This window comes from Melanerpes formicivorus, unplaced genomic scaffold (genome assembly GCF_026170545.1).
Source record: "Melanerpes formicivorus ecotype bairdi unplaced genomic scaffold, bMelFor1.0.p_v2 SCAF_234, whole genome shotgun sequence".
NCBI lineage: Eukaryota > Metazoa > Chordata > Aves > Piciformes > Picidae > Melanerpes > Melanerpes formicivorus.
This window is the reverse complement of record NW_027142586.1, coordinates 166,513-306,008: the sequence shown is the minus strand read 5'-3', so window position 1 is coordinate 306,008 and position 139,496 is coordinate 166,513. Positions and strand designations below refer to the sequence as shown.

The 139,496-nt window shown below is 54.7% G+C and overlaps 1 protein-coding gene across 1 annotated transcript; it reads left to right on the top strand.

Annotated features, from left to right (window-relative positions):
* Positions 1–57,760: 57,760 nt before the first annotated feature.
* Positions 57,761–136,788, top strand: LOC137458238 (E3 ubiquitin-protein ligase rnf213-alpha-like). Its single transcript, XM_068169875.1, has 66 exons — positions 57,761–57,869; positions 60,904–61,046; positions 61,256–61,319; positions 61,694–61,730; positions 62,000–62,056; positions 62,134–62,310; positions 62,642–62,871; positions 63,896–64,158; positions 65,047–65,252; positions 66,369–66,545; positions 67,241–67,439; positions 67,701–67,765; positions 68,016–68,205; positions 69,618–69,740; positions 69,828–69,926; positions 70,073–70,201; positions 70,364–70,562; positions 71,149–71,352; positions 71,933–72,064; positions 72,227–72,801; positions 73,358–73,523; positions 73,675–73,892; positions 75,536–75,673; positions 75,952–76,131; positions 79,866–81,336; positions 82,030–82,223; positions 82,395–82,550; positions 83,213–86,785; positions 91,422–91,555; positions 92,549–92,644; positions 94,808–94,923; positions 95,131–95,256; positions 95,811–95,872; positions 96,268–96,412; positions 106,466–106,607; positions 108,552–108,725; positions 109,080–109,213; positions 109,472–109,629; positions 109,865–110,068; positions 111,591–111,784; positions 112,335–112,455; positions 112,812–112,912; positions 113,327–113,500; positions 114,200–114,372; positions 114,456–114,552; positions 114,636–114,747; positions 116,940–117,123; positions 118,245–118,447; positions 118,575–118,676; positions 119,022–119,237; positions 119,986–120,067; positions 120,383–120,417; positions 127,838–127,932; positions 128,058–128,208; positions 128,300–128,468; positions 128,857–128,948; positions 129,316–129,570; positions 129,755–129,890; positions 130,147–130,230; positions 131,731–131,902; positions 132,121–132,316; positions 133,071–133,148; positions 133,391–133,591; positions 134,964–135,053; positions 135,353–135,513; positions 136,176–136,788. The coding sequence occupies exons 3-66, from the start codon at positions 61,283–61,285 to the stop codon at positions 136,366–136,368; spliced, it is 14,553 nt and encodes a 4,850-aa protein (XP_068025976.1). The 5' UTR covers positions 57,761–57,869; positions 60,904–61,046; positions 61,256–61,282; the 3' UTR covers positions 136,369–136,788.
* The last annotated feature ends 2,708 nt before the right edge of the window (positions 136,789–139,496 follow it).

The window sequence follows — 139,496 nt, the reverse complement described above, 5'->3', positions numbered from 1 at the left end:
GAAGACAAACGTTAGGGTTTAAGAAGTTCTTCGGGACGTTGGGAGATTCGCAGTAAGCCGGGAGGCAAGAAGACGGCCGGCCCGGGATAGCAGTACCGGAGGCTGCAAGAAAAGGGAAGACAGCCTTGAAGCCGAAGACGCTGTAGAGCCGGAAACTGCTTAAACGAGGTCTGTGCGCACAGGTATTAACGTTTAAATACGGATATGGATAGGCAGGCAGCGTATGATTTATTTATATGCTTGTTAGAAAAGCGACAGTGTAAGTTAAATTTTACAAAGGAGTTGGTGCCGCTGTTAAGCTATGCAGGAGAGTTAGGATATTTTAAGGACCCAAATGAGGTGTTTGAAAGATTGCAGTGGATAAAGTCTGGACAAGACTTGTGGCTGCATGGCTTAGATGATGAAAAACGAGCAAAGGAGTGTGGAAAATGGTGGAAGATGGTTATGACAGCATTGGATCAGCATCGTGCTGAGCAAATGGCAGCTTATCAAGCCAGGGTACGATTAGATTATACGGACCCAAATGGAGCAAGTGTTACACATGCTGGGTTGCCTTTGTCAGAAGAGGTTCAGGATTATTTAAGAAAGGAGAAGGCTGCGTGTGTAAAAGGGTTAGGTGGCAGAGTCGAATTACAATCTGTAACACAGGACTCTGCTGAGGAGCCTTCCCCGTATCTTTTAGCTGAGCAAATTGTACAGGAGGAGAAAGTAAGTGAGGGAGAGGAGACAAACAGGGCGATAGATCCTGGAGGTAGTGTTAAAGATCATGCAAGAAAGCACGCAGAGTATTGGCGAAAGGTTGCAGAACACTTAAACGCCGAAGGAGATCAGGAAGGGCTTAGCTGGCTGGCTGCTTCACATCAAGTTCTTCCAGTAATGTATACACAGGTCCCTGGGGAGCAAAATGTTTTTCAGGCTGATGTAACCCAATTGCCATGGAAATTGTTATCTCAATTACGACAGACTGCGAGTCAATTTGGGGTTCAATCTGAACCAGCTAGACAGATGATTGATTTTATTTACATGAACTATAATATGTTACCTAGAGATTCTTATAATGTTATGAAGCTGATCCTAACAGCATCTCAATTTATGACATTTTTGAATGAGTGGGAACACCTAGCTAGACAATCAGCTGGAGTACAAAGACAGCAAAACGACCCACTATTTGATGTAACAGTAGATCAGTTGTGTGGAACGGGACAGTACGAGAGACCAGAGTTACAGGCACTTTTACAGCCGCCTGTTTTGCAAGCATCAGCCCAGATAGTAAGGATGGCTTTTGAAAAGCAGAAGGATGGAAATGCAAATCCTCACTATATGGGAATTAAGCAAGGTAGACAGGAACCTCTTGGCGAATTTGTGGATAAGTTGCTTGCCGCACTTAGAGCAGCAAGCGTAGGAGAAGGTATCCGAGAGGCAATTTTAAGGCAGTGTTTAATGCAGAATGGGAACCAGCAGACGCAGCAGCTTATTACATCAGCAGATCCTAGATGGACGGTAGCCGAATTGTTGCAGAGGGCTCAGGACTTGCCAAGCAATCCGATGGCCATGCTGACGGAGGTGATTGATAAGGGATTACAAAAACAGGCTGAGGTGTTGTCAATGACAATGACAAAACAGCTTGAGCATAGTCAGCAGGTTATGGCAGCCTTAGTACCTTTGCGCACAAACTCGAAAGGGCAAGGCCGACCCTATAAGCAGTCATCAGACGAAATACAGTGTCATCGAAAAGCGTAAGGCGGAGATATCGTCTAAAGTAATGCCTGGACTTTTGGCCCATAGATCCGCTTTAGGGCATTTCCCTAGCGGAGATAGTCATTTTGATGAAGCTTGTTGGAGAGAATACAGGAACAAGTTGTGGGACTTGGTTATAGATGGTCATAAAACTGCTGTAAAGCTGCAAAAGTCGTGGCGAGAATGCATGAACTGTGTTAAAACCTACGAACTGAAACAGCGAATGGCTGCTGCAGTTAGAGCAACTTTGTCAGGACGAGATGCAGCGCCAGGTGTATCTGAGTTGCAGCTGAAAGATGTGTCTGAGATCTATCGACCGATCGACCGGGGCCGCCCCCGATACATCTTGCGGCGACCACACCGCGTTTACCAGCCGTCACCACTGCCGTTTGCACACAGCGGGGAACCTTCCTCTGACATCGCCAGCGACGGCTCGGACTCGGAAGATAACACCGGCAGCGAGGAATTCAAACAGCGCCGACTTTGCTTTACAGCCCCTCTTAGAAAAAATGGAGCGCTTGGAGGCTCGCGGTTACAGCGTTCCTGCCACCGCTCTCCTCCCGCGAGCCCTGCCGGCCCCCGCGGATACCGACGGCTCCGACCAAGGCGGTACCGGCTGACGCACCACCGACACCGACAGCACCGACAGTAGCAGGGGAGCAGCTGCCACGGCAGCAGCCCCCACCCCTTTCCCCCGCAGCGGCTTTAGCCGCACCACTCTGTTTTGATTTAAAGCAACAGTACTCATTTTGTCATTTCTGATTGTAACGTCTTTCAGAGATTTGTTATTTAGAGTTTTGTTAAGTTTTTCTAATAAGCATAATGAATAAGTAAGCATTTGGTATTTACAGGTACTTAGTACATAGTAATTGCAGTTAGTTAAGAGTTCAAATTGTAAGATTTTCTTTTGGTTCGAACCTTCTTAGTTGTCTGCCTAGGCATTTCAAAGGAGCTCCATGTAATATAGTTAAGGAATGTATAAACAGGTTTTAATTTTTGAAAGTGTTTTTTTAGTTAATGTAATAATTTTATTTCTTTTTAGACACTGATTTGATGGATTAATTTTAACATAGTTTTTTAAGGGTTTAAGGATTTTTTGGTATTAGCATAAGTTAAGGTTTGTAGTAAATAGGTATTAATTTTAACAACTATTCCTTCACTAATGTGCAGAAGAGCCAAGACTAAGAGGAAACAGTATTTCCCATGAAGTCGAACATCGATCACAATAACTGTTATGATAATCTGGGGTCAAAGTATGATCAAATAATATTTTGTCCTGAATGCTGAATTTGAAAATAGGCAGTTTGGGCTGGTAAATACAGAAAACCTATTTTGTGGTGAGGAAAAGGATTTAAATCCCCATGGAAAATTATTGAAAGGGATTGGCATAAGTGGGAAATAAAGACTAGAGAAATTTTAGTTGGGAAATCTCAGGAATAATTAAAAGGAGTAGTAAAAGGAAAAGTAAGAGACATAAGATTTTGAAGGAAGAGGAATTGAAATAACAAAAGCACAATGGGAAATGGTAAACAAACTAACCAAGGAAGTAGAGAAGAGACTCCAAATGGAATTTTGAAGTGGGTTAAGGAGTTAAAAAGTCTGTAGGGCTCCTGAAGAATGTAACTGCTGCCGAGAAGAAAATACACCCAGCTGCTGGTTGCACCCCAGCAGGCCGAGGAGGCAGAGTTCACATATACTTGGTGGAGCCTAATTTTGATCCTAACCCTATTTGTACATAAGTAGTCCAATCGAAATCAAAAACCATGTTCCCATGTGTGGAATCTTGATCAGACCAGAGAGAAAAGACTTGAACTTGAAAAAGCAATGGTAAATTTTTCTGCTACAGTTGAAATCATAGTAAATGCAAGCACAGATGCAATAAAAGCGCAGCAAATTGAAATCAATAGTCTCTCGAAAATATCTACTCAGAATAGATTAGCTTTGGATTTTTTATATGTTAAGGAAGGGGGTGTATGTGTAGTCATAAATGTAAGTTGTTGGAGTTATGTTAATCTAGATGAACGAGTGGAAACAGATTTACAGGCGATTGTAAACCACAATCAGATATTACATCAGATTTCTTTAGATGATACTTCTTGTGGATTTAAAGAAATATGGGATAAATTAACTTTCTGGTTACCAAATCTAAATTGGCTTAAACATTTGTTTGTAATATTGTTGGAACAATTGTAATATTACTATGCATAATACTCTGCAATTGTTGTTACAAAATACTAAGACCTTTAAGTAAGATTGCTTATGCCAATAAGTTACAAGCAAATGGTTATGATCAGAAGGTGATCAAAATAGAGGAACTTAATTATGATCCAATTAAGAAGGTTCTGAAATATCTGGAAATTTTAACACAAATCAATGGTGACAAAAAAAAAAAAGGGGGGGGAAATTGTGATGAATATACTGGTGATTCGTGTTAAAATTGTAAGACTTAGAGTGCACTGGGATTAAGGGTCAGGATGTTGTGAGGCCTGTTTAGAGGGTAAAGAGAAAGAAATCTATCTTGCAGACTTGCAAGGACACTGTCTGGTTAATTGGAGACACCACGGCTGAGAAGGAGCTGTCTTAAAGATAAACATTCAGAACTGGGAATTTGTTTTCTTCAGATAAGAAGCCTGCACAATTGAGCATGTGTGAAAGTGGATGCTTTGACCCTTACCACACTGAATGTAGGGAGAAGGGATTTATATGTTATCTCACCAGTTCGCTATAATTTTACACCTAGAGGGAAAATCAAAATTCATAACAACACAACATGCATTTTCATTTTCAATTGAAAACATCAACAAATGGTACCAATAAGAGATCAGTATTACTAGGATGAGCAAAAACACATTATTATGGGTACTGCAGAGGACTTTGTGAAGCTCGCTGACTATACAGGGGAACTTAGTAGAGACATTGCACTCGCTATCCAATGCTCTCAGACACAACAATGGGTACAATCAGTAGCGGCAGGAATAATGAGAGAGGGGATGTCAAGTACATAACCTCAAGAAATAAGGGAAACAATATTAAAGGACAATCATACTACACAATTTGAGAAGGACCACCAAGCCTGGTGGCAATTAGTAAATTTCACTTACGAGCCTCAACGAGATCACATTGAAGCCCATGTCCTCACCATCAGTACGGCAGAAGAAAGAGCTATCTTTCCTATCCTCACTCTAGGGACAATACATCAACATGTCATTGTCAGACCAATAGACCACAATGTCTGGGCCAGTTATGATTATACCAAAAATAGGTGGCAATCAGTTAGCACAGAGGCATGTATTCCTAGAGGACAATTAGGCTATGTTTGCGAAAACGCTGTAGTAGAAGCAGAAGATTTATGCTTAGATGTCGAAAATAGTATATGTACCTTTGAAATGCTTTCACATAATAGAACACAATCACAAGTTTACTATATAGGGAATGGGTGTGCTTGCGTGAGGACAGCTTGTGACAACGTCACTATAGATAATTGCCAAGAGGAGACTAACAATACTAACTTCTGTGTGTGCAACTTCACCAAAATAGTGGGTTGTGATTTTCATTATACTGTCCCAATAACTACTCAACAGCTAATTAACGCAGATTTCAACCTATATCAAGAGATACCGAAATTACAAATAGGGTTGGACGTCAAAATTCTTAAAGCGATGCTCGCACATCCTAAAGTGAAGGAATTGGTGCAAAAGGTGAATCAAACGACTAAACAAATGGTATGGCAGGTAGAACATAATTCAGAAAAAAATAACAGATGTCCTGACCAAAGTAGAACAAGTAGGCCAGCATCATTGGTGGGACATCTTTACAGGATACTCCCCAACAGCTACACAGGTCTTCAACTATCTGGTGCACCCAATACTAATAGTAATTGTAGTTCTGTTACTATTAACTCTCACAAATATTTGTATGTGGTGGAGACTAAGAATCATAATGAAAAAGACCCAAATGGTTTGGGCTATGGTACGAGCATATCAGAGCCCTATAGGATTAGAATTTGATGAAAGAATTCGTAAGTTATAAGAAAAAAAAGGGGGGAAATGAAGCCCCAAAACAGATAGCTTTCAAGAATGTGAAGCAATGGAAGGGAGCACAAACCACATAGAGCAATAAATCGCTAAGGCCTGGGACACTGTGACAGAAAAAGGAGATAAGTGATAAGGACTGACGAAGTGAGCATGATTCAGAACCAGAAAGGTCAAACTGACCCTAACAGCCTTGTCCAGTCAGTAAAACTAAGCCAGGCACACCGGGAATTGACCACCAAGAAGATCCTCAAAAGAGATGTCCCTGCCCACGCTCCACCTACACCACGCCTCTTATGAATATGCATGCAAAGATATGATTATGTATGTGATCTGATGCAATACCACATCCAAAACTGTATAAAAGACATGCTTTTGTTACGGGAAAGGCAGAAATCCATTTAGTGATTTCCCCAACGCGTTGCTAATAAAATACCTCCTGTCTATCTGACTTAAACTGAGTCTCTTAGGCAGTTATTCTTGCCTTTTGGGGCAAAATTCGGCATCACAGGGCTGGGGTCGGTTCTGGGGGCAGGGGTGGGGTTAGGCTGGGGCTCGGCTGGGGTCTGGGATGGGGCTGGGGCTGGGCTGGGGCCGGGGCTGGGGCCGCTGCTGGTACAGTGCTGGGGCTGGGGATGTTGCAGGGCTGGGCCAGAGGCTGGGGCCAGGGATGAAACTGGCACTGGGGCATGGCTGGGGTTGGGCTGGGGGCAGGGCTGGGGCTGTGCTGGGGTTGGGGCTGGGCTGGGATAGGGCCGGGGGAGGGCTGGGGTCTGGGCCGGGGCTGGTGAGGGGCTGGGCTGGGGCTGGGGCTGGGGCTGGGGCTGGGCTGGGGATGGGCTAGAGCTGGGCTGGGGTTGGGGCCAGGGTGGGAACTAGGGATGGGGCAGGGCTGGGGCAGGGGCTGGGCTGGGGCTGAGCTGGGGCAGGGCTGGGGTTGGAACTGGGGCAGGGCTGGGGCTGGGCTAGAGCAGGGCTTGGGCTGGGGCAGGGGCTGGGGCTGGGGCTGGGGCAGGGCTGGGGTTGGGGCTGGGGCAGGGCTGGGGCTGGGCTATAGCAGGGCTGGGGCTGAGGCAGGGCTGGGGCCGGGGCTGGGGCAGGGCTGGGATTGGGGCTGGGCCGGGGCTGGGGCAGGGCTGGGACAGGGTCTGGGGCCGGGGCTGGGGCAGGGCTGGGGTTGGGGCAGGGCTGGGGCCGGGGCTGGGGCAGGGCTGGGGTTGGGGCAGGGCTGGGGCCGGGGCTGGGGCAGGGCTGGGGCTGGGGCTGGGCTGGGGCTGAGCTGGAAGTGGGCTGGGGCCGGGGCTGGGGCGGGTTTAGGGCATGACGGGGGAGGGGGATGGGGTAGGGATGGGTCTGGGCTGGGTCTGGGCTGGGGCTGAGCTGGGGCTGAGGCTGGGCTGGGGGCAGGGCTGGGGCCAGGGCCGGGGCTGGGCTTGGGCTAGAGGTGGGGCTGGGGCGGGGCTGTGGGCAGGGCTGGGGCAGGGCTGGAGGCTGGGCTGGGGACTGGGTCCAAGGCTGGGGCTGGGCTGGGTCTGAGGCTGGGCTGGGGGCAGGGCTGGGGGCAGGGCCGGGGCTGGGCTGGGGTAGGGCTTGGGCCGGGGCTCGGGCTGGATTGGTGCTGGGGCAGGGCTGGGACAGGCCTGGGGCTGGGGCCGGGGCTAGGCAGGGCTGGGGCAGGGCTGGGGTTAGGCTGGGGGTAGGGCAGGTGCTGGGGCTGGGGCTGGGGCCAGGGATGGGGCAGGGGCTGGGTCAGTGCTGGGGCTGGGCTGGGGCTGGGGCTGGGGTGGGGTCTGGGGTTGGACTGGGGCCTGGAGCCAGGGCTGGGGCTGTTCAGGGTGCAGGGCTGCGGCAGGGCTGGGGATGGGCTGGGGCAGGGGCTGGAACCAGGGCTGGGGCAGAGCTGGGGCCAGGGCTGGGGCTGGGGCTGGGGATGGGCCGGGGCTGGGGCTGGAACTGGGGCTGGGGCAGGGCTGGGTCCGGGGCTGGACTGGGGTTGGTGCAGGGCTGGGGCTGTGCTACAGCTGGGCTGGAGCTAGGGCCGGGGCTAGGGCCAGGGCTGGATCTGGGGATGGGGCAGGGCTGGGGCTGGGCTGGGGCTGGGGCTGAGCTGGGGCAGGGGCTGAGCTGGGGCAGGGCTGGGGTTGGGGCTGGGCTGGGGCTGGGGCAGGGCTGGGGTTGGGGCTGGGGCAGGGCCTGGGGCCAGGGCTGGGGCAGGGCTGGGGTTGGGGCTGGGCTTGGGCTGGGGCAGGGCTGGGGTTGGGGCTGGGGCAGGGCTGGGGCTGGGCTAGAGCTGGGCTGGGGCTGGGGCCAGGGCTGGGGCTGGGCTAGAGCTGGGCTGGGGCTGGGGCAGGGCTGGGGCTGGACTAGAGCTGGGCTGGGGCAGGGGCCAGGGCTGAGGCAGAGATTGGGGCTGGGGCTGGGGCAGGGCTGGGGTTGGGGCTGGGCTTGGGCTGGGGCAGGGCTGGGGTTGGGGCTGGGGCAGGGCTGGGGCTAGGGCTAGAGCTGGGCTGGGGCTGGGTCCAGGGCTGGGGCAGAGACTGGGGCTGGGGCTGGGGCAGGGCTGGAAGCGGGGCTGGACTGGGGCTTGGGCAGGGCTGGGGCCAGGGCTGGGGCAGTTCTGTAACCAGGGCTTGGGCAGGGCTGGGTCGGGCTGGGGCCGGGGCTGAGCTGGGGCAGGGCTGGGGTTGGGGCTGAGTTGGGGCAGGGCTGGGGTCGGTTCTGGGGGCAGGGGTGGGGTTAGGCTGGGGCACGGCTGGGGTCAGGGACGGGGCTGGGGCTGGGGCTGGGACAGTGCTGGGGCTGGGGATATTGTAGGGCTGGGCCAGGGGCTGGGGCCGGGGATGAAACTGGCGCTGGGGCAGGGCTGGGGCTAGGCTGGGGTTGGGGCTGGGCTGGGATAGGGCCGGGGGAGGGCTGGGGTCTTGGCCGGGGCTGGTGCCCGGGCTGGGCTGGGGCTGGGGCTGGGGCAGGGCTGGGGATGGGCTAGAGCTGGGCTGGGGCTGGGGCAGGGGCTGGGCTGGGGCTGAGCTGGGGCAGGGCTGGGGTTGGAACTGGGGCTGTTCAGGGGGCAGGGCTGCAGCAGGGTTGGGGATGGGCTGGGGCAGGGGCTGGAACCAGGGCTGTGGCAGGGCTGGGGCCAGGGCTGGGGCCGGGGCTGGGCTGGGGCCAGGGCTGGGGCTGGGGTTGGGGCTGGGCCACGGCTGGGGCTGGAGCTGGGCTTGGGCTGGGGCAGGGCTGGGGTTGGGGCTGGGCCAGGGCTGGGGCTGGGCTGGGCCTGGGGCAGGGCTGGGGCCAGGGCTGGGGCCAGGGCTGGGCTTGGGCTGGGGGCACGGCTGGGGCTGGGCTGGGGCTGTGCTGGGGTTGGGGCTGGACTGGGATAGGGCCGGGGGAGGGCTGGGGTCTGGGGCCAGGGCTGGTGCCGGGGCTGGGCTGGGGCTGGGGCTGGGGCAGGGCTGGGGCCAGGGCTGGGGCCAGGGCTGGGCTTGGGCTGGGGGCACGGCTGGGGCTGGGCTGGGGCTGTGCTGGGGTTGGGGCTGGACTGGGATAGGGCCGGGGGAGGGCTGGGGTCTGGGGCCAGGGCTGGTGCCGGGGCTGGGCTGGGGCTGGGGCTGGGGCAGGGCTGGAACTAGGGATGGGGCAGGGCTGGGGCAGGGGCTGGGCTGGGGCTGGGGCTGGGGCAGGGCTGGAACTAGGGATGGGGCAGGGCTGGGGCAGGGGCTGGGCTGGGGCTGATCTGGGGCAGGGCTGGGGTTGGAACTGGGGCAGGGCTGGGGTTGGGCTGGGGCAGGGGCTGGGGCCGGGGCTGGGGCAGGGCTGGGGTTGGGGCTGGGCTGGGGCTGGGGCTGGGCTGGGGCTGAGCTGGACGTGGGCTGGGGCCGGGGCTGGGGCAGGTTTAGGGCATGGTTGGGGGAGGGGGATGGGGCAGGGATGGGTCTGGGCTGGGTCTGGGCTGGGGCTGAGCTGGGGCTGAGGCTGGGCTGGGGCCAGGGCTGGGGTTGGGGCTGAGTTGGGGCAGGGCTGGGGGTGGGGCTGGGCTGGGCTGAGTTGGGGTAGGGCTGGGGTCGGTTCTGGGGGCAGGGGGCCGGGGCTGGGCTGGGGCTGGGGTTGGGGCTGGGGTTGGGGCTGGGGCTCGGCTAGGGTCTGGGACGGGGCTGGGGCTGGGCTGGGGCCGGGGCTTAGGCCGGGGCTGGGACAGTGCTGGGGCTGGGGATGTTGCAGGGCTGGGCCAGGGGCTGGGGCCGGGGCTGGGCTAGGGGCAGGACTCACGATGGGGCTGGGGCTTGGCTGGGGCTGGAGCTGGAACAGGGATGGGGCACGGCTGGGGCCGGGGCTGGGGCCGGGTCTGGGCTGGGGGCTGGGTCCAGGGCTATGGCTGGGGCTGGGGCCGGGGCTGGACTGGGGTTGGTGCAGGGCTGGGGTAGGGCTGGGTTTGGGTCTGGGGCCTGGGCTGGGGATGGGGCCGGGGTCAAGGCTGGGCCAGGGCTGGGGCCAGAGCTGGGGCAGGGTTGGTGCTGGGCTGGGGCCTGGAGCCGGGGCTTGGGCTGTTCAGGGGGCAGGGCTGCGGCAGGGCTGGGGATGGGCTGGGGCAGGGGCTGGAACCAGGGCTGGGGCAGGGCTGGGGCCGGGGCTGGGCTGGGGCTGGGCTGGGGCTGGGGTTGGGGCTGGGGTTGGGGCTGGTGCAGGGCTGGGGCTGGGCTGGGACAGGGCTGGGGTTGGGGCTGGTGCAGGGCTGGGGCTGTGCTACAGCTGGGCTGGGGCTAGGGCCAGGGCCGGAACCGGGGATGGGGCAGGGCTGGGGCTGGGCTGGGGCTGGGGCTGGGGCAGGGCTGGGGCTGGGCTGGGGCAGGGCTGGAACCGAGGGTGGGGCAGGGCTGGGGCTGAGCTGGGGCCATGACTGGGGCAGGGGCTGGGTCAGTGCTGGGGCTGGGCTGGGGTAGGGCTGGGGCTGGGGGTAGGCTGGGGCTGAGCTGAGGCAGGGCTGGGGCCAGGGCTGGGGCAGGGCTGGAACCGAGGCTGGGGCAGGGCTGGGGCTGAGCTGGGGCCATGACTGGGGCAGGGGCTGGGTCATTGCTGGGGCTGGGCTGGGGCTGGGCTGCGGTCGGTTCTGGGGGCAGGGGTGGGGCTAGGCTGGGGCTCGGCTAGGGTCTGGACGGGGCTGGGGCTGGTCTGGGGCAGGGCTGGGGCCAGTTCTGGGGGCAGGGGTGGGGCTAGGCTGGGGCTCGGCTAGGGTCTGGACGGGGCTGGGGCTGGGCTGGGTTTGGGCTGGGGCTGTGCTGGGGTTGGGGCTGGGCTGGGATAGGGCCAGGGGAGGGCTGGGGTCTGGGGCCGGGGCTGGTGCCGGGGCTGGGCTGGGGCTGGGGCAGGGCTGGGGTTGGGGCTGGGGCAGGGCTGGGGCTGGGCTAGAGCAGGGCTGGGGCTGGGGACAGGGTTGGAACTGGGGCTGGGGCAGGGCTGGGGCAGGTGATGGGGCCGGGGCTGGGGCAGGGCTGGGGTTGGGGCTGGGCTGGGGCTGGGGCAGGGCTGGGGGCTGGATCCGGGGCTGGATCCAGGGCTGGGGCTGGGCTGGGAACACGGCAGGGGCTGGGGCTGGGGCAGGGCTGGGCCTGGGGAGGGGGCTGCGGCAGGGATGTGGTTGAGCTGGGGCTGCGGTGGGGCCAAGGCTAGGGCAGGAGTGGGCTGGGGGCTGAGCTGGGGCTGGGTCAGTTGCTGGGGCCGGGGCTGGGCTAGGGGCAGGACTCACGATGGGGCTGGGGCTTGGCTGGGGCTGGAGCTGGGGTACGGATGGGGCTGGGCTGGGGCACGGCGCTGGAACAGGGATGGGGCACGGCTGGGGCCGGGGCTGGGGCCGGGTCTGGGCTGGGGGCTGGGTCCAGGGCTATGGCTGGGGCTGGGGCTGGGGCTGGGAGCAGGGCTGGGTCCGGGGCTGGGTCCGGGGCTGGACTGGGGTTGGTGCAGGGCTCGGGTAGGGCTGGGGATGGGCTGGGGCACGGGCTGGAACCAAGGCTGGGGCAGGGCTGGGGCCAGGGCTGGGGCAGGGCTGGGGATGGGCTGGAACCAGGGCTGGGGCAGGGCTGGGGCCAGGGCTGGGGCAGGGCTGGGGATGGGCTGGAACCAGGGCTGGGGCAGGGCTGGGGCCAGGGCTGGGGCAGGGCTGGGGATGGGCTGGGGCAGGGGCTGGAACCAGGGCTGGGGCTGTGCTACAGCTGGGCTGGGGCTAGGGCCAGGGCTGGAACCGGGGATGGGGCTGGGCTGGGGCTGGGCTTGGGCCGGGGCTGGGGTTGGGCTCGGGCTGGGGCAGGGTTGGGTCTGGGCTGGGGCAGGGCTGGGGTTTGGGCTGGGCTGTGCTGGGGCAGGGCTGGGGCTGGGCTGGGGCAGGGCTGGGGCCGTGGGTGGGCTGGGGCTGAGCTGAGGCAGGGCTGGGGTTGGGGCTGGCGCAGGGCTGGGGCTGTGCTACAGCTGGGCTGGGGCTAGGGCCAGGGCTGGAACCGGGGATGGGGCTGGGCTGGGGCTGGGCTTGGGCCGGGGCTGGGGTTGGGCTGGGGCTGGGGCGGGGTTGGGGCTGGGCTGGGGCAGGGCTGGGGTTTGGGCTGGGCTGGGGCTGGGGCAGGGCTGGGGCTGGGCTGTGGCAGGGCTGGGGCCGGGGGTGGTCTGGGGCTGAGCTGAGGCAGGGCTGGGGCCAGGGCTGGGGCAGGGCTGGAACCGAGGCTGGGGCAGGGCTGGGGCTGAGCTGGGGCCATGACTGGGGCAGGGGCTGGGTCAGTGCTGGGGCTGGGCTGGGGCTGGGCTGGGGCTGAGCTGGGGCCATGACTGGGGCAGGGCCTGGGTCAGTGCTGGGGCCTGGGTTGGGGCTGGGCTGGGGCAGGGCTGGGGCCGGTCTGTGGCCGGGGCTGGGTCAGTGCTGGGGCTGGGCTGGGGCCAGGGCTGGGGGCTGGGCTGGGCTGGGGCAGGGCTGGGGCTGGCGCTAGGGTGGGGCTGGGGCTGGGCTGGGGCTGAGCTGGAGCTGGGCTGGGGCTGGGGCAGGTTTAGGGCATGGTTGGGGGAGGGGGATGGGGCAGGGCTGGGTCTGGGCTGGGGCTGAGCTGGGGCTGAGGCTGGGCTGGGGGCAGGGCTGGGGGCAGGGCTGGGGCTGGGCTGGGGCCGGGTCAGGGGCCCGGGCTGGGGCCGGGGCTGGGGTCAGGGGTGGGCCGGGGCTGGGGCCAGGGTTGGGGCCAGGGCTGGGGCAGGGTTCGGGCTGGGCTGGGGCCCTATCAAGGTAGATATCAGGGTGGTTAACCATGGTGAATGGTTAAACCATGATTCAAACCACCCTTGTTGGGCTTCCCTGTCTCTTTTTTCTAGACCCTCCCTAAGTTTGGCCATGGTATCTTTGAGTTATCTGCGTACACACAACATTCCTCTCCTAATGCAGCACATACTCCACCTCGTTGTAGAAACGAGATCCAATCCTCTACGATTTTGTACAACTACTTCCGACAACGATCTCAATGATGTTTCCAAAGCGCTGATCGATTGTTCAATTCGAGTTAAATATTCATCCACTGCTATTCTGACTCGACTAATGAGGCTATTCCTGTTCCTGCCCCTGGGGTTCCTATTGCTAGTAGGGTAGGTATGGTCAAAGCAGTAAAGGGTTCTCACTTTTGTATATGATGAGAAGTTAAAAGGGTTTGATAATTATATATAAATTCCTCAGGATGGTATATGACTCTTGGAATAATCATTACTTGTATACAAAATTCATTACTTCCATTGAACTGTTTAAGAGATATACATGGGGTAACTCCAGTTTTTTAACATATCCATTTAGTATTATTGGCAGGAACTAACCAATCAGATTTCGATCCCTTTCCTAGTGTGGTCTCGTTTGTACATAAGCGCCTTTTCTGGAGGGGTACTTCGCCGACACATCTGCCCTGTCCTGATACATATTGCATCGTTATTCCTGGGTTGTTCGCAGTGTTCCATACACCTTGTGTAGGATCAGATCCATTCGCTAGTTTTGGGTCAGAGGGTATACCTACTGCTTCATAAAAAGGGGACCTTACATCATAGCAAAGCCAGCAGTTTATTGTCGTATTTGGATTTGTAGAGTTCAGTATCTGGTATGTTGAGTTCAACAGCTTCCATAGTGGGGGCATTTCAAATTCTAAAGTATTCGGAGTCTCGGTGTTATTGGGAGCTGTATCCTTGGTATTATTTTTGGTGTTATGTATTAAAGGTCTAGATGTTTGTGGGTTAAGAACTGGGTTAGGCCCAACTGCTTGGGGTGCTTGTCGCATGGTCCTAATGATTTGTATCACTACTCCTGGATCTTTGAAAGCACTGTGAATAAATACTGACCACATTTTTCCCACAATCCAACCCGTATTAGCCGGGTTTTGGATTTCCAAAATCAAATGGGAACAAGTACCTCTTTCAGCCAGTAATCCATCGCGTGCAAATTTTGGATGGTTACACCTATTTGGTCCCCATCTTACCCGCAAAAACTCATCCTCTTTTTCTGGTTTCCATCTATCGCTTGTCACAATGGTCTCTCATCCCCAATATCCACAAAACCAATATCCTGGATAGTTACAGTAACTCTTTCCTGGGTTTGAACTGGGACACCAATATGTTCCCTATATTGACTTAGGTCCTCCAATCCTGGAGAATAAATCGAAATTTGTTATCATAAAACTTGGGGCACCTACTGTTATGTTTTCCCTTATCACTCGATCACTTGCAAGGTCCCATAGGATCCACCTGTATGGCTGATGGTGATGGTAATCTAATTCTGCCTGTCCTATAGTGACAAGCTCCAAATCAAGATCACATAAAGGCATCGCAGCCCCCCCATGCGGAGGCTGTTTTGCCGTTGTCTGGGTTCTGCCAGTGTGGAACTCCCAGGCTTGGACAGGACGCTTGCCAACTTGTCATCTTCTCTTGTCACCGGGGTGTACAGGTTACAGGGGTGTCTGATGATCTGGTCCTGTGAACAAAAGCTCACAGTTTTCATTAGTTTTATTCTGAAGGTCTGGTTTAATAGACTTAAGCAGACACCATTTAACTCTGCCATCTTTTCTGACAGCAGCATACCCTCACCCTGTCAGAACTAGTTTCCACCCTTGTTCCCATTCTCCCAGCTCATTTCTAATTATGACCAACAGGCCTTCTTCTAGTGCTTGAGTGGCCCAATGTTTTTGGGTGGAGCTATTCAACTCCTCCCTCTTGGGGAATTGATTCAGTGAGCAGTCGCTAGGAGGCATGCTTAGTCTCCCAGGGGAATGGCGTTGACAAAATCTTCTGGTTTTGCTAATACCTCCAATTTAGATTTCAGAGTTTGATTCGCTCATTCTACTATGGCCTGTCCTGTGCTGTTTTACAGGATGCTGTATGTTAGGGTGGTACCCCATTTCAGAGCAAATGCCTGGACTGATTTAGAGACAAAATTTGGACCGTTGTCTGTTTTGTCTGTTAGGGACGCCGAGCCACACCATGGCTGTCAGCCAGTGTTGGATGGTTGCTTTGGAGTCAGTCCTAAGGTGTTGAGTGGCTACGATCACCCCGCTATATGTGTCTACAGTTATCACTAGCCACGCTCGAGGTTTCAGCAATTGGCAGAGTGTAAAATCCGTCTGCCACACCTCGGAGGCTTTAAGACCTCTGGGGTTTACCCCACTGGACCACAGTGGTGCTTTCTGACAGTGGGAGCATGTAGCTACTATGTGTTTTGCATCAGTGACTGAAATCCCGCATCTCTTTGCTAGTGCTTTAGCTCCGATGTGGAGAGACTCGTGTAGCTGACGGGCGTCTCTTAGTGTCCACAATCCTTTTGTGGCGGCGTCTGCTTTGTCGTTACCGGTTTGGAAAAACCCTTTGATTGGGCTGTGGCTGTTGACCTGGATGACCAACATAGTGCCCTTTCGAGAAAAAAGTACTTCTTCCAGCATTAGGGTTGCTGTGGATGTTGACACGCCAGGCCCTGACATGGCCAAGCAGAGTTTGGCTACAAACATTGAATCAGTTACTATGTTGAGATGTTCTGTTGGGAACAGTCCGCACGCTAGTACTATGGCTGTTGCTTTAGCTGCTGGACTGAAAGAGCACAGTCGGTCATTTTAATGCAGTGCCATTCTCCTCCCGATTGCCATACTGCTGCCACGGTTGAGGTCACTGAGGATGTGTCTGAAGACCGTTGATCCCAGTTGGGGCTGGTCCATGATCTTCCATGGAAGGTTGATGTTGACAATTGCCAGCATTTGAGTCCAGGGGGCCTTTGTGGCATACCGGACTTCTCCACCAAATCCGATGAGGGCTATGGCCAGATACTTTGACCAGATACTTTGACATCGCCATTGATTGCGTTGGGAGCTGTTTGCGGAAGGGTAGGTGTATCCTGGCGGGTTCGATGCCTAGGTGTCTTAGGGCGAGTTTTCTGCCTTTCATGATGAGGTTACCAAGGCACTCGACCCCCGGAGAGAATGCATGTGATGGTTTTCCTAGGACTATCCATAGTACTGGTTGGGCTTTTTCAGGGGGACCCTGGGCTAGTGCTCCTACTCCCCCCCCTTCCGTGAAGTGCACATACAGATCAAGTGGTATATTCGGGTTCCCTCTGGCGAGCGTGCTTGATGGCACCTGTTGCTTGATAAAGTCAAGAGAGTTCATTGCTTCCGTTGTCAGAGTTTATTGTTCCCATGGGTTCTTTCCTTTCAAAAGATCGTACAGGGGACCATGATTTCGGGAGGGATCAGGACAATATTGTGGAGCCATTGCAAGGACCCCACTAACTGTTGCATATCATGGAGTGTCTTAATGTTCTGACGCATTTTTATTTGGGGGGGGTTACATAAGACCTTATGATCCCCACTCCCAAAAAACTTACACATGGTCCTCTTTTAATTTTTGTGGTCGCGATTTCGAATCCATTTGTTTTTAGAGTTTCTGAAACCGCTGACACCAGCTGGTCCACCTGACTTCCTGACGGTGCAGCAATCAAAATATCATCCATATATTGAATGATAGTCGCAGTCGGGTCACTGCACCGGACCGGTGCCAACGCCCGATCCACCGTAATCTGGCAGATAGTTGGTGAGTTGATCATTCCTTGGGGCAGCACTTTCCACTGGAAGCGTAGGTTGGGGCGTTGACTGTTTGGAAACATGACAGAAAAAGCAAACCGCTCCTTCTCCTCCTTATGCAGGGGTATCGAAAAGAAACAGTCCTTAATATCAAGGACCACACAAGGTTGTCCTTCCGATATCATGGCGTTCATAGGCAACAGAGTTTGGACAGGACCCATTGGTTGGATTCTTTTGTTTACTTCACGCAGGTCATGGAGGAGATGAAACCCCTCGCCAGTTCATTTGGGTATTACGAAAACTGGGGTGTTCCACGAGCTAGTGGAAGGCTCTGTGTGACCTCGCTGTAGTTGACGGTCAACTAGCTCAAGAAGAGCATCTATTCAAGGCTTCGATAGGGGCCACTGCTCAACCCACACTGGGTCGGACAATTTCCATGTTAGTCTAATTGGTGGAAGTGGGTGTGCGGCAGTGGCCCTTAAGGTGAATTTGTCACCCTGGCTTTTAATAGGGCTAGAGCGTCCCTTCCCAACAGGGGTGGGACTCCTGACATGACATATGGAAAAAGGGTGATGGTTTTCTCTGGTCCCTTTTCAGTGTGAAGCTTGATTGCTACCAATTGAGCACTCTTCCGAGCTCGGATCAATCCCCCGACTCCACCCACCATGGGGGTGTCTTCCAGTTTCCAGCATGGGGGCCAATTTTTCTCAGGAATAACTAACATCTGCTCCAGTGTCAGTCAAAAAGGGGACACTAATGGTGGTGCCATTTGAGATATCATAGAGGGAACAGATCCCCCACACCACTGGCGGGTTGTCACGCTTTACTGCTAGGGCCACCCTGGGGTCTCGCCCCCAAGGGGTTGTCCTTGCTTTCCCTGAGATAGGGGTAGATTCGGCTGGACCGTCAGTTGGACCATAAAGTTGGTCACTTCTCGAGGTGGCAGCGAGTTTGGGAGCACTTTGCCCCATCCAGGGTTGTCATAGTTGGGCCGCCTCAAGTCCCAAGTGGGAGAGGGCTGTGCGTGGCCCAGGTGCCTCCACCCTGTTTCCCTGGGTTTTAGATCTGCATTCCTTAGCGAAATGTCCTTTCTTTCCACAGGCCCAACACGGTCCACTGGATCGATTTTGGCGTGGGGGGAGCGCTGTTGACAGGTCGCCCAGTCGGGGGTAGTTTGCCACCACGTGGCCCACCTGGCCACATTTAAAACATGCCATCACATTAGCTATTGCAGTGCAAACAGCCACCTGAATCGGGGCCAGATGCTCTTCATTCACGACGTGCTTAACCATGTCCGCAAGGCTTGAGCCCACTGGCAGTGATCGTAGGATTTCTTTGGATTTTGAATTACACTGCTGACGTGAGCAGTCTGCAACGACCGGGCCTTTTGCTTCTGCAGGCAGGGTCGAGGAGTTGACCACTGCTTGGAGGTGATCCACAAATTGCATAAAGCTCTCACTTTCGTTTTGCTTTATTGTGGACCATGGCGATGGCTGGACGATAACTCTAGAGGCTGTGCAAATGGCCTCTCTAGCTGCACAAGTAGTTGTCATAACTTCATGGGCCCGCAGGCCTTGGGCCTGTGCCTGGGGGTTAATCATTGTTGGGTCTGTACCCATTAGCCGCTGCAGGCTGGAGCTGTGTAGCGGGTGATCTGCCCCAGTTACTTGGGCTAGTTGCCTCGGATAGTTGTCCCCCCATTCTTGTTTAAACACAATCATCCCTGCCCCGTCAAAAATCAATCTAATAGTTTGCTTTATATCGAACAGGAGCATGTCATCTCCCCTGAAAACCCCATCTATGAGGGTGGAGACCATGGCAGAATTAAGCCCTTTGTCCACAACTGCTTTAACAATCGCTTGTACATCCTTAGGGTTTATTGGCGAGTGGACCCTTTGTCCCCCGTCCGTCACCAGGAACGCTAGCGTGGCCAATGGGGCCCAGTTGGTGCACGCAATCTTTATTTTCCTCCAATCCGTGAGAGGAACTTTTCCCCCTCATGGTCCCTCTTTATTGCAGATGAGGATATTTTGGCTTTTAACTCTGTCTACCCCCATTTCCTCCTCCTCTGAATTTGGATCGGTTGCGAGCCACTCGTCCCAGCTAGTGTCTGATCCGGAATCAGAACTCTACTGACTGGTTACTTCTGTGCTCCAATACTTTTTTGTTGGGCTCCGGCCCCTCCCACTTCCCTTGTGGGTGGGCCGTTCCCCCCCTCTTGGCTCGCCCCACCTTCTACTTGTTGGGGTGTTTGCCCTATAAGGGCTTTTTTTCAAATGGCCGCTCTGTTTGGCTCTCCACCCCTCACTTGCGCTCCCCTCCCCTTCCTGGTTGCCCCCACCACCTTTCTCCTTCTCATTCTCCTCCTCTTCCTGTTTGTGTGCGCTTGTTAGTTCTAGCGCTTCCTCCCTTTCCCGCCAGGGGCATCCTTGCTCCACCCTTCCCCTTGCCGCTCAGCGCCATTTTGGGATGCATAGGGTGGTGGTCTAGCCCAGATGTCCTCAGACTCTGATTTCCCCGCGGCACCCTTAGCCTCCTCGGCTAACCCACCCCAGAAGGATTTTGCCTGATTCTGTCCCTCTGTAAGCGGGTCGGGGTTCAGGGATTTGGGGGGTGTATCGCCCTCCCGCAAGTCTCCAGGCTTGGCAGAATTGCCATCGTCTGGGGGCACGGAGTCTGTGTGGCTGCCCCGACTCCCAATTTCGGGGTGGCCAATGAACAGTCCCTTGCTGCCCTCCAGGTCTCCTGCTCTTGTATGGCCTTCTGCAGAGCCTGTACGACTCTCCCCCACAACTTAAGATTTTTCCCACAACCAGAGGACATCGTCTCCTCGGCTAACACTTTAGTGCATTTGTCCCACACTTCTGGGTGGAGAATGTCCACCGGCTGGTCAATGACTCCAATCTGTAAAAGCCTAGCAACTGCGAGAGTAAAATCTTTGAGTTTACAATCAATACCCCACTGCTTATGTAGTTGTGATACGACCTTCACAAGGGCTTCCATCCTCCTTGTTGGTCCAGGAGTGTCCTTCCCGCCGGGCTGGTCCTGCCGCTCCGGCCAACGTTCACTCAATTCCAGGTGGGTTCCCGGGTTTCGGTACCACCCTCTATGGCAATAACCAGCTGGAATCAGTGGAGCTCCACCTGGGAAGAGATGATGAGCTGGTTGAGAGTGTATGGGTTAAAATTAAAGGCAAGACAAGGGAAGGAGATATTACTGTGGGGGTCTCCTCCAGGCCACCTGACCAGCAGAACCAAGCAGATGAGGCCCTCCACAGGCAAATAGAAGCGGCTTCCAGGTCACAAGCCCTGGTCCTCATGGACAATTTCAATCACCCTGACATCTGCTGGAGGGACAATACAGCAAGGCACCAGCAATCCAGGATGTTCCTGGACTGCATAGAAGACAACTTCCTCCTCCAAATGATAGAGGAACCAACAAGAAAAGGTGCTATGCTGGACCTTCTTCTCACCAACGGGGAAGGGCTGGTAAGCAATGTGAGGCTCAGAGACAGCCTTGGCTGCAGTGACTATGAAGCAGTTGCATTTAATCTCCTCAGGGCAATCAGGAGGAAGTATTCTAAGCGTACGACTCTAGACTTTAGGCGTGCAGACTTTGATCACTTTAGGGATCTGATAGCCAAAGTGTTGTGGGACAAAGCCCTGGAGAGAAGAGGGACCCAGGACAGCTGGTCAGTATTCAAGGACCACCTCCTCTGTGTCCAGGAGCTCTGTATACCAACAAAGAGAAAAGCAGGTAAGAATGCTAGGAGGCCTGCCTGGATGAGCAAGGAGCTACTGGACACACTATTACTTAAAAAGAAACTCTACAGGAAGTAGAGAGAAGGACAGGTAGAACAGGGGGGAGATAAGGAAGCTGCTCGAGCAGCAAGAGACCTGGTTAGGAAAGTCAAAGCAGAGTTTGAACTGAATCTAGCCAGGGAGGTTAAAGGGAACACTAAGAACTTCTACAGGTATACGAATGGGAAGAAGAAGCCTAGGGAAGGTGTGGGCCCCCTCAGAAAGGAAACTGGTGACATGGTCACAAGTGATGAGGAAAAGGCTGAGGTACTCAATACCTTCCTTACCTCTGTCTTCACTGCAAGGGCCTCTAGCCACACTCCTGATGTTATGGAAGACAATGCCAGGGACGGGGAGGAAGAACTGCCCATTGTAAGTGAAGATCAGGTTCGTGATCACCTTGAGAACCTGAAAGTGTTCCATGGGACCCAACGGGATACACCCACGGGTACTGAGAGAACTGGCAGATGAGGTTGCTAAACCACTCTCTATTCTATTCCAAAAGTCATGGCAGTCTGGTGAAGTCCCCACAGACTGGAAAAGGGAAAACATTGCCCCCATTTTCAAAAAGGGTAAGAAGGAGGAACCAGGGAACTCCAGGCCAGTCAGTCTCACCTCTGTGCCTGGAAAGATCATGGAGCAGATCCTCCTGGAGGCACTACTGGCTCAGAAGAATAGTGAAAAGGTGATTTGGAACAGTCAGCACGGCTTCACCAAGGGCAAATCCTGCCTGACCAACCTAGTGGCCTTCTATGAACAGGTCACAACATTAATAGCTGAGGGGCGAGCAACTGATGTCATTTGCCTGGACCTGAGCAAAGCCTTCAACACCGTCCCACACCACATCCTGGTCTCCAGGCTGGTGACACATGGGTTTGATGGGTGACCACTAGATGGATAAGGAACTGGCTTGATGGCTGCACCCAAAGAGTGGCTGTCCATGGGTCCATGTCCCAGTGGAGGCCAGTGACAAGCAGAGTCCCTCAGGGATCAGTCCTGGGACCTGCCTTGTTCAACATCTTTGTGGGTGACATGGACAGTGGCACTGAGTGCACCCTCAGCAAGTTTGCTGATGACACCAAGCTGTGTGGTGCAGCAGACACACTGGAGGGAAGGGAGGCCATCCAGAGGGACCTGGACAGGCTGGAGAGGTGGGCACAAGCCAACCTCATGAAGTTCAACAAGAGCAAGTGCAGGGTCCTGCATCTGGGTCGAGGCAATCCCAGGCACAAATCCAGGCTGGGCAGTGACTGGCTGGAAAGCAGCCCAGAGGACTTGGGGGTGCTGGTGGATGAGAAGCTCAACATGAGCTCTGGAGGAGCTGGGGCTGTTCACTCTGGAGAAGAGAAGGCTCCAAGGTGACCTAATTGTGGCAAGATGCGTGTCTGTTCTCTGGGCTTTACAACGCTGAAAACAGTGAGGGGTCTTTGTTGTCTGGGTAAACTGAAACACCATTCGGCTTCCAAGTTCCTTCCAGAGCGTGGAGAATTGCAAGACAATGCTCTGGCTCTTTGGGCTGGTACTTAGATTTCCTGAGACAATAATGGCCAGTAGCAACACAGATCTAGGGATAAAACCCTGATATTGCAACCTATAGAAAGCCGCCTTTCAAACTGTGGCCAAAAGCACACCCACCTGGCTCATTCTGGCTCTGAAACATGTTCAAGCAAGCCCAAAGAACCAGATCTACTAGCTTCTGCCTCATTGTCTGGTTCAGAGCAACTTTGAGGCTTTATTGTCCATTCAGGACAGCAGGCCAGGATGCCATTGGCCCTCCTGGCTGCCTGAGCACACTGCAGGCTCATGTTCAGCCTACCATCAACCAGTACCCCCAGGTCCCTCTCTGCTTGGCCGCTCTCCAGCCACTCTGACCCCAGCCTGTAGCACTGCATGGGGTTGTTGTGGCCAATGTGTAGAACCTGGCACATAGATGCGCTTAAATCTCATGCCCTTGGACTCTGCCCATCTGTCCAGTCTGTCAAGGTCCCTCTGCAGAGCTCTCCTACCCTCAGCAGATCAACTCCTGCCCCCAGCTTGGTGTCATCTACAAATTTACTGATGACTGACTCAATGCCCTCATCCAGATCATCAATGAAGATATTGAACAGGATGGGGCCCAGCACTGATCCCTGGGACACCACTGGTACCTTGCTGCCAGCTGGATGTGGCACCATTCACCACCACTCTCTGGGCTCAGCCTCCAGCCAGTTCCAAACCCAGCTCAGAGTGCTGCTGCCCAAGCCAGGGGCTGACAGCTTGGCCAGGAGTTTGCTGTGGGGGATGGTGTCAAAGGCCTTGTTGAAGTCCAGGCAGACTACATCCACAGGCCTCCCCACATCCACCAGGTGCATCACCTGATCATAGAAGGAGATCAGGTTGGAGAGGCAGGACCTGCCCTTCCTAAATCCATGCTGACTGGACCTGCTCCCTTGGCCATCCTGTAAGTGCTGTGTGATTGCACTCAGGATGACCTGCTCCATAATCTTGCCTGGCACTGAGGTCAGGCTGACAGGTCTGGAGTTTGCAGGTTCCTCCATCCAACCCTTCTTGTGGGTGAGCATCACGTTGGCAGCTTCCAGTCATCTGGGAAAAGTGTGCCACAGCTTCCACTCTTCCACCAGCACAGGGATGTCCTTCCCTCAGCTGCTGCTCTGCATTGAATAAACCTTTATTAGAATAAACCAAACCAGGTTGGAAGAGACCTTCAAGATCATCGTGTCCAACCCATCAACCAATCCAACCCACCCAAACAGCTAACCCATGGCACCAAGCACCCCGTCAAGTCTCCTTCTGAACACCTTCAATGACGGCGACTCCACCACCTCCCCGGGCAACCCATTCCATAGCGCAATCACTCTTTCTGTATAGAACTTCTTCCTAACATCCAACCTGAACCTCCCCTGGCGCAGCCTGAGACTGTGTCCTCTTGTTCTGGTACTGGGTGCCTGGGAGAAGAGACCATCATCAGCCTGTCTACAACCTCCCTTCAGGTAGTTGTAGAGAGTGATAAGGTCACCCCTGAGTCTCCTCTTCTCCAGGCTAAGCAGCCCCAGCTCCCTCAGCCTCTCCTCATAGGGCTTGTGTTCCAAACCCCTCATCAACTTTGTTGCTCTTCTCTGGACTCGTTCCAGCAAGTCAACATCCTTCCTAAACTGAGGGGCCCAGAACTGGACACAGTACTCGAGGTGTGGCCTAACCAGTGCAGTGTACAGGGGCAGAATGACCTCCCTGCTCCTGCTGGCCACACTGTTCTTGATGCAGGCCAGGATGCCATTGGCCCTCTTGGCTGCCTGGGCACACTGCAGGCTCATGTTCAGCCTACCATCAACCAGCACCCCCAGGTCCCTCTCTGCCTGCCTGCTCTCCAGCCACTCTGACCCCAGCCTGTCGCACTGCATGGGGTTGCTGTGGCCAATGTGCAGAACCCGGCATTTGGATGTGTTAAATCTCATGCCGTTGGATTCTGCCCATCTGTCCAGCCTGTCGAGGTCTCTCTGCAGAGCCTCTCTACCCTCCAGCAGATCAACTCTTGCCCCCAGCTTGGTGTCGTCAGCAAATTTACTGATGATGGACTCAATGCCCTCATCCAGATCATCAATAAAGATGTTAAAGAGCACAGGGCCCAGCACTGATCCTTGGGGCACACCACTAGTGACTGGCTGCCAGCTGGATGTGGCACCATTCACCACCACTCTCTGGGCTCGGCCCTCCAGCCAGTTCCTAACCCATCGCAGTGTGCTCCCGTCCAAGCCATGGGCTGACAGCTTGGCCAGCAGTTTGCTATGGGGGATGGTGTCAAAGGCCTTGCTGAGGTCCAGGTAGACTACATCAACAGGCCTCCCCACATCCACCAGGCGGGTCACCTGATCATAGAAGATCAGGTTGGTCAGGCAGGACCTGCCCTTCCTAAATCCATGCTGGCTAGGCCTGATCCCTTGGCCATCCTGTAAGTGTTGTGTTATTGAACTCAGGATGACCTGATCCATGATCTTGCCTGGCACTGAGGTCAGGCTGACAGGCCTGTAATTCCCTGGCTCATCCAACCGGCCCTTCTTATGGATGGGCACCACGCTGGCCAGCTTCCAGTCCTCTGGGACCTCGCCAGTGAGCCAGGACTGCTGGAAAATGATGGAGAGTGGCTTGGCCAGCTCATCTGCCAGCTCTCTCAGCACCCTAGGATGAATCCCATCTGGTCCCATGGACTTGTGGGGATCCAAGCTGCTAAGGAGAGTTCCAACCACCGCCTCATGGAACATAGGGAAACTGTGCAGCTCCCTGGCTCCTTCTGCTAGCTCTGGAGGCCAGCTGTCAGGAAGACGTTCTGCCCTTCTAGTAAAAATTGAGGCAAAGAAGGTGTTAAGTATCTCTGCCTTTTCCTTATCCTTGGTTACAATGTTCCCCTCCGTATCCACCAAGGAGTGGAGGTTTTCCTTCCCCTTCCTCTTACTATTAATGTATTTATAGAAGGACTTTTTGTTGTCCTTCACAGTAGAGGCCAGTTTAAGCTCCAAGCGTGCTTTTGCCTCCCTAATTCTCTTCCTACAAGACCTAGCAACATCCTTAAACATTCTGTGGGTTGCCTCCCCTCGCTTCCAAAGGTGATACACCCTCTTTTTTTCCCTCAGTTCCATTAAAAGTTCATGAACCATCCAGGCTGGCCATCTGCCCCGGTGGCTCATCTTCTGGCACATTGGCACAGCCTGTCCCTGAGCCTTCAACAATTCTTCATTGAAGTAGGTCCAGCTCTCCTGGACCCCTTTGTTTTTAAGGGCTTTATCCCAAGGAACCCTCTGAATTAGTTCCTTGAGTAACCCAAAGTCTGCCCTCCGGAAGTCCAGAGTGGAGGTCTTCTTGCCGCCCCTCTTGGCTTGACCAAAAACCGAGAATTCAATTATCTCATGGTCACTGGACCCCAAACACCCTCCAACCACCACATCGCCCACCAGTCCTTCCCTGTTGGTGAAGAGGAGGTCAAGCATAGCCTTGCCCCTGGTAGGCTCTCGCAGCACCTGGGATAAGAAGCTGTCCTCCATGCATTCTAAAAACCTTCTAGACTGTCTCCTCTCTGCCGTGTTGAGTTCCCAGCAGATGTCAGGCAGGTTGAAGTCACCCACGAGAACAAGGTCCGGAGATCTTGAGACAGCCCTAAGCTGCCTATAGAATGCTTCGTCAACATCTTCCTCCTGGTTGGGTGGTCTATAACAGACTCCAACCAGGGTGTCTGCCCTGCTGGTCTTCCCTCTAATTCTTATCCACAAGCATTCAACCCGATCATCCCTAGTCTCCATCTCAATGGCATCTAGTGCCTTCCTGATGTAAAGGGCCACCCCTCCACCCCTTCTTCCTCGCCTGTCTCTCCTGAAGAGCTTGTAACCGTCAATTGCAGCGCTCCAGTCGTGTGAGTCGTCCCACCACGTCTCTGTGATGGCAACTATATCATAATTTTCCTGCTGCATCAAGGCTTCCAGCTCCTCCTGTTTGTTACCCATGCTTCGTGCATTAGTATACATGCACTTCAGCTGGGCTGCTGGTTTCACCTCCGACTCTAGCTTGTCGCCCCCAGACTCTTGTCTGAGAGGACTCTCTTCAGCCCCTTCCCCCTTCGAAACTAGTTTAAAGCCCTGTCTATGAGACCCGCCAATTCCCTACCCAGGATCTTTTTATCTTTGGGGGACAGTCCGTTCTCATATACAGTGATCTTTCCCCTTCTCTGGGACAGATGTACACCATCTGTTGCCAGCTGGCCTGGTGCAGTGGAAAGTTTCCCAATATCAAAAAACCCAAAATTCTTTTGACTGCACCAGCCTCTAAGCCACTTGTTAACTATAGCTGCTGACCTGTTCCTTACTGTATTCCCTCCTGCAGTTAAGGGTATTGATGAAAAAATTATTTGTGCCCCTGACCCCTCAACCAGGTCTCCCAGGGCCCTGAAGTCATCTTTGATAGCCCTGGGAGTTCTGGTTGCAACATCATCATTCCCTAACTGCATAACTAGTAAGGGGTAGTAGTCAGAGGGCTGTACCAGTTTAGGCAGCCTACTGGTAACATCATTAACTTGGGCTCCTGGCAGACAACAGAGTTCCCTATGAGATGGGTCAGGCCGACATATAGGGCCCTCCATTCCCCTCAGAAGGGAATCACCAATAACAACTACCCTCCTCTTTTTATTGAGGGAACAGGTCCTGATGCCAGCAGAAGACTGTTTGACCTTAGGCTGCTTTGCCTTAGGCTGTTTAATCTTAGGCTGCTTAGCCTTAGGGAGAACTCCAGATGGTGTGTCCTCCGGCATCAGGACCACCTCACCCTCAATTTCCAGTGCTCCATATCTGTTTTCTAAGAGCAGCGGGGAAGGTGAGGGGAGGCAAGGAGGTTTAACTTTGCGTCTTTTGAGAGTAACCTGCGTCCATTCACCTCTGCTTTTTGAATAACCAGCCTCTGCTAGGGGAGCCTGCAGAGCCTGCTTACTCCGATTCAACTCTTTCCTCTTCTGATTCTGATTCACCTCTTTCCTCCTTTGGTCCATCTCCTTCCTCCTCTGGTTCATCTCTTTCCTCCTCTGGTTCATCTCTTTCCTACATTTCCTTACATTTCTAAGGCTAGCAAACTTATCCCTCAGTCTGGCCACCATATTAAGCAGATAGTCAACCTGCTCACACCTTATACAAGAGTTGCCCCCACTACCCTGTGTCTCAAGGGCCAGGCTCCAGCATTCTCTACAGCCAGATACCTGGACAGCTACCTGCTTCTGTTCTACCTCCGTCTGGGTCGACACTGATTTTTTAAGGGAGATTTTGCTGCGAGTTACAACCATGGCTGTCCCTGGCCACAGCACCTACTGCCAATTTAAAAACAAAACAAAAAAAAAAAAAAAAAAAAAATGGGCGGCGCGTGAGTGTACAAGACAATACGGGCTGCCCGACGAAGTGAACCCCCCGAGCCGCAGCAGAGCCTTTTAAATTCAGCCGCTCCCGCCGCTGGGACCACGAGTCTGACCACGTGAAAGAGCGGCTGCTCCTTCCCCGCGGCAAAACTCGGCAGCGATGGCGATTCCCGCAGCCCGAAAAGGAGAGCAGCGGCTGGTCCCCGGCGGTTGCTGGTCTGGGTGCTGTCTCGAGGAAGCTGCCCGACGAAGTGAACCCCCCGAGCCGCAGCAGAGCCTTTTAAATTCAGCCGCTCCCGCCGCTGGGACCACGAGTCTGACCACGTGAAAGAGCGGCTGCTCCTTCCCCGCGGCAAAACTCGGCAGCTATGGCGATTCCCGCAGCCCGAAAAGGAGAGCAGCGGCTGGTCCCTGGCGGTTGCTGGTCTGGGTTCTGTCTCGAGGAAGCTGCTCCTGCTCTCAGCAGAAACTGCTGCCAGCTCTGGGGGAGCTCAGCCTGCAGGCAGAGGAGATCACCCAGGAGCTGATGTGTGCACAGCCCATGGAGCTGGCTACTTCCTCCTCCTAAGGAACACCTGTTCCTACCCTGAGAGTGAAATTATAGTTTGAGAGATGCCTTTTTGTGTTATGATGGACACAGTGCAATCACAGGAGTCAGCATTCTTCTATAAATGAAGCTTTTTTTATCTGTTGGGTTGTGGTTCAGGCGCAGCTATAGCCAAGATCCATGCAGCAGCTCCTCCACCCACCAGTGGTATGGGAAAAAATCAGGAGAAAAATTTCGGAAAGCATGCAGGGACTCCCTTGTTGGTGAGGCAGGAATCATTTATTGGTACAGAACAAGCAGCTTATACAGGAAAAATCAAGCAGGGTAAGCAATTCCCTGACATTCTTGCACCACTGCTGCTAATTGAGTTTTCTCCTTTGATATGCAGCTGTCCATTGTTATCTCCATCCCATATCAGGTTGATCTTCTCCAGCATGGAGGCAAGTGTCCTTCTGTCTGGCACTTCAGGTTGTTTACCAGGTCAGCTCTTCTTTATCAAGCTATCCTTCCAGTATCAGTGGCCTGTTGTTCTTTCTTCTCCTGAAACCTTGCATAGCTACTTTCTGCTTTCCTACAAAAAAGGCAATGCCCCTTGGGCTGAAATAAGGAGAGCTCAACAGAGCAGTACAAAGACACCCAACAGGGAGAGCCACACCATTGATGAAAAGGTGCAGAAAAGGGGGGCCCAAACCCAGCACTGACCCCTAAGCCTGACCTGCCCTCCTGATCCTGTGCCACCACTGCCCTGGCCAGGCCACAGTCACCTGCTGTGGCTACCTGCCCACCTCCCTGTGGGACAGGGATGCAGCTGTATATTAGGGAGGCTCTAGACAACATGGAACTAGAGATTAAGGACCGTCAGGCATGTGGTGGTTTAGGCTGGGTGCTGGCCCGGATGCCACTGCATAGACCACACCTGGGAGGTCCCAAAGGGGTGGGCCCAGCCCAGGGGGTGGTCACAGGCACGTATCCCATTTCCCATAATGCCCTGCACCCCTATAAAATGCCCATGCGGGGTCTTCACTTCCCCTTTCATCCCCAGCTGCAGCCTAGGTAAAATAGTGTGAGCCGCCTCCCTTGGGCCTGCCCAGGCCCAAGGCTGGGTTGGGGGGGGAGGAAAGAGCCCTGGGGGGGGATGGGATGTTCCTGGGTATGTTCTGGGATTTCATGGTGCTTGTGGTTCTCTGTAAAGCTTTCATTGGTGTTTGTTTTTAAATAGTTTTTCTATTTAAACTTTCCATCACTTTTGCAATCCATTTGTCTGAGTCGTTATTTCTGCCCTGTGGTGGGGAGGGGGTTTGCCCCAACCCATTACATTTTGGCACCCAACGTGGGGCTGGCTGCTGTGCCCACTCTGCAGATCGATTGCAAAAGATGGAGAGTTTAAATTTAGTTCTGGGCGTCGGTTTGGGTTTGCAAGTTGGGGCTCAAGTTTTGTTGCCGGGGCGACTGTGTGAACTCTCCTGTGGACTGCAGAAGGACTCCTGGTGCATGGCTGATGGCATGGAAGTCCCTGCTGTTGCTTGGGAACAGCGAGGGGTGGCTCTTTCTGTGACCTCTGCCCAGGGTGGCTTAAGAATGCTCGGGTAGCCTGAGAAAGCAAGACCTGCCTTCTCCTCCTTATTCTCTGCGGAGCGACGAGCGGCAGGGAGTGGAGTGGAGGAGTGGGCAGTGGCAAGCACAGCAGGGTTGGCCCACGGCTGATGAGGGGGATGGCCTCCTGCAGTGAGCAGGCAAGCGACGGCTTCTGAAACCCAAGGGGGTGGAGGTGACTTGGATTCTGCATCGCGGCGACAGAGACAGCGGGGGCCAGGCCGGCTGCGTTCAAGTGGCGGCGGCAGCTGTAAATCTTTCCCTGGTGTTTTTGGACATGCTCCGAGAATGGCGCTGAGCACCTGGCTCCGCCTCTTCTCTTCTCAGCAAGTTGTGCTGCAGCCGCGCCCTCTGCCGGAGGAGTGCTGTGAATCGGATGCGGTGATGCCTTGGTATACGAACCCCCCGGGGGGGGCGATGTGCCTGTGATGTGCCTGTGATGTGGCGGCGATGTGGCGGCGATGTGGCGGCGATGTGCCTGCGATGTGCCGGCGATGTGCCGGCGATGTGCCTGCGATGTGCCGGCGATGTGCCGGCGATGTGCCTGTGATGTGCATTTGTGTAGTTTCGGACCGCAGCTGGAAGTGGTCGGCTGAGGCTCCCTGGAGGGATGGAGAAAAGCGGTCGTTGCTCCGACCAGCTTGCCCCAGGGGTGGAAAAAAGCCGCTGATTAACTGTAAAAGCAAATAAAGGCTTGGCTGAGAAGTTGTGAGGTATTTCCAGGTGACCAGGATGTCCCAACGAGTCCACAAGGAATTCACACTGCAGGAGAATGCCTGTGTCTCTGGGAGGTTCCATCATATGAGGAAAAAGAGCTGGAATGGACTGGTACTTGAGCCTGAATGAGAGACTGTGTGAAAGGACACCCAGATGAAGACCTGGACTGTTGCTAGACATATTATCAGAAGAGTTCTAATTTGATGATATGTTTTGGGTGCAGGGATTATGGTATGGAATAAGGGGTGGCATGTGGTGGTTTAGGCTGGGTGCTGGCCCGGATGCCACTGTACAGAACACACCTGGGAGGTCCCTATGGGTGGGCCCAGCCCAGGGGGTGGTCACAGGCACGTATTCCATTTCCCATAATGCCCTGCTCCCCTATAAAATGCCCATGCGGGGTCTTCACTTCTGCTTTTGTCCCCAGCTGCAGCCTAGGTAAAATGGCGTGAGCTGCCTCCCTTGGGCCTGCCCAGGCCCAAGGCTGGGTTGGGGGGGGAGGAAAGAGCCCTGGGGGGGGTTGGGTGTACCCCCAGGTGGGGATGGGATGTTCTTGGGTATGTTCTGGGATCTCTCTCTTTGTCACGGTGCTTGTGGTTCTCTGTAAAGCTTTCATTGGTGTTTGGTTTTAAATTGTTTTTCTATTTAAACTTTCCATCACTTTTGCAATCCTTTTGCCTGAGTCGTTGTTTCTGCCCGTGGTGGGGAGGGGGTTTGCCCCAGCCCATTACACCCTGTCCTGCCCTACCCTGACTTGCCCTGCCTTGCCCTGCCTTCCCCTGCCCTGCCTTTCCATGCCTTGCCCTGCCCAATCCTGCTCAACCCTGCCCTTCCCTGACTAGCCCTGCTCTGCCCGGCCTTGCCCTGCCCTGCCTTGACCAGCCCTGCTCTGCCCTGCCCTGCCCTGCACTGCCCTGCCCTACCTTGCCTTACCCTGCCTTTACCTGCCCTGCCTTGCCCTGCTCTGCCCTGCCCTACCCTGCCTTACCCTGCCCTGCCTTGCCCTGTTTGGCCCTGCCATGCCCTGCTCTGCCTTGCACTGCCCAGCCCTGCCTTGCCTTGCCCTTCCCTGCCTTGCCCTTCCTGCCCAGCCCTGCCTTGCCCTACCTTGCCTTGCCCTGTCCTGCCCTACCCTGCCCTGCCTTCCCCTGCCTTGCCCTGCCCAACCCTGCCTTGCTCTGCCCTGCCTTCCCCTGCCCTGCCTTTCACCGCCTTGCCCTGCCCAATCCTGTCCAACCCTGCCCTGCCCTGCCTTACCCTGCCTTGCCCAGCCCTGCCCTGACTTGCCCTTCCTTCCCCAGCCCTGCCTTCCCCTACCCTCCCTGCCATGCCCTGCCCCACCCTACCCTGCCATGCAATGCCCTGCCTTGCCCTTCCCTACCCTGCCCTTCCTTACCAAGCCCTGCCCTGCCCTGCCCTACCCTGCTCTCTCCTGCCCTGCCCTGCACTGCCTTGCCCTGCCCTGCCCAACGCTGCCTTGCTCTGCCCTGCTGTGGTGGTTTAGGCTGGGTCCTGGCCTGGATGCCACTGCATAGACCACACCTGGGAGGTCCCTATGGGTGGGCCCAGCCCAGGGGGTGGTCACAGGCACGTATTCCATTTCCCATAATGCCCTGCTCCCCTATAAAATGCCCATGCAGGGTCTTCACTTCCTCTTTCGTCCCCAGGTGCAGCCTAGGTAAAATGGCGTGAGCTGCCTCCATTGGGCCTGCCCAGTCCCAAGGCTGGGTTGGGGGGGGGAAGGAAAGAGTCCTGGGGGGTTTGGGTGTACCCCCAGGTGGGGATGGGATGTTCTTGGGCATGTTCTGGGATCTCTCTGTCACGGTGCTTGTGGTTCTCTGTAAAGCTTTCATTGGTGTTTGATTTTAAATTGTTTTTCTATTTAAACTTTCCATCACTTTTGCAATCCCTTTGTCCGAGTCGTTGTTTCTGCCCTGTGGTGGGGAGGGGGTTTGCCGCAACTCATTACACCTGCCCTGCCCTGTCCTGCCCAGCCCTTCCTTGCCCTGCCTTCCCCTGCCCTGTGTTGCCCTTCCTTGCACTGCCTTGCCCTGCCCTGACTTACTATGCTCTTCTTTGCCCTGCCCTGCCTTGCTCTGCCCTGCCCAGCCCTACCTTCACTGCTCTGCCCTGCCTTGTCCAGCCCTGCCCTGCCCTGCCCAACCCTGCCCTGCCCTGCCCTACCCTGCCTTGCCCTTTCTTGCCCTGCCCTGCCTGGCCTTGCCCTGCCTGGCCCTGCCCTGCCCTGTCCCACCTTGCCATGCCCAGCCTTGCCCTTCCTTGCACTGCCTTGCCTTGCCCTGTCCTGCCCTGCCTTCCCCTGCTCTGCCCTGCCATGCCCTGCCCTCCTTTGCCCTGCCCTATCTTCACAGCCCTGCCCTGCCTTGCCTTTCCTTCCCCAGCTTTACCTTCCCCTTCCCTGGCCTGCCCTGCCTTCCCCTGCCCTGGCCTGCCCTTTCCTGCCCAACCGTGCCCAACCCTGCCCTGCCCTGCTTTGCCCTCCCCTCTCTTGCCCTGCCCTTCCTTGCCCTACCCTGCCTTGCTCTGTCCTGCCCTGCACTGTCCTGCCCTACTCTGCCTTCACAGCCCTGCCCTGCCCGGCCCTGCCTTGCCCTTGCTCGCCTTGCCCTGTCCTGTCCTGCCCTGCCTTGATCTGCCTTCCCCAGCCCTGCTGTGCCCTGCCCTGCCCGACCTTCCCCTGCATTGCCCTGCCCTGCCCTGCCCTGCCCTGCCTTGACCTGCCTTGCCTTGCCTGCTTCTACCCTGCCCAGCCCTGCCCTGCCCTGCCCTACCCTGCCTTGCCTTGCCTTGCCCTACCTTACCCTGACCTGCCATACCCTCCCCAACCCTGCCCAACCCTTCCCATCTTGCTCTGCCTGCCTTACCCTGCCCTTCCCTTCCCTGGCTTGCCCAGACTTGCCTTACTGTGCCCTTCCCTGCCCTGCCCTGCCCTGCCCAGCCCTGCCCTGCCCTGCCCAGCCCTGCCCTGCCTTTCTCTGTCCTGCCTTGCAATGTCCTGCCCTGCACTGCCCTGCCCTACTCTGCCTTCACAGCCCTGCCCTGCCTGGCCCTGCCTTGCCCTTGCTTGCCTTGCCCTGTCCTGTCCTGCCTTCTCTTGCCCTGCCTTGCCCTGACTTCCCCAGCCCTGCCCTGCCCTGCCCTGCCTTGCCCTACCCTGCCTTACCCTGCCTTGACCTTCCTTGCCCTGCTGTGGTGGTTTGGAGAGCAGTTTGGAGAATGCAGGATATGTAGATAATTTACAGTATTGACAACATATACACAGGAATAGACAGCAAAGGAAAAAACCAATAATACAGGACCGAAATTCCCTCCTCTGGAGGAAAAGGGCAGTTATTCATTAAAGCAGAGTGTTAGGAGGCCACACACTTCTCTGTTCAAGGTCACTCTGGCAGGGAGCCCAAAAGCAGACGAGCTGGAAAGGGAGAAGGAAAGGAGCGAACTGAGGAAAGTTCCAACTGAACTCAAAACTTAAAGTTGCATTCTACCAATCTACCACTGAAATTCCTTTAGAGTATCTGATTGTTTTCGTTAATATTCCAAAACATTCAGCCAGAGTGTCCCAGCACCCTCTCTTTCTTAAAGGCACAGCCTCAAACGGTCACACCTGCCCTGCCCTGCCCTTTCTGCCCAGCCCTGCCTTGCCCGGCCTTGCCCTTCCCTACCTTGCACAGCCCTGCCCTGCCCTGCCTTGCCCTACCTTGCCTTGCCCTACCTTGCCTTGCCCTGTCCTGCCCTGACCTCCCCTACCCTGCCCTGCCTTCCCCTGCCCTGCATTGGGCTGTCTTCCCCTTCGCTGCCCTGTCCTGCCTTGACCTGCCCTGCCTTGCCCTGCTCTGCCCTGCCCTACCCAGCCTTGCCCTTCTGGCCCAGCCCTGCCTTGCCCTGCCTTGCCCTTTCCTACCTTGCACAGCCCTTCCCTGCCCTGCCTTCCTCTGCCTTCCCCTGCCCAACCCTGCCCAGCCCTGCCTTGCCCTGCTCTGCCTTGCCCTGCCCTACCTTGCCCTGCCCTGCCCTTCCCTCCCCTGCCCAGCCCTGCCCAGCTTTTCCTTGTCCTCCCTTGCCCTGCCCTGCCATGCCTTGCCCTGCCCTGCCTTGCTCTTCTCTACCCTGCCTTGCCCTGCCCTGCCTTGTCCAGCTCCGCCCTCTCCTGCCCTGCACTTCACTCTCTTCCCCTACCTACCCCAAACCTGCCCTCCACTACCCTGCCTTGCCCTTCTCTACCCTGCCCTGCCTTGCTCTGCCCAGACCTACCTTTTCCTGCACTGCCTAGCCGTGCCCTACTTTGCCCTGCCCTCCCCTGCCTTGCCCAACCCTGCCTTGCCCTGCCCTTCCCTGCCTTGCCCAACCCTGCCTTGCCCTGCCTTGCCCTGTCCTGCCCTCCCCTCTACTGCCTTGCCCTGCCCTGCGCTACTTTGCCCTCCGCTCCCTTGCCCTGCCATTCCTAGCCCTGCCCTACCCTGCCCTACCCTGCCCTGCCTTCCCCAGCCCTGCCCTGCCCTGCCCTGCCTTGCACTGCCCTGCCCTGCCCTGCCTTCACAGCCCTGTCCTGCACTGCTCTGCCTTGCCCTTCCCTGCCCTGCCTTGCTCTGCCTTATTCTGCTCTGCTTTGCCCTCCCCTGCCTTGCCCTGCTCTGCCCCACCCTACCTTGCACTGCTCTGCCCTGCCCTGCCCTACCCTACCCTGCCCTACCCTGCCCTGCCTTCCCCAGCCCTGCCCTGCCTTGCCCTGACTTTTCCTGCCCTTCCTTGCCCAATCCTGCCCACCCCTGCCCTGCCCTGCCCTATCTTGCCCAGCCCTGCTTTGCCATGCCTTGCCCTGCCCTTTCTTGCCCTGCCCTGAGCTGTCTTGCTCTGCCTTACCCTGCCCTGCTTTACCCTCCACTGCCCTACCCTGCTCTGCCCTACCCTGCCTTACCATACACTGCCCTGCCCTGCCCTGCCTCGCCCAGCCCCACGTTACCCTGCCCTGCCTTGACCTGCCCTGCCTTGCCCTGCCCTGTCTTGCCCTTCCTTACACTGCCTTGCCATGCCCAACCCTGCACTGCCTTGCCCTGCCCAACCCTGCCCAACCCTGCCCTGCCCTACCTTGCCCAACCCTGCCCTGCCCTGCCTTGCCCAACCCTGCCCTGCCTTCCCCTGCCCTGCCTTCCCCTGCCCTGCCTTGACCTGCCTTGCCTTCCCCTGCACTGTCCAACCCTGCCCATCCCTGCCCTGCCCTGCCTTTCCCTACCCTGCCCTGACTTGCCCTGCCCTTCTTTGCCATGTCTTGCCCTGCCTTTCTTTGCCATGCCTTGCCCTGCCCTTCCTTGCACTGCCCTGCCCTACCTTGCTCTGCCCTGCCCAGCCCTACCTTACACTACTCAGCCCTGCCCTGCCCTGTGCTGCCCTGCCCTGCCCTACCTTGCTCTGCCCTGCCCTGCCTTGCTCTGCCCTACCTTGCTCTGCCCTGCCCAACCCTGCATTGCCTTGCCCTGCTCTGCCCTGCCTTGCCCTGACCTGCCCTGCCTTACCCTGTCCTGCCCTGCCTTGCCCTGCCTTGCCTTACCCTGTCCTGCCCTGCCTTGCTCTGCCCTACCTTGCTCTGCCCTGCCCACCCCTGCATTGCCTTGCCCTGCTCTGCCCTGCCTTGCCCTGACCTGCCCTGTCTTGCCCTGCCCTGCCGTGCCCTGCCCTGCCTTGCCCTGCCCTGCCCTACCTTGCCCAGCCCTTCCTTGCCCTGCCTTGCCCTACCCTGTGTTGCCCTTCCTTGCACTGCTCTGCCCTGCCTTGCCCTGCCCTGCACTGCATTGCCTTACCCTGCCCTGCACTGCCTTGCCCTACCCTGCCCTGCACTGCCTTGCCCTGCCCAGCCCTACGTTATACTACTCTGCCCTGCCCTGCCCTGCCTTCCCAAGCCCTGCCTTGTCCTGCCTTGCCCTGCCCTGTCCTGCCCTACCTTGCTCTGCACTGCCCAGCCCTACCTTGCACTGCCTTGCCCTGCCCTGCCTTGCGCTGCCCTGCCCTACATTGCCCTGCCCTGCCCTGCCCTTACTTGCCCAGCCCTTCCTTGCCCTGCCTTGCTCTGCCCTGCCCTCCCCTGCCCTCCCCTGCCCTGCTCTACCCTTTCTTACCATAATCTGCCCTGCCCTCTCTTGTCCAGCCCTTCCTTACCCTTCCTTGCCCTGCACTGCCCAGCTCTACCTTGCTCTGCTCTGCCCTTCCCTGCCCTCCCCTGCCCTGCCCTGTCTTCCCAAGCCGTGCTTTGTCCTGTCTTGCTCTGCCCTGCCCAGCCCTACCTTGCCCTGCCCTGCCCTTCCTGGCCTTGCCCTCCCCTGCCCTGCCTTCCCCTGCCCTGCCTTCCCCTGCCCTGCCTTGCCCTGCCCAGCCCTCCCCGCCCTGCCTTGCCCTGCCCAGCCCTCCCCTGCCCTGCTTTGCCCAGAGCTATCCTGCCCTTCCCTGCCTTCCCTTACATTGCCTTTCCCAGCCCTGCCCTGCCCTGCTCTGCTTGGCCCTGCCTTGTGAAGCCCTGCCCTGCCCTACCCTGCCTTTCCCTGCCCTGCCCTGCCCAGCATTGCCCTGCCCTGCCCTGCCTTGCCCTTCCCTGACCTACACTGCCCTGCCATCCCCTACCCTGCCCAGACCTACCATGCCTTCTCGTGCCCTGCCTTGCCCTCGTCTACCTTTCCCTGCCTTTCCCTGCCTTGCCCTGCCCTGCCTTCCCTTGCCCTGCCTTGCCCAGCACTGCCCTGCCCTGCCTTGCCCTGCCTTGTGTTGCCCTTTATTGTGATGGGGTTGGAAGGGTAAGGCCAAAAAGCCTCCTCCCTCCCCCCTGTAAAGTAAAGGGAAGGAAAATTGAAGGGAAAGGGGAAAAAAAAACTCACAGCTGAATTAGCAAAGCACTGGGAGCTGTATATTTACAAAGCAATGTAGGATATGCAGGGGGATATATACAAATTTACAATATTTACAATATATACAAAGATATACAACAGAGTAGTACAGAAATGAGAGTTCCCCCCTCTGCTGAGGGGGTTCACCACCTCCACTCTCCCCCTCTCTCCCGCTTTTCCCCAGAGCGGGTTAGAAAGAGAGAGAAAGAGAAAAAAAGGTTAGAAGCAGTTGTGTTAATTGGAAAGCAGTTAATACAGGCCTTATCAGTTTCAAGGCCAAAGCCTTGGCCGAAAGCCCAGCACAGAGAGCTGCTGCCCTGCGGAGGAGCGGAAGCAAGACTGAAGATAAAGTGCTGGAATGCCCAGGATACCCTCCTGCACTCCCAGTTCAGAAGGTGCTTCCTCCCACTCTACCAAGGAAATTAGTTTAGATCCTTCTTTTCGTTTACCAACTTCCGTCCACCATATTCCCTTTCTGAAGGGGACATCCTCAACCGGTCACAGTCCAGCGCTGGAGCTGCGGGTGGGGGCTGGGCTAAGGCTGGGGCTGGGGGCTGAGCTGGGGCTGGGCCAGGGCTGGGGCTGTGCTGGGGCCGGGGCTGGTGCAGGGCTGGGGCAGGGCTGGGGTTGGACTGGGGCCGTGGTTGGGGGCTGGGGCACGGCTGGGGCAGGGCCAGGTCTGGGCTGGGCTGGGGCCGTGGCTGGGGCCGGCGCTGGGGCAGAGCTGGGGCTGGGGGCAGGGCTGGGGCTGGGCTAGGGCCAGGGCTGGGGCCAGGGCTGGGGGCTGGGATTGGGCTGGGGCAGGACTGGGGCCAGGGCTGGGGGCTGGGCCGGGACTGGGTCAGGGCTGGGGCTGGGCTGGGGCTGGGCCAGGGCTGGGGCAGGGCTGTGATGGGGCCGGGGCTGGGGCCGGGCTGGGGGCAGGGTTGGGGCCGGGGCTGGGCCGGAGCTGAGGGCTGGGCTGGGGCTGGGCTGGAGGCAGGGCTGGGGCCGGGGCCGGGGCTGGGGCTGGGGCATGGCTGTGGCAGGGCTGGGGGCTGGGTTTGAGGCAGGGATGGGGCCGGGGCTGGGGGCAGGGCTGGGGCAGGGCTGGGGTTGGGGATGGGGGCTGGGCTGGTGTAGGGCTGGGGCTGGGCTGGGGATGGGCTGGGGGTGGGGCAGGGCTTGGCTGGAGGCTGGGCTGGGGCTGGGGCCAGAGCTGGGGCCAGGGCTGGGGGCTGGGCCAGGACAGGTGCAGGGCTGGGTCTGGGCTAGGGCTGGGGCTGGGGGTAGGGCTGGGGCAGGGCTGGGGCCGGAGCTGGAAGCTGGGGGCTGGGGGCTGGGGCAGGGTTGAGGCAGGGTTGGGGCCAGAGCTAATGGCTGGGTGGGGCTGGGGCAGGGCTGGGCTGGGGATGGGCTGGGGGTGGGGCAGGGCTTGGCTGGAGGCTGGGCTGGGGCTGGGGCTGGGGCCAGAGCTGGGGCCAGGGCTGGGGGCTGGGCCAGGACAGGTGCAGGGCTGGGTCTGGGCTAGGGCTGGGGCTGGGGGTAGGGCTGGGGCAGGGCTGGGGCCGGAGCTGGAAGCTGGGGGCTGGGGGCTGGGGCAGGGTTGAGGCAGGGTTGGGGCCAGAGCTAATGGCTGGGTGGGGCTGGGGCAGGGCTGGGCTGGAGGTAGGGCTGGGGCTGGGGCAGGGCTGGGGGCAGGGCTGGGGAAGGGCTGGGGCCAGGGCTGGGGGCAGGGCCGGGTCTGGGGCAGGGCTGGGGCTGGGGCAGGGCTGGGGCTGGGCTGGGGCCAGGGCTGGGGATGGGGCAGGGCTGGGCTGTACGCTGGGCTGGGTCTGTGGCAGGGCTGGGGTAGGGCTGGGGCCAGGGCTATGGCCGGTTCTGGAGGCTGGGCTGGGTCTGGAGCTGGGCTGGGGCTGGATTGGGGCTGGGTTGTGGAAGGTCTGGGGCAGGGCTGTGCTGGGGCTGGGCTGGGTCTGTGGCAGGGCTGGGGTAGGGCTGGGGCCAGGGCTATGGCCGGTTCTGGAGGCTGGGCTGGGTCTGGAGCTGGGCTGGGGCTGGATTGGGGCTGGGTTGTGGAAGGTCTGGGGCAGGGCTGTGCTGGGGCTGGGCTGGGTCTGTGGCAGGGCTGGGGTAGGGCTGGGGCCAGGGCTATGGCCGGTTCTGGAGGCTGGGCTGGGTCTGGAGCTGGGCTGGGGCTGGATTGGGGCTGGGTTGTGGAAGGTCTGGGGCTGGGCTGGGGGCTGGGCCAGGGCTGGAGGCTGTGCTGGGGCTGTGCTGGGGCTGAGCAGGGGCTGGGGCTGGGGCCTGGGCTGGGGTAGGGCTGCGGCAGGGCTGGGGATGGGCTGGAGGCTGGGGCCGGAACTGGGTCCGGGGCTGGAGCCGGGGCTGGGGGCAGGGCTGCGGCTGGGCTGGGACCTGGGGACAGACTGGGGCCGGGGCTGGGGGCTGGGATGGCTCTGGGGCAGGGCTGGGGCAGGGCTGGGGCTGGGGCTGGGGTAGGGCTGGGGCAGGGCTGGGGCTGGGCTGTGGTTGGGGCAGGGCTGGGGCAGGGTTGGAGCAGGGCTGGGCTGGAGCTGGGCTGGAGCTGGATTGGGGCTGGGCTGTGGAAGATCTGGGGCTGGGCTGGGGCTGGGGGCAGGGCTGGGGATGGTCCGGGGCAGGGCTGGGACAGGGCTGGGGGCAGGGCTGGGGACAGGGCTGGGGCGGGGACTGGGCCAGGGATGAGGTCAGGGCTGGGGCTGGGGCTGGGTGGGGCTGAGCTGAGGCTGGGCTAGGGGCTGGAGGCAGGGCTGGGGCTGGGCTGGGGGCTGGAGCCAGGGCTGGGGATGGGGCTGGGGGTACGACTGGGTCTGGACTGGGGCTGAGGTGGGGCTGGGGCAGGGCTGGAGCCGGGGCTGGGCTGGGGCTGAGCTTGGGCCGGGGTTGGGGCCGGGTCTGGGGGCTGGGCTGGGGCCAAGGCTGAGGCAGGGATGGTTCAGGGCTGGGGCTAAGCTGGGGCCAAGGCTGAGGCAGGGCTGGGGCACGGATAGGGCTGGGCTGGGGCCGGGACTGGGGCCGGGGCTAGGCAGGGCTGGGGCAGGGCGGGGGCTGGGGCTGGGGCCAGGGCTGAGTCCAGGGCTTGGGCCAGGGCTGGGGCTGGGCTGGGGCAGGGCTGGGGCTGGATTGGAGCTGGGCTGGGGCTGGGGCTGGGGGCTGGGCTGGAGCTGGATTGGGGCTGGGCTGGGGCCAGGGCTGGGGCTGTGCTGGGGCAGGGCTGGGGCTGGTCTGCGCCTGGGCTGGGGGCTGGGCTAGGGCAGGGCTGGGGCTGGGGCTGGGGCAGGGATGGTGCTTGGGCAGGACTGGTCTGGGACTGGTCTGGGGCTGGGGCAGGGCTGGGGCTGGTCAGGGGCTGGGCCAGGACTGTTCAGGGTTGGGGCCAGAACTAATGGCTGGGTGGGGCTGGGGCAGGGCTGGGCTGGAGGTAGGGCTGGGGCTGGGGCAGGGCTGGGGGCAGGGCTGGGGAAGGGCGGGGCCAGGGCTGGGGGCAGGGCTGGACTGGGGCTGGGGCTGGGGGAGGGCTGGAGCCGGGGCTGGGGCTGGCAGGGCTGGGGCTGGGGCTGGAGGCAGGGCTGGGGCAGGGGTTGGGCCAGGATTGGGGCAGGGCTGGGGCTGGGGCTTGGGCTGGGGCAGGGCTGGGGCCGGGGCCAGGGCTGGGCTGGGGCCGAGTTGGGTCTGGGTCTGGGCTAAGACTGGGATCAGGGTTGGGACAAGGCTGGGGCTGTGCTGGGGCTGGGGGTAGGCTGGGGGCAGGGCTGAACTGGGAGGTCCAGGCAGGCTAGAAAGTGTTTGAGGGAGTGCAGAGGGGTTCTTAGTACTCCGTAGAGTTTCATCTGGGGGTGGCAGGGTTTTGGGGGGGTCGTGAAGGGTCGTAGAATTGAATTGTAGCGTGCCAAAAGGGATGAGCTGGGAAGTGGGTTTGGTGGGAGGGGGCATGTATTCGGTTGGGCCTGGGGTCCGACTGGGAGGTGCAGGCAGGTTAAAGAGGGTTTGAGGGTGTGCAGAAGTGTCGTTAGTATTCCGTAGGGCTTCGTCTGGGGGCGTCAGGGTTTTGGGGGGGGTCGCAAAGCGTCGTAGAATCAAACTGTAGTGTACCAAAAGGGACGAGGTGGGAGCTGGATTTGGTAAGGGGGATAGCATGGGAATGGGGGGCTATGGGGCCTGACTGGGAAGTACAGGAAGGTTATAGAGGGTTTGAGGGTGTGCAGAAGTGTCGTTAGTATTCCGAAGGGATTCCTGTGGTGGTGTCAGGTTTTTGGGGGGGTTGAGATGGTCGTAGAAGTGAATTCTAGTGTGCCAAAAGGGAAGATCTGGGAACTGGGTTTTGGGAGGGGGGGGGATCTGTATGGGGGGCGCAAGGGGCTGACTGGGAAGTCGAGGCAGGTTAAAGAGGGTATGAGGGTGTGCAGAAGTGTCCTTAGTATTCTGTAGGGCTTCGCCTGTGGGAGACAGGGTTTAAGGGGGTGGCATGAAGGGTCGTAGAATCGAATTGTAGTGTGCCAAAAGGGACGAGGTGGGAACTGGGTTTTGGGGGGGATTGGGAGGGGGGCATGGGTACGGACGGCTCTGGGGGCTCACTGGGAGGTGCAGGCAGGTTATAGAGGGTTTGAGGGTGTGCAGAAGTGTCGTCATTTTTCTGTGGGGCTTCATCTGGGGCTGTCATGGTTTTTGGGGGTTCGTGAAGGGTCGTAGAATCAAATTGTAAAGTGCCAAAAGGAACGAGGTCAATCTGGGTTTGCTGGGGGGGTGAGCATGGGTACGGGGGGCTCTGGGGGCTGACTGGGAGGTGCAGGCAGGTTAAAAAGTGTTTCAGGGAGTGCACAGGGATTCCTAGTACTCCCTAGAGCTTCTTCTGGGGGTGTCAGGGTTTGAGGAGGGTCATGAAGGGTCGTACAAGTGAATCGTAGTGTGCCAAAAGGGATGAGCTGGGAACTGGGTTTGGGGGGACGGGGCATGTATTCGGTTGGCTCTGGTGTCTGACTGGGAGGTGCAGGCAGGTTAAAAAGGTTTTGAGGGAGTGCAGAAATGTCCTTAGTATTCCATAGGGCTTCCTCTGGGGCTCTCAGTGTTTTGGGGGGGTCGTGTATGGTCGTAGAATCAAATTGTAGTGTGCCAAAAGGGACGAGGTGGGAACTGGGTTTTGGGGGCAGGGGCATGGGTACGGAGGTCTCTGGGGGCTGACTGGGAGGTGTAGGCAGTTTAAAGAGGGTTTGAGAGTGTGCAGAAGTGTCGTTAGTATTCCGTAGGGCATCGTCTGGGGGTGTCAGGGTTTTGGGGGGGTCGTGAAGGATCGTAGAATCGAATTGTAGTGTGCCAAAAGGGACGAGGTGGGAACTGGGTTTGGTGGGGGGGGGGGTACATGTATTCGGTTGTATCTGGGGGATGACTGGGAGGTGCAGACAGGTTAAAGAGGGTTTGAGGGTGTGCAGAAGTGTCCTTAGTAATGCATAGGTCTTCGTCTGGGGGTGTCAGGGTTTAGGAGGGGGCATGAAGGGTCATAGAGTAGAATTGCAGTGTGCCAAAAGGGATGAGCAGGGAACTGGGTTTGGTGCGGGGGGGGGGGGGGGCATGTATTTGGTTGGCTGTGGGGTCTGACTGGGAGGTGCAGGCAGGTTAAAAAGGGTTTGAGGGAGTGCAGAAGTGTCCTTAGTATTCCGTAGGGCTTTGTCTGGGGCTGTCAGTGTTTTGGCGGTGTCGTGAATGGTTGGAGAATCAAATTGTAGTGTGCCAAAAGGGTCGAGGTGGGAACTGGGTTTTGGGGGGCGGGGGCATGGGTACGGAGGGCTCTGGGGGCTGACTGGGAGGTGCAGGCAGGTTAAAAAGGGTTTGAGGGTGTGCAGAAGTGTCGTTAGTATTCCGTATGGCATCATCTGGGGCTGACAGGATTTTAGGGGGGGCGTGAAGGGTCGTAGAATCAAATTGTAGTCTGCCAAATGCGACGAGCTGGGAAGTGGGGTTTGGGGGAGGGGGGCATGGGTAAGGAGGGCTCTGCGGGTTGACTGGGAGGTCCAGGCAGGTTATAGAGGGTTTGAGGGTGTGCAGAAGTGTCGTTAGTATTCCGTAGGGATTCGTGTGGTGGTGTCAGGGTTTTGGGGGGATTGAGAATGGTCGTAGAAGTGAATTGTAGTATGCCAAAAGGGACGAGGTGGGAACTGGGTTTTGGGGGAGGGGGGGCATGTGTACGCAGGGCTCTGGGGGCTGACTGGGAGGTCCAGGCAGACTAGAAATTGTTTGAGGGAGTGCAGAGGGGTTCTTAGTACTCCTTAGAGATTCATCTGGGGCTGTCAGGGTTTTGGGGGGGGTCGTGAAGAGTCATAGAAGTGAATTGTAATGTGCCAAAAGGGACGAGCTGGGAAGTGGTTTTGGTGGGGGGGGCCATGTATTTGGTCGGTTCTGGGGGCGACTGGGAGGTGCAGGCAGGTTAAAAAGTTTTGAGAGAGTGCAGAGGTCTTCTTAGTACTCCGTAGGGCTTTGTCTGGTGCTGTCAGGGTTTTGGGGGGTCGTGCAGGGTCGTAGAATCGAATTGTACTGTGCCAAAAGGGACGAGGTGGGAACTGGGTTTAATGGGGGGGGGTATGGGTACGGAGGGCTCTAGGGTTTACTGGGAGGTGCAGGCAGGTTAAAGAGTGTTTGAGGTTGTGCAGAAGTGTCCTTAGTAATCCATAGGGCTTTGTCTGGGGGTGTCAGGGTTTTGGGGGTTCGTAGAATCAAATTGTAGTGTGCCAAAAGGGACGAGCTGGGAACTGGGATTTGGGAGGGGCAGAGCATGGGTACAGAGGGCTCTGGGGCCTGACTGGGAGGTGCAGGCAGGCTAGAAAGTGTTTGAGGGAGTACAGAGGGGTTCTTAGTAGTCCCTCTCTGCATTGTGACACTCTGGCATTGCACACTCAGGCACTTTGACACTCTGGTATTCTGGCACTCTGCATTGCAACACTGTGGAATGGTGACAGTGTTGAATTGTGACACTCTGGCATTGTGGCACTCTGGCATTGTGACCCTCTGCATTGTGACACTCTGGCATTGTGGCCCTCTGCATTGTGACACTCTGGCACTGTGGCAGGCTGGCATTGTGGCACTATGCATTGTGACACTCTGCATAGTGATACTCTGGCACTGTGACACTCTGGCAATGTGACACTCTGGCATTGTGGCCCTCTGCATTCTGGCACTCTGCATTGTGACACTCTGCATAGTGATACTCTGGCACCGTAACACTGGCAGTGTGACAATCTGGCATTGTGACACTGTGGCACTGTGGCACTCTGTATTGTGACAATCTGGCAATGTGACACTGGCATTCTGACACTCTGACAATGTGACACTCTGCATTGTGACACTCCGTATTGTGACACTCTGGTATTGTTGAACTCTGGCACTGCGACACTCTGGCACTGTGGTACTCTGCATTGTGACACTCTGGCACTGCGACACTGGCATTGTGGCACTCTGGCACTGTGACACACTGGCACTGTGACACTGGCATTGTGACACTCTGGCACTGTGACACACTGGCATTGTGACACTGGCACTGTGACACTCTGGCATTGTGACACTCAGCATTGTCACACTCTGGCAATGTGACACACTGGCACTGTGACACACTGGCACTGTGACACTGGCACTGTGACACTCTGGCATTGTGACACACAGCATTGTCATACTCTGGCAATGTGACACACTGGCACTGTGACACTCTGGCATTGTGACACTCTGCCTTGTGACACTCTGGCATTGTGACACTGTGGCACTGTGACACTCTGGCATTGTGGCACTCTGGCATTGTGGCATTCTGTATTGTCACACTGTGGAATGGTGACACTGTTGAATTGTGACCCTCTGGCATTGTGACACTCTGGCACTGTGACACTCTACACTGTGACACTCTTCATTGTAACACTCTGTGTTGTGACACACTGGCACTCTCACAATCTGCATTGTGAAACTCTGGCATTGTGCCACTGTGGCATTGTCCCACTATGCATTGTGACACACTGGCATAGCACACTCTGGCACTTTGACACTCTGGCATTGTGACATTCTGGCACTGTGGCACATTGGCATTGTGCCACTCTGCATAGTGATACTCTTGCACTGTGACACTCTAGCACTGTGACACCCTATCATTGTGACACTCTGGCATTGTGACACTCAGCATTGTGATACTGGCACTGTGGTACACAGGCATTGTCCCACTCTGCATAGTGACACTCTGGCATTGCACACTCAGGCACTTTGACACTCTGGTATTGTGGCACTCTGAATTGTGACACTGTTGAATTGTGACACTGTTGAATTGTGACACTCTGCATTGTGACACTCTAGCACTGTGACACCCTGGCATTGTGACACTCTAGCACTGTGACTCCCTGCAATTGTGACACTCTGCATTGTGACCCTCTGGCATTGTGACACACTGGCACTGTGACACTTTGCATTCCGGCACTCTAGCACTGTGACACACTGGCATTGTGACACTCTGGCATTGTGACACTCAGCGTTGTGACACTCTGGCATTGTGGCACTCTGGCACTGTGACACATTGGCATTGTGACACTGTGGCACTGTGGCACTCTGTATTGTAACATACTGGCAATGTGACACTCTGGCATTCTGACACTGGCATTGTGACATTCTGGCACTGTGACACTCTGCATTGTGACACTCTGCATAGTGATACTCTGGCACTGTGACACTCTAGAATTGTGACTCTACATTGAGGGACTCTGGCACTGTGACACTCTGCACTGTGACACTCTGCATTGTGACACTCTGGCAGTGTGACTCCCTGCAATTGTGACACTCTGCATTGTGACACTCTGGCACTGTGACACTGGCATTGTGGCACTCTGGCACTGTGACACACTGGCACTGTGACACTGGCATTGTGACACCCTGGCACTGTGACACACTGGCACTGTGACACTGGCACTGTGACACTCTGGCATTGTGACACTCAGCATTGTCACACTCTGGCAATGTGACACACTGGCACTGTGACACTCTGGCATTGTGACACTCTGCCTTGTGACACTCTGGCATTGTGACACTGTGGCACTGTGACACTCTGGCATTGTGGCACTCTGGCATTGTGGCACTCTGTATTGTCGCACTGTGGAATGGTGACACTGTTGAATTGTGACCCTCTGGCATTGTGACACTCTGGTCCTGTGACACTCTACACTGTGACACTCTTCATTGTAACACTGTATTGTGACACACTGGCACTCTCACATTCTGCATTGTGAAACTCTGGCATTGTGCCACTGTGGCATTGTCCCACTATGCATTGTGACACACTGGCATAGCACACTCTGGCACTTTGACACTCTGGCATTGTGACACTGTGGCACTGTGGCACTCTGTATTGTGGCAATCTGGCAATGTGACACTGGCATTCTGACACTCAGACAATGTGACACTCTGCATTGTGACACTCCGTATTGTGACACTCTGGTATTGTTGAACTCTGGCACTGCGACACTCTGGCACTGTGGTACTCTGCATTGTGACACTCTGGCACTGTGACACTGGCATTGTGGCACTCTGGCACTGTGACACACTGGCACTGTGACACTGGCATTGTGACACTCTGGCACTGTGGCACGTTGGCATTGTGCCACTCTGCATACTGATACTCTTGCACTGTGACACTCTAGCACTGTGACACCCTATCATTGTGACACTCTGGCACTGTGACTCCCTGCATTGTGACACTCTGCATTGTGATACTGGCACTGTGGTACACAGGCATTGTCCCACTCTGCATTGTGACACTCTGGCATTGCACACTCAGGCACTTTGACACTCTGGTATTGTGGCACTCTGAATTGTGACACTGTTGAATTGTGACACTGTTGAATTGTGACACTCTGCATTGTGTCACTCTCCATTGTGACACTCTAGCACTGTGACACCCTGGCATTGTGACACTCTAGCACTGTGACTCCCTGCAATTGTGACACTCTGCATTGAGACCCTCTGGCATTGTAACACACTGGCTCTGTGACACTTTGCATTCCGGCACTCTAGCACTGTGACACTCTGGCATTGTGACACTCTGGCATTGTGACACACTGGCATTGTGACACTCTGGCATTGTGACACTCAGCGTTGTGACACTCTGGCACTGTGACACATTGGCATTGTGACACTGTGGCACTGTGGCACTCTGTATTGTGACACACTGGCAATGTGACACTCTGGCATTCTGACACTGGCATTGTGACATTCTGGCACTGTGACACTCTGCATTGTGACACTCTGCATAGTGATACTCTGGCACTGTGACACTCTAGAATTGTGACTCTACATTGAGGGACTCTGGCACTGTGACACTCTGCACTGTGACACTCTGCATTGTGACACTCTGGCAGTGTGACTCCCTGCAATTGTGACACTCTGCATATTGACACTCAGCATTGTGACCCTCTGGCATTGTGACACACAGGCACTGTGGCACTCTGCATTGTGACACTCTGGAATTGTGACACTCTGGCATTCTGGCACTCTGGCACTGTGACACTGAATTGTGACACTCTGGAATTGTGACACTCTGGCTTTGTGACACTCTGGCACTGTGACACTCTGGCATTGTGGCACTATGGCATTGTGGCACTCTGAATTGTGACACTCTGGCACTGTGACACTGGCATTGTGACACTCTGGCATTGCACACTGGCATTTTGACATTCTGCATTTTGTCACTCTGGCACTGTGACACTCTGACACTGTTAAACTCTGCATTGTGACACTCTGCATTGTGACACTCTGGCATTGTGACACTCTGGCACTGTGACACTCTGGCACTGTGACACTCTGCATTGTGACACTCAGCATTATGACACTCAGGCATTGTGACACTACGGCACTGTGACACACTGGCACTGTAACACTCTGGCACTGTGACTCTCTGGCATTGTGACACTCTGGCACTGTCACACTCTGCATTGTGCCACTCTGGCACTGTGACACGCTGCCATTATGACACTCAGCATTATGACACTCTGGCATTGTGACACTCTGCATTCTGACACTCTTGCATTGTGACACTACGGCACTGTGACACACTTGCACTGTAACACTCTGAATTGTGACACCCTGGCTTTGTGACACTCTGGCATTTTGATACTCTGGCATTGTGACACTCTGTATTGTGACACTCTGTATTGTGACACTATGCCATTGTGGCACTCAGCATTGTGACACTCTGCATTGGGACACACTGCCATTGTGACACTCAGCATGGTGACACTCTGGCATTGTGACACTCAGCATTGTTACACTCTGGCATTTTGACAGTCTGGCGCTGTGACACTTTGATTGTGACACTCTGGCATTGTGGCACTCTGCAATGTGGCACTCTGAAATGTGACGCTCTGGCATTGTGACATTGTGGCCGTGTGGCACGCTGCATTGTCACATTCTGGTATTGTGACACTCTGGCATTGTGACGCTCTGGCATTCCGGCACTCTGCATTCTGACACTCTGGCATTGTGATCCTCCCTCTCATAGTTTGGGCTGGGTGTCCTCTGCTACAGGGATGTTTCCTGTGTCCAGAAGTCCAGCCCAGTGGGTGGGCACAGGAAATTAGATTATTTCCTACCATGATCACTTGTACCACTATAAATTATTCGGCGGGGTCTGGCACTTCCTCTTTCCTTCCTCTCCGCCACCTGGTAACTGGGGTAGAGATCTCCTGGGCATGGGCCTGGTTAGGCCCAAGGCCACGGTGGGATGGACAGTCTCAGATCTGGCCAGCTGAGACTAGCCTTGCAGTGAGGGGGGGGAAGGAGGAGCCCTGGGGGTTTTGGGTGCACCCTCAGGTGGGGATGGGATCTTTCTGGGTCTGTTTTGGGGTTCTTCTTGTCACTGTGTTTCTAGTTCTTTGCACGCACTCTCTGTTCTCTATTTAAACTTTCCATCACTTTTGCAATCCATTTGTCTGAGTCATTATTCCTGCGTGTGGTAGGGAGGGGGTTTGCCCCAACCCATTACATTTTGGCGCACCAGCGTGGGGCTGGCTGTTGTGCCCACTCTGAAGATTGATTGCAAAATATGGAGAGTTTAAATTTAGTTCTGGGCGTCGGTTTGGGTTTGGCAGTTGGGGGCTCAAGTGATGTTGCCGGGGCGACCGTGTAAGTTCTTGTGGATTGTGGGGGGATAACTGGTGCATGACCAGTGGCACAGAGCCTCTCCTATTTCAAGCAGGGGTGGTTCTCGACCATCAGTATTGGGTTACTGCTTGAGAACACGGAACCTGCCCTTCCTCCATGGTGGGTAGCAAAGTGGGGGAGGGGCAGTGGCAAGCAGATCAGAGTCAGGACGCTGTGGGTATAGAGCCGGCCGCGGCGAGCGGGCGAGCCAGCTCCCAAAACCCTGGGGGGCCGAAGGGGACTCCAGCTGTAAAGCCGTTTTCAAGGGCTCTGAGAACGCGTGTATGGCTTTCGCTGGAGAAGCCCTTTGAGTGTCTGAGGGGTGGAGGTGATTTTGATTCTGTGCCACGGCGGTAAAGGTGGGCGAAGCACTGCTGTGTGCCGAGCAGCGGCGGCGGGCCCGGCCGTGCGCTCAAAGGAGCGGCGGCGGCGGCCCCGGCTGTGCACTCGGGCTGCTGTAGGGCCGGCTCCAATGTCTTTCCCCGATATTTTCAGATGAGTTCCGAAAGTGGCGCTGAGCGCCTGGTTCCACCTCCCTTCTTCTCAGTGGGCTGTGGTGCAGCCCCTCCCTTTCCGGGGGGGGGGTTGTGCAGCCGGATGCTGTCATGCCTCGGTACAGGCACGCCTAGTGGGGGGGGCGGACATGCATCCGTGTAGTTTTGGACTGCGGATGGAAGCGGTTGGTTGCAGCACCCTGGATGGATTGAAAAAGGCAGTCGTGGGTTGGATTGTTTCGACTGGCCTGCCCCAGGGGTGGAGAATATGCCGCCGAGTAAATATAGGTGAGAATAAAGGCTTGGCTGAGAAGTTGTGAGGCTTTTCCAGGTGACCAGGATGCCCAACCAATCCATGGAGAACTTGCACCGCAGGAGAATGAGCTCTGCATCGCTGGGAGGTTCCATTGGATGAGGGAAGAAGAACTGGAATGGACAGACACTTGAGCCTGAATGAGAGACTGTTTGGGTGGATGCCCAGATGAAGACACGGACTTCGCCGGACATGTCATCAATAGTTTTCTGTTTTGATGATGTGTTTGGGTGCTAGGATTATGGTATGAAATAAGGGGTGGCTCCTGTCATAGTTTGGGCTGGGTGTCCTCTGCTACAGGGGTGTTTCCTGTGTCCAGAAGTCCAGCCCAGTGGATGGACACAGGGAATTATGTATTTCCTACCATGATCCCTTGCACCACTATAAGTTTCATGGCGGGGTCTGGCACTTCCTCTTTCCTTCCTCTCCACCACCTGGTAACTGGGGTAGAGATCTCCTGGGCATGGGCCTGGTTAGGCCCAAGGCCACGGTGGAATGGACAGTCTCAGATCTGGCCAGCTGAGACTAGCCTAGCGGGGGGGGGGGGGGGGGGGGTGGGGGAAGGAGGAGCCCTGGGGGTTTTGGGTGCACCCTCAGGTGGGGATGGGATCTTTCTGGGTCTGTTTTGGGGTTCTTTTTTGTCACTGTGTTTCTAGTTCTCTGCACGCACTCACTACTTTCTATTTAAACTTTCCATCACTTTTGCAATCTGTTTGTCTGAGTTGTTATTTCTGCATGTGGTGGGGAGGGGAATCTGCCCCAACCCATTACAGTTACAATGTTCCCCTCCATGTCCACCAAGGAATGGAGGTTGTCCTTGCCCCTACTCTTGCTATTAATATATTTGTAGAAGGACTTTTTGTTGTCCTTCACAGCAGAGGCCAGTCTAAGCTCCAAATGTGCTTTTGCCTCCCTCATTTTCTTCCTACATGACCTAGCAACATCCTTAAACATTCCGTGGGTTGCCTCACTTTCTTCCAAAGATGGTACACCCTCTTTTTTCCCTTAGTTCTTTTAGAAGCACATTGCCCATCCAGGCCATCTGCCTCGGCAGCTCATCTGCCGGCACATTGGCACAGCCTGTTCTGAACCTTCAAGAGTTCTTCCTTGAAGCAGGCCCAGCCCTCTTGGATCCCTTTGCTTTTAAGGGCTGTTTCCCAAGGAACCTTCTGAATTAGTTCCTTGAGTAACCTGAAGTCTGCCCTCCAGAAGCCCAGAGTGGAGGTCTTCTTGCTGCCCCTCTTAGCTTGGCTGAATACTGAAAATTCAATTATCTCCTGGTCACTGGCCCCCAAACACCCTCCGACCACCACATCACCCACCAGCCCTACCCTGTTGGTGAAGAGGAGGTCAAGCAGAGCCATACCCCTGGTAGGCTCACGCAGCACCTGGGATAAGAAGCTGTCCTCCATGCACTCTAAGAACCTCCTAGACTGCCTCCTCTCTGCTGTGTTGAGATCCCAGCAGATATCAGGCAGGTTGAAGTCACCCATGAGAACAAGGTCAGGTGATCTTGAGACAGCCTCTAGCTGCCTATAGAATGCTTCATCAACATCTTCCTCCTGGTTGGGTGGTCTATAACAGACTCCAACCAGGCTGTCTGCCCTGCCGGTCTTCCTTCTAATTCTCACCCACAGGCACTCAACCCGATCATCCCTGATCTCCAGCTCAATGGCATCTAGTGCCTCCCTGATGTACAGGGCCACCCCTCCACCCCTTCTTCCTTGCCTGTCTCTCCTGAAGAGCCTGTAGCCATCAACTGCAGCGCTCCAGTCATGTGAGTCGTCCCACCAGGTCTCTGTGATGGCAACTACATCATAACTTTCCTGATGCAGCAAGGCTTCCAGCTCCTCTTGTTTGTTGCCCATACTTTGTGCATTAGTGCACATGCACTTCAGCTGGGCTGCTGGTTTCACCTCTGGCTCCGGCTTATCACCCCCAGACTCCTGCCTGGGGGGACTGGTTTCAGTTGTCCCCCAGACCTTGAGATACCACACTCGCTGCCTATGGTATCCGCAATAGACAAGGGCATATTACAGTAAGGGAGGAAATGTTCTCAGGCAAGGAACATCAGTTGTTCTCCCACTCCTTCTACCAGGAAGTCGAAATTAGTCTTTTTGCTTGTGATAGAATTGTTAGCCAGGCTATGGAACTGTTTCCCATCCACCTTTGAAACAGGTGAAATGGTGGAATTTGGCGGGGGGGGCGGGGGGGGGGCGCGACTAAAAGGGATCCCCTTGGGAAGATTTCTGAGGTTATTATGGCTCAAGTCAAAAGCAGTAGAAAGAAGGAGAGGGACTATGAGAAATCGTTGTATTTGGCTTTTGCAAGGGGAAGGTGGGTGCCGGTCGGTGCTGGTGGGTGCCGGTCAGTGCCGGGGTTTGATCCTTAAGCTGACTGTAGGCTGTGTTGTGTAAGATGTATATTAGGAGAGAAATGGAGGGGGGGAGTGAGGCGTCAGGTGTGAGAGCCTGGCTGGATCCCAGCCCTAACGACCGCAGCCAGGAACGGGCGGGACTGGGACTGGGAGGGTGGGAGAGTGCTTGGGAAATGTAAAAAGACCCGTGGAGATCTATGAATATGTGTAAGTCTGACGTCTCTATAAGCTCAACTCAGGTCGTTAGGAGGCTCTTGGTGAATCTGCTCTGTGCCAGCGCTGTTTGCCTTTGTTTTATAATTAGCTGTTTGTATTTAAAATTCAGCAGTGAGCTCCTGAGCAGCTTGGCACAAACCTTAACGGAAACTTCATGAGAAAACATTTGGCTTACTGACAAACTAAGAGTTTTGGTCTTTGTAATCCAGAAATTATGCCACGGATGTGCCGGAATAAGGAAACCAAAACACAACCAACCGTGTGGAGTGCCGAGCCGCCTGGCTGCTGCTTTTGCCAGAGTGAAAGTCCCTGGTGCCTTCCAGAAGAAACGTTTGGAGGCATTTGTATTAGTCCGTGGAGCGCGTTGCCTAAGAAAGATCTTCCTGCTCGGGGCAAAGCCTTGCTGCCAGGGGTTTGCAGGGCATGGCAAAATGGCTCCGCAGTGAGGGGGAGGGGCAACTGCCTCCGCAGCTTGTGGGGTTCGGCCAGGACAGCTGCCGGCTGGACAGAGCGATGTCCTCACTGCGGGGCTGGAGCTGTGCTGGATGAGCGGTGCACACGGGGCTGGAGCTGTGCTGGATGAGCTGTGCACACGGGGCTGGAGCTGTGCTGGATGAGCGGTGCACAAGGGGCTGGAGCTGTGCTGGATGAGCGGTGCACACGGGGCTGGAGCTGTGCTGGATGAGCGGTGCACACGGGGCTGGAGCTGCGCTGGATGAGCGGTGCACACGGGGCTGGAGCTGTGCTGGATGAGCGGTGCACACGGGGCTGGAGCTGTGCTGCATGAGCGGTGCACAAGGGGCTGGAGCTGTGCTGGATGAGCGGTGCACAAGGGGCTGGAGCTGTGCTGGATGAGCGGTGCACAAGGGGCTGGAGCTGTGTTGGATGAGCGGTGCACACGGGGCTGCCGCGGTTCCCTTGCTCGGCGGTGCCTCAGGCAGAGGCTGGCTCTGTTCGCAGGATGTTCGATATGGTCCGCGGAGCCTGAGCCCAGTACGGCGTTGCCCGTAGCCAGTCCAGAGACCAGCCCTGCGGGACCGCTCCCTGCCGCTCCAAGGGAGCCACCCGAGACCTGCTAAGAGAGCCTGCTGACTGGCAAAGATCTACGTTCATCCCCTCCCCGCCCCCTGTGGCAGAAGAAGCTGCCCCCGCAGCCACCGTCCAGAGGAAGCCCCCTCCCCCGGAACGGACTCGTCGCAGGAGCCAGCCGTGGGGCGCCAGCCCCGTGTGACAGCAGCCTGCCGCAGCCTGGCTACTAACCCCACTCCAAAGAAAGACACGGCGTGTCCTTCACATGCTTTGCACTCACTAACATTCAGTTTAAAGCGCAACATGTTTAGCTTAGGCCTCTGTTCGAATTGCCTCTGACACACTGTAATCTCTCTGTGTATAGTTAAGAGCCTACGATCGCTATGCTGCCATCTGCAGACCCCCCCTGCACTAGGAGACCCTCCTGGGCAGCAGAGTCTGTGTCCTCCTGCCAGCAGCTGCCTGGGCCTGTGGCTTTCTCCCTGCTCTGCTGCACACACCCAATAGATTTTCCCTGCCCCTCTGCCAGGGCAATGCTTTGGAACAGTTCTTCTGTGTAATTCCCCCAGTCCTCAAGCTCTGCTGCTCCACATCCTACTTGAGGGAGGTTTGGCTTCTTGCTTTCAGTGCTTTTCCATTTGTGGGATGTTTTGTGTTCATTATGTGCAGATCTGAGGGCAGCACTGAGGATCCCCTCCGAGCAGGGATGCCACAAAGCCTTTGCCACCTGCCTGCCTCACCTGGCTGTGGTCTCCCTGTTTCTCAGCACTGGCATCTTTGTCTAGCTGAAGCCCCTCTCCATCTCCTCCCTATCCCTGGAGCTGGCGGTGGCAGTTCTGTCCTGAGTGGTGCCTCCAGCAGTGAACCCTCTCACCTACAGCCTGAAGAACCAGGAGCTGAAGGCTGCCCTGAGCAAACTGGATGCCTTCAGAAGCAATAATCTCTTTGTCTTCTGCAGAGCAGTTCTGATGCCACTCAGTGCAGGCTGTGCAGTGCCTGGCTTCTGTACTTTGGTGGTGGTGGTGGACCTGGGGAGGGGGAGTTTTACTATTTATAATGTTGTCATCCCCTTTCTAATCCCTGCCCTGCTTTGTTTGAGTCCCAGGAACTGTGCTCCTTGTTTGGTTAAACAACAGAAAGGCTTTTCTGTAACCATTTGTCTTTTCCTGAGATCCTTCCTCCAAGCCTTCTCTGCAGTTCCAGGGACAGTTCATCTCTTCAGAGGTAGAGGTGAAAAGAGTCCCAGCACAATAGCTCTGCCAGAGAGCACTAGCACTTGTTCTTCCAGGGCTGCTCTCTTCCCACTTCTACACTCTTCTTCAGATCCCTTGTGTTGGTCTAAGGCCTGAGTGCTGTGGCAGCCTGGTCATGGCTCTGCTGTATGCAGCCCTGTGACCGCAGGCAGGGACAGGCCATGAGCACTTCTGTGACTGAGCTGGCCCCCAAGAACAGTTCCACAGAGAGAGGTGATCTGCTCAGGGCAGTGTCTGGAGGCTTAGGTCTTCATCTAAAGTTTCTTTCAAGAGCATGGCCAAGAAATTGTTCCACAGAAGCAAACACCAGGGAAGGGTTGAAGTGTGGAGTGTGCAGGGATGGGGCACACAGCAGTGTGTCTCCTGCAAGAGACCTGAAGAGCCTCAGAGCAGGGTCTGACCTCTGCCTGTGCTCACTGCACACCCTGGGGAAGCTGTCCCAGGGCAGTCATCCTGGACTAGTCTCTCACAACCAGCACTGGCCTCTCGCCCCAGATTGGATAGGTTCTTTGTGCCTCCATGGGAGGCCAGCAGTGCATTGTGCAGGTGAGAGGTCAGCAGGGGCAACGTGTGTGGGGTGAGTGGAACCTGAGTGAGCACAAACAGAAGGAGTCTGAACTCAGCTCATCTCTTTGTGTTCCAAGGAGCAGAGTGTGAGTGTGGACAGGTGTCAGGGAAGGTCTGGAAATGCCAAGGTGGGGAAGTGAGATGAGAGTTTCCAGCCTGCAGGGAAGCAGAAGCAGCTGTGGGACAGTGTAGGGTGGTCTTGTGGGGGAGATGGCAAAGGGCACTGACAATGCTAGGAGTGATCAAGAGAACCCAAGGCTGTGCCCCTTGGCGATGACAACCATCTGCCACCCAGGCCTGTGAGGAGACATTGTCCTAAGGCACTGGCAGGGCCTCAGTGCCTCCTTGCACTTCCCCAGGAAGGCTGGGGGCTGTCATCCCCTTGTCCTTCACTCAGCATCACAAACCCCATACCCCACTGCACCTGAAGAACCTTGACTCACACATGAGGAACAGGATCTGCCTGTCCAGGGCCTCTGCTCAGCGCTTGGCATTTGTGCTCCATAAACCAAACCCAGGTGTCGTAGTTTGGGCTGGGTGCCCTCTGCTACAGGGCTGCTTCCTGTGTCCAGAAGTTCAGCCCAGTGGGTGGACACAGGAAATTAGGTTATTTCCTACCATGATCCCTTGCACCACTATAAGTTTCGCGGCGGGGTCTGGCACTTCCTCTTTTCTTCCTCCTCCGTCAGTTGGTAACATGGGGGAGAGATCTCCTGGCCTTGGGCCTTGATAGGCCCAAGGCCACGGGGGGATGGGCAGTCTCAGATCTGGCCAGCTGAGACTAGCCTAGCAATGGGAGGGGGAAGAAGGAGCCCTGGGGGTCTTGGGTGTACCCCCAGGTAGGGATGGGTTTGTTTTGGGTTCTTTTTTTCTCTCGTCACTGTATCTCTAGTTCTCTGCACGCACTCACTGTTCTATTTAAACTTTCCATCACCTTTGCAATCCGTTTGTCTGAGTCGTTATTTCTGCGCGTGGTGGGGAGGGGGGGGCTTGCCCCAACCCATTACACCAGGTTTTGCTGCCCTGCACATTGCCTTTGTCTCACTGCAGTCATGGCCTCCAATGAGCTGCTCTAAGGAGGCTTTGGCAGTAACAGCCCTCAGTGAGGCCCATCAATGCTTCAAGGTACTTTGGGGTTTGCTTCTCCTTTAACTTCTTGAGCGGTTTCTTCAGTCTCCTCTGAGTGCCTGAGGTTCCTTTCATGAGCCCTAAGGAGCTATTTGTGTCTCTGTAATTCTCTTCAAGATTCCAAAGTGCACCTAATAAAGTTGATTTTGCTATGCCAAAGGTCAAATACCTTACTGCTTTTCAGTTGAGCTAAGAGGTGATGGTTCCCCAGGTGCCACTGCCCCAGGCTGCCTCAGCAGCACAGCTGCACTTGCAGGAAATCTGTTCCTTCAGGCCAGGAGATGAGCTGGGATGGAGGGAGACTGAACTGGGCTAACTGGGACTGAGCTGGCATAGAGGGGGCTTGAACTGGGCTAAAGGAGGTTGTGCTGGGTGTGAGGGTGCCTTAGCAGTTCAAATAGGACTGAACTGGCTTTGAGTCTCTGCTTGGGATTTCTGAGCCCAAGGGTTCCCCAAATTGGTGGTTTGATGTTTTTTACTTTTTGCACACAACTTGCCTAAGCTGAGCTTTCTGTCCTGAAAACTCCCTCAGGGGAATTTCAGAGCCCCAAAGTTCCCTGAACTGGTCTTTGAGTCCAAAATGCCCCCAAATTGGCAGTTTTGAGCCCAAAGTGTTCCTGAGTTGCTGCTTTTGAGCCCAAATGTCCCCAGTGCCATCCCAGTGCTCCCATTAAGACTCACTGCTCTTTCCAGCACTCCCAGCTCCCTGCCCCCACTACCCCCTCCCCCCTACACTCCCACCCCCCCCCACCCCGAGCTGCCAGACCTCTTCTTGGCTCCCTTCAGCACTCCCAGTGCCACCCCAGTGCTCCCAGTCCCTTTCTTGGGTGATGCCCAGACTTTGCCCCCCCCTCCCCCATCACTTTCACTTTCCTTTTCCAATCGTTCTTCTGAGAAATGCTCGAAAAAGGGGAAGGAAGTGGCGGGGGGCGGGGGGAAGGGAGGGGACTGAGCAAACTGGTCCCTGAGTGCAGCTGAACTGGTCCCTGGCTGAGCTGAACTGGAGCTGGACTGGGAAGAGGCAGTGGGGACAGCCCGAGGTCCATCCCCAGCTGGAGGCCCTGAGGTGAGTGGCACCAGGGGACAAAGTGGGACTGAACTGGGGTGGAGGGGGATTGAGCTGGGCTAACTGGGACTGAACTGGGGTGGAGGGGGATTGAGCTGGGCTAACTGGGACTGAACTGGGATGGAGGGGGATTGAGCTGGGCTAACTGGGACTGAACTGGGATGGAGGGGGATTGAGCTGGGCTAACTGGGACTGAACTGGGGTGGAGGGGGATTGAGCTGGGCTAACTGGGACTGAACTGGGATGGAGGGGGATTGAGCTGGGCTAAAGGAGGTTGTACTGGGTGTGAGGGTGCCTTAACCAGTCCAAACAGGACTGAACTGGCTTTGAGTCTCTGCTTGGGATCTCTAAGCACAAATCATCCACACATTGTGGGTTTTGTGTACAAAATGTCCCTAAACTGAGGTTTCTGTCCCCAAAAGTCCCTAAAGAGGAATTTCAGAGTCCCAAAGGTTCCTGAATGTAGGGGGGGGGGGGGGGGGGGGGGGAGGTTGCCATGAAGTTCCCTTAATTGGTGGTTTTGAGCCTAAAATGTCCCTAAACTGCTGGTATTCAGCCCAAAAATGTTCCTAAATTGGTGGTTTTAAGCCCCAGCCTCCCCATTAACCCCAGTGCCCCCCCAGTGCTCCCAGGCTGTTATCTGGGCCATGCCTGGACATTGTCCCCTCCCCCTCCCCCCATCCCTTTGACTTTCACTTTCCAATCACTTTTCCCAGAAGTGTTCAACAGGGTAAGGGGGGGGGGGGGGAGGGGGGAGGGGACAAACTGGTCCCTGAGTGCAGCTGAACTGGTCCCACAAAATGGAGCAGAAAATGTCCCCAGATTGCTGGGTATGAGCCCAAGATTTTCCTAATCCTTTTTTTTTTAGCCCCAAATGTCTCTGACTTTGTTATTTTGAGCCCCAACTGTACCTCAAGAAGGGTTTTTTTTAGCCAAAAATATCCCAAAGTCTCCTTAATTTGTATTTTTGAGCCCCAAAATGTTCCTGAATCACAGAATCATAGAATGCTGTGTGCCAGGAGGGAGCTCCAAAGGTCACCCAGTCCAAGCCCTGCAGGCAGCAGGGACATCCTCAGCTGGAGCAGGCTGCCCAGGGCCCTGTGCAGCCTCCCCTTGGATATTCCCAGGGGTGGCCCCAAGCCCCTCCCTGGGCAGCCTGTTGCAGTGTTCCAGCAGCCTCCTGCTGCAGAACTTGTTCCTCACATCCAATCTCAATCTGCTCTGGTTTGAAGCCATTGCCCCAGGTCCTGTCCCTGCAGGCCTTTGGGAGCAGTCCCTCTGCAGCCTCCCTGTAGCCGCTTCAGGTGCTGGAAGGTCACTGCCAGGTGTCCCTGGAGGCTTCTCCTCTCCAGGATGAGCACCCCCAGCTCCCCCAGCCTGTCCTCATAGCAGAGCTGCTCCAACCCCCTGAGCATTTTTGTGGCCTCCTCTGGACCCTCTCCACCAGGTCCATATCCCTCCTGTGTTGAGGTCTCCAGAGCTGGACACAGTGCTCCAGGTGAGGTCTCACCAGAGACCTCAGAGACACCAAGTGTCAGAATCACCTCTCTGGCTCTCTGGCAATGCTGCTTTGGATGCAGCCCAGGCTGCCCTTTGCCTTCTGCGCTGCAGTCTCACACTGCCTGCTCCTGTCCAGTTTCTCCCTCACCAGCACCCCCAAGTCCTTCTCCTCAGGGCTGCTTTCCATCACCTCCTCCCCCAGCCTGTACTGACAGTGAGGATTGTTCCAGCCCCGGTGCAGGACCTGCACTTGTTCTTGTTGAACCTCAGGAGGTTCACCTGGGCACCACCTCTCCAGCTTGCCCAGGTCCCTCTGGATGCCCTCCTGTCCCTCTGGCACATGGACAGCACCACTGAGCTTGGTGCCACCTGCACACTGCTGCTGGTGCCTCGATCCCACTGCCTATAGCACTGATGAAGCTATCAAGCAGCACAGGTCCCAGCATGGACCCCTGAGGGGCAGCCTTGGCACTGCTCTCCAGCTGCACTTCAAGCCCTTGAGCAGCACCCTCTGGATGCAACCACCCAGCCCATCCCTTATCCACTGAACATCCACCCAGCAAATCCACAGCTCTGCAACTTGGCCAGCAGGATGGTTTGAGCCCAGGATGTCCCCAGATTGGTGCTTTGAGCCCCAAAATGCTCCTGGGGGAGCCAGGGAGCCTCCCCCAGTGCAACCACTGGGGCAGCACTGGGCTGGCACTGGGAGCACTGGGTGGACCTAGAGAGTCCTCGTGGGAGCAATGCTGGGGGTACTGGGAGTGGCAAGAGAGTGGAACTGGGAGCATTAGACTGGGAGCACTGGGAAGATGCAGAAAGCAGCACTGGGAGCACTGGGGCAATACTGGGAGGACTGGGACAACCCAGAGTCATACTGGGAGAACCCAGAGTCATACTGGGAGCACTGGGTAGGTCCTTGTAGTGCTACTGAGAGCACTGGGATGGCACTGGTGGTACTGGGTGGAAGAATAGCTACTGGGAGCACTGGAGTATTACTGGGAGGAGCCAAAGAGTGGCACTGGAAGTACTGGAGTGGCACTGGGAATACCCAGAGAGTCATACTGGGAGCACTGGGGTGGCACTAGGAGTATTGGGAGGACCTAGACAGTCATACTGGAATCACTGAGGCCATGCTGGGAGCAAGAGGTGGAGACTGAGGATGATACTGGGGGCACTGGAGTGGCACTGGGAGCACTGGACAGACAAAGAGAGTGGCATTTGGAACACTGGGCAGTAGTGGGAGCACTGGGAGGACCATGAGAGTCATACTGGGAGCACTGGGGCCATACTGGGAATACTGGAGTAACCAGGGAGTGGAACAGCAGTGGACTGGCACTGGGAGAACTGGGAGCACTGGGGCTGTACTGGGAGCTCCTCCTCCTCCCCCTGGCCACATCAAAGCCCTTTGGAGGTGGCTCCAAAGGGTCTCCAGAAGCTCTGAGGTGGCTCCAGATGTTCTCTAGAAGCTCTGGGGTGGCTCCAAAGGTTCTCCAGAGGATCTGGTGATTCCTGGTCCTTCTGTTCTCCTTCTCAGCCTCCTGCTGTTCCCCCACAAGCTCAGGTCCAGCTCCATGAGAGCCCCTGGGCTGCACCCCGGTGACTGACAGTGAGCTGGACACTGGTGTCCACCCAGCAGGACCTTTGGCCACCTGGGAGCAGAAGCCTCAGAGGACTTTGGTGAGTACACCACTGCTTGAGGTTCATGGCCCAAGCTCTTGGAGGCCAAGGGTTGAGGTTTCCATGGCAGGTGAATGTTGTTGGGCTGGAGTCTGAAGCTCTCTGTTCTATGGGTGGTAAGGGGCAGAAGAAGAACTTTGCCCACCCCTTTGTCTCCTTGGTCCTCTCACCTTCTGACCTTCATCTCTTGCCACCTTCCCTTTCTCCAGGAGAAGGCCCAAGGTCACTTCTGGAGGATGGAGATGACCAGCCAGGAGAACCTCACCCATGCAGGTACCTGTGAGGGCTTTTCCTTGGTCTCCTCTGCCCATGAGTCCTGTTGAGTGACCGGAGCTGGTTGGGTGGTGGAAGCTCTTGGTGAGACCATACTCAGAAGCCTCCTGCGCTTCCCCTGGGACCTGCCCAGGGAGAAGAAGACACAACAGACCCTGCCACCAGCTGGCCTGGCCTCCCCATCCCTGTCCCCAGAGCACTGCTGGAGCTTGGGAGGACACTGTAGGCCTCAGTCTTGGTGGGGGTTGAGGTTCTTCTCCCAAGAAGACCATGGCCAAGCTGCGAGGAACCTCCCTCCTCATGGTGACCTCCATTTCTACCTTGGTTTGCCACCTTCTCTGGAGCACTGACCCAAACTTTCTCCTTGCTTGCAGATGACCATGGCAGAGGAGGCCCAGGACCTTCCACCAGGTTGGTTGCATGGTGGGAGGTCATCTCTGGAGGCTTTTGGGGCTGGACCTGGAGGGCTGGAGCTCCAGCAGCTCCCTGGGGGAAGTGGCTGTGGTGGGAGGAGAATCACCTTGGACGTCATTAGGTCTCTTCTTCCCCCACCTCCCACCCTTGGCTGGTGCTGAGACCTCCAGGAGGTCCTTCCCCATCTTCTCTCCACCGCTGATTGGTGGCTGCTGGCTCTGAGGTCTTCTCCAAACACCTCAGAGCAACCAAGAGGTCTTCCACAGGGTGCCAAGTGACACACAGCTGGTGGCAACCGCGGCCAGGACTCCCCTGGAATGGCTGTGAGTGGGGGGGCAGCTGCTGGTGGGGTTGGTGGCAGAAGGACACAATGGGGACTCACCACCTCTTCTTCCAACAGCTGCCAGTCCAACCCCTACGTCTTTGGTGGACGTCACCCAGCCCAAGCCACCATGACCCTGGAGTTTGTGGCTGTCCTCTCAAAAGCTCCCAGCCTGAAGGCAGGCTGCGAGATCTGTGTTGTCGTCTACAAGGGACCTGGGTCCTGCCAGGAGATTGCCAAGATGAAGGAGAAAAGGTAACCCCAACCCTGGTGGGATGTTGCTGTTGGGGCTCTCCTTGGGGATCTTCAGCTTTGGGCTGAGGAACCTCTATTGGAGGTCCTCCTAGAGGTGAACCTCCAAAGGGAGATGTCCTGGAGGAGTTGGAGAGCATGGTGGTGGCTCTTCCAAGTGATGAGCCAAGGGGGGTGGTTTTGTTAGTCCCTCTGGTTGTTTGGCATAGCTGGAGATCATCTCCATGAGGTTTTGAGGGCCAGCAATGTCTTGTTGGATGAAGCACACCTTGAGACTTGGACTGAAGGTTGACTTTGGGGGTCAGCCTCAACAAAGCTTCTTCTTTCCTTCCAGAGACAAAGTGATGCTGGGCAGCACCACGATCCCCTTGGCCGAGCTGCAAGGACCTCCCATCCTCTACAGATATGCCATCGTCAACCTCAGGGACCTCCACGGCCAGGAGAGAAGCTGCCAACTGGAGGAACTTTCTGGAGACAACCTGAACCCTCAGGAGAACCTCAAAGGCAGGAGAGGTCCTTTCTATCGTGTCATGGCAGTACCCCCAGAGGAGATCAAAGCAGATGGTAAGGCCTGGTGGTGACCTCAACACTGTGACCAGGGCTGGTGGTGATCACCCACTGGTAGGGTTGGAAGGGACCTCTGGAGACCATCTGCTCCAGCTCTACCTGCTCCAGCAGGGTCACCCAGACCTCAGGGTCTCAGGTGGGTTTGGAAGCTGTCCACAGAAGGAGACCCCAGAACCTCTCTGGGCTCCTCAAACTCTAGAAGTGGAACCTCCTGGGTTCCATTTTCTGCCCATTGCTCCTTCTCCCGGCCCTGGCCATCACTGGCTACATCCTCTTGGACCTTCAGATGTTGCTGAGCATTGAGAAGGTCCTTCTCAGGCTGCTCTTCTCCAGCCTCAGCCCCACCAGGGATGCTCCAATCCCCTCATCGCCTTCAGGGACCCTCCCCAGCAGCTCCTTGTCCCTCTTGAATTGAGGAGCCCAGAACTGGTCCCAGGTCTCCAACTGTGTTCTCACCAGGGCAGAGCAGAGGGGCAGGAGAACCTCCTTGGCCCTGACCTGTTGGCCACACTCTTCTTCATGCCCCCCAGGAGACCATTGGCCTTCTTGGCCATGAGGACACCTTGCTGGCTCATGGTCAGCTTGGTGTCCACCAGCTGCTTCACCATGGAGCTGCTTCCCTGCAGGTCAACTCCAAACCTCTACCAGTCCATGGGGTGGTTCCTCTCCATGTGCAGGACCCTCCACTTATCCTGCTTGAACCTCTTGAGGTTCCTCTCCACCCAACCCTCCAGCCTGCCCAAGGTCTCTGAGATGAGGTCATAGAGGAGGAAAGTCTCCAGGTCTTGCTGAAGAGCAGTAGGACCTTCTGGTGGACCAACCACTCCTCCCAGTTTGATGTCATCAACAAACTGGCCCAGAGTCCACTCAGCCCATCTTCCAGGTCACTGATGAAGATGTTGGACCAGAGTGGACCATCACTGCTGGTGGGAGGCTGATCCATGTTCAACCCTGGTTTATTCTGAGGTTCTCCAGTGGTGGTGTCTCCACTTTGTCCCTAAATTCCCTTTTTTGGCCCCAGGAACCTGGACCTTCTTTGAGCACATTGAGTGCAGCTTTGCCAGCAGCAGCTTCCCCTTGTTTGGGACCTTGCTGCCTTCTAAGGTCTCAAGTTACAAGGCCCTGATGGAGCATCTGGAGCGTGAGTTCTTGGCTCGCCGCATCTCCTGGAGCTCCCTTGAGGAGATGGAGAGGAGACTTGAGGGCTTCAGGGCCAGCACCAGGATCTGTCTCTGGGACATGGACAGAGGAGAAAAAACTGAGTTCAACCACAGCATGGAGGAGGTGAGAAGCCACCAAAACCTTTGGAGAGGTGCCTAGGGGAGGTCCTGCACTCCAGGAAGGACATTGAGATGGTGGAGGGTGTCCAAAGAAGGGTGAGGAGGAGGAGGAGGCAGAGGAGGAAATGGTGGTTCTAGAGAAATTCTGCGGAGCAGCTCAGGGACCTGGGCTTCTCTGGGCTGGAGAAAAGGTGACCTTCTGGCTTTCCACCTCTCCTAGAAAGGAGGCTGGAGCTAGGTGGGGGTCAAAGCCTTCTCCCAAGTGATGGGACAAGAGGAAATGTCCTCAGATTGCCTCAGGAGAGGTTTAGGTTACACATGATGAGAAATGTTCTCACCCAAAAGGTTGTGCAGGCTGCCCAAGGCAGCAGTGGAAACCTCTCCTGGAGGGGTTTCAAAGCTGTGGAGACGTGGTGCTGAGGGACCTGGTTTCATAGATTCACAGAATGGGCTGGGTTAGAAGGGACCTTGAAGATCATCCAGTTCCAACTCTCAGGGACACCACCTGCAGGACCAGGTTGTTATCAGCTGACCCCTCCAAGTTCTCCTCCAGACTGCTCTCAAGTGACTGGCCTAGCGTTGCTGGGGTCTTGGTGGTCACCTGGCAGTGCTGGGTCAACTCTTGGCCTCAATGACCTCAAAGACCTTCTCCCATCAAAAGCATTCCATGGTTTTGGGGATGACTTGGACATTGAAGAGATGAAGCCATGTAGGACCTTGCTGGATGGCCGCAAGGCACCAGGACTCAACAGCTTCTCCCACCAGGCTGGCTGGATGAGTCCAAACTCAGCTGTTGGTTTGGAGGTTGATCTTGATGGTCAAGCTCAAGCCAACAAGCTCCTTCTTGGCCAACCTGGTGAAATGTCCTCTCCTTCTCCTCCTTCTCCTCTAGGTGAAGAACAGTATCGGGAACTTCCTACAAGGGTTCATCAGGTGTCCCAAGTGGAAGGAGCAAGAACTTCTCAAGATCCTGTTTGCCTTCCACATCTCCATTGGCTTTGAGATTAGCCTCTCACCAGCCTCCATCACTGAGGTTGAAGATGACCTCCAGGACCTCAGCTTTACTGAGGACAAATATAAGGAACTGAGAGAAAAAAGGTAACTTAGAGCTGGTGTGGAATGGATTGTGCTGGAGAAGTCCTCCAAAGCCATCCAGTCCAACCACTGACCCAGCACTCCCTGGTCAAACTATGGCACTCAGCACCATATCACCATGGGTTTGAAAGCTTTCTGGGGATGGGGACTCCATCACTGCCCTGGGCAGCCTGGGCCTGGCCTTGCCAACCCTTTGGGTGAGGACATTTCTCCTGATGTCCAACCTAAACCTCTGCTGAGGCTACTTGAGGCCATTTCCTGTTGTCCCATCATATGGGAGAAGACTTTGACTCCCCAGCTCCAGCCTCCTTTCTAGGAGAGGTAGAAAGCCAGAAGGTCTCCCCCCAGCCACCTTTTCTCCAGCCCAAACAACCCCAGGTCTCTCAGCTTCTCCTCAGAAGTTCTCTAGAACTTTCATAGATTCACAGAATGGTTTGGGTTGGAAAGGACCTTAAAGACCATCCAGTGCCAAGCCCCTGCCATGGTCATGGACACCTCCCACCAGATCAGGTTGCTGAAGGCCTCATCCAACCAGGCCCAAAACTGAACCCAGTACTCAAGGTGTGGCCTCACCAATGCCCAGTACAGGTGGACAGTTCTGGCCCTCTGACCACACTGTGGCTGGTGCAAGCCAAGATGTTGGTGGCCACCTTGGCCACCAGGTCCTTCATGCCAGATACTTTCCAGCCAGTCTGCCCCATGCATGGGGAGCTGGTGTGACCCAAGTGCAAGACCCAGCACTTGATCTTGGTGACCCTCATCCCGCTGGCCTCCACCTTCTCTCCTGGAGCAACAGCACCATTAGAGGTCCAGGCCTCAGCTTGGTTGTCCCCACACAGCACTTTGGGTGCTATGTGCTGTCCCAAGGGTCCTCCAAGCTTCCTAACTCCAAGGTGGTGGTTTCCAACCTGGTGACTCCATCTTGAGTTTTCTGGGCACCTCCAAGAACATCCAACACCTCTGATACTGGCTGGCCCATGGAGGAGTCTATCCAAGCTCTTTCCAGGCAGGATGAACCCTGCTGTGAACTCTTGGAGAAGACTCCATCCCATCTTGGGACATGTGTCCCACCAGCATCCCAGAGGTTGGTTGGACTTCTCTGCACCTTTCTTTTTTCAGCAAGTACTTTCCAGCTCTGAGGAAGATGTGTCACAGCACCACTCAGGGCACCTTGTGGATCTGGTTGGTCCCACTGCTCTATGCCATGAAGGAGGAGACAAGAGAGGACCCCCTTCCCCTAAGAGACCTTCCACAACAAGTCTTCATCTACCTCAGGCAAGACAAAGAGAAGCAAAGGTGGGTCTGAAAGCCTGGAGTAGGATCAGGGTCATCAACTCTTCATTCTTCTTCTTGGTGGCTTCCCAAGCCCCTTCTCCTTGGCATGTCCCCTGCCCTAGGGGTTGGACAAGATGGTCTTTGAAGGCTACTTTCCAAGCAATCTAACTCAACCCAGCCCAATCCAATGCAGCCAACCCCAACGCAACTCAACTCAATTCAACCCAACTCAACTCCAGCCAAGCCAAACCCGGCACAACCTAACCCCAACCCCAACTCAACTCAACTGAAGCCAACTCAACCCAAACCCAACCCAACTCAACCCAACTCAGCCCAACCCAATCCAATCCATTCTGTGATCTTCCACTAGGTCATATCAAAGCCCTGTCCAGCCTGCCCACCACAAACAATGGGGAAGGTGTCCCTGTCCATGGCAGGGGTCTGGACGAGATGATCTTTGAAGGTTTCTCCCAAGTAAACTCAACCTAACTCAACCTATCCCAACCTAATTCTCCTCAACCCAACCCATTCTGTGATCTTCTGCTACATCATATTCCTCAAAGCCTTGTCCAACCTGACCTCCTCCTTCCAGCCCTCAGCCACCCTGTCTGTAGGTCACCACTGTGTCTGTCACTTGTGTTGCTATCTCAAACACCACCAACATATCCCTCTTTGTCCTCCAAAGTCTACCTGATGTTCTTGACCTGTTCTCCTAGAAAAATCCAGAAGATGATAGTTGCTCACAAGACCTTGATTGAAAGATGCCCTCCACTGGCTGAGAAGGTGCTGCTGATGGTCAAGATGAAGAATCTTTCCAAGGGTGCTTTGCCTGGCACTCTCCTTCCACTCAAACTCCTCCTGGAGACCTTGCACACACACATCATAGACAGCAAAGCAAACTCCTTGCAAGTGCCTGTAAGAACAGCTGGTTGGTGGAAGGTCTTCTGCTCTGCGGGGTGTGGTGGGGCTATTTAACCATGCATCAAGACAAGGATTTGGTTCCTTCAGAGATGTTCAGCAGGGCTGAAGGATGTCATGGTAGAAACCTGGGGTCAGAGCTGAATGCTGGGACCAAACAAGTGGACATCTCTTGAATGTGCCAGAAGATTACAAGCATGGAAGCTCCTCAGCTGTAGGAGCAGAAGGTTCTCACCATCTTTCTCTCCTCTTTTGCAGGAGGAGCATTTGAACCTGGCTTTGGAGAACATTGTCTCCAGGATGGACACCTGGCTGAAGAGCTTGTGAGTTGGAGCTTCTTGAGAGGAGACAGCTCCATGAAGGGTCTGGGAAGGGGTGGGTGGAGCAGGAAAAAGGTGGCTGCCCTGGTTTGCCTCTTGGGATGTCTTTAACCCCACCATGGCTGGAGAGCATGGAGAGCCACAAGGTCCTGCAGACTTGCCCACATCTCCCAGCTGCAGACAGCAGCTGTGGTCAGGTGGCAACTGTAAAAGGAACCACAAGAAGTTGATGAATCCTTCTTTGTGTCCACAGGTGCCCATCAAGGTCTCCAAAGCCACCACTGAGTCCCACGATGGAGGATGAGATCTTGCACTGTCTGAACTTGATCCATGTCTTGCTGATACGATTCTTGAAGGACCAGAGGCCCTTCAACACCATCAAGACCATGCTGAAGATGCTTGAGCTATTTAATGGCCAAGAGGACATCCTGCCAGCCAGTAAGGTGAGAATGAGCTTGGTGGCTTCTGTCATCTCCTGCTTGTAGCTGAGGAGAGCCAAGAGCTTCTGGGTCACTCTTGTCCCATAAGGTCCTGCTGGGAAAGCTTTAGGAAGGGTGGTCAGAGGAGTGGACATGAGGTGGCCTGAGAAGTGGCTGAAGGACAGAGCTGAGAGGGTTGTGACCAGTGGGACAGGATCTAGCTGGAGGCCTGGAGCTTGTGATGATCCCTAGGGGTCAGGACTGGGGCCAGACCTGGTCGACATCTTCAGCAACAACCCTGAGGAAGGGACAGGGTGGAGCCTTGGCCAGTTTGCTGCTGATCCACAACTGGGAGGAGTGGTTGGTCCACCAGAAGGTCCTACTGCTCTTCAGCAAGACCTGGAGACTTTCCTCCTCTATGACCTCATCTCAGAGACCTTGGGCAGGCTGGAGGGTTGGGTGGAGAGGAACCTCAAGAGGTTCAAGCAGGATAAGTGAAGGGTCCTGCACACGGAGAGGAACCACCGCATGGACTGGTAGAGGTTTGGAGTTGACCTGCAGGGAAGCAGCTCCATGGAGAAGCAGCTGGTGGACACCAAGCTGACCATGAGCCAGCAAGGTGTCCTCATGGCCAAGAAGGCCAATGGTCTCCTGGGGGGCATGAAGAAGAGTGTGGCCAACAGGTCAGGGCCAAGGAGATTCTCCTACCCCTCTGCTCTGCCCTGGTGAGAACACAGCTGGAGACCTGGGACCAGTTCTGGGCTCCTCAGTTCAAGAGGGACAAGGAGCTGCTGGGGAGGGTCCCTGAAGGTGATGAGGGGATTGGAGCATCCCTGGTGGGGCTGAGGCTGGAGAAGAGCAGCCTGAGAAGGACCTTCTCGATGCTCAGCAACATCTGAAGGTCCAAGAGGATGTAGCCAGTAATGGCCAGGGCCAGGAGAAGGAGCAATGGGCAGAAAATGGAACCCAGGAGGTTCCACTTCTAGAGTTTGAGGAGCCCAGAGAGGTTCTGGGGTCTCCTTCTGTGGACAGCTTCCAAACCCACCTGAGACCCTGAGGTCTGGGTGACCCTGCTGGAGCAGGTAGAGCTGGAGCAGATGGTCTCCAGAGGTCCCTTCCAACCCTACCAGTGGGTGATCACCACCAGCCCTGGTCACAGTGTTGAGGTCACCACCAGGCCTCTCCTGCCTTTGAGGTTCTCCTGAGGGTTCAGGTTGTCTCCAGAGAGTTCCATCAGGAGAAACTGGACTTTGAGGGGCCCACAAAGTTTGTGGGATCTCCTTCTCTGGAGAGCTTCCAAACTCACCAGGACATTGTGATCCTGGACAACCTGCTCTGGGTGACCCTTCTGGAGCAGGTGGTTTGGACTGGATGATCTCCAGAGGTCCCTTCCAACCCCACCAGTTGGGGACTGGGTGTTTCTGGTGTTTCTCCAGAAGTTCCAGGAGCAGAACAGAGGAGAAAGCTTCTCCCAGCTGTCCTGCGTCACCAAGCCATGGCTTGAGAAGTCCTTCCAGAAGATGCCCACGGAGAAGAAAGCCTTCCTGAACAACATTGATGTGAGTGAGGAGACCCAGAGTCCAACTCTAGCCACCAACCCTTGGTGTGCCTTAAGGTCAGCTCAGGGTTGGACTATTCCTCCACAGCAATGGCAGCAGCTGCTTGCACTGAAGATTCTCTCCACGGAGTGGACCAGGGATTGGAAGGTCTTTATCCTGAAGATGTTTGAGAGCTGGCTGCAGAAGGTGAGTCCTGGAGACCCTGCAGGTGGTGGGAGATGATGCTCCTGGTCTTTGCCGTGCTGGCTTTTGCCCCAGTCACCATTTTGGTAGTGGTGGTGGAACTCAAGGAAGTTGGTGAGGACCCAGAAAGCAGCTGCCGTTTGCTGTAGGTCCCTGAGAGGCACCTGGTAGAGTTCTACCAAGCTTTCCTGAAGGAGGAGGACCATCATGACACAGAGCTGGAGCAGTGCTTCACCAGCCACATCATCCAGTGGATCAGAGACCTTGACAAATCTGAGGTAGGAAACCCACCAACAACCCTTGGGCTGCTGGAGGCTTCGAGATCTCACTTAACCAACCTGTCCCAATAGGGGATGAGTTAGGAGAAGTGGGAAAGGTCTTCTTGAAGGAGCCAGGAGCCAACAAAGCCCCCAGAGGGGCCTCACTTCTCCTCTTTCCAGGAAGCCCTGCTCAAAACCTTCATCTCCACCTTCTTCAAGACCCAGAAACCAAAGGCAGTCTCAGTACTCTCTGTCCTGGTGGAGAAGATGTGCTGGGAGGTGAAGAAGCTGAGGAGTGTGGACAGCTTTGATGACACCACCGGCCCTGTCCTTGCAAATCTGCTCAGCATCAGGGTCTGTGACCTCATCTCTGCTGTCCGTGAGTGTCCTCTGGGTGCTCTTCTTGGAGAAGCTCTTGGTCTCGGCACAGGGACCTTCTGGGTTTTTGGGCACATGAGTTGAGAGGGGGAAAACAATTCTCTTCTTGGTCCAAAATGGTAGGAAAAGGAAGTTTCATTGCAGGGATGGAGAACATGTTGGTTTGGGTGGAGAACATCTTAGTTTCATTGCAAGGGTGGCGAACATCTTGGTTTCACCTCATGGTCTCCATGCTTTCTTTGGTGGTCTCGATGCCTTCTTTGGTGGTGCCCATGATGTTCCAGCTGCTCTTCATGGCTTCCTAGTTGGTCTCCATATTTTCCTAGGTGGTCTCCAAAATCTCCTGGCTGGTCCCTGTGCTTTCCTAGATGGTCCCCATGGTTTCTTACGTGGTCTCCTGTGTCCTAGGTCATTTCCCTGCTTTCCCAGGTGGTCTCCATGGTTTGTTTCAGGCAGGAGGAAATACCTGAGTTTCCCAAAGGAAATTTGGATGCTCTCCAAGATGCTACTTGGGATGGTTGAGCTAGAAAGCCACCACTCATCTGACACTCCTGGCTCTTATTCCCCAACCTTGGTCTGTTTTCCAGGCGAGTGGGAAGTGATGTGCAGAGTTCAGATCGGTGACGCCGCCAAGCTCCTCCTATCGCAGGTGTTCACACTCTCCAGCTTCGTGGGACACTCTCTTCTCCTGGGGGACCTTCCCTGCAGCATCCTCAGAGAAATCTTAAAGCAGAAGGAGTCCTTTAGGGACCTGGTGTGCACCTGTGTTAAGGACAGACCTTCCATCTCTGGTGGGTTTTCAGAGCTGGGTGGCTTTGTAGGGCAGGAGGGGCTCCAAATTCTGCTGTGAGGATGAACTTGAAGGACACGATGGGTGGTTTTGATGGTAAGTTCTCCAAGTTCTCCTCCAAGAAGCAACTTCAACAATATTTTTAGTGGGTTTGGGTGGATCTTCTCCAAATTTTCCTCCAAGCATGAACTTTATGGATATTTTTGGGTGGGTGTGAGGGCAAGTCCTTCAAACTCTGCTCCAAGAAGAAACCTCATGGATCTTTTTAGTGGTTTTTAGGGCAACTCATACAATCCTGGAATGGTCTGGGTTGGAAGGGACCTCCAGAGGGCATCTAGTCCAAGCCACTGCAGTAAGCAGGGATATCCTCCACTGGATCAGGTTGCTCCTCCAAACCCTGCTCCAGAAATGAACTTTATGGATCTTTTTGGTGGGTTTAGGACAAGTCCTCCAAGAATGACCTTTATGGATCTTTTGGGTGGCTTTTTGGGGACAGGTCCTCTAAAGTCTGCTCCAAGAATCAACTTTCTTCATTTTTTTCTTGGTTTCTTCTTCATTCCTTGGTCTTTCTCCTTCTCCAGATTCCTCTTTCTACAAATCAATGACCACAGTGCTGGAGGTCAGGCAACGAGAGTTTGAGCAGCTGGAGGAGCAGAAGCAGCAGAGATGTTCATTCCTCCGCCTGTGCCGTGGCATTGAAGACATCATCAAAGGTAGCAGTTGGGCTAATGGAGCTTCTTCTGTGCTTCTGGAGTGGGGAGATGTCTCCTGAAGCAAAGGCTTTCAGCATGGGTGGGACCCTCTTGACTTCAAGGTTTGTCTTTGCTGATGGCTCCATGCCATGGGTTCCTCCTTCTTGTTCCCACTTTGTTTAGTGGACAGAAGTGCTGTGGAGAAAAGCATCAGGGACAGCGAAAGTTTCGGGGAGCAGATGGCGGTGCAGAGGTTCTCCATCGATGGTAGGAGCGAGATGGGCTCCCATGTCCTCTCCAAGTTCAGCCAGATGATGCAAAAGCTTCCCATGGTGGAGAGGAGCCAATGCTTCCTCAGGCTGTGGAAGATGAGAGCAGAGCAAGGCAAAGCCACGAGCCCTGAAGACCAAGTCTTCTCTGTAGAAGATGTTCAGGAGAAGATCTATAAACCAGCCATCACCGACTTCCAGAGGACCTACATGGCCCTCAGAGACTTCTCCATCACCCTTGGGGAGGTGCAGAGCCAGTTCGAGAAGCTGCTGGGCATGAAGGATCAGCTCCTGGAGGAGTTTATGGTCATGGAGGAGAGTGAAGGGCAGAAGGGTGTAGAAGCTGCTTGGGTCACAGAGGCAGTGAAGAGGATTGAGAACTACTTGACCCTCTCCAAGGTGGTGACCACAGCCAAGGTGATCGATGCTCTGCGGCAGAAGCTTCAGCTGGAGGGAGACTTCCAGGTTCTCAGTGACCTGACGAGATATGTACGTAGGAGACATCTTGGGCTCTGGAGTGGCCCTCTTGGAATCATGGAATCACTAAGGTTGGAGAAGACCTACAAGGTCATCCAGTCCAACCATTGACCCACCACTGCTAGGTCACCACCTCAGCACCACATCTCCATGGCTTTTAGATGTCACCAGGGATGGAGACTCCACCATCTCCCTGGTCAGCCTGGGCCAGGCCTTGACAACCCTTTGGGTGAGGATATTTCTCCTCATGTCCAACCTAAACCTCCCCTGGAGCAACTGTAGGCCATTTCCTCTTGTCCAGTCACTTGGTTCCTTGAAGAGATCAATCCTCACCTGGCGCCAACCTCCAGGTCAGGTTGGACACATTCAAGGCCAGCTTGGAACCAATCCAGGTCACATTGGATGAAGCTCTGAGCAACCTGCTCTACTAGGAGATGTTCCTTCTGACTGCAGAGGGTTGGACTAGATGACCTTTGAAGGTCCCTTCCAATCCACCCCATGATCCCATGGTTCCATGGTTTTCTTCCCAACAGACCCAAGATTGACTTTTGTCTGTTTGGTTGTCCAGGAGGAGCAGGAATTCCAGAGGAAGCAACTCGACTACATGACTGAAGACCTCATGAGCGTTCAACAAAGCTTGAGTGGCATCCCCCAACGAGTCCTGGACTTCTTGGAGGAACTTCTGGAATGCATGAGGAAAGAGTTTATCTCCTGGATTAAAACCATCATAAAAGGTGGGCTGGAAGGATGGGAGGAAGCCATCAGAGAGAAGGATGACCACTTCATCCTTCTCCATCCCCACGCTCAACCCAAGGTCCCATCAAGCAGAGAAATTCCTCTACTTTTGTCTTATCTTTGTCCCTATTTCCTCGGTTTCTGCCCCAGACAAGTCGGAGATCCCAGCCTTTGTGGAGCTGGCCTCCATCTCAGCTGGGGAGAGTGACCTGGACATTGACCGCGTGAAGATCTTCCGTGAGGCCATGGCTGCTGCCGCCCCCATTGTCTACGACCTGAGTCCCACCGCTGGCTTCCAGCAGTTCATTGCAGCTGTGGCCTTCGTCACAGAAGCTGTCACCAAAGACCCCAAGCTTCCCAAGAAACTGGTGAGTCTCCATCTCCCATTTCCAAAAGTCACACAAACCTGAACTCCTGGCATGGTGGAGGTGGAAAGAAACCTCTGGGCATCATCCAGCCCAACCCACCTGCTCCAGCAGGGTGACCCAGACCTCAGGATGACATCCAGGTGGGTTTGGAAGCTCTTCAGAGAAGGAGAACCCCCACAACCTCTCTGGGCTCTGGACTCCTCAAAGTCCAGAAGTTTCTCCAGATGGAACCTCCTGGGTGCCAGTTGCCCTTTGATCTGGGAAGAGTCTGGCCCCATTCATGAACCTTCAGAAGCTGCTGAGCATTGAGGTCCCTCTCAGGCTGCTATTCTCCAGCCTCAGCTCCACCAGCACCCCAGAGATGCTCAAGTTCCCCTCATCACCTTCAGAGACCCTCCCCAGTAGATCCTTGTCCCTCTCAAACTGAGGATCCCAGAGCTGGTCCCCGTTCTCCAGCTGTGTCCTCACCAGGGCAGGGCACAGGGGCAGGGGAACCTCCTTGGACTTGCCCACACTCTTCTTCATGCCCCTCAGGATATGATTGGTCTTCACAGCCACTTTGCTATGCACCAGCACTCCCAGGTCCCTCTCCATGGAGCTGCTTTCTAGCAAGTCACTTCTACTGGTCCATGAGTTTGTTCCTCCCCAGGTGCAGGAGTAGGTGTAGGACCCTCCACTTGGCCCAGGGGAACTTCATGAGATTCCTCCAGCCTATGGCCAGATCTTGCTGAAGGGCAGCACAACCTTGTGGTGCATCACCCACTCCCCCCACCAGCTGTTCTTCCTCAGCAAACTGGCCAAGGGTCCTTCCTGTCCCTCCTTGCAGGTCATTGCCAAAGATGTCCTCCACTGCACACAGCAACAGCATCTGCTGTGAGGTGGAGCTGCTCAGGTCTAGGTGCCTGACACCACTGAGGAAGGTGTCCTCAGGACATCCAGGTGGTCATGGCAGATGTGACACAGGACTTGGGCAAAGGTTCTCTTTGAAGTGGAAGCTTGGTAGAACATCTCAAATGATCTTACACAACTTTGTGGCAACTGGATGAGATGCAGGGGGTGTCCAGGATAGGAGGAAATGGCTTCTAGAATCTACAGATCAGTTAAGGTTGGAAGGGACATCTGGAGGTCATCTCCTGCTTAAAATGAGTTCAAGTGGGGCAGGAAGCTCATGGTCCACCTGGGTTTTGAGCACCTCCAAGGATGGAAGACTCCAGAACCTGGTTCAGAACTGGACAGAACAGACTCTCTTGTGGTTGTGCTCCAGGAGGTCACTGGAGACCTTATGTCCAGCAAAACCAGAGCAGAGGTGAAGAGGTTCACCAGGAGACAATGCTCTGGGGTGTTAGCTAGGTCCAGCTGTGGGGCTGGGTCTCCTCAGGACCATAGCAACCCCACCTGCAGCACCCTTGGGTGAGGGAGTGGTGCTCAGTGTCTTCCCAGCTGGTCACTGGGTTTCCTTCAGATCCTTCTGCAGAAGGTTCTTGTGACAACCGTGAGCGGTTTTGGGGTCAAATCCTCCAAGCCCTGCTCCAAGAATGAACTTTATGGAGATTTTTGGTGACAAGTCAGATTTGGGGTGGGTGAATGGTGCTCAGCATCCTTCCAGCTGGTCACTGGGTTTCTCTTGGGTCCTCCTTCTGCAGAAAGACTCCTGTGACAACCGGGAGTGGATCCAGGCAGTCCATGAAGTCCATGGCTCTGTGGAACATTCCTCCATCTCTCAAGCCAGAAGCATCAATGGAAAGGGAGTGTTCACCATCTCAGCACCTCCAAAGTTCAAGGTAGATGTTCTCCAAGACCTTGTTTCTTGTCCACTTGGGGTTTCAATGCTACTAGGAGAAGAGATCTGTCTTGACATCAGCTCCTGATGAGCTTGGCAGGTGGCCAGGAGATCTCCAGTTGACTTTGCAGCTGGTGCCACCAACTTCCCGTTGTACTTGGGCCATCTTCAGCTGCAAATGGGCTTCTCCTTCCCCCAAAGGAAGCCACAGAGGTGTCCCAGCTCTAATCGACCCAGAGGGTCCATGTGCTGATGGTGGTTGTCTGCTCTCCTTTCCAGGCTGCGCTTGAGGACTGTGTCTCCTTGCAGCTGCGGGGTGGCAGTGAGGACTGCATGTCTCCAGCTGAGCACAGGCTGAGGATGTACAAATTGTCTCAGCTCACAGAGCTGCAGAACAAGCTCATGTTGATTGCTACCAAGGTCGAGGAGGGCAGAGCAGAGGCCAACCGGTTCCTGGAGGTAGAGCATGGTGCAGCACCAACATCCCCTGGGAGAACGGCGGCTGTTGGGCTTGGGATGGGATGGGATGGGATGGGATGGGATGGGATGGGATGGGATGGGATGGGATGGGATGGGATGGGATGGGATGGGATGGGATGGGATGGGATGGGATGGGATGGGATGATTTCCAGAAGGCTCATCCATGACCTGCAGCTTTGACCTTCCATGAGCAGAAGTGTTGCTCCTGGATTATGTCCACTTCCCAAGGAGTGGGATTTGCTTCCTTGGATATTATTCCTCAGCTGTGGTGCCCAGTGGCCCATCCAAGACCTTTGACCTCTATGAGGAATCATAGAATGGTTTGGGTTGGAGACAATCTTAAAGCTCATCCAGTCCAACCCCCCTGCAGTGAGCAGGGACATCTACAACCAGAGCATCCCCAATCAACCTGACCTGCCATGGTCCCAGGATGGGGCATCTCCCAGCATCCAGGACAACCTGGACCAGGGTCTCACCACCTCCCCATGAACTGTTTCCTCCTTGTGTCTGATCTCAGTGCCCCCTCTTCCCATTGTCCCTTGTCCTGTCCCTACACAACTTGGTTGAAGGTCATTCTCAGTCCTCTGCTTGGCCACTTCAAGCACTGAGAGGTCACCAGAAGGTCTCCCTGGAGCCTTCTCTTCTCCAACTGCCTCATCCTGGCCTCAGAGCAAAGGGGGTTCAATCTCTGATCATTTTTGTGTTTCTCCTCTGGACATGCTCGAGCTGGTCCATGTCTGTCTTAGAATCATGGAATGGTTTTGGTTGGAAGAGACCTTTCAGCTCATATTATCACAGTATCATAGCATCAGTCAGGATTGGAAGGGACCACAAGGATCATCTAGTTCCAACCCCCCTGCTGTGGGCAGGGACACCCCACACTAGATCAGCCTGGCCAGAGCCTCATCCAGCTTGGTCTTCTTAAACACCTCCAGGGACAGGGCCTCAACCACCTCCCTGGACAACCCATTCCAGGGCTTCACCACTCTCATGGGGAAGAGCTTCCTCATCACTTCCAGCCTGAATCTCCCCACCTCCAGCTTCATTCCATTCCCCCTAGTCCTATCACTGCCTGAGATCCTGAGCAGTCCCTCCCCAGCCTTCCTGTAGCCCCCTTCAGATCCTGGAAGGCCACAATGAGGTCACCTCAGAGCCTTCTCTTCTGCAGACTGAACAGCTCCAATTCCTTCAGTCTGTCCTCATAGGAGAGGTGCTCCAGCCCTCTGCTCATCCTCCTGGGCCTGCTCTGGACACCTTCCAGCACTTCCAGATCCCTCTTGTAATAGGGGCTCCAGAACTGGAGGCAGTACTCCAGGTGGGGTCTCCCCAGAGCTGAGTAGAGGGGGAGGATCGCCTCCCTTGCCCTGCTGGCCACACTTCTCTTGATGCAGCCCAGGCTCTGGTTGGCTTTCTGGGCTGCAAGTGCACATTGAGAGCTCCTGTTGAGCTTCTTCTCCCCCAGCACCCCCAAGGCTCTCTCCTCAGGGCTGCTTTCCAGCCAGTCCCTGCCCAGCCTGGATTTGTGCCTGGGATTGCCTCGACCCAGATGCAGGACCCTGCATTTGCTCTTATTGAACTTCATGAGGTTGGCCTGTGCCCACCTCTCCAGCCTGTCCAGGTCCCTCTGGATGGCATATCTTCCCTCCAGCATGTCTGCTGCACCACACAGCTTGGTGTCATCAGCAAACTTGCTGAGGGTGCACTCACCATCAAGACCAACTGTTGGCCCCCACTGCCAGGTCACCACCAAAACATGTCCCTCAGCACCAAAAGGATGGGATTCCACCACTGCCCTGGGCAGCCCAGGCCATGCGTGGACATACTTTAGGTGAGGACATTCTCCTCATGTCCATCCTAAACCTCCTCTGGAGCATCTTGAGGTTGTTTCCTCTTTTCCCATTGTTTAGGAGAAGACTTTGATCCCCACCTCTGCCCACCCTCCTTTCAGAGTGTTGTAAAACACTAGAAGGTCTCCTCTCAGCCTCCTTTCTTCCAGGCTAAACAACCCCAGGTCCTTCAGATGCTCCTCAGAAGTTCTCCAGACCCTTCCCCAGCTTCGTTTTCCATCTCTGGACCTGCTCCAGCCTCTCAATATCCTTCTTGGAGTGAGGAGTCCAAAACTGAACCCAAGACTCAAGGTGTGGCCTCACCAGTGCCCACTACAGGGGGACAGTTCCTGCCCTAATCTTGCTGGCCACACTATTGCTGATCCAAGCCAGGATGCTGGAGGCCACCATGGTTCATGTTCTTGTTCTGAGGACCCCAGAACTGGACACATTGCTCCAGCTGGGGCCTCATTTGAGCAGAGTCAAGTCTCATGGGCTTAAAGAATCACAGAATCAACCAGGTTGGAAGAGACCTCCAAGGTCATCAAGTCCAACCAATCACCCAACCCTAACTAATCAACAAGACCATGGCACCAAGTGCCTCATCCAGGCTTTTCCTAAACACCTCAGGGATGCTGACCCCATCCCCTCCCTGGGCAGCCCATCCCACATTCTGTGAAGAACTTCTTTCTAATTCCAAGCCTAAATTTCCCTCTTGTTCTGGTGCTGGTTGCCTGGGAGAAGAGACCAACCCCCACCTGTCTACAACCTCCCTTCAGGCAGTTGTAGACAGCAACTTCAGTCCATTCAGGTTCTTCTGGGGATCTTGTGCCTGGTCTTCTACACTCAGAGGGACTTCATTCCTCCAGTCCCAGCCACGCCTTGGCCTTCTCAACCTTATCCCTACCCTCAAAGATCTGCCAGCTCCATCCAGCTCCTTTACCTCTCAGGGCAGTGTCCCAGGAGGTTCCATCCATCTCCTAAAATCTGAGCTCCTGACTCTCCTCTTCTCTTGGCCAGTGACCCTCAAGATGGTGAGTTCCACCATGCCGTGAGCTCTGCAGCCTGGGGTGCACCAATCTTGACCTCCTTCATTAGTCCATCCATGTTGGTGAGCAACAGGTCCAGAAATGCTTCTCCTCCAGACCTTCACCTGGGTGAAGAAAGGATCCTGGACTCTCTCAAGGAGTCTTCTGCACTTCTTCCATCTTGCTGTGCTGCTTTTCCAGTAGACATTGGTGGCATTGAAGTCCTCTGGCAGGTTCAGAGCCTGTGAGCCTCAACACCAAGACAGGAGGCTTCATCCAGAGGTTCCTCTTGATCAGGCATCCTCCAGAAAGCACCAACCACAATGTTTCCTCTCTTGACCTGGCTGCTGAGGACTGGTGGCCTTCCAATCCAAACCCTTTTAGAGCGCTGTGTCCCAAGTCCTTGGGGCACTTCATGGATGTTTCCCAACCTACCACCAGCAGCTCCTGGTTCTTCTCCATGGGTCAAAACTCCAGCCCCTTGCCCTCCTCTGGTGAGGTTAAACCTCTCTTTAGGTCTGGGCAGCTTCTTGGCAAAGACCCTCTTAAAGGCAGATCCATCTTGCTATACAGCAAACAACTTCCCAAGGTTAGATCCAGCTTCTTGTCAACTTCTCAAAGGTAGATCAAATTTCTTCTCTAAGGCAGGTCCATGATTTCAGAAGCCTAGACCCTGAGTCTGTCACCAACCACACAGCTGGATGAAGCTCCATTTGCTTTGCCATCATCCCTCCCCAGCCTGTCCATGTCTCCTGTACTGAGGAGCCTGCACCTGCAGAGCTTTCTGGAGACAGTTTGACCTTGAGAAGATGCTGCAGGACATGATCCACCTCCCTCTTGTGTCTTTCGCTTGTGACAGATACTGGAAAAAGTCAAAACGATCGGGAAGTTGTACCTGGAGCTTCTCAGTGTTGGCAATGTCCTCTTCTGTGGCTGGAAGGCTGAGATCTACTGCAACCCTGAGCAGCATGTGAAGGTCTACACTGAGTTTGGCATTGCTGAAATCCTTGTGCAGAGCACCAAACCCCTCCTGGAGGAGCTGGACAGCCTCTCTAAAGCAATGGAGCACTGCTTGAGAGAGTGGAAGAAGTACCTGGAGACTCAGAGGGACAACTACTATCATCTCAATCTCTTCACTGCTCAACAGCTCTTCTATTTATGCAGCCAACTGGCCAGGTTCCAGAAAGGCATCGTGGAGCCTCAGGTCCTCATCATGCTCTCCTCCATCAAGCACGACATCAAAGCAGAAGATGTCAGACAAGCCCTGGAGGATGCCTTGATGACCCCTCTGGAGTCTGTGGAGACGTTGGCAGGAGAGGAGGAGTTGGTCACCTGGCATGATTACATCATCCGCTTCCCCCAGCTGATCAAGGGCTTGGCTGAGTCAGGCTACGATGAGGTGGTGGCCAAGGCAGCCTTGCAGAGCTGCTTGGGCAACTCACCCATCACACAGCAGATGCTGATGGAGTTTGCCTTCGAGCAAGGAGACAACCAGGAGCTGGTGGAAAAGCTCAGCACCTTGTACGAGGAGGCCAGAGAAGACTTCCTGCAGAAGAAGCGGAAGTTCAAGACAGAGCACAGTGGTGCTGGCCAGGTGTTCTTCAGCACCTTGGCCCAGGACGAGGTGGCTGCCTCCTTTGAGAGCCTGCCATCCATCTCTGATAAGGTCACCCTGCTCTGGGATGCCTACTGCAAAAAGTTCTCTGGCCTGGTGTCTGACAAATACATTGGGGTGGATGTTTTGGGGGAGACCTTGAAGCGGCTGGTGGCTCTGGAGAGCACCCATGTGGAGAGGAGCTTGCCTGTTGGCTTGGAAGAGGGGAAGCCTCTTCTCATCATGTGTAAGGAGGAGGAGATGTTACCCAGCATGTTGTCGGTCTACAGGCACACAGAGGCGGCTCCTCTCCCATCCTACGATGAGGTCCTGGTGTGCACTCCTGACACGGAGGAGGAGGAGGTGGAGCTGCTCCTCAGGAGAGCTCTTTCCCCAGGTTCTCAAGACCAGAAGATCTTCTGCTTGCTGGGAGCTGACAAGTTGGTCTACAAAGTCTCTGAACGACTCGAGTTCCACTTCTTCCGCCTGGTGCAATCCTCCAGCATCCCCAGCTACAGGTTCCTCATCTTCTGCAATGCCAAAGCCCACAGCTCCTATGTCAACACAGCCTTTGATGCCTACAAGGTGAACTTCCCATGCTACAACAAGCTGGAAATCCAAAGCTACCTGAAGATGCATCTCAAAGTGCCAAGTGGGACAGCCCCTGTTGCCCAAGCCTTTGAGGAACCTCATCAGCAGAACATCAAGTTTGTCTTCTCAGAGCGAGCAGGGATGGGTGAGTGTTTGGAGAGGAGTGTTCTGAGTAGGACCTCAGAGCAAGAAGGCAAGGTAGGACACCTTGGAGAGAGATGTCCGTGGTTTGGGTTGCATCCAAGTGTAGAATTACTAAATCCCAACCTGGTGGGTTGGAAGGGACCTCTGGAGATCATCCAGTCTAACCCAGCTCCAGCAGGGTCCAGGATCACATCCAGGTGGTTTTAGAATCTCTCCAGAGAAGGAGACCTCTGGGCTCATCAAAGCCCAGAAGTTTCTCCTTACAGAACCTCTTGGGTTCCAGTTTGTGCCAGTTGCCCTTTGTCCTGTCCCTGGCCACCACTGAGAAGAGTCTGGCCCCATTCATGAATGTTTAGATGTTGCTGGGCATTGAGAAGGTCCCTCTCAGGCTGCTCTTCTCCAGCCTCATCCCTACCAGCATCCCGAGAGATGCTCTAGTCCCCTCATCATCTTCAGAGACCTTCCCCAGCAGCTCCTTGTCCCTCTTGAACTGAGAAGCCCAGAACTGGTCCCAGGCCTCCAGCTGTGTCCTCACCAGGGCAGGGCAGAGGGGCAGAAGAACCTCCCTGGGCCTGACCTGCTGCCCACACTCTTCTTTATGCCCTCCAGGAGACCATTTGCTTTCTTGGCCATGAGGACACCTTGCTGGCTCATGCTTCAGGGTAGACTCATGATCATGTTTTCCCTCCCTCAGGGAAGTCTCTCTTTGTGGAGTCCACCATCAAGAAGGTCCATGCCAAGTTGGGTGGCACGCTACCGCTTCACAAGACCATTAGGCTGATGGAGTCAGACATCGATTACCAGTTCCTGGTGGAGGAGCTCTTCTCCATCAGGGAATCCACCACTGAATCTCAGCCCAGCATCTTCCATATTGACGTGTCTCCAGTGGTGAGTGCTTCAAGTGGACTAGCGGTGTTGGAACAGAGGTGACCACAGAGTAGGGGCAAGAAGGAGGTGGAACCTCAAGTCCAACCCAGTCAGAGCAATGAGTGTAGTTTGGTGGACCTTGAATCCATTTTCATGTGGGTGGCTTTGGGTTGCTTTCTTCCACTCTGGCAGGTATCAAAGGGTCTCTACCGGCTTCTGGTTGACCTCTGCATCCTGCGACACATCCAGAGGCCTGATGGCATCGTCTGGAAGTGTCAACCTTCTCACCTCTACTTGATTGAGTACCTGGCAAGAGGGAGTGGTGTCAGCAGCACAAAGAAGCAGGAGGTACTTTGATGGGGTCTGCAGGAACCCTCAAGGTTGAGCATGAATCAAGCAGCTACACTCTGAGGTCTCCACCATAACACTGGAGGGTTTAGAGTCTTCCCTCTCTAGTGGGACAATGCCTTACCTAGGTAGAAGCAAGGAGGTCAAGCATGCCTCTGTCAAGAGCTCAGGGGCCTCTACTCAAGAGTTTTGGTGGGAAAAGGAAACTTTGTCATCCCAGTTTTGCTGTAGCTTCCACCTGACATACATCTTGAAGGCCAGTTTGCACCTGAGCCATGCTTTGGCATCACTCAAGGTGGGAAATGAACCCCCAGATTCATTAGTGGATGATCATCCATCTGTAGTTCCTCACCATACCTTGACTATTGACTTGGATTAGGTCCTTACATCTCCAAAATTATTTAGTGGAGCAGGAGAAGGTGTTTGAGACAATAAGATCACCCAAGTCAAGACAGGATGTTGGCCAAGACAGAGATTCCTGCTTTCAAGAATATTCTTGGAGAAATTATGATGTTTCCACCGTTTTTTTTCTCCCCAGACTGACCAAACATTTGTGACCAGGAGGAGAGACAAAGAAGGGAGTTTGGAGATGTGGGTGAATGTGGGAGGTTGGGGAATGGTCCTGGGGGTCCTGGTGATGACTTGTGTCCTCTTGCTTGTAGATGTCCATTGAAATGGAAGAGAAATTCCTGGATCTTTTTCCCACTGTGGAATGTGTATCACCACTGCGGGTTCTCACCACACTGGGACGTCCCAGCTCTGTCCCTTCTGAGGAACTGAGGGAGGAATATTTTGACTGCAATAAGCTCAAGAGTGAAGCCTTCCAAAGGTCCTACCAATACCTGAGAAGATACAAAGAGAAGGGAGACCTTGACCACTTCACATTTGTCTCTGGAAGTGTCCAAGGGACAGACAAGGAATGCTTGGGGTGCTTGATGAAATTCTGTGGGAGAAGTGACCCCTCCTGGACCGAGCTCAGCAACTTCAGCCACTTCTTGAACTTCCAGCTAATGAAGTGTGAGGAATCAGTCTTCTGCAGCGAGCTGGTCCTACAAGAGCTGCGTGGCTTCAAATCCTTCGTCGTCAAGTTCATGGTTGCCATGTCCAAGGACTTTGCCATGCCTTCCCTCAACATGTCTGACGAGAGTGTGCCGAGGCAGCAGAGCAGGGTGGTAGACAATGTCCTGAGCGGGTACCAGCTGAGACGCAAGTGGGAGCAGGATTCTCATCCTTACATCGTCTTCCATGCTGGAGGTCATTCCATGGAGTTCTTAGGGTTCCACATCAACCAGAACTTTGATGCCATTGATGCTTACTCCCAGGCTGTTCTGGAGACCAAGGTGATGAGCCCAAGTTTGCACAGGAACTTGGTCCTCCAGAAGGTTCCTTTCAATAGGAAATTTGAGACCTTATCTCGAAAGGAGCAGCTGGAGACCCTCTGCAGGGTCTTTGGCGTGGAATGCCAGAATGATCCAGATCCTTCCTACCAGCTGACTTTGGACAACACCATGAAGATGTTGGCCATCTACCTGCGATTCCAGTGTGGCATCCCTGTCATCATCATGGGTGAAACAGGCTGCGGCAAGACAAAGCTGGTGGAGTTCCTGTGCAACCTGCAAAAGGCAGGCAAGGAGGTTCAGAACATGCTAGTGGTGCGTGTTCACGGTGGCACCACCTCCAAGACCATCCAGGAGAAGGTCAGGCAGGCCATGAAGCTGGCACATGACAACAGGACAAAGCACAACGTGGACACTGTGCTCTTCTTTGATGAAGCCAACACCTCGGAAGCCATCTTTGCCATCAAGGAAGTCCTGTGTGACCGCAGCGTCAACGGAGAGCAGATCACCACCAGCTGCTTGAAAGTGGTGGCCGCTTGCAACCCCTACAAAAGACACAGTCAGGAAACCATTGAGAAACTGGAGAAAGCTGGTTTGGGCTACAGAGTCCGGAGTGAAGACACCCCGGAGAAGCTGGGGTACATCCCTCTGAGGCAGTTGGTCTATCGGGTGCAACCCCTCCCCCCCAGCTTGGTCCCCCTGGTCTGGGACTTTGGGGAACTGAACGAGAAGACTCAAAACCTGTACATCAGGGAGATCGTGAGGTCCGCCGTGGGGAAGGAGATCCTGGCTGGAAATTTGGAGGTCTTCACCAGTGTCATTTCAACCTCCCAGAAGTTCCTGAGAGAGAGGAAGGACGAGTGCAGGGTTGCCAGCCTTCGAGACATCGACCGCTGCATGAAGATCATGCTCTGGTTCTATGGCTTGCGGGACCTGCTCTTCCAGCAGATGGATCGGAAGAGGCACAGCGAGGGGGAAAATCAACCAACCTTAGACCCTGCACAAAGGGCTTTGGTCCTCTCCGTGGGGACCTGCTATTACGTGTCTTTGGAGAGCCGGCAGCAGTACCTGGAGGAGGTGGCCAAATGCTTCCCGGTCTCTGCGGCTTGGCTACAGCAAGAGATTGAGTTGTGCCAAGAGGTCTTCCTTGATAACTTGTCCATCCCGAAGGCCACCGCCTGCAACAGCGCTCTGCGGGAGAACGTCTTCATGATGGTTGTCTGCATGGACCTCCGGGTTCCACTCTTCCTGGTTGGGAAGCCAGGCAGCTCCAAGTCTCTCTCCAAAACCATTGCCGTCGATGCCATGGGGGGGATGTCATCAGCTAGAAGCCCCTTGTTTAAAAGATGCAAAGTGGTCCAGCTGGTCTCCTTCCAGTGCAGCCCCTATTCCAAACCTGAAGGCATCATCTCCACCTTCCGGCAATGCGCTCAGTTCCAGAAGGGCAGGAACCTGGATGAGTTTGTGTCTGTGGTCCTTCTGGATGAGATTGGTCTGGCTGAAGACTCGCCTGACATGCCCTTGAAGACTCTCCACCCTCTTCTGGAGGACGGATGTGTTGATGATGAGAAGCCAGAGGCTTACAAGAAAGTTGGCTTTGTGGGCATCTCCAACTGGGCCTTGGACCCTGCCAAAATGAACCGGGGTCTCCTGGTCTTCAGGAATGAACCCAGCAGAGAAGAGCTGGTGAAGACAGCCAAGGGCATCTGTGCTGACCAACCTCACCTGCACAGAATCGAGTATTTGTTCCCCATCCTGGCCAGCTTCTACTGCAACGTCCTGGCCAGGCAGAAGACGGAGTTCTTTGGGCTTCGGGACTTCTACAGCTTGATCAAAATTGTCGTGTCCTACATGCGGGACATGAAACGCAGCACCCAAGAGGAGCTTCTGGTCAAGGCCATCCAGAGAAACTTTGGAGGTTCAGGAGACATCGACCCTCTGGAGATCTTCCAGGGCTGCATCAGTGACATTCGTCTCACCAACGTGGCGAGAACCAGCTGCATCCGTCTGCTGCAGGAGAACCTGGGGACACAGCAGCCAGGCTTCATGTCCAGGTACCTGCTGCTGCTGACCACCAACAACGCTGCCTTCCAGATCATCCAGATGATGAGGCTCATCGATCTTGGCAACTGTGACATCATCTTTGGTTCTGGCTTCCCACGGGATCAGGATTATTCCCAGGTGTGCCGCTCTGTCAACCGGGTGAAGATCTGCATGGAAATCGGCCGACCTGTTGTCCTCCTCAACATCCAGAACCTGTATGAGAGCCTCTACGATGCCCTCAACCAATGCTTTGTCAGCCTGGGGGACAATTACTATGTTGACCTTGGCCTTGGGACCCATCGGGTCAAGAGTCGCGTGAAGGAGGAGTTCCGGTTGATCGTCATCGAGGAGAAGAAGGTGGTCTACAGCCAGTTCCCTACCCCACTGCTGAGCAGGCTGGAGAAGCATTGCTTGGACATGAACACCATCCTCAGCTGGCAGCAGCAAGACCTGAAGAGGGACCTGGAGGAATGGGCTGGGTCGTTTGTCCATATGGAGAAGCCTGACGTGTTGGTGACTCAGTCCCGTGCTCCGGTCCCCAAGGAACACGACGTCTTCATTGGCTTCAGTGATGACACCTCGGCTGCCATCGTGCTGGAGTGCTCCCAGAACATCTGCTCTGTGGTCTATGAGTGCGGTGGAGACATGGTCCTGTCCACTGCCAGAAGCAAATTGGTGGCCTGTGCCACTCCTGACTCCATCCTGCGCCTGAGGTACTCTGCTCTGGAGAACACTGAGGAGATCCAGGACCTCTACTTCTTCAAGCAGAAGCACAACAGCCTGGCCAGCCTCCTACGGGAGGCAATGAACCAGCAACACAACAAGGAGAACACTACCACCGGGACGTGCCTGCAGGTACTGGTACTTGGCTGTGGAGCACCCAGGGGTGCTGTTTGCAAGCGTGGTGGCCCCATGGTCTTGGTTAAGGCAGGACAGTGATGGGTTAACATCCTCCCTCTACCTCACAGAATCAGTTTGGTTGGAAGAGACCTTCAAGGTCATCAAGTCCAACCATTGACCCAGCACTGCCAGCTCACCACCAGACCATGTCCCTCAGCACCACATCTACACTGCTTTGAAACCCCCCCAGGGAGAGGGACTCTGCCTTTGCCCTGGGCAGCCTGGGCTTGACAACCCTCTGGGTGTCATATCCAAACTAAACCTCTCCTGGTGTAACTTGAGATCATTGCCTCTTGCCCTGTCATTATTCTTTGGGAGAAGACTTTGACCCCCCCACCTTGGTCCAGCCTCCTTTCAGGGAGTTGTCTAAAGTGATGAGGTCTTCCCTCAGCCTCCTTTTCTCCAGGCTGAACAACCCCAGGTCCCTCACCTACTTCTCACAAGCTCTCTAGAACCTTCTCTTTGTTCTTGTTTTTCATGTTCTTATCTTGTCCTTCTCCTTCTTCCTCCTTCTCCTCCTTCTCCTTTTCCTTCTTCTCCTTCTCCTGCTGCTTCACCAGTTTTGGGTGAGTAACCCAAAACTGAACCCAGGACTCAAGGTCCTCACCAGTGCCCACTATAGGGGGGTAATTGCTGCCCTGGTTCTGCTGGCCACACCATTGCTGATACAAGTCACAGTGCTGGTGGCCACCTTGTCCTTGTGGGCAACTTTAACCTGCCAGACATCCACTGGTAACTTAACTCAGCAGAGAGGAGGCAGTCCAGAAGATTCTTAGAGCATATGGAGAACAGCTTCCTGATGCAGCTGTTAAGTGAGCCTACCTGCTTGACCTGCTGCTCTCAAGTAGAGAAGGGCTGGTGGGAGATGTGATGGTAGGAGGCTGTCTAGGGTGCAGCACCCATGAGACAGTGGAGTTTTCACTATGCAGGGAAATAAGGAGGAGCAATAGCAGAACCCTGACCTTGGACTTCCAGAGGGCAGACTTCAGCTTATTTAAGCAGCTAATCCAGAGAGTCCCCTGGGTAGCAGCCCTCGAGAACAAAGGGGTCCAGGACAGGTGGACCTACTTCAAGCAGGAACTCCTGAAGACACAGGAACAGCTGTCCCAATGTGCCACGAGATGAGCCGAGGGGAGGCTCTGGGCCTGGATGAGCAAGCAGCACTTGAAGGAATTAGGGAAAAAAAGAGGCTGAATCACCTTTGGAAAGCGGGGAGGCAACTCTTATGCTTAAGGATGTTGTTAGATCATGTAGGAGAAAAATTAGAGAGGCAAAAGCCCAGTTAGAACTGAAGGTGAACAATGCTGTTGAGGACAATGAAAAGAATTTTTATAACTATATTAATGGTAAAAAGAGGGCAAGAAGAACCTCCACTCTATTAGACATGGAGGGGAATGTTGTAACTGAAGATGAGGAAAAGGCTGAGGTACTAAATACCTTCTTTGCCTCCATTTTCAGCAGCAAGGCAGGAGGACTCCAGGATGACTGGCCTCCTGAACTGGTAGATGGGGTCAGGGAGCAGTACAGTGCCCCTGCAATCCATGAGGAAGTAGTTAGGGACTTGCTGAGCCACTTGGATCCTTACAAGTCCATGGGACCAGATGGGATCCATCCTAGGGTGCTGAGAGAGCTGGCAGATGAGCTGCCAAGCCACTCTCCATCATTTACCACCAGTCTTGGCTCACTGGAGAGGTCCCAGATGACTGGAAGCTGCCAACGTGGTGCCCATGCACAAGAAGGGCTGGATGGAGGAGCCTGCAAACTCCAGGCCTGTCAGCCTGACCTCAGTGCCAGGCAGGCATCTGCACACCTGCATGATGGCCAAGGGATTGGGCCCAGCCAGCATGGATTCAGGAAGGGCAGGTCCTGCCTGACCAACCTGATCTCCTTCTATGATCAGGTGACTGCCTGGTGGATGTGGGGCAGGCTATGGATGCAGTCTGCCTGGACTCCAGCAAGGCCTTTGACACCATCCCCCACAGCAAACTCCTGGCCAAGCTGTCAGCTCCAGCTTGGGCAGCAGCACTCTGAGCTGGGTTAGGAACTGGCTGGAGGCTGAGCCCAGAGAGTGGTGATGAATGGTGCCACAGCCAGCTGGCAGCCAGGCACTAGTGGTGTCCCCCAGGGATCAGTGCTGGGCCCCAGCCTGATCAATATCTTTATTGATGATCTGGATGAGGGCATTGAGTCCATCATCAGTAAGTTTGCAGATGGCACCAAGCTGGGGGCAGGAGTTGAGCTGTTAGAGGGTAGGAGAGATCTGCAGAGAGACCTTGCCAGGCTAGACAGATGGGCAGAGTCCAAGGGCAGGAGATTCAACATGTCTAAGTGCCAGGGGCTGCACTTTGGCCACACCAACCCCAGGTAGTGCTACAGGCTGGGGTCAGAGTGGCTGAGAGCAGCCAGGCAGAAAGGGACCTGGGGATATTGGTTGATAGTAGGCCGAACATGAGCCAGCAGTGTGCCCACGTGGCCAAGAAGGCCAATGGCATCTTGGCCTGGATCAGGAACAGTGTGGCCAGCAGGAGCAAGGAAGTCATTCTGCCCTGTGCTCAGCCCTGGTTAGGCCACACCTTGAGTCCTGTGTCAAGTTCTGGGCTCCTCACATTGAGAAGGACATTGAGACTCTTGAATGTGTCCAGAGACGGGCAACAAGGCTGGGGAGGGGTCTGGAGCACAGCCCTGTGAGGAGAGGCTGAGGGAGCTGGGGTTGCTTAGCCTGGAGAAGAGGAGGCTCAGGGCAGACCTTCTTGCTGTCCACAGCTACATGAAGGGAGGTTGTGGCCAGGTGGGGGTTGGTCTCTTCTCCCAGGCAGCCAGCACCAGAACAAGAGGACACAGTCTCAAGCTGTGCCAGGGGAAGTTTAGGCTGGAGGTGAGGAGAAAGTTCTTCACAGTCATTTGCCATTGGAATGTGCTGCCCAGGGAGGTGGTGGAGTCACTGTCCCTGGAGGTGTTCAAGAGGGGATTGGATGTGGCATTTGAAGCCATGGTTTAGTTAGTCATGAACTCTGGGTGACAGGGTGGACTTGCTGATCTCTGAGGTGTTTTCCAATCTTATTGGTTCTATGATTGTATGGTTACATGCTGGCTCATCTCCAGCTACTATTGACCACCATCTCCAGGTCTGTGGTGGGTTGAATTTTCCCCCCAACGTAAAATTGCCAGACCAGCTCAGTTGGAAAGCAAATGAAGCTGTAGTTACAAGCAAAACTACAATCTAAAATATGGAATGCAAAGAATATGTACAAAATATACAATATTGAGATATATTTACAATTTATAAGCAACACAAGAACCCCCCTGGGCAAAACCAGGGGGTTATCAATAGCTTCTGCCTCCCCCCCACCTCCCTCTTATGGTGGGTTAACGCCCATCCTGTAAACAGGGTGGAGGGCTTGCGAGCGCTTTTCCCTCCCTACAGGGCATTTTACCCCTGGGAAACTGAGTCTGTTCCACTTCCCCCTCCCTGCCCAGCTAGGGTATAAAAGGGAGGACATTGCAGCCATTAGTTCTCCTTTTTGACTCCTGCCTTTCCTGGGCGAGAGCTACTGCAGCTGCCTTCCTGCTCCTCTGCCACGTGGTCGGGCCTGATCCTTCTCCATCCTGCCTCTGTGCCTCTTCAGAGAGAGAGACTGGTTTTGTATTCTTGTTCATTTTTTTCCCCTCCCATCCATCCTTGTTCCTTGCCCTTGTGAACCTTACCTGTTATATATATGTATATATTGTTTAAAGAAAACTCTTTACCTCTCTACTTCCAAGCTGACTCCAAATTATTGCTTGGTGGATTTGCTCCTTCCCTTTCTTTTCTTTTTCCTCTCTGTTGGGAGGGAGGAGGGGGGAGCAGGGGAGAGATTCTCAGCTTCGCCCCCATCTGAGCTCTTAATTCCCAGTTAAGGCTCAAACCACTACACCCCTGTACATGGGATAAGAGAAGAAAGGAGAGAAGCAGAGAGTCGCTGGTTAGTACTTAGCCACAAGACAGGAACGCCTCCAAGGCCATCAGGGCAGCAGAAGCAGCAGGCAGTCCCTGCCTGAGCGAAGGAAACAAAGCACAGAGCTCGGTGCATGCAACTCACTTTATGCTCAGCTCCAAGCCAGAGACTGTTTGGACCTCATCATTGTTTTCCCTTCACAGCCAATGGGAATTTATTTACATTCTACTACTTTCTGTTCAAGATTTGTAGAAAATTTCCTAGGCACAGCCTAAAATTGCCCCAAGGTCCTTTTCCAGCAGGCAGTTTCCAGGCACTCTGCCCAAAACCTGGAGCCCTCATGGGCTTGCAGGACCAGCGCTTGGCCTTGGTGACTCATCCCATTGATCTCACCCATCAATCCAACCTGGCCAGATAAGCAACCAACAATTAATGATGGGCTCATGTCCACCACCTTTTCCTTTGTGGTCATCTGAAGCTGGGGTAGACTCTGACCTTCCTCCAGAGGTCTGCTCAGCTCTGGCTCAAACTGAGCTCCTCAAGTCACTTTCTGGCTGCCTGGAGATGAGTCCCAAGCTTCAGTGGAGATGCCCTGCAAAATCTCACCCATTTGAGGCACCAGGACAACCAGTTTTGAGGTCTCCTTTCTACTGCAGGTCTCCACCCATGCCAGGCTGCTCAACCAAAAGGACCTAGAAGTTCTGAAGAAGACCCTCAACCTCCCAGACACCATCCACTGCCTCTTCCTCAGCCAGTTTGACACTGAGCACGCTTTCCGCCAGGATCTCAGGTGGGCTCCAGAAGTTCAGTTCTTGAACCTCCTGGGTGGTTTCCACTTCTCTGAGGGCTTTGGGTGGGGTAAGAGCTTCCCAGGAGAAGATTTTGAAGAGGCTGTTTCATTCAAATCTCATGCCATTGCCGTTGGACTCTGCCCATCTGTCCAGCTTGCAGAGAGACCTCAACAGGCTGGACAGATGGGCAGAGTCCAAGGGCAGGAGGTCGAACACATCCAAGTGCCAGGTTCTGCACATTGGCCACAACAACCCCATGCAGTACTACAGGCTAGGGTCAGAGTGGCTGAGAGCAGCCAGGCAGAGAGGGACCTGGGGGTGCTGGTTGATGGTAGGCTGAACATGAGCCTGCAGTGTGCCCAGGCAGCCAGGAGAGCCAATGGCATCCTGGCCTGCATCAGGAACAGTGTGGCCAGCAGGAGCAGGGAGGCCATTCTGCCCCTGTACACTGCACTGGTTAGTCCACACCTCGAGTACTGTGTCCAGTTCTGGGCTCCTCAGTTTAGGAAGGAGGTTGACTTGCTGGAAGGTGTCCAGAGAAGGGCAACAAAGTTGGTGAGGGGCTTGGAACACAGCCCTGTGAGGAGAGGCTGAGGGAGCTGGGGCTGCTTAGCCTAGAGAAGACGAGACTCAGGGGTGACCTTATTGCTGTCAACAACTACCTGAAGGGAGGTTGTAGACAGGCAGAGGTTGGTCTCTTCTCCCAGGCAGCCAGCACCAGAACAAGAGGACACAGTCTCAGGCTGCGCCAGGAGAAGTTCAGGCTGGCAGTCAGGAGGAAGTTTTACACAGAGAGAGTGATTGCCCATTGGAATGGGCTGCCCGGGGAGGTGGTGGAGTCGCCGTCACTGGAGGTGTTCAGGAGGAGACTTGACAGGGTGCTTGGTGCCATGGGTTAGTTGATTAGGTGGTGTTGGGTGATAGGTTGGATGCGATGATCTTGAAGGTCTCTTCCAACCTGGTTTATTCTATTCTGTTCTATTCTATTGCAGAGATTTCTTCAGAGAGCCCCAGGACCAGAGGCTGCTCCTTGTGCAGTTTCACTTTGATGAGCCACAGAGCAGCAAACGGCTCCTGGCCTGTGCTAAGTAAGCAGGTGGCCTTCATCCCCTCCTCTTCCTCATCTTTTCTTCCTCCCCTCCTCTTCCTCATCTTTTCTTCCTCCTTCCTTGTCCTTCCTTGTCCTTCATCCTTTGTCATCCTTCATCCATTGTTGTCCTCTATTCTTTGTCCTGCTTCCTCCTCCTCCATCCTCCTTCCTCCACATCCCCTTCCTTCCTTCTCCTCCTCCTTCCTCTCCTGTTTCCTCCTTCCTTTTCTCTCCTCTTTCCTCCTCCTTCATCATTCTTACTTCTTCTTCATCCTCCTGCCTCCTCATCCTTTCTCCTCCCTCACCCTTCTTTTATCTCCTGCTATTTCCTGCTCCTTTCTATTCCTTCTTCTTCCTCCTTCTTCTTACTTCTTTTTCCTCATCCTTCTTTCTTGTTCTTCCTCCTTCTCTTCTACTCCTCCTTTATCCTTTTTGCCTCTTGTCTCCTCCTTCTTTCTCCCACCTCTTCTCTTCTTCCACCACCATCCTCCTCCTTCTTCCCTCCTTGCTCCTCCTTCATCCTTCTCTTTATTGTTCTTTCCTCCTCCATCCTCCCCACTCCTCCATCTTCCTTCTCCTTCTTCTTCATCCTTCTTCCTCCATCCTTCTTCCTCTTCCTTCCCCTTCACCTTCATCCTCCTTTTTCTTTCTTTGTCTTCCTCCTCCCTCTTCTCCATCCTCCTCCTTTCCTTTTTCCTCTTGCCCTCTTCCTCCTTTCAGGTCCTTATCAGAGACTTCTACTGCCCTTCAGTCTTTCTTTTCCCCATGAGACTCAATCTGGATTCCATTGCCTCCTTTGCCTCTGTGGCTGCAGCAGATGGTAACAACAGTGACCAGAGGAAAGTCTTCTTGGGATGAAGACTTGGGAACCACCAGGAAAGCAGGCTGAGATGACTGTAGCCATGGGTAGGGAGGGAGAGGAACCCTTGGAACATGGACCCTGATGGTGTCCACCTTGAAGTTGTTGGTCAACAGTAGCGAGAAATGAACCAGTGTGTGACCATGTGGCCAAGAAGGCCACCTGCACCCTGGCTCATATCAGCAATGGTGTGGCCAACAGGACAAGGGCAGAGATTGCCTCCCTGTAGTGGGCACTGGTGAGGCCACACCTTGAGTCCTGGGGTCAGTTTTGGGTTCCTTACTGCAAGAAGGACGTTTAGGGACTGGAGCAGGTCCAGAGAAGGCCAACAAAGCTGGTGAAGGTTCTGTAGAATAAGGAAAAACAGCTAGAGAAGTTCTGAGGAGTGGCTGAGGGCCCTGGGGTTGTTCAGTCTTGGAGAAAAGGAGGATGAGGGAAGACATGTTTTACCCTCTACAATTCCCTGAAAGGAGTCTGGAGCCAGGTGGGGGTCATAGACCAAGTGATGGGACACGAGGAAATGACCTCAAGTTGGTTGAGGGGAGGTTTAGGTTGGACATGAAGAGAAATGTCCTCACCCAAAGAGTTGTCCAGGCCTGGCTCAAGCTGCCCAGGTCTGTGGTGGACTCCCTGGAGTAGTTTCTAAGCCACAGAAATGTGGTGCTGAGGGCCATAGTTTAGTAGTCACCTGTGGTGGTTTAGGCTGGGTGCTGGCCCGGATGCCACTGCATAGACCACACCTGGGAGGTCCCAAGGGGTGGGCCCAGGCCAGGGGGTGGTCACAGGAGACCAGGTATTCCATTTCCCATAATGCCCTGCTCCCCTATAAAATGTCCATGCGAGGTCTTCATTTCCTCTTTCGTCCCCAGCTGCAGCCTAGGTAAAATGGCCTGAGCCGCCTCCCTTGGGCCTGCCCAGGCCGAAGGCTGGGTTGGGGGGGGAGGAAAGAGCCCTGGCGGGGTTTGGGTGTACCCCCAGGTGGGGATGGGATGTTCTTGGGCATGTTCTGGGATCTCTGTCTTTGTCATGGTGCTTGTGGCTCTCTGTAAAGCTTTCATTGGTGTTTGTTTTTAAATTGTTTTTCTATTTAAACTTTCCATCACTTTTGCAATCCCTTTGTCCGAGTCGTTGTTTCTGCCCTGTGGTGGGGAGGGGGTTTGCCCCAACCCATTACATCACCTGGCAGTACTGGGTTAGCCCTTTGCCTCAATGACCTCAAAGGTCTTCTCCAACCTAAACTAATCCATAATTCTATGACTGAATCTGGAAGGAACTAACTTTGATCTTCTGTGGTGCCTTCAGGTACTGCATCACAGATGAGCGAAGGAGGTCAGCCAATGCCCATCTCCTGCACGTGGTGCTGATCACCAAAGTCCCACGAGTCCTGGGTGGCTGCAGCTACCTGGCTTTTGACAGTGGTAAGGTCACTCTTGATCCTTTGGGTCAGGAAAAGGGTGGGAGGAGAAGACAAATACCTACAATCGCCTACAGGGAAGGCACGTGAAGTGGTGGATCTTCCATCTCGTGCTGGTGGATCTCTTCCATCGTCAATCTGAGTGGCCAAGCTCAGTGGCTGATGTCCCAAAAGACAAGAGATGTTCTGATCCATCCTCTTGCCTCTCCAGGTGAGTGGAAGTCCATCCACTTGGATGTCCTCATGCCTCCAGAGAACTTTAAGGCCAACCTTGGCCAGCTCTCCAAAATGACCATTGCTGAAATCTTTGCCAGCAGCTCTCAGCAGCTCCCAACAGGTAAGAAGCTTCCCACCACAAAGCCACACCCCACCACCCCCACTGTCCCTTCCAGAAAGTCACTGTCCCACCCCCTAACCTCCCACCCATTGAGAATTATGCTCCTGGATACAGCAGGTCCCAAGCTGTAGGTCCCAGGAACACTTGTTGCTTCTGAGGTCTTCATAGCTGAAGACCTCCACACCAAGCCCCCCATTCTTCAACTAGATGATAAAGTTGAACCAGAAATGGTTTGATCCCCTAAGTGATCCTGCTTTGGCAGAGGGTTGGACCTGATGATATCTCAAGATCCCTTCCAACCTCTAATGTACTGTGATCCATCACTGCAGGCCAGCCCTGGGTGTCTCCTTGCCTCCATCTTGTCCCTTAGAGTTCTCCAACCAGCTGCTCCTGAGGCTCTCATGTCATCAAGAAGCTGTTGGGTTGGTTTCCACTACAGCCCTATTTGACTTCTCCCATGTTGATGGGCAAGGTGCTCCAAACATCTCCTGTGGGTGGATGTGTCTCTTGCTGGGGTTTTGGAGGCTGAGCTGTGTGGTTGGTTGTGGTTTCAGGTTCTCCAGATGATGCCTCCATGGGGAGTCTCACTGAGTCAGGACTTCACCCCCAGGAAAATGTAGGACTTTTTATTCTTGTTTTCTCCTCATTTTAGTGGGGTTGCTCCTCATCAAGAGGAGGATCTTGGGCGTCAAGAGGACTTTTGGGACCAACTTTTGGAGGTCCTTGCTGGGGTTGGTACCTTGTCCCAGGTCTTCCTGGGTCACATTGAGAGATTGAAGTAGGGTGGTGATTTTTTAACCCAAATGTGAGCAGTTTGCACCAAGACAATTCCCAGACCCTGTCCTTGCTCCAGGGTCTGACTTAAGTAAGGCCAAGGGATGGTGAGATGGTACAGACCTTGGTGACCACCATGCTAAGCTCTGGAGGAGATGATGTCCCTGGACAAGCATCCCCAGGCAAATGAGAGCAAAGTAGCATGGAGCAAACAAGTGACCTTCAGGTGCTTTCCAGCCACACTTCCTCAACATGGATGCAATGATCAAAGGGAGCATCCAGAAGGCTGTGATCCAGCTGGAGGACAAGAAGGACAACAGCCAGCGCCCAACAGAGAGGATCCAGATCCTTCACAACTTGCTCTGCTGCCCAGGGAACGCTGGTAGGTTGTTATGGATTTATGAAATGAATATGGCAATATGACTGTTAATAAAAATATTAATAACCTTTCATTCCTATGAAAAATTGCCCAGGATGTATTCAGCAGGCTCCCTGCAGGGCTGGGACATTGACAGTGGGAATGTACAAAATTTAGGCAAATACAGCAATTTTAACAATGTTAAGCAAACCAGAAGGAGTAACAAGGAAAGAGAGAATGCCCAAGGAGCAATATGGCTCTCGACCACAGGGCAGGAGACTCAGTCAGAGCCATTAAGCCAAAGAGGCAATTAATTACTCACAGTTGATTCCACACAGGCAGGCAGTGCTGCTGCTGGGTATTGGCCATCCAGGGTTTTGGGGGTGCTCTCGTGCTCCAAGCACGGCTGGGTGCCAGCAGGACTGCCACGCGGCCTCGAGGCTGCTCTGACTTCAGCAGGACGGTGGTGCCACACGGCTGTTACTGCCACAGGCTCCTGCATCTGCCTGGGGAAACTGGCTCAGTCACAAGGGGAAGCGAGGCTTGGCTCCAGCTCCTAATGCTTGAGGCTTCTCTAGATGCAGTGAGTAGGTTCCTGGCTCCCATCCCAGGCTCTGGACCAGACAGCTCGAGGCAAGGCAGTTTCAGGCAAGGCAGGTCCAAGCAAGCAAGGCAACGGCAAGGCAACGGCAAGGGCAAGGCAAGGGCAAGGCAAAGGCAAGGCAAAGGCAAGGGCAAGGCAAAGGCAATGGCAAGGCAAGGGCAAGGCAAAGGCAAGGGCAAGGCAAAGGCAAGGCAAGGGCAAGGCAAGGGCAAGGCAAAGGCAAGGCAAAGGCAAGGGCAAGGCAAGGGCAAGACAAGGGCAAAGCAAGGGCAAGACAAAGGCAAGGAAGAGCAAGGCAAAGGCAAGGCAAGGGCAAGGCAAGGGCATGGCAGAGCAAGGCAAAGGCAAGGCAATGGCAAGGCAAAGGCAAGGCAAGGGCAAGGCAAAGTCAAGGGAAAGGCAGAGCAAGACAAAGGCAAGGCAAGGGCAAGGGCAAGGCAAGGCAAGGGCAAGGCAAGGGCAAAGCAAAGGCAAGGCAAGGGCAAGGCAAGGGCAAGGCAAAGGCACGGTCAAGGCAAAGGCATGGCAGAGCAAGGCAAAGGCGAGGCAAGGGCAAGGCAAAGGCAAGGCAAAGGCAAGCAAGGGCAAGGCAAGGGCATGGAAAAGGCAAGGCAATGCAAGGCAAGGGCAAGGCAAGGGCAAGGCAAAGTCAAGGGCAAGGCAGAGCAAGGCAAAGGCAAGGCAAGGTAAGGGCAAGGCAAGGGCAAGGCAAAGGCAAGGCAAAGGCAAGGGCAAGGCAAGGGCAAGACAAGAACAAGGCAAGGGCAAGGCAAAGGCAAGGCAGAGCAAGGCAAAGTCAAGGCAAGGGCAAGGCAAAGGCAAGGCAAGGGCAAGGCAAAGCCAAGGACAAGGCAGAGCAAGGCAAAGGCAAGGCAAGGGCAAGGCAAAGGCAAGGCAATGGCAAGGCAAGGGCAAGGCAAAGGCAAGGCAATGGCAAGGCAAGGGCAAGGCAAAGGCAAGGCAAGGGCAAGGCAAAGGCAAGGCAGAGCAAAGCGAAGGCAAGGCAAGGGCAAGGCAAGGGCAAGGCAAAGGAAGGCAAAAAGGCAAGGCAAAGGCAAGGGCAAGGCAAAGTCAAGGGCAAGGCAGAGCAAGGCAAAGGCAAGGCAAGGGCAAGGCAAGGGCAAGGCAAAGGCAAGGCAAAGCAAGGCAAAAGCAAGGCAACGGCTAGGCAAGGGCAAGGCAAGGCAAAGGAAGGGCAACAGCAAGGCAGAGCAAGGCAAAGTCAAGGCAAGGGCAAGAGCAAGGCAAAGGTAAGGCAAGGGCAAGGCAAGGTCAAGGCAAAGGCAAGGCAAAGGCAAGGCAAGGGCATGGCAAAGGCAAGGCAAAGGCAAGGCAAGGGCAAGGCAAGGGCATGGCAGAGCAAGGCAAAGGCAAGGCAATGGCAAGGCAAAGGCAAGGCAAGGGCAAGGCAAAGGCAAGGCAAAGGCAAGGGCAAGGCAAAGGCAATGGCAAGGCAAGGGCAAGGCAAGGGCAAGGCAAAGGCAAGGTAAGGGCAAGGCAAGGGCAAGGCAAGGGCAAGGCAAAGGCAAGGCAAGGGCAAGGCAAAGGCAATGGCAAGGCAAAGGCAAGGCAATGGCAAGGCAAAGGCAAGGCAAGGGCAAGGCAAAGGCAAGGCAAAGGCAAGGGCAAGGCAAAGGCAATGGCAAGGCAAGGGCAAGGCAAAGGCAAGGCAAAGGCAAGGGCAAGGCAAGGGCAAGACAAGGGCAAGGCAAGGGCAAGGAAAAGGCAAGGCAGAGCAAGGCAAAGGCAAGGCAAGGGCAAGGCAAAGGCAAGGCAAGGGCAAGGCAAAGTCAAGGACAAGGCAGAGCAAGGCAAAGGCAAGGCAAAGGCAAGGCAAGGGCAAGGCAAAGGCAAGGCAAGGGCAAGGCAAAGTCAAGGGCAAGGCAGAGCAAGGCAAAGGCAAGGCAGAGCAAGGCAAAGGCAAGGCAAGGGCAAGGCAAAGTCAAGGGCAAGGCAGAGCAAGGCAAATGCAAGGCAAGGGCAAGGCAAGGGCGAGGATGAGCAAGGGAAAGGCAAGGCAAGGGCAAGGTAAGGGCAAGGGCAAGGCAAAGGCAAGGCAAAGGAAGGCAAAAGCAAGGGAACGGCTAGGCAAGGGCAAGGCAAAGGCGAGTCAAGGGCAAGGCAAACGCAAGGCAATGGCAAGGCAAGGTCAAGGCAATGCAAGGCAAGCGCAAGGCAAAGGCAAGGAAATGGCAAGGCAAAGCAAGGCAAAGGCAAGGTAAGGGCAAGGCAAAGGCAAGGCAAAGGCAAGGCAATGGCAAGGCAATGGCAAGGAAAAGGCAAGGCAAGGTCAAGGCAAAGGCATGGCAGAGCAAGGCAAAGGCAAGGCAAGGGCAAGGCAAAGGCAAGGCAAGGGCAAGGCAAGGGCAAGGCAAAGGCAAGGCAAGGGCAAGGCAATGGCAAGGCAAAGCAAGTCAAAGGCAAGGTAAGGGCAAGGCAAAGGCAAGGCAAAGTCAAGGCAAGGGCAAGGCAAGGGCAAGGCAAGGTAAAGGCAAAGGCAAGGCAAGGGCAAGGCAATGGCAAGGCAAAGCAAGTCAAAGGCAAGGTAAGGGCAAGGCAAAGGCAAGGCAAAGTCAAGGCAAGGGCAAGGCAATGGCAAGGCAAAGCAAGGCAAAGGCAAGGTAAGGGCAAGGCAAAGGCAAGGCAAAGTCAAGGCAAGGGCAAGGCAATGGCAAGGCAATGGCAAGGCAAAGGCAAGGCAAGGGCAAGGCAAGGGCAAGGCAAAGGCAAGGCAATGGCAAGGCAAGGGCAAGGCAAAGGCAAGGCAAGGGCAAGGCAAAGGCAAGGCAGAGCAAAGCAAAGGCAAGGCAAGGGCAAGGCAAGGGCAAGGCAAAGGAAGGCAAAAAGGCAAGGCAAAGGCAAGGGCAAGGCAAAGTCAAGGGCAAGGCAGAGCAAGGCAAAGGCAAGGCAAGGGCAAGGCAAGGGCAAGGCAAAGGCAAGGCAAAGCAAGGCAAAAGCAAGGCAACGGCTAGGCAAGGGCAAGGCAAGGCAAAGGAAGGGCAACAGCAAGGCAGAGCAAGGCAAAGTCAAGGCAAGGGCAAGAGCAAGGCAAAGGTAAGGCAAGGGCAAGGCAAGGTCAAGGCAAAGGCAAGGCAAAGGCAAGGCAAGGGCATGGCAAAGGCAAGGCAAAGGCAAGGCAAGGGCAAGGCAAGGGCATGGCAGAGCAAGGCAAAGGCAAGGCAATGGCAAGGCAAAGGCAAGGCAAGGGCAAGGCAAAGGCAAGGCAAAGGCAAGGGCAAGGCAAAGGCAATGGCAAGGCAAGGGCAAGGCAAGGGCAAGGCAAAGGCAAGGTAAGGGCAAGGCAAGGGCAAGGCAAGGGCAAGGCAAAGGCAAGGCAAGGGCAAGGCAAAGGCAATGGCAAGGCAAAGGCAAGGCAATGGCAAGGCAAAGGCAAGGCAAGGGCAAGGCAAAGGCAAGGCAAAGGCAAGGGCAAGGCAAAGGCAATGGCAAGGCAAGGGCAAGGCAAGGGCAAGGCAAGGGCAAGGAAAAGGCAAGCCAGAGCAAGGCAAAGGCAAGGCAAGGGCAAGGCAAAGGCAAGGCAAGGGCAAGGCAAAGTCAAGGACAAGGCAGAGCAAGGCAAAGGCAAGGCAAGGGCAAGGCAAAGGCAAGGCAATGGCAAGGCAAGGGCAAGGCAAAGGCAAGGCAAGGGAAGGCAAAGGCAAGGCAGAGCAAAGCAAAGGCAAGGCAAGGGCAAGGCAAAGGCAAGGCAAAGGAAGGCAAAAAGGCAAGGCAAAGGCAAGGCAAGGGCAAGGCAAGGGCATGGCAAAGGCAAGGCAAAGGCAAGGCAAGGGCAAGGCAAGGGAATGGCAGACAAGGCAAAGGCAAGGCAATGGCAAGGCAAAGGCAAGGCAAGGGCAAGGCAAGGGCAAGGCAAAGGCAACGCAAGGGCAAGGCAAGGGCAAGGCAAGGGCAAGGCAAGGGCAAGGCAAGGGCAAGGCAAGGGAATGGCAGACAAGGCAAAGGCAAGGCAAGGGCAAGGGCAAGGCAAGGCAAGGGCAAGGCAAGGGCAAGGCAAAGGCAACGCAAGGGCAAGGCAAGGGCAAGGCAAGGGCAAGGCAAAGGCAAGGCACGGGCAAGACAAAGGCAAGGCAAGGGCAAGGCAAAAGCAAGGCAAGGGCAAGGCAAAGGCAAGGCAAGGGCAAGGCAAGGGCAAGGCAAAGGCAAGGCAAAGGCAAGGCAAAGGCAAGGGCAAGGCAAAGGCAAGGGCAAGGCAAGGGCAAGGCAAAGGCAAAGCAAGGCAAGGGCAAGGCAAGGGCAAGGCAAAGGCAACGCAAGGGCAAGGCAAGGCAAAGGCAACGCAAGGGCAAGGCAGAGCAAGGCAAAGGCAAGGCAAGGCAAGGCAAGGGCAAGGCAAAGGAAAGCAAAAAGGCAAGGCAAAGGCAAGGGCAAGGCAAAGGCAAGTCAAGGGAAAGCCAAAGGCAAGGCAAGGGCAAGGGCAAGGCAAAGGCAAGGCAAGGCAAGGGCAAGGCAAGGCAAAGGCAGGGCAACAGCAAGGCAGAGCAAGGCAAAGTCAAGGCAAGGGCAAGAGCAAGGCAAAGGCAAGTCAATGGCAAGGCAAAGGCAAGGCAAGGGCAATGCAAAGTCAAGGGCAAGGCAGAGCAAGGCAAGGGCAAGGCAAAGGCAAGGCAAGGCAAGGGCAAGGCAAGGCAAAGGAAGGGCAACAGCAAGGCAGAGCAAGGCAAAGTCAAGGCAAGGGCAAGAGCAAGGCAAAGGCAAGTCAATGGCAAGGCAAAGGCAAGGCAAGGGCAAGGCAAAGTCAAGGGCAAGGCAGGACAAGGCAAAGGCAAGGCAAGGGCAAGGGCAAGGCAAAGGCAAGGCAGAGCAAGGCAAAGGCAAGGCAAGGGCAAGGCAAGGGCAAGGCAAGGGCAAGGCAAAGGCAAGGGCAAGGCAAAGGCATGGCAGAGCAAGGCAAAGGCAAGGCAAAGGCAGGGCAAGGGCAAGGCAAGGGCAAGGCAAAGGCAAGTCAAGGGAATGCCAAAGGCAAGGCAAGGGCAAGGGCAAGGCAAAGGCAAGTGCAAGGGCAAGGCAAAGGCAAAGGCAAGGCAAGGGCAAGGCAAGGGCAAAGCCAAGGCAAGGCAAGGGCAAGGCAAAGGCAAGGCAAGGCAAGGGCAAGGCAAGGCAAAGGAAGGGCAACAGCAAGGCAGAGCAAGGCAAAGTCAAGGCAAGGGCAAGAGCAAGGCAAAGGCAAGGCAATGGCAAGGCAAAGTCAAGGGCAAAGCAGAGCAAGGCAAAGGCAAGGCAAGGGCAAGGCAAGACAAGGGCAAGGCAAGGGCAAGGCAAAGGCAATGGCAAGGCAAGGGCAAGGCAAGGGCAAGGCAAAGGCAAGGCAAAGGCAAGGCCAAGGCAAGGGCAAGACAAGGGCAAGGCAAGGCAAGGGCAAGGCAAGGGCAAGGGCAAGGCAAGGCAAGTGCAAGGCAAGGGCAAGGCAAAGGCAACGCAAGGGCAAGGCAAGGGCAAGGCAAAGGCAAGGCAAAGGCAAGGGCAAGGCAAAGGCAATGGCAAGGCAAGGGCAAGGCAAGGGCAAGGCAAAGGCAAGGCAAAGGCAAGGGCAAGGCAAGGGCAAGACAAGGGCAAGGCAAGGGCAAGACAAAGGGAAGGCAGAGCAATGCAAAGGCAAGGCAAGGGCAAGGCAAAGGCAAGGCAAGGGCAAGGCAAAGTCAAGGGCAAGGCAGAGCAAGGCAAAGGCAGGGCAAGGGCAAGGCAAGGCAAGGGCAAGGTCAAGGGCAAGGCAAAGGCAAGGCAAGGGCAAGGCAAAGGCAAGGCAAAGGAAGGCAAAAAGGCAAGGCAAAGGCAAGGGCAAGGCAAAGGCAAGTCAAGGGAAAGGCAAAGGCAAGGCAAAGGAAAGGCAACAGCAAGGCAGAGGAAGGCAAAGTCAAGGCAAGGGCAAGGGCAAGGCAAAGGCAAGTGCAAGGGCAAGGCAAAGGCAAGGCAAGGCAAGGGCAAGGCAAGGCAAAGGAAAGGCAACAGCAAGGCAGAGGAAGGCAAAGTCAAGGCAAGGGCAAGAGCAAGGCAAAGGTAAGGCAAGGGCAAGGCAAGGGCAAGGCAAAGGCATGGCAGAGCAAGGCAAAGGCGAGGCAAGGGCAAGGCAAAGGCAAGGCAAAGGCAAGGCAAGGGTAAGGCAAGGGCAAGGCAAGGGCATGGCAAAGGCAAGGCAAAGGCAAGGGCATGGCAGAGCAAGGCAAAGGCAAGGCAATGGCAAGGCAAAGGCAAGACAAGTGCAAGGCAAAGTCAAGGGCAAGGCAGAGCAAGGAAAAGGCAAGGCAAGGGCAAGGGCAAGGCAAGGCAAGGGCAAGGCAACGGCAAGGCAAAGGCAAGGCAAGGGCAAGGCAAGGGCAAGGCAAAGGCAAGGCAAAGGCAAGGGCAAGGCAAGGGCAAGACAAGGGCATGGCAAGAGCAAGGTCAAGGGCAAGGCAGAGCAAGGCAAAGGCAGGGCAAGGGCAAGGCAAAGGTAAGGCAAGGGCAAGGCAAGGTCAAGGCAAAGGCATGGCAGAGCAAGGCAAAGGCAAGGCAAGGGCAAGGCAAAGGCAAGGGCAGAGCAAGGCAAAGGCAAGGCAAGGGCAAGGCAAGGGCAAGGCAAGGGCAAGGCAAATGCAAGGCAAGGACAAGGCAAGGGCAAGGCAAAGGCAAGGCAAAGGCAACGGCAAGGCAAGGGCAAGACAAGGGCAAGGCAAGGGCAAGGCAAAGGCAAGGCAGAGCACGGCAAAGGCAAGGCAAGGGCAAGGCAAAGTCAAGGGCAAGGCAGAGCAAGGCAAAGGCAAGGCAAGGGCAAGGGCGAGGCAAGGCAAGGGCAAGGCAAGGGCAAGGCAAAGGCAAGGCAAGGGCAAGGCAAAGGCAAGGCAGAGCAAGGCAAAGGCAAGGCAAGGGCAAGGCAAGGGCAAGGCAAAGGAAGGCAAAAAGGCAAGGCAAAGGCAAGGGCAAGGCAAAGGCAAGTCAAGGGAAAGGCAAAGGCAAGGCAAGGGCAAGGGCAAGGCAAAGGCAAGTGCAAGGGCAAGGCAAAGGCAAGGCAAGGCAAGGGCAAGGCAAGGGCAAAGGAAGGGCAACAGCAAGGCAGAGGAAGGAAAAGTCAAGGCAAGGGCAAGAGCAAGGCAAAGGTAAGGCAAGGGCAAGGCAAGGTCAAGGCAAAGGCATGGCAGAGCAAGGCAAAGGCGAGGCAAGGGCAAGGCAAAGGCAAGGCAAAGGCAAGGCAAGGGTAAGGCAAGGGCAAGGCAAGGGCATGGCAAAGGCAAGGCAAAGGCAAGGGCATGGCAGAGCAAGGCAAAGGCAAGGCAATGGCAAGGCAAAGGCAAGGCAAGTGCAAGGCAAAGTCAAGGGCAAGGCAGAGCAAGGAAAAGGCAAGGCAAGGGCAAGGGCAAGGCAAGGCAAGGGCAAGGCAACGGCAAGGCAAAGGCAAGGCAAGGGCAAGGCAAGGGCAAGGCAAAGGCAAGGCAAAGGCAAGGGCAAGGCAAGGGCAAGAAAAGGGCATGGCAAGGGCAAGGTCAAGGGCAAGGCAGAGCAAGGCAAAGGCAGGGCAAGGGCAAGGCAAAGGTAAGGCAAGGGCAAGGCAAGGTCAAGGCAAAGGCATGGCAGAGCAAGGCAAAGGCAAGGCAAGGGCAAGGCAAGGGCAAGGCAATGCAAGGCAAGGGCAAGGCGAGGGCAAGGCAAAGGCAAGGCAAGGGCAAGGCAAAGGCAAGGCAATGGCAAGGCAAGGGCAAGGCAATGCAAGGCAAGGGCAAGGCAAAGGCGAGGCAAGGGCAAGGCAAAGGCAAGGCAAGGGCAAGGCAATGGCAAGGCAAAGGCAAGGCAAGGACAAGGCAAGGGCAAGGCAAAGGCGAGGCAAGGGCAAGGCAAAGGCAAGGCAAAGGCAAGGCAAGGGCAAGGCAATGCAAGGCAAGGGCAAGGCAAAGGCAAGGCAAGGACATGGCAAGGGCAAGGCAAAGGCAAGGCAATGGCAAGGCAAGGGCAAGGCAATGCAAGGCAAGGGCAAGGCAAGGGCGAAGCAAGGGCAAGGCAATGCAAGGCAAGGGCAAGGCAAAGGCAAGGCAAAGGCAAGGCAAGGGCGAAGCAAGGGCAAGGCATTGGCAAGGCAATGCAAGTCAAGGGCAAGGCAAAGGCTAGGCAAAGGCAAGGCAAGGGCAAGGCAATGGCAAGGCAAAGGCAAGGCAAGGGTAAGGCAATGGCAAGGCAAAGCAAGGCAAGGGCAAGGCAATGGCAAGGCAAAGCAAGGCAACGGCAACGCAAGGGCAAGGCAAAGCAAGGCAAGGGCAAGGGAACGGCAAGGGGACTAAAAATCAGCCTGTATGTAAATCTTGCCCGAGATTCGATTGAGCCAACAGGGCAACTGAAACCAGCACACAGTTACCTAATGAGTCAGTCATCTAATGACTCTGCCAGGCTGTGGCCTCAAAAGGCAGAACCATAGGCCTGGTCCTGGAGAGGCAGTGGCCAGCACACTGCCCTTACCCCGGAAGGAAACTTGTTTACCCAGACATGTTGGGGCCTTTCTTTTGTCCCTTTCCCCATGTTACCATGACTTCTGCAGGAGGGAGGGGGATGAGGGGGACCATGTCTAGACACATCAAAGCCTGTCTGGATTTGTGCTGGACCTGTGTGACCCTGCTGTGACAGAGGTGTGAGGGGAAAGTGACTCCTTCTTGCTCATTGTATGGTTGGAGGAAGACCAACAAGAGATTAAGAGCTGGCTCTGGTGTCCATCAAAGCTGTGGTGGGTGGAGAAGTGGAGAAGTGGTTCAAGAGCCAGAGGATGAGGTTGGATGGGGTCTCCTTCACCTCCCAGCACAGTTCCTGAGATGTGGTGGGAATCTGTGCTAAGCCACAAAGCTCTGCTGCAGACCTTGGTGGATGATGCCAGCTGGATGTCCTTTCCCAACTGAAGCTGAATTCCACATAGGACTGACAAAAGATCCTAGGTGGGTGGTGGTTGGGTGGAAGGTTGTGGCAACCAAAATGCCTTGAAGGTTCCTCAGCACAGGAGAGACATGAACCTGTTGGAACAGGGTCAGAGGAGGCCATGGGGATGATCAAAGGGTGGAAACCTTCTACTGTGAGGCCAGGCTGAGTGAGTTGCGGTTGTTCAGCCTGGAGTAGAGAAGGCTCTAGGGAGACCTTCTTGAGGTCTTTCAGTACTTCAAGGTGGCTACAGGGAAGATGGGGTGACCTTCATCAGGAAAGTGTGGTGATAGGACAAGGGGTGATGGTTTGAAACTAAAAGATGAAGATTTAGACCAGATCTAAGGAAGATGGTCTTCAACATTAGGGTGGTGAGACCTTGGTCCAGGTTGCCCAGAGAGATGCCCCATCCCTGGAAACATTCCAGGTCAGGTTGTTTGGTGCTCTGAGCGGCCTGCTCTAGTTGTGGATGTCCCTGCTGACTGCAGTGGGGTTGGACTGGATGACCTTTGAAGGTTCCTTCAAACCCATCTCCTACTTGGAAATGAAGACCAGGAGAGGTTTAACCAGCACTGTCCCCTGCTTAGCTTCCAGCCTCTTTCTGACCATCCTGAAGAAGAGGATTTGTGTCCTACTCCATGAGCGAGAGAAAAGAACCCAGGAGCCTCAGAGGTGGATTTTCCGTGAGGCGCTCTCCATGAAGTTCATCCTGGAGGACACCTCCTTCAGGTAGGGTTGGCCGTAGGCCACCTTCCTCATCTCACCTTGTTTTGCTGTGTGAAGAGTGAGGCACCTTGCTTGAAGACCAAGACCAGACCAAGTGATGTCACTCAGAGGTCCATTCTGGCACCATATCTTCCATACTCTTCCATATGTGTCCAGGCTGGGACCATATACTCCATTCTCTTCCACATCTTCATTAAAGACACAGTGAGACCAAGTGACCTCAGGGGGTTTGTAGGTGACACCAAGCTAACTGGTGCAGTTGACATGTTTGAGGGACGTGATTCCTCCAGAGGGCCCTGGACAGGCTGGAGAAGTGGGACCATGGGAACCTCATGAGGTTCTACACGGTTTGGAAGGTGGGCTGGGGCAACCATGAGTGCCAATCAGGCTGGAGAGCAGACCTGTGGAGAAGACTTGGGGGTGCTGGTAGGTGAAAAAGTGGACATGAGGTGACTCAGAAAGCCAAGCAGCTCCTGGGCTGATCCCCAGCAGCATGGGCAGCAGGTGGAGGGAGTGGATTCTGCCCCTCTGCTCTGCTCTTGCTGGGACCCTTCCCACACTGCTGGGTCCAGCTCTGGAGTCTTCATCACAGGAGACTCAGGGAGTTGTTAGAGAAGGTTCAGAGATGGCCAGAGGGTGGAAGCCCTCTGCTGTGAGGCCGGGATGAGAGAGTTGGGGTTGTTCTGCCTGAAGAGAAGGCTCCAGGGAGAACTTCTTGAGGTCTTTCAGTACTTCAAGGTGACTACAGAAAAGGTGGGGTGGGACCTTCAGCCGGGCTTGTTGGGACAGGACAAGGGGTGATGGTTTGAAACTAAAAGATTAAGATTTAGAGCAGGTCTAAGGAAGATCACTGTGAGGGTGATGAGACACTGGCCCAAGTTGCCCAGAGAGGTGGGAGATGTCCCATGCCTGGAGCCATTCCAGGTCAGGTTGTCTGGGGCTCTGAGCAACCTGATCTGTCGTAGGGTTGGAAGGGTAAGGCCAAGAAGCCTCCTCCCTCCCCCCTGTAAAGTAAAGGGAAAGAAAATTGAAGGGAAAGGGAAAAAACCTCACAGCTGAATTAGCAAAGCAATAGGTGCTGTATATTTACAAAGCAATGTAGGATATGCAGGGGGATATATACAAATTTACAATATTTACAATATATACAAAGATATACAACAGAGTAGCACAGAAATGAGAGCTCCCCCCTCTGCTGAGGGGGTTCCCCACCTCCACTTCCCCCCCTCTCTCCCTTTCCCCAGAGCGGGTTAGAAAGAGAGAGAAAAGAGGAAAAAAGTTAGAAGCAGTTATGTGTTAATTGGAAAGCAGCTAATACTGGCCTTGCAGTTTTTATCAATTTTCAAGGCCGAGCCTTGGCCGAAAGCCCAGAAACAGCTGCTGCCCAGAGGAGGAGCGGAAGCAAGACTGATAGAAGAGTGCCGGAATGCCCAGGATACCCTCCTGCACTCCCAGTTCAGACGGTGCTTCCTCCCACTCTACCAATGAAATTAGTTTAGATCCTTCTTTTCGTTTACCAACTTCCGTCCACCATGTTCCCTTTCTTAAGGGGACAGCGTCAACCGGTCACACTGATCACAGAATGTTTTGGGTTGGCAGGGACCTCAAAGGTCACAGTATCATAGTATCACAGTATCACAGTCATCCAGTTCCAACCCTCCTGCCATGAGTTTGAGCAACCTTCCACTAGCCCAGGTTGCTCAGAGCTCCATCCAACCTGGCCTTGAACACTCCCAGGGATGTGACATCCAAACCTCTCTGGACAACCCATTGCAGCTTCTCACCCTGTCAAGTCTGGATGTCCAACACTGGGAGCCTTCAGAAGTGTTTGGGTTGTTTGGGTTGTCTTCTGGGTCTTGCAGACCCATGGTGTCTCCTGGTCAGACATGGGTTTCTTGGTGGGAGGCAGAGAAGCCATGAGATAAACCACATCATCTCCTCTTGCAGACAAGCCCTCTGGATGCACCTGGAAGACATCGTGGCCAACATCTTTGCCCAAATTCTCGCTGTGGTGGACGCCAACAACAACCTGAATCACATCTGTCAAGGTTCTCCCCTCGCAGACCTCTGGCTCCAGATGTTCCAAGAGGAAACCTTCCTCACAATTAAATACTCCTGGAAGTAAGAGTTGAGCTGTGAATGGTCAGTGTGGTGGTTTCCCTTAGGACAGTAGAAGCTGGTGTCCACAGTCAACCAGAAGCTCCTGCTGGAGATGTAGATGTTTTTAGCCGTGGAAGGTCTTGGGTGTCAACCTGCTGGCACCAGAACTTCTCTGTTGCTTTAAGATGTTTGGCCAAATTAGATCCTTCCCTTCTCTTCCCAAGTTTTCCCTCACTTCCCAACTAAATTTTTTTCCCCAGGCTTCTGACCTCCTTTAAAGACATCAGTGGGACCTGGGAGCTTCTTAGAGGTGGTCCATCTCTGGACACCTGTGGTCTGCTGCACAATTTAATGCTTCTTTCGGTTGACTTCCAGGAGTTTAGATGCAAAGATCTCTGTGCTGTCAATGACTAAAGACCCCAACGTCACTATCACCTGCCAGTTCCCATTCAGCTGGGTTGCGAAGGCCTACCTGGACGATGTGTGGGAGAAGGTCTATCACATGAAAGGTAACATGAAGACTTTCCAGAGGGAGCTTTGTCCCAGCAGAGCTGCCCCAAATCCATGTCCAGTTAGGAAGAGGAACCATGGCGTTCACTTAACTGACCCAGCACGTCCTTGTTCATCTCTTCTGCCTCTTCTTCCTCTTCCAGTAGAGGCATCAATCCCCTTCACCCATGGCTTGCACTTGGCCACATGTCCAACTCAATCTTAAGGAGGACCATTTGCTCCTAAGTGGCCATAACTCTCGTCCTTGTCCTTTCTAGGCCAACCCCAGAAGCCAACAGAGGATGTGGCCAGGTTCTACCACAGCTTCATCAAGAGCAACTTGATGCCAGGTGGCAGCAACCCAGAGGTCCTGCGCTGCTACACCAACGACTTCCTCAGGATGGCTTTTCCTGGGCAGGACCTGGCTGTCTACGAGGTGAGTAGGCTTGGCTAGAGCATCATCTTCAACAGACCCTGGACAGTTGACCCTAGTCCTACCCTTCCTGTCCAGATCTGATGTTTTGATCAACCTTCTGGGGCTACACCTCAACAGCTATGAACATTCAGTCTTGATTCACCATTTCTTGGTGAGGAAGAATCATGTGGTGGACACCACAGCAGGGCTGAGTCCTCTTGGCTTTGCTGTGAGCAGGAATGATACTTTGTTTCAGATCCTCTCCAAAGTCTTCTTGGCCAATGCTGGCCAACTCTGCTCCTCCCTGGGCAAGAGGGAGATGGACTTCTCTCCAATCTGGCTTCACATGGAGCACTTCTACCTCCAAGATGACTACCAGCTCTTCATTGACATAGCCAAGAGCAATGACACTGTTGTGAGTGAGCTGCAGGCCATGTATGAGAAGGACCCACCAGAAATGGTGAGCAGAGGGTTGGGTTTGTCTCCTAACCCTTCTCCTAGGGCTTTGGATCTTGATGGTCTTCACACTCTCAATGGTTTCATGACAGACTGTGGCATTAGTGTGACATCCTTGTGATGATGTCACTCTGGGGGGGGGTCATGCTGACATCCCCTTAGACACTTTGACCCTAGAGGTGGGTGGCTTGTGCTCCAGCTCCTCATCTTGTCACATCCACATGGAGATGTCCACACCCCTCCTGTGATGCTTTTTTGCTTAGAGCAGCAAGTCAAAGCTTGAAGAGAACCCCACACAGTGACTCCTTCTTCTTGAGTGGTGGAAGCACCTGGGGATGTTCAGCCTGGAGAAAAGCAGGCTGAAGGGAGACCTTCTGGCTCTCTACAGCTCCCTGAAAGGAGGTTGGAGCCAGGTGGGAGATGATGTCTTTTCCAAAGGAACAAGAGATAGGACAAGATGAAACAGTCTCAAGTTGCTCCAGGGGAGGTTTAGGTTGGACATGAGGATAAATGTCCTCACCCAAAGGGTTGTCAAGGCTTGGCCCAGGATTCCCAGGGCAGTGGTGGAGTCCCCATCCCTGGCAGGGTTTCAAAGCCATGGAGATGTTGTGCTGAGGAACATGGTTTGATGGTGACCTGGCAGTGGTTGGTCAGCGATTGGACTTGATCATCTTGGAGGTCACTTTCAACCAAACCAATTCCATGATTCTTTCTCCAAGGCATGCTTAGACTCATCCAAGCCCTTCCTGGTTTTCAGAGTCCATTTATTTCCATCTTGGCCTTGCCTATACTCATCTACCTACAGTCATGGAATGGTTTGGGTGGGAAGGGACCTTCCATCTACTCCAACCTCCTTGCAGTCAGCAGGGACCAGAGCAGGTTGCTCAGAGCCCAAACCAACCTGACCTGCAGTAGTCCCAGGATGGGGCATCTCCCACCTCTCTGGCCAGCCTGGGCCAGGGTCTCACCACCTCCCCATGAACTGTTTCCTCCTTGTATCTGACCTCAGTGCCCCCTCTTCCCATTGTCACTTGTCCTGTCCCCACACAGCTTGGTTGAAGGTTTCTCTCAGTCTTCTGCTTGGCCTCTTTAAGCACTGAAAGGTCACCAGAATCCTTCTCTTCTCCAGGCTGGACAACCCCAACTGCCTCAGGCTGGCCTCAGAGCAGAGGGGGTTCAATCTCTGATCATTTTTGTGCCTCTCCTCTGGACATGCTCCAACAGGTCCATGTCTGTCTAAGAATCATGGAATGGTTTTGGTTGGAAGAGGCCTTTCAGGTCATCAAGTCCAACTGTTGGCCCCCACTGCCAGGTCACCACCAAAACATGGCCCTCAGCACCACATCTCCGTGGCTTTGAAACCCCTCATGGTGAGGAACATCTTCCATAGATCTGAATCTCCATCTTTTAGTTCCAAACCATCACCTCTTGTTCTGTCCCAGCAGGCCTTGTGGTTTCTCCTCACTCTGTGCCACCCAGCAGTGTGGGCAGACCTTGACCTGGGCTCTTTGCCAATCTCGTTCCAGTTTGTGACTCTTGATGCCTTGAACATTCTCCTGAGGAAGCTGCAGCCCACTGAAGATGGACTTTTGCCCTTTGATGCTTGTGTAGCCTGGCTCGAAAGTGTCAAGTCCATCAAGCCCTGGGTGGAATGGGTCAGTCTGGACAACCATCAGCTTCACTTGCACCAGAAGCAGCAGCAGGTCCTGGAGTCTGTGTTGTAAGTTGAGTCACTCCTCTGTTGACAGTTGTGTGAGGAAGCTTCTTAAGGGCTTAAGGGGATGCCACCTTCTTCTGGATTCATAACTCCTCCAACTGTCCACTCAGTAGCACAAGATGGTGGCAAAGTGGCTCCACAAACCCCCCCCCCAAAATGTGGTGGGTGTTTCTCCATGATCCAGTTGCTTAGCTCTGGTGCAACTTCATTTCATGCTTGATGGTGCCAAAATGTTTTCTGGGGTGGGTCAAGGAGGTCTCTCTATAGACACTCTCCACCAGAAATGGGCTGGTGGTTTCAGTTTGACCCAAGAGTTGGTGAAACAAGTTGCCTAGAGAAGACTATGCCATGTCTCCTTCCCTCCAATGCCATCTCAGAAGGTCGTGGGTCATAAACTCAGAGTGGTTTGGGTTGGAAGGGACCTTTAAAGGTCATCAAGTCCTCAAGTGGCCACAGGCTACCTGGCATGGTCACAGATGTACCAGTGGGAAAGGAACCTCAGGAGATCTTGGAAGTCCAGCCTAAGCGGGACCCTCTGGGGGGTGTTTTATAGACATGATTGGACCTGCACCAACATTGTCTACATGTTGATTGACCATCTGCTGCACAACGAGACGCAGATAGAGGAGAAGCTCCTGAAGCTCGTGGTGAAGCAGTTCATTTTCCTCTGGAATGTAGGTCCTGGGGCAGCTGCTGGCTGTGAAGCTTGGGAGGGCTCTTCTCATCCAGGAGACCTCTGGTCCCAGCTATAGGGAGGTGGGAAAGGGTTGGACACACCATCCAAGAAAGAAACACTTTGGGTTCAGGACCCAAAGGGAGGATTTGGAATCAAGAGAGGCTTCTTTGAGGGCTTAAAGGCTTGACCCAGGTCTCTTACCCTCAGAGGTCCACACAGAGACATCCCAGCATGGATCTGCTGAGTTCTGTTCTCACCCCATGTCCCTGAAGCACTGACATCCCCTAATGGATGTCCTCCACAGAGTGTAGAGATGTTTCTGCTGAGCTTGCCCCATGTGTTTGGCTTTCCCAGCTGCTCCACAAAATGCCAAGATTTGAGCCAGAGAAGACTTTTGATTTGGTGACCAAAGTGCTGAAGCAATGCAACAAGAACGCTGATGTTGTCTACCTGGTGTAAGTCCAACCTGCAAAGAGTTGACTTGGAGGTCTTCCTCCATCCATGTGACATTTGTTAAGGGTGGGGGTGAACCTCATTGAGTCAAGGGGTGAGAACCTGTCTTGGAGGTGATGGCTGGCTCATCTCTGGAGTAACTTCTCTTAGGTGTGGTACCCAAGAAACCAACTCCTCTGAGCACTCAGGTTCTCCACCCCCTTCACCCAGCCATCCTCACCACACAACCAGGGTGGGATGGTCCTCAGGCAGCTTAGAAGCTGCTGGTTCTTGAAGTGGTTACTCTGGTTCTCTGCTCAGCAGGCTGAACAAAAATGTCCAGCCAGCTCCACCCCCCACCCCAGGGTGTGCATCAGGCAGGAACCAACCTCGTGCTCCTCCTCAAATCAACTTCTTCTCTTGGTGGTGTCCCTCAGGAAGGGGGTGAAGGACTGCAAGAGCTGCCTGCGGGAGATCACGGAGCCGGCAGAGCTGCCCTGCGGCCACATCTTCTGCACCCCCTGCATCCTGGAGTGGCCCAACCAGCAGTGCAAGATCTGCAAGGAGCACTTCCCAGAGGACTACACACCCACGGCTTCCGAGGCCACAAGGTGCCTCGGTGTTGGCCAACATCTGGCCTGTCTCCAGTGTCTTCATATTGAGCATTGGGTCTGGGTTGGAAGGGAGAATATCAAGAGTTGGCTGCCAGCCATGGGCTCAGCCAACCTTCAGCTAGAGAATGTTGCTCAAAGCTGCATCCAGCCTGACCTTGAATGGTTCCAGGGATGAGGCTTCCACCACCTTTCTGGGCAAGCTGGGCCGGTGTCTCACCACCACTATGGTGAAGAACTTCTTATCTAACCTAAAGCTCTCCTCTTTCAACCTAACACTGTTAGCCCTTGTCCTATCACTACACTTCCTGATGAAGGTCCCTCCTCATCCTTCCTGAAGGGTCCTCATTTTCCTGAAGGTCCCTTTAACTACTGGTAGACCATTGAAGGTCCCCTCAGAGCCTTCTGCAGGCTGAACAACCCCAGCTCTCCTAGCCTGTCCACACAGGGGAGGTGTTTCAGCCCCTTGATCATCTTCATGGCCTCCTTTGGACCTACGCCAACAAGTCCATGTCCTTATGTTGCAAACCCCACAGCTGGACATAGTTCTCCAGGTGGGGGTCTCACAGAAGATGAAGTTGCCTCAACCAGCAACCATCTCATCTCCTTGATTGGGTCCTGCAGAGACAGAGAGTGGCAGTGATGACCTTTTCTTGGTTGGACATTGACCATAGGTCTTGGTTTCCTTCTGGCTGCCAGGGAAGCTGTTGCCTGTCACAACAAGTTCCGGAGGAAGTGCAATTCCTTCTTCCTGGAGTTCCTCACTGTCTACTTCTTGGGAGACCAAGCAGCTCCATCAGCCCAGATCATCCAACGGTTGATCCAGTTTGTGGCTTGCAAACCCAACCCTGAGCAGCAAGCAGGGAAAAGAGGTAGGAGAGCTTAGTCCTACCCCACCCAGCTCTGACCTCATGCCCTTGGAGATCAGCTGACCCAGCTCATCCTTCCTTCCCAGTCTACAAGCCCAAGAGCGAGCTGTCACCCTTCGAGGAGTGCATGGACACCAGTCCCACCATCCAGTCCTCCCTCCTGAAGCTGCTGCTGAGATGCAGGTCAGCCTCCAGCTTGCCCTCAAACCCTGCTGCTGAGCCCCCTTGGTGACCTGGGTGCTGATGCTTCTCTTCTTCTGCCCTAGGTTCAACAGCGTCAAGGTTCACTTGGAAGAGTACCTGTCCCAGATGGAGGAGAAGATGTCCAACCAAAGTAGCAGAGACCATTTCTACTTCATGGTGATCCACTGTCTGGAGGTGAGTGCCCAGTCACCAAATCCCAGCATGGTTGGGTTGGCAGAGACCTCTGGAGACCATCCAGTCCAACCTCCTTGCCGAAGCAGGGCCATCTAGAGCAGGTGGGTTTGGAATCTCTCTGGAGAAGGAGACTTCACAACCCTTCTGGGCAGCCTGCTCCAAGGCTCTGATCTCCTCAAAGCCCAGAAGTTTCTCCTGATGGAACCTCCTGAATTCCAGCTTGTGCCAGTTGCCCTTTGTCCTGTCCCTGGCCACCACTGAGAAGAGTCTGGCCCCATTCATGGACCTTTAGATGTTGCTGAGCATTGAGAAGGTCCCTCTCAGGCTGCTCTTTTCCAGCCTCATCCCCACCAGCACCCCCAGAGATGCTCCAGTCCCCTCATCACCTTCCGAGACCCTCCCCAGTAGAGACCCTCCCCAGTAGCTCCTTGTCCCTCTTGAACTGGGGAGCCCTGAACTGGTCCCTTCACTCCAGTTGTGTCCTCACCAGGGCAGGTCAGAAGGGCAGGAGAGCTTCACTCATGTTCTGTCCACTTATTCATGCCCTTCAGGAGACCATTTGCCTTCTTGGCCATGTTTTCAGTTCATGGTGAACTGGCAGCACTCCCAGGTCTTTCTCCATGGATCTACTTCCCAGCAGGTCAACCTCTCACTTGTACTGGTCCATGGGGTTGTTCCTCCCCAGATGAAGGACTCTCCACTTTCCCTGGCTGAGCTTCATGGGCTTCTGAATGAACTTTCATTAGGTTCCTACTGAACTCCATGGGAATCCCAACAGACATCATCACTTGGAGCCCCCACCCCAACTAAAACCTCTTAATCCCAAGGAAGGCCTCACCTTGAAGATGAGGAGAAGACACAAGGAAGAAGGAGCAACAAGGTCATCTCTAACCACATGAAAGACAAGCAGGTTATCAGGAGTAGCCAACATGGATGCACCAAGGGGAGATCCTGTCTGACCAATCTGATAGCCTTCTGTGAAATGATGCCCAGCTGGCTGGATGAGGGAAGAGCAGAGGATGTCACAGATCATGACTTCAGCAAAGCTTTTGTTACTGTCTCCCATAACATCCTCGTAGAAAAGCTCTGGAGATGTGGCACAGACAGCTGGCCTGGGAGATGGATTGAAAACTGGCTGACAGCAGAGGTCAGAGGGTTGTCATCAGTGGCACAGAGTCAACTTGGAGGCCTGTGGCCAGTGGTGTTCCCCAGGGATCAGTACTGGGCCCAGTTGTGTTCAATACCTTTATCAATGACCTGGATGAGGAGACTGAGAGTCCCCTCAGCAAGTTCCTGATAATACAAAACTGGGGGGGTTGGCTGACACCCCTCAGGCTGTGCAGCCATCCAGTGTGACCTGGACAGGCTGAGAGCTAGCTGTAGGCAAACCTCATGAAGTTCAGTAAGGACCTGTGCAGGATCCTGCACCTGGGGAGGAATAACAGCAGGCACCAGGACAGGTCAGAGGCTGCCCTGCTGGAGAGCAGCTCCATGGAGAAAGACTCTGGAGTACACCAGTACACCAAGTTCTGCATGGGACAGCAATGTGCCCTGGTGGCCAAGAGAGCCAATGGGATCCTGGGTTGCATGAAGAAAGGTGTCCAGCAGGGCTAGGGAGATCCCTCTACCTCTCTACTCTGCCCTGCTGAGACCATACCTGGAATCCTATGTCCAGTCCTGGTCTCCCCAGTTCAAGAAAGAGAGATCTGCTGGAGAGAGTCCAAGGGAGAGCCACGAGGAGGATTTGGAGACTTGAGCATCTCCCCTGGGGCTGTTTAGTATGGAGAGAAGGCTGAGAGGGATCTGATCAATGTCTACCAGTAGCTGAGGGGTGGGGGTCAAGTGGAGGGGGCCAAGCTCTTTTGGGTGGTGCACAGCAAGAAGCCAAGGAACAACAGGCTCAAACTTGAACAGAGAAGATTTCAGCTCAAGATGAGGAGAACCTTCTTTACAGTGAGGGTGACAGAGCCCCAGAGAAGGCTGCCCAGAGAGGTTGTGGAGTCTCCTCCTCTGGAGACTTCCAAGACCCACCTGGATGCATTCCTGTGCAGACTACCCTAAGTGATCCTGCTTTGGCTGGGGGGTTGGACTGGATGATCTCTGGAGGTCCCTTCCAGCCTCTGATACACTGTGATCCTGTGATCCAAGGTCAGAACCCACCTTCAGGCTCTTAAAGCTGCCTCTTTGAACAGGATTTTATGCATCCTTCTGATGAAGAAGGTCTCAGAGAGCTTGCCCAGAGCTGCCTCTCCACCATGGACCTCTCCACCTTCTGCCAAGCCGAGGTCTCCAGGATTAACACCCTCCAGTCCATCGCCCAACTGCGCCTCTCCATCAGCCATGTGGCCACCACACTGGGCAGGCAGCTGCTCTCCGGTGAGTCCTTCAGCCTAGGCTCACACCAGAAGGTCTTGGACAAATCCCACCAAAAAAAAAAAGGTTCAACCTGGTGGGGTTCTGCTGGAACAAAAGAAAAAAGGAATTTCCATGACAATGGAATTTGGGTTGGAGAAACTTCCCAGCTCTTTGGTCTCCAGATTGAAGGTCTCCAAGCTGTGGAGAACTGGAGGGCCTTTAAAGTCCTGCTACAACCTAGGTACTACTACAACCTAAGTTCTGCTTCAGCCTAGGCCCTTCTACAGCCTAGATCCTACTGCAGGCTAGATCCTACTACAACCTAGGTCCTATTACAGCCTAGGTCCTACTACAGCCTATGTTGCACTACAGCCTAGGTCCTGCTGCAACCTAGGCACTACTACCACCTAGGTCCTACTACAGTCCTAGATCCTACTGCAACCTAGATCTTAATACAACCAAAGTCCTACTACAGCTCTGCTCTTACTGTAGCTTAGGTCCTACTACAACCTAGGTTCTTGTGGTGGTTTGGCCCTGGCCTAGGGGCCAGATTCCCATCAAAGCTGCTCTATCACTCCCCCTCTTAAATGGACAGGGGAGAGGGGAAAAATATAACAAAAGCCAGGAATAAGATAGAAGCAATTTAATAACAACAATAAGCAAAGGCAACAGACTGTGTGGAAGTGAAAGCAGAAAGAGAGATGTTGGTCTCCGCTGCCCATCAGCAGGACCATGGTCAGTCTTGGGCAGCAGGGCTCTCCAAGCTTGGTGGTTCCTTAGGAGGATAGATGCCAGGGATCAATCTCCCCCTTCCTCCTTTCACTTCATTCTCATATCTGAGCTGACCTCACATGGCATGGAACACCCCTTTGGCCAGTCTGGGTCAGCTGGCTCAGCCATGTCAAGATCTTGCCCGCCCCTCAGTGTACTCTTGGGGCAGGGAAATGTTGAAAGGGCACAGCCTGGAACACAGCCAAAGCACTGCTGTGTTATCAACTGCTGCTGCAAAACACAGCACTAGAAGCTGCTGTGAGGAGGATTAACTCCAGCTCAGACAAACCCAATATGGTCCTCCTGCAGCCTTAAGAGCTGTTGGTGAGGTGCCACCTGTGGCGCCTGAGAAACCTCCTACCCCACTGCAGATCCCAGCTCACCCTCTGCCCAGGAGAAGCAGAAGGACCAAGACCTGGTGGATGCTATGAAGAAGCTGGTTGCTAAGGCTCCAACTCCATGGCCTCAGGTGTTCCTCATCAGAAACTTCTGTGACATCTATGGACTCACCTCCATGTGGAAGATCCTTCAGGTGGAGAAGTGGATTTTACCCCAAGGGGTGGACATTTCCCAGGTGAGTTGTTGTGAGGTGGGTTGAGCTAAAGAAGAGCTGAGGTGGGTCCTCAAAGGGTGATGCCAGCCTCCCCTTTGAGCCCTTTCACTTGTGCATGAGGGAGACAATGTCCCTCTGTGGCTTTCAGGACAGAAGTGCCTGGTCAAACACCATGCTGATGTTCTCGGTGCTGGACAGAGTGCAAAACCTGCTGAAGGACAAAGAGTCCCCAGAAAACCAGAGCTTGGCAGTGAGTATCTGTGGAGGATTCCTTGGGGGTTGGCCTGGAACCATTCATTGATCTGAGAGCATTGGGGGATTTGGGAGCATTGCTTGGTTTGGAACCACTGCTTGGTCTGGAACAGTTGGTTGGTCTGGGACTGTTGGTTGCTCTGGAACCATTTGTTGGTCTGCACCTTCCTGGAAGCAGGAGGTCTCCATCGGTGTTGATGAAAAGCTGTGGGGGCTCCCTGCTGCCAGGAGACACAAATGAGGAGTCTCATGGACCCTGAACCTCAGTGGTGAAGTCAGAAGACCCTTCCTGGGGACTTCACTTGTTGGTTGTCTTCCCTTGTGTCTGGTTCAACCTCTCTAGGCTGTCATGAGACAAATGGAGAACATCCTCCAGCTGCCACCAGTCCCAGAGGAGCTGCTGGAAGACAAACTGAAGAAGATCATGGATGCTCTGGGTGACAAAGAAGACCCAGGCCTGCTGGAGGTGGTCTTCCACACTGCACTCACCCTGGCCTTGTCCTCCAGCCCCATCACTCACCTCCTGAAGAACATCTGCTTCAAGCCTGACGTGGTGAAGGTGAGTTATGAGGTTGAGGGACACAGATCTCCCCAGGCCACTGTCCTGGCCCAACGTGTCCCAGCAGACAGGCTGTGTGCTGGTCAGCTCGTTGCTTTGTGGGTTGTTGTTCCTCTCCTTCCTTGAGCTGAGAAGCAACTGTGACCATCCATCCTGTTCTGCTTCAAATGGGAATGATCTGAGTGGTCTGTGGGAGATGTCCATCTCTCTGCTCAAGGGGAGATGGGGGCCTAGTAGAGCTTAGTTGGTAGAGATTAGGTTGTTTCAAGCCCAGTTTGAGCAGCCTTCTTCTACCAAAGGTCTTTCACCACTCAGATGGTGGTGGAGATTCTCATTCATGAGCTGGGCTTCCCCTGGGGCCTGCCCATGCAGGACCTGTTCTTGTTATTTGAGGAGCCAACCAGGAGTTCCTGCTGCTTCCCTTGGAATGGAGACATCAGCCACCTCTAGGTCTTCTCCCTTCCCATTAAGGCAACTTCTGGCCCACGGCAAGTTGAGGCCCACAGTCAAAACTCATGAATAATTGGTTCTCTTGGAGAGTTTGCTCATGCCTGGTCACTCCAGCCTCACATCTCCCAGTCTGATGGACCTCACTTGGTCCTCAGAAACCAGAAGTTTCCCCCTGATGACAGTGGCCATCAAGGAGAACTCTTCTTCCTTCTGATGGCTTGAGAAGCAGAATTGTGCCTCAGCTAGGTGGGAAGGAGCTTGGCAGATGGTTACTCCACCTCTCACTTTCCTTCCCAAGGGGTCCTACCTCCCCACCATGCCTGGAGACCTTCTCTTTGATGAGAAGAACTGGAAAATTGGTGCTACAGACAAGATCTGGAGTAAGTACTGGGAGACCTCCTTGCTTTGGTGAACGCTGAGGATCCACCAGAAGCTACCTGAGATGGAACAGGGGATGGAGGGAAGGGATGAAAGACTTCTGAGGGCCGTCTCTCCCCTTCACTTGAGTCCTTCATGATCTCCACCTTGCTGGAGCAACTTTGGGTCCCTTTGGTCTGTGGGAGGCACATGGTGGGGCTGTAATACAGGAGGTGGGAGTCAGGCCTGGCACCTTCTTGGTGAGCTTCTGGCCACGTTCCCATCCTGGAGGCAGTGGTGGGAGATGACTGACTAACCATGTCCTCTTGCACACCTAGCTTGTCGGTGCGGCACCTTGTGGGTTGTCACCAAGGTAAGTATCTCTGGTGGGGGAGCTTTGTAGCTCTGTCTCTTGCTTCTTATTGCATCTCTGCAACCTCCATCAATCTTGGGATGAGCTGCTCAGGTCTTCTTCTGACTCCCAGAGGGTCCTTTGGGTGCAAGAGCAGCTGCAAGGCTTCAAAGCCACTTGGGTTCTCCTCCAAACCAGCTGTGCTCCTCTTCAAGCCAGCTGAGTTTTTTGGCAAACCAGCTAGGTTCTCCCCTAAGCCAGCTGGGTCATCCTCCAAGCTAGGTAGGTTCTTCTCCAAGCCAGGTGGGCTCTTCTCCAAGCCATTTGGGTTCTTCTCCCAGTGATGCACTGACCTAAATGCAGCTGGGATTCGTGTCCCTTCATGGGAGCAGTAGAGTCAAGCAGGTGATTCTAGGTCTTGGTTAGTCTCAACCCCAAGCTGATGCCTACACTCATGCTGCTGGCTGTAGGAAGGACCTGGTTGGTCTGGAGATGTTTCCATCTCCTCCTGACTTCTCGTTAGCCACTACAGAGACCCCATGTAGGAAGTGTTGTAGTGTATGATCAAAATGATAAGCCAGAAATATGATACAATCTGAGCGTGATTTAATAGATGTCACAAATTATTTTCCCAAGTTAGTTTGATGAGGTTCATTTGCCTGGCCCATAGCAGGCTGAGCACACACAATAGGAAGCTAATAAACAGTAGAATAACAGCCTAGGAAAATCAAACACTTGGAATACAGAGGAACAAACTGGAAACTCTTACAAGCATGAAAACAAAAGCAGTGCCACCTTGGGTCGCAGGATGGAGCCCAGGGCATCGAGTGGAGCTAAGCAACAGGGAAAGAGGTGAGCCTCACAAACGTTAGGTAAATTAGCTTCACTTCCTCATGAACCATTGAGCTGCTCAGCAACAGGACTTTTGCTGGATGAAACGCTAACCAGGACTTGTGATTTGTAATCCAAGAGGCAGGCATAGCTCAAGAGTATAAATTCCTAAACTCAAGAAGAGTAACAAAGAGGAGCTGCTGCAGTGGAGCTTGGCAGAAGGCAGCACACTGCCACTAGAACAAAAGAGAGAAGCGCCCTGAAGTCACAAGCAGAATACAGGTGATTCTCACACTCTGAAGAGAGGAGCAAAGTGCAGGTGCTAGACACAGTCTCAGGACAGGATCACAGTGCAGGTGCTTATCACAGTCTGAGGACAGGATCACAGTACAGGTGCTTGTCAAACTCTGAAGACACGAGCACAGCACAGGTGCTTGTCACAGTCTGGAGAGAGGAGCACAGTGCAGGTGCTTGTTTCAGTTTGAGGACAGGAGCACTGTGCAGGTGCTTGTCACAGTTTGAAGGCTGGAGCACCGTGCAGGTGCTTGCCACAGACTGAAGAGAGGAGCACTGTGTGGGCCCTTTTGTAGTGTGAGGACAGGAGCACCGTGCAGGTGCTTGTCACAGTCTGAAGACATGAGCATAGTGCACGTGCTTGTCACAGTCTGAAGATGGGAGCACAGTATAGGTGCTTGTCACAGACTGAAGAGAGGAGCACAGTACAGGTGCTTGTTGCAGTGTGAGGACACGGGCACCGTGCAGGTGCTTGTCACAGTCTGAAGAGAGGAGCACAGTGCAGGTGCTTGTCACAGTCTGAAGACATGAGGACAGTGCGTGTGCTTCTTGCAGTGTGAGGACACGAGCACCGTGCAGGTGCTTGTCACAGTCTGAAGACACAAGCACAGTACAGGTGCTTGTCACAGTCTGAAGAGAGGAGAACAGTGCAGGTGATTGTCACAGTCTGAACAGAGGAGCACTGTGTGATTCCTTGTTGTAGTGTGAAGACAGGAGCACCGTGCAGGTGCTTGTCACAGTCTGAAGACATGAGCATAGTGCAGGTGCTTGTCAAAGTCTGAAGATGGGAGCACAGTACAGGTGCTTGTCACAGTCTAAAGAGAGGAGCACAGTGCAGGTGCTTGTTGCAGTGTGAGGACAGGAGCACTGTGCAGGTGCTTGTCACAGTCTGAAGAGAGGAGCACCGTGCAGGTGCTTGTTGCAGTGTGAGGACAGGAGCACCGTGCAGGTGATTGTCACACTCTGAAGACACGAGCACTGTGCAGGTGCTTGTCACAGTCTAAAGACACAAGCACAGTGCAGGTGCTTGTCACAGTCTGAAGATGGGAGCACAAAACAGGTGGTTGTCACAATCTGAAGAGAGGAGAACTGTGTGGGTCCTTGTTGCAGTGTGAGTACAGGAGCACCATGCAGGTGCTTGTCACACTCTGAAGACACAAGCACAGTACAGATGCTTGTCACAGTCTGAAGAGAGGAGCACTGCATGGGTCCTTGTTGTAGTGTGAGGACAGGAGCACCGTGCAGGTGCTTGTCACAGTCTGAACAGAGGAGCACTGTGTGGGTCCTTGTTTTAGTGTGAGGACAGGAGCACCGTGCAGGTGCTTGTCACAGTCTGAAGACATGAGCATAGTGCAGGTGCTTGTCACAGTCTGAAGATGGGAGCACAGTACAGGTGCTTGTCACTGTCTGAAGAGAGGAGCACTGTGCAGGTGCTTCTAACAGTGTGAAGACAGAATTACAGTATAGGTGCTTGTCACAGTCTGAGGACAGGAGCACAGTGCAGGTGATTGTCACAGTCTGAACAGAGGAGCACTGTGTGGGACCTTGCTGTAGTGTGAGGACAGGAGCACCGTGCAGGTGCTTGTCACAGTCTGAAGACATGAGCAATAGTGCAGGTGCTTGTCACAGTCTGAAGATGGGAGCACAGTGCAGGTGCTTGTCACTGTCTGAAGAGTGGAGCACAGTACAGGTGCTTGTCACAATCTGAAGAGAGGAGCGCTGTGTGGGTCCTTGTTGCAGTGTGAGGACAGGAGCACTGTGCAGGTGCTTGTCACAGTCTGAAGAGAGGAGCACAGTGCAGGTGCTTGTTGCAGTGTGAGGACAGGAGCACCGTGCAGGTGCTTGTCACACTCTGAAGACACGAGCACCGTGCAGGTGCTTGTCACAGTCTAAAGACACAAGCACAGTGCAGGTGCTTGTCACAGTCTGAAGATGGGAGCACAAAACAGGTGCTTGTCACAATCTGAAGAGAGGAGCACTGTGTGGGTCCTTGTTGCAGTGTGAGTACAGGAGCACAATGCAGGTGCTTGTCACAGTCTAAAGACACAAGCACAGTACAGATGCTTGTCACGGTCTGAAGAGAGGAGCACAGTGCAGGTGCTTGTTCCAGTCTGAGGACAGGAGCACCATGCACGTGCCTGTCACAGTCTGAAGACATGAGCACAGTGCAGGTTCTTGTCACAGTCTGAAGAGAGGAGCACAGTGCAGGTGCTTGTCACAGTCTGAAGAGAAGAGCACTGTGTGTGTGTCCTTGTTGCAGCGTGAGAACAGGAGCACCGTGCAGGTGCTTGTCACAGTCTGAAGACACAAGTACAGTGCGGGGGCTTGTTGCAGTGTGAGGACACGAGCACCGTGCAGGTGCTTGTCACAGTCTGGAGAGAGGAGCACAGTGCAGGTGCTTGTTGCAGTTTGAGGACAGGAGCACTGTGCAGGTGCTCGTCACAGTTTGAAGGCTGGAGCACCGTGCAGGTGCTTGCCACAGACTGAAGAGAGGAGCACTGTGTGGGCCCTTGTTGTAGTGTGAGGACAGGAGCACCGTGCAGGTGCTTGTCACAGTCTGAAGATGGGAGCACAGTACAGGTGCTTGTCACTGTCTGAAGAGAGGAGCACAGTGCAGGTGCTTGTTGCAGTGTGAGGACACGAGCACCGTGCAGGTGCTTGTTACAGTGTGAGGACACGAGCACCATGTAGTTGCTTGTCACACTCTGAAGACAGGAGTACCGTGCAGGTGCTTGTCACACTCTGAGGACAGGAGTACAGTACAGGTGCTTGTCACAGTCTGAAGAGAGGAGCACAGTGCAGGTGCTTGTCAGTCTGAGGACAGGAGTACAGTACAGGTGCTTGTCACAGTCTGAAGAGAGGAGCACAGTGCAGGTGCTTGTTGCAGTGTGAAGAGAGGAGCACTGTGCAGGTGCTTGTTGCAGTGTGAGGACACGAGCACAGTGCAGGTGCTTGTCACAGTCTGAAGAGAGGAGCACAGTGCAGGTGCTTGTTGCAGTGTGAAGAGAGGAGCACAGTGCAGGTGCTTGTTGCAGTGTGAGGACACGCACACAGTGCAGGTGCTTGTCACAGTCTGAAGAGAGGAGCACAGTGCAGGTGCTTGTTGCAATGTGAGGACAGAGCACCGTGCAGGTGCTTGTCACAGTCTGAAGACAGGAGCACAGTGCAGGTGCACTCTACAGGAAGTGGAGAGAAGGACAGGTAGAACGGGGTATATAAGGAAGCTGCCCGAGCAGCAAGAGTTCTGGTTAGGAAAGCCAAAGCAGAGTTTGAATTGAATCTAGCCAGGGAGATTAAAGGGAACACTAAGAACTTCTACAGATATATTAATGGGAAGAAGAAGACTAGGGAAGGTGTGGGCCCCCTCAGAAAGGAAAATGGTGACATGGTCACAAGTGATGAGGAAAAGGCTGAGGTACTTAATAACTTCTTTACCTCAGTCTTCACTGCAAGGGCCTCTAGCCACACTCCTGATGTTATGGAAGACAATGCCAGGGACGGGGAGGAAGAACTGCCCATTGTAAGTGAAGATCAGGTTCGTGATCATCTGAAGAACCTGAAAGTGTTCAAGTCCATGGGACCCGACAGGATACACCCACGGGTACTGAGAGAACTGGCAGATGAGGTTGCTAAACCCCTCTCTATTATATTTCAAAAGTCATGGCAATCTGGTGAAGTCCCCACAGACTGGAAAAGGGGAAACATTGCCCCCATCTTCAAAAAGGGTAAGAAGGAGGAACCAGGGAACTCCAGGCCAGTCAGTCTCACCTCTGTGCCTGGAAAGATCATGGAGCAGATCCTCCTGAGTCACTACTCGCTCAGAAGAATAGTGAAGAGGTGATTTGGAACAGTCAGCATGGCTTTGCCAAGGGCAAATCCTGCCTGACCAACCTGGTTGCCTTCTATGAGCAGGTGACAAAATTAATAGATGAGGGGCGAGCAACTGATGTCATTTACCTGGACCTGAGCAAAGCCTTCAACACTGTCCCGCACCACATCCTGGTCTCCAAACTGGTGACACATGGGTTTGATGGGTGACCACTAGATGGATAAGGAACTGGCTTGATGGCCGCACCCAAAGAGTGGCTGTCAATGGCTCCATGTCCCAGTGGAGGCCAGGGACAAGCGGAGTCCCTCAGGGATCAGTCCTGGGACCTGTCTTGTTCAACATCTTTGTGGGTGCCAGGGACAGTGGCATTGAGTGCACCCTCAGCAAGTTTGCTTATGACACCAAGCTGTGTGGTGCAGCAGACACACTGGAGGGAAGGGAGGCCATCCAGAGGGACCTTGACAGGCTGGAGAGGTGGGCACAAGCCAACCTCATGAAGTTCAATAAGAGCAAGTGCAGGGTCCTGCATCTGGGTCGAGGCAATCCCAGGCACAAATACAGGCTGGGCAGTAACTGGCTGGAAAGCAGCCCTGAGGAGTTAGACTTGGGGGTGCTGGTGGACAAAAAGCTCAACATGAGCTCTCAGTGTGCACTTGCAGCCCGCAAAGCCAATCAGATCCTGGGCTGCATCAGGAGAAGTGTGGCTAGCAGGTCGAGAGAGTTGATCCTCTCCCTCTACTGAGCCCTGGTGAGACCCCACCTGGAGTACTGTGTCCAGTTCTGGAGCCCCTATTACAAGAGGGATGTGGAGGTGCTGGAAGGTGTCCAGAGCAGGGCCAGGAGGATGATCAGAGGGCTGGAGCACCTCTCCTATGAGGACAGACTGAAGGAGTTGGGGCTGTTCAGTCTGCAGAAGAGAAGGCTCCGAGGTGACCTAATTGTGGCCTTCCAGGATCTGAAGGGGCCCTACAGGAAGGCTGGGGAAGGACTTCTCAGGATCTCAGGTAGTGATAGGACTAGGGGGAATGGAATGAAGCTGGAGGTGGGGAGATTCAGGCTGGATGTGAGGAGGAGGTTCTTCACCATGAGAGTGGTGAAACCCTGGATAGGGTTGTCCAGGGAGGTGGTCGAGGCCCCATCCCTGGGGGTGATTAAGACCAGGCTGGATGAGGCTCTGGCCAGCCTGATCTAGTGTGGGGTGTCCCTGCCCATGGCAGGGGGCTTGGAACTAGATGATCCTTGTGGTGCCTTCCAACCCTGAATGATACTATGATACTATGATACTATTGTCACTGTCTGAAGACCAGAGCACAGTGCAGGTGATCGTCACAGTTTGAAGGCTGGAGCACAGTGCAGGTGCTTGTCACAGTCTGAAGAGAAGAGCACAGTGCAGGTGCTTGTTGCAGTGTGAAAACAGGAGCACAGTGCAGGTGCTTGTTGCAGTGTGAGGACACAAGCACCGTTCAGGTGCTTGTCACAGTCTGAATACAGGAGCACAGTGCAGGTGCTTGTTGCAGTGTGAGGACAGGAAAACCGTGCAGGTGCTTGTCACACTCTCAAGACATGAGCACAGTACAGTATGAAGACATGAGCACAGTGCAGGTGCTTGTCACAGTCTGAAGAGAGGAGCACAGTGCATGTGCTTGTCACAGTCTGAAGAGAGGAGCACAGTGCAGGTACTTGTCACAGTCTGAAGACATTAGCAAAGTTCAGGTGCTTGTCGCAGTCTGAAGGCTGGAGCATAGTGCAGCAGCTTGTCACAGTCTTAGTACAGGAGCACAGTGCAGGTGCTTGTCACACTCTGAAGACAGGAGCACTGTGCAGGTGCTTGTCACACTCTGAAGACAGGAGCACAGTGCAGGTGCTTGTCACACTCTGAAGACAGGAGCACTGTGCAGGTGCTTGTCACACTCTGAAGACGGGAGCACAGTGCAGGTGCTTGTCACACTCTGAAGACATGAGCACAGTGCAGGTGCTTGTTGCAGTGTGAGGACAGGAGCACAGTGCAGGTGCTTGTTGCAGTCCCCATGCCATTAAGGAGCAGGCTGTGAGCTTTCAAATCATCCTCCATAAAATGCCTTTTGGGAAAGGGTACAGCCCAAGGGCAGATCCCCTCTGCACATCCAGCCAAGCAGCTCAGAATGCTCTGCGGCAGGCACAGTGCACACCGCTTCACAAATAGGAACTGCACGCGTTAGAGGCGATGTGAAACGTGAGGCACAGGGATCAGCTTGTGCTCCCCCAGGCAGCCTGAGCAGCCCCTGCCTGTTGGCTCCTCCAGGGCAGCCAGGACCCTGCCTGGGGGAGGGAGGAGAGAGGACAGTGGCCAAAGAGGTTTAGCTGGTTTGTTAATGCCTCTTCTAGGACAGAAAGCTAAGTGGAGGATGTGGAAACTCCTTAGGTGCCTTCAGCTTTGCTGGGTGCCTCCAGCACCTGGCTTGGCACCCAAGCCCCTCTCTCACTTCACCTTCTTGTGTTCACCTGCAGTGTGGGCGTCCCACAGAAATGAAGCGATGCAAGTGTGGAGCTACTGTTGGGGGAATCAGGCACAATCCTACAGATGGCTTTGAGGAGAAGAAGATGTAAGTCAACTGTCCCAGAATTCCAACCCTCCAGTGGAGGACCTGAGGCTGGCCCAAGCAAAAGTCTCTACATCCCGTGGGGCCTAGCCAAAGAGGCAGTAGGTGATGGATCCTTCTGTCTGCAGCACTGGAGATCAAACAGAGAAGGGCTACATCCTGGCAAGCCCCACCATGAGGAGAAGTGAGCTGGAGAGGTCCCTGTCACCTGCCTGTGTCGGTCTCACACGAGCTCTGCTCCACTCCACCCTTCTGCTGGGAACCTCCACTGACAGACAGGTGAGCAACTAACACCAGGCCATGAGGAGACTTCAGCCTTGGAGGGAGGCATTCTGGAGAGCTTCATGGTGGAGCCTGTCACATCTTCCAGGCAGTTCTAGACCTGATGAAGGAGAAACCAGAGAATGTGGAAGCCTTCTTCTGGGGCCACCTTCAGAAGGACATGGAGAGCCTGGCAGAAGCTCTCAGCAGGAACACAGAGGATGCTGTGTTGATTGTCCACCTCTTTCTGCAGCAGCTCAGCAAGCACAAGCCAGCAGGTAGGGAGATGATCTGGGAGTAACCAGCAGGTTCATGGTGGTTGGCTTTTAACCAAGACCAGTGTCATGGCTTCCTCATTCCTCGGACAGTCTCCATCCTGGGAAACTGTGAGAAGACAACCCAGCAGGTAGAGAATAATGACCCAACAGGTAGGGAGATGCTGGGAAGTTCTAGGAGGTCACCAGCAGGACCATGAGGACCCTGAGCACTTAAGGCCAGACCAGCTTGAGGGCACAAGCAATTTGGGAGACAGTTGGCTCAATCTGTGGCATCCCTTCTGCTCTTGGGTCCTCTTTCTACATCCTCTTACTCCTCCCTGTCAAGAAGTCAAAGGAAGCTCTGGTCAGAACATGAGCTCTACAGAGTCCTCCTTTGTGTCTTCTGCAGAGAGCAGTGTAGCCCTGAACATCCTGCCTGAAAAAAGGGACCGAGAAGAATGGGAGATGTCCTTCAAAGCCCTGGCTCAGCCCTTCTTCCAGGTACACCAACCTTTGCTGGTGGTTATGTCCACGTCCAGACACATCTGCTGAGCTCTGGGTGTTCCCACCTGGAAGAGAAGAGATTCGTGCCCTCAGTTTTGAGCTGGGACTTCATCCTGGTGTGGTCTCCTGCAGAGAATTGGCTTCTTGGAGGCTTTAGAAGCCAATTCAGATCCCCCTTGGAGAACACCACCTGTAGGTTACTCCTTGGGTGGTTCTGTCCTTGTCTCTTTATTGGCAAGTTCTCCTCATGCCCCCAACTTCTCCAGAGCCTTGGTTGCTTTTCTTTACCCTAAGACCTCGTGAATGGCCCTTGGGCTGCTTGGGTGACATGGGGTGGCCTCTAATGACCACTGGGTTCTTGCAGGAACTGGAGCAGGTCCTGAATTCAGTCAAGGAGCAGAGGATGAGTGAAGGTTCTCATGGCTCTAGCCTTCTCCTGAAAATAGCTTATGGCCAGACACCACCTTTCCAAGACCTCCCAACTGAGGGGTTGATCAACCAGGCCTGCATGTGGAGGTTTGAACAGAAGATGACCATCCAGACCCTGATGCATTTCCTGCTGCAGGAAGATGGAGGCACTGGAAATCCTTACCCCATCCTGCTGGAGCTCCTCTCTGAGGTTGGCTGTGGGAACATCTCCTCCCCTCCAAAATGTGGTAGAGTCAGTCTGGGCGGTGCCCATGTGGCACTGGGACAACTATTATCCAGCCCACTCCATGTTTCTTTGGAGCATCCAAGCAAGATGAGGTCCTCCTCCAGATAGGGTCCTTGTCTGTTGAATCACTCTGGATATTGTCTTCCAGCTTGAGAACATCCAACATGTCCAACATCTGCCTGACGTCTTGCACCTGCAGAATGCCCTGATCCACTTCTTCCAGTACAGCCACATAGGAGAAGACTACACAGTCCAGCAGTTTCTGCAGCAGCCTGAACTTTCAGGTGCGTTATGGGATGCCACCATGGCTGGGATGTGGGTGTTGGACAGCACCCAGGTGCTCCACTGAGAAGCTGCTGCAGTAGTTTGTGTGGTGGAGCCAGCCCAGGAGCAGCCCATTGAGACTCATGGTGTCTGCTGATGTCACACATGGTCCTGAAGCCCAATGTGATACCTGCAGTGCTGTGTCTGTCAGAAGTCATCCTTAGACCTGAGATGGCTCCTTGGTGGGGCTCCTTTCTCCTCTTTCTGTGTCCACAGAGGACCAACGCTGGGCATTCAGCAGAGCCATAGAGACCATCCGGAAAGTCTGGAGCAACATCAAGATGAACCCACCCAGCTCAGGTACGTGGTCACCCTCAGGGTATCATGGCCCTCTTTGTTGGCCCTTTCTTCTGCAGATGAAGGACCAGGCCATGTTCAGCCTGGAGAAAAAGAGGCTGAAGGGAGACCTTCTGGCTCTCTACAACTCCCTGAAAGGAGGCTGGAGACAGGTGGGGTCAAAGTCTTCTCCCAAGTGATGAAACAAGAGGAGATGGCCTCAAGTTCCGCCAGGGGAGGTTTAGGTTGGACATGAGGAGAATTGTCCTCAACCAAAGGGTTGTCAAGGCTTGGCCCATGATTCCTAGGGCAGTGGTGGAGTTCCCATCCCAAGAGGGGTTTCACAGCCATGGAGATGTGGTGCTGAGGAACATGGTTTTGTGGTGGCCTGGCAGTGGCTGGGCTCCATGATCTCCAAGGTCTTTTCCAACCTGAACCATTCCATGATTCCATGATTCTTCTGGAGATGTTACAGTATCACAGTATGACAGTATCACTAAGGTTGGAAGAGACCTCAAAGATCACTGAGTCCAACCTGTCTCCACAGACCTCATGACTAGACCATGGCACCAAGTGCCACATCCAATCTCCTCTGGAACACCTCCAGGGATGGGGACTCCACCACCTCCCTGGGCAGAACATTCCAATGGTCAATGACTCTCTCCATGAAGAACTTTCTCCTCACCTCCAGCCTAAACTTCCCCAGCGCAGCTTGAGACTGTGTCCTCTTGTTCTGGTGCTGGGTGCCTGGGAGAAGAGACCAATCCCTTCCTGGCCACAACCACCTTTCAGGGAGTTGGAGAGAACAATGAGGTCACCCCTGAGCTTCCTCTTCTCCAGGCTAATAAACCCCAGCTTCCTCAGCCTCTCCTCACAGGGCTGTGCTCAAGGCCTCTCCCCAGCCTTGTTGCCCTTCTCTGGACACGTTCTGTGTCTCAATGTCCTTCCTAAACTGAGGGGCCCAGAACTGGGCACAGGACTCAAGGTGTGGCCTAACCAATGCAGAGTCCAGGGGCACAATGACTTCCCTGCTCCTGCTGGCCACACTATTCCTAATGCAGGCCAGGATGCCATTGGCCCTCTTGGCCACCTGGGCACACTGCTGGCTCATGTTTAGGCTCATGTTTAGGCTCTCCAGCCACTCTGACCCCAGCCTGTAGCTCTGCATGGGGTTGCTGTGGCCAAAGTGCAGCACCCAGCACTTGGATTGGTTGAATGCCATCCCATTGGACTCTGCCCATCTGTCCAGTCGGTCGAGGTCCCTCTGCAGAGTCCTTCTGCCCTCTAACTGACCAACATCTGCTCCCATGTTCTGAAGCTGAGCCTCTTTCTGCCACCACCCTTCCAAGCAAAGCTGCTGACCTTGCTTGTTCTACCTTCTAAAAACCCTCCCAGGGGACAAAAGCCTCCTGGAAAGGCCAAGACCTCAGTGATAGGGTGTGGTAGTTTTAGGCTATCAACCACCACATAGGGAGAACTTCCTCATGGATCCATAGTGAGCAGGTCTTTCCCACCCTCTTTCAGGCATCACTGTCAAGCCAGACCTCTCACCAAATGAGATCAACACCAGCACCACCACCATCCTGAACCTCCTCCCCACCCAATTCTCCATCAGCCACTTGGTGACCACATTGCTCATTCAGCTGCAGAACAGCTGTGTGGACACGGCCGCGCGGGTCACCAGGGAGAGGCAACGGTAGGTCCTCATCTGCTCAGCTGGTGTCTTGTCCACCTCTTCCACTCACCATGAGAGGTTTCCAGGGCTGGTGTTCAACCTGCAGGGGACTTGTGGTGGCCAGATGGTGACGTTGGAAGGTCTTGGTGGCTTGGTGTTCAGTAGAGCAGGTCCTTGATGGCAGAGAAGGATCAGGTGAGAGGCGCTGCAACCACACAGAGCAACCTTCTCCCTCCCAGGTCCATCTCAGCAGAAGAAGTGAAGCCCTCCTCTGTGTTGGCCATCACCAAAAGTGACCTGCTGACCATGGCCCTGGCCAACCTGCAGTATGAGATAGAAGAGGATGGCACCAAGACGACCTACTTTGACTTCCAGCTGCTGCAGCGCCAAGTGGTTCAACGCTTCATCAGTGGGAAGCCCATCATCAAGAGCCAGGTGAGCTCAGCAGTGGCCAAGTTGGGTTGTCCCAGGCCAGAAGTGGCCTTGGGGTCTATTTCCAGCTTCCTCTAGAGCCACCAGACTCAACCAAAATCATTGGCAGAAGCCTGCTCTGTATCTGTCTCTGCTCCTTGGGTTTTGAAGGACTCCCATAGTCAGAAAACCACTTCTCTGGTCATGAAATGGTGACCAGAGAGGGGAGGTGAGGACCTCCGTCCCTGTCTTCTGGAAAGGAGCTGTCTGCCTGGTTTGAGGAGCTGGCAGTTATTCCAAGAACTTCATGAGGGTCCAAAGTGCGACTCTGAACCGCCTTAGTGGAGCACATCTCTGGCTGGGCTGTTGGTCTCCATTCTATGAAACTTAAGCCTGGACATGATGGGAAAGGGGGACCTGAGGACACCAGAACCAGGCTGTTCTGCACCAGCAGGTGTCCATGTTCTCCTAAATGTGGAGATCAGCCCATGCTGGACCCTTTTGGTCATTCAAAATGGTTTCTAAAAGGACTTTCTCCATCCCCTTGCTGGAGGGGGAGGTGAGGATGCATCTCCTCCATGGAGATCCCTACCCCATCCATCAGAGTCCTCCCCTGACCTCCACAGCTCCACAGGAGACTCAGGATGCCATCAGCCACTTCCTGCAGAACCTTTGGGGCCATTCCATGGACCCACACCTGCCCAGCTGAGCTTCTCTGCTGGCCCCAGTTAAGTGACCCGAGGCAGGTTCATGACCACCTGTCTCAAACCCTTTCCAGACAGCTCCATCCATTGCCCTCAACAATGTGAGGACCCTCCAGGACACCAAGATGAAAGTCAAGGACCAGCTGCCCCAGGTAAGAAGCAAGCCACTGGTCTTCTCCATCCGACCCTGAGGTCTCCCCTCACATCCCATGACACAATGGGGCCTTGGAGACCAGGCTGCCATGCAGGAAGACCCAAAGCCCAACTCAAGTAGAGGGTTGGAGACCTGGTAGGACCCAGTTCTCCTGCTCCAGGGGGATAAGGACTCTGGCAGGACATCATGTTGTGGTGCTCCCAGCCCTCGTTGGGTCCCAGCGTTGATGTTCTCATGCAGGAGCCGCTCAGCATCAACCAGCAGAAGCGCATCATGGAAGAAGCTCGTTCGGTCAATGCCCTCTCCAAGGCCTTGGCCACCTTGAAGATGGCTGCTGAGTTCCTGGCTGTGACAGGTGGTGACCCAGAGCAGCCACTGCCCCACTACGTCCGTCGGGAGCTGAGGATGGACACCGATGCCAAGCAGTTCCAGGACCTGCCGGTGGGCAAGGGGCAAGGGGTTGGGGTGGGAAGCAGGATGTTCATGCCTTCATCACCCTATTGCCTCTCTGGGCAAAGCTTTTCACCTCCCATGGCTTCCACCACCTTCTCATGCTCCAAGGTCCCCAAGTCCATGGAGGGTTAGAATAAACTTTATTAGAATAAACCAAACCAGGTTGGAAGAGACTTTCAAGATCATCGTGTCCAACCCATCAACCAATCCAACCCACCCAAACAGCTAACCCATAGCACCAAGCACCCCATCAAGTCTCCTTCTGAACACCTTCAATGACGGCGACTCCACCACCTCCCCGGGCAGCCCATTCCATAGCGCAATCACTCTTTCTGTATAGAACTTCCTCCTAACATCCAACCTGAACCTCCCCTGGCACAGCCTGAGACTGTGTCCTCTTGTTCTGGTACTGGGTGCCTGGGAGAAGAGACCATCATCAGCCTGTCTACAACCTCCCTTCAGGTAGTTGTAGAGAGTGATAAGGTCACCCCTGAGTCTCCTCTTTTCCAGGCTGAGCAACCCCAGCTCCCTCAGCCTCTCCTCACAGGGCTTGTGTTCCAAACCCCTCACCAACTTTGTTGCTCTTCTCTGGACTCGTTCCAGCAAGTCAACATCCTTCCTAAACTGAGGGGCCCAGAACTGGACACAGTACTCGAGGTGTGGCCTAACCAGTGCAGTGTGCAGGGGCAGAATGACCTCCCTGCTCCTGCTGGCCACACTGTTCTTGATGCAGGCCAGGATGCCATTGGCCCTCTTGGCTGCCTGGGCACACTGCAGGCTCATGTTCAGCCTACCATCAACCAGCACCCCCAGGTCCCTCTCTGCCTGGCTGCTCTCCAGCCACTCTGACCCCAGGCTGTAGCACTGCATGGGGTTGTTGTGGCCACTGTGCAGAACCTGGCACTTGGATGTGTTAAATCTCATGCTGTTGGACTCTGCCCTTGTGTCCAGCCTGTCGAGGTCCCTCTGCAGAGCCTCTCTACCCTCCAGCAGATCAACTCTTGTCCCCAGCTTGGTGTCGTCAGCAAATTTACTGCTGATGGACTCAATGCCCTCATCCAGATCATCAATAAAGAGGTTGGGGGTCTCCTGCTCAGAGCAAAAAGATCCTGGACACCTGAGAGGGTTTAAAAGCTTGGCTAGATGTTGGCAGGTCTTCGTGCCATATCCACCTCTGGGGACACCTTGGGCACTGAAGATGGCCTGGGACACCTCCATATGGGGGACATTGGTGATGGTTTGTAGATGTGCTAACCTGGATGTTTGAACTGAACAGTCAAGGTGCAGCCATCAGGAGATGCTGGTGGCCCAACATGTCCTCCTCCAGGAGTTAAGGTCCTTCTCTGCCCCTCTTCCTCAGGTGGTGCCCAACACCCAGCTGAAGCACATCTTGTCTCTGTGGAAGGTCCTGGCAGCTCGCAGGTCCATGCTGTTGGTGCAGATGAACCAGGTGAGGCAGATGAAGGAGACAGGAGATTTGCCACCCCAGAGGAGAAAGGAAATAGGACATCACAACCAGGTGGCATTGCGACATCCTCCTCTCATCCCTTCCCTGGGTTAAATGAGAATTCACTTCTCTGGGTACTTTCAAGCCTGGCTTCTGCCTTTGAAGCTCTGTGGTGGCCCAGATAAGAGGCTCAAGGATCCAAGAGGGGCTGTGGTTCTCCCTCCACCAGATGTGACCTCTGGAGCCATCTGGGTGGGGTGTGCAGGGGTGTCCTTGATGGTGAAGTTGCTTGGTCTTTGCAGGATCCCTTCTACCTGGTCCCTGAGGAGTTCCAAGGTCAGCTGGATGTGGAAGAAGTGAAGGACTTGGCCTTGGCTTTGTCCAACACCAATCTTGACCTCTTCCTTATTGAGCTGCATGAGATGATCATGGTGGCACTGTCCGATCTGCAGCCTGAACATGAGTAAGTCCAGGTCATGTCCTGGGACTGTCAGAGCATCTCAGGATGGTTTGGTTAGGGAGAGACCTCTGGAGTTCTCTGCTCAGGCTTCTGCTCCAGGCAGAAGGCTTCAAGGCCTCATCTGGTTCATAGTTAGTGGATCTACATCTTTGGAGATGCTCATCTTGGAGGGGCCTGTCCCATGGTAGCATCACCCCTGATGGGAAGAGGTTTTCCCTTTCTCCAACCATCAGCTGCCTTGACTTCTGATACCACTGGAGGTACCTCAGGGTGGCCTCTAGCACAAGATGTTGGCCATTCTTGACCAGCAACCTTGGCCACCTGGGAGAGCCACCACTGATTAGCAATGTTGGCTACTACTGACTAGCAGCCATGGCCAGCACTGAGAGCCATCACTGGCCAGTAGTGCTGGCCACTATTGAGAACCACTACTGAGAACCACCATTGACCAGCAACATTGGCCAGCACTGAGAACCACCACTGGCTAGAAATCTTGGCCAACATTTATCAGCAACCTTGGCCACCACTGACCAGCAATATTGGCAACCATTGACTAGCAGCCTTGACCAAGAGAGCTGAGAGCTGACACTGGCCACGGCTGATGCCTGGGCATGATACAACATCCATCCCATCTTGATTCACCCCCTGCTCTGTCTCACCCCCAGGTTAAAGTATGCCTTCAGGTGGTTCCTGGAGAACAATCAGGTCTCTGATGACTTTGTGGACAGCCTCACAGATGCCCTGGGCCAAGACATTCGTGTCAAGAACATCCTCTCTGTCTGGAGGACAGCTGCCAGGACCAGCCAGATCCATGTCCCTGCATATGGCCAGGAGAGACCAGCCCAAGGCAGCCATTAGTCTCCTTCTCACACTGTCCTCACTGGTGGACAGAGGAACCATCTACCCCACATCCCACCATCCACACACGAGCTGCTCCTGCAGCTTGAGCCTCCAAACCTCCCAAATCCTTCTCCTCTTCTTCCTGAACTTGGGTGAGAAACTCTCACCTGGACCCACCACTGACCATTGGGAGACCTCAAGTGTCCTCATCCCTTTAACCCTGCCAAGCCACAGCAAGAAGCTGAAGAGCAAGCCCATGGCCACGTCCCCAGCACTGTTACCCCTGTCCTGAGTTGACCAACTGGAGCTGGAGCTTCTCTACCACCCCAGTGTTGGTCAAGAGGTGCTTCTGTGCGTCCCTCTGCCCATCATTGCTGGTTTCTGTCCTACCTTGTCCCTCCTCACCCTTGCTGCACCATTAAACATCATTTAGTCCCATCTTGGTTTCATGTAGTTCCCAAAATCTCGGTGCAGGGGACCTGGATGGTGTCATGGGTTCCCAGGGCCTACCATGGGGCTCATGTGGTCTTCAGAAACATGGTGGTGGAGGAGTGGAAGGCCTGAGCTTCCCACATTGGCCTCCATGGGTGATCAGGAACAGGAAAGGCCAAGGTCAACCTGCATCTCCTAGAAGGTGGCACCTCCCTAAATCCAGTTTCAAGTTCTCCATAGAGGTCTGACCAGCTTGTTGGTGAAGACCCAGTTTTCCCAGTTGGTCAGGTTAATCCCACCAAATCCCAATGGATCTGGCTTATCAAGGACAGGTCCATGACAGTGGAAGCCAAAACCCAAGTGTCCTGGGTTGCGTTGAATCTGCTGCTGCTCTTCCATGCCATCCTTATGTCCTTCCAGCTTTCAAGGGAAAGTGTTGGCTGGAGCAAAGCATCATGGGTCTTGAAGCCCAGGAATGGACTCAGCCCCCCAGATGTGACCTCACCATCACAGAAGTGAAGGACCATCAAACCCCACGATGGCCTTTGCCACAAGGGTTCAAGCTTCATGGGCAACTTGGTGTCCAGCAAGACCTTTTCTACAGAGTCATTGTGTGCTGCTGCTGGGGGCTGTCCCACCCCAGGGGCAGACTTTGCACTTGCCCTGGTAGAACCCCATGAGGTTCCTCTTAGTGCACTTCTCCAGCCTGTTGACATTTCTCTGGGTGGCAGCAGGACCCTGGGTGGTACCACAGCTGCTCCTTCCACTTTGGTGTCACCTACAACTTGCAGTTGGTTGAAGATCACCTCATGTTTCATCCGGCTCAAAAGCCAACAGCTTCTCTAGGAGGATCTTACGCAGGAGGGTGGCAAAGGTCTGTTTGTCCAGCACTGACTCCAGCACCCCAGGAGCTCCCGCAGCGCTCCGCAGCCGCTGCTGCCAGCCGCGGCCGGATGTGGCCGTTCCTCGTTTTGCCTCGGGGGGGCGGGGATGGAGGGCGAGAGGGCTCTGATTGGTTATTGCTGCGCAGTCACGGGCGGGACTTACGCTGCCGCTCGTCACACAGCATTCCCTGCAGGGGCCTCCTGCAGGGCAGCGTATGAGGGCAGAGGGCTTGGGGGGCTCCATGACCTAGCAGAGCAGCATCCAGAGGGGGCCTGGCACTGCCCCTGTCAGGTGGATTTAGCAGTAAAGCAGGACAATGAACCCCCCAAGCCCACGGATCCCTCCCCAACGCCACAGACCACCCCCGACCCCACAGACGGGTCCCTACAACTCTACAGACCCTACCATAGCCCCACAGGCACCCCCATCTGAAACCAAGGACCCTCCCCAGCCCAACAGACCATCCCCAACCCCACAGCCCTGCTCCATAGCTGCGCAGAGCTCTCCCATGGCAGCACAGGCAGCACCCTCCAGCCCTACACACACCCCACACACCCACAAACAACCCCACAGCCCCTCCCACAACCATATGGGCCACACCATAATTCCCCAGACCACCCCCTGACCCCACAGACCCCCCACAATTACTCACAGCCTACCCACAACTCCAGAGAGGCCCTCACAATCACACAGACCCCCTCTCATAACCCCATGACAATAATCATGGCTGATTTCACAGGCCATGAACGTGGACCAGCAGTAGGTACCCCTTCCTCTGCCTCAGTGTAAACAGAGCTTGGTGCAGCCATGTCCAGAACACATTTCCTGGCAGGACTTGCAATGGAGAAGCTGTTTGAGGAGATGCTGATACAGAAGCACTTCTGATGGATGCTTCCCCTCCGGGGGCTGCTGGGAGTGGTGGAGGCAGGAGAAGCTGTCTCGATCCTGCTGTTAGTGCTTGCCTCAGACAATCCCTTTGGATGCAGCCAGCTCTTTGTAGGGTGCACAGGGGTCTGACGCCATCGACTTCCACGTGCCAGAGCCCAGAAGGGGAGAAAAAGTGAAATGTGTGTGTTGAAAGAAAGACAATTTAATAGCAGAGAAAATGAAAGGGAAATGTGATGATGATGCTGCTGCTGATGCAAATCTAATTAGAATGTTGTCTTAGTTTAAAGAGTGGACAGAAATAATTTGACTCCCAAAGGAAGCAAAATAAAGACACTCTCATGAACTGGAGCTATACAGAAACTGTATCCAAAAACAGACAGGAAAGATACAGAATACAGGAAAATGCACAAAACCATCCCCCAAGCAAACTGAGCCACAGCCCCCAGCTGCTCCTTTCCTCCCCCACTCATTGTTTCCCTGGTCTCTGCAGGCCATAGCAGGACTCCCCCCCAGACCGCAGGAGAGGAGGACTCCCTCTGGAGCACTGGCAGGAGGCAGAAGGAGAGCAGTTGGCCTTGCTGTAAAGAGAGAGCAGAACTCTGCCATTGAATAACAAAGGCACAATTTCCACTCCATCCCCTGGACCTTTCTGGTCCTCCTGGGGGACTCAACTCGGTGCTTTTTTTAAAGAGGCACCACCTCAACCCATGCCAAACGTGCCCAAGACACACGTGGCAACTGCTCACCACCTGCTGGCCAGTGCCCACTCAGTCCCTGAGCAGCAGTCCCCAGCCAGCTGTCCCCTAGGTTATATCCTGAGCATGACACCTATGGGATGGAATATCCCTCTGGCCAGGTGGAGTCAGCTGTCCTGCCTGCACCTCCTCCCAACTTCTTGTGCCTCCCAGTCCACTTGCTGATGGAGTGAGAACCTAGAAGTC

What these genes read in the sequence shown, in the direction of transcription:
- LOC137458238 (XM_068169875.1), top strand. Translation starts at nt 61,283, where the DNA reads ATGGAGATGACCAGCCAGGAGAACCTCACCCATGCAG. An exon ending in CTCAGAGCGAGCAGGGATGG is followed by an intron (nt 81,337 to 82,029) that starts GTGAGTGTTTGG and finishes TCCCTCCCTCAG; the next exon opens with GGAAGTCTCTCTTTGTGGAG. An exon ending in GCAGCAGCCTGAACTTTCAG is followed by an intron (nt 129,891 to 130,146) that starts GTGCGTTATGGG and finishes CTGTGTCCACAG; the next exon opens with AGGACCAACGCTGGGCATTC.